Here is a 144,179-nt window from a genome sequence, read left to right as displayed (position 1 = left end):
TCCAACATCATGGGCATTTACAAGAAGGCGGTCCAGCGCTGCAACCACGAATGGCATGAATCCACCACCAAAAGGCTGAAGTGGGAAGGTAGGAATGAGAAACATCTCCCCCCCCCCACCAAAGAAGCAGAGACTCCCCCAGGGTCTGGGCTTCTTTGAAACCATCACCATGGCCTGGGAAAAACCCCTGGTGGAAGCAGAGTGCTCCTCCCGCAGCACCAGGGGCGTTATGGATGTGGTGGGCATGGAAGACATGTGCCTGAATTCTATGCCTCCCATGGACAAGGCCGTGGCTTCCTACCTGGCCAACCCTTCAGTCCCACGGGTGGTCCCCATGGACAGAGAGCCTACTTTCTCCACCACAGCAGATAAAGAGGCCTCCAAAATCAACAAATGGCTGCATGGCCACCTGTGCTTCGTGGCCAAAGCAGTTAATGCTGGAGCTCTCCTACAGGGATCTGCAGAGAAGCTCCTGCTTGAGATGGGGAACAAGTCCGAACCAGAGCAACTGGCTGAGCTCCGCCGTCTCAATCATGAGACTGCCCCCCTCCCCCTCATACAACACAAATGTTGTGTCAAAGCATGTGACTCCCATTGGAAATGCATTGGGGCAAGATGTATCACACCCTTTGTATACAACAAGCATACATCAATCTGTTGCGACCGTGTGAGTCGCCCCTTAGGCCTGACTCACACCTTTGCAACAGATTGATGTATGCTTGTTGTATGAGACGTAGAGGGTAAAAGTGGTCCAAGTACAGAGTTAACTCAGGTCTGTTTCACTAAGTATAGACTAGAGGGTTTCATTGGTTTGTATTCTGCTATGGAGAAAACCTGATGTAAATCTGAAAACACATTGGAGGCCATGAAGTAGAATTGATTTGATACTCACTCCGGACTAGTTCACGTTCACATTCATCAGTCATGAAAAGAGAAAACACATGGTTGGAATAGTTACAAAACTGATCATTCACAAACAGAACAGCTAATAATTAGCAAATTGTTAAGGAACCTGAAATATCAAATGCAATAATGGATGGTAAATTAATCGACTATCTTGATTATTATACAAAGTAATAGCTTGCTTCATATATCATCATGATTCAGCATTCTAATTACAGTTACTGTAATTAAAAAAGGAAGAATAAGTCTGCACACCGTTTTGAAAGCTCCCCAAAAACTTTATTTACCAAGGCGGGGTAAAAACACAACGTTTCGGCCTCTGTTGCCTTCGTCAGGTATATTAGATAGCAAAGCATATAGTACAGGTATATATAGAGGTATAAGTGGGCAGATACAAATCAGTGACAAGCCCTCACACCTGTGGACAGTCCTTATTTGGGCTTGAACTCGGCTATGACACTCAGGACAGAGAATGCAGCCATTATGGCTATCCCTGTGTGGCCACCAGGGGAAGGAATCATACACACATATACAAACATCATATCAATACCCGATCTAAGTGTAAACACAACTCACTGAGCTATACAGAGAGTAGCCTACATAATGCATTGTCATTTCCATGTAATAACGTATTAAAAACACACTTAAAAAAGACAAGACCAAAAACATACATATTTACATTTACAGGAATGGTTTGATATCAAACTCTTCATTTAGACCGTATGGGGCCATAGGGTTAAGATTATAAATGTGGAACATTTCTCTTTGAAGTAGGCGACGCTCCTGATTTCACCCTCTGGGGGGTTTGTCCACTTTTCCGATACCTATATAGCGAAATTGTCTAATGTTGTGGCCAGCTTGTTTGAAATGTGGGGTTACACTCGTCCCCGCATCTAATATTGGAGCGATGCTCGATCATGCGGGTACGGAGGGCTCGATTAGTTTTGCCAACGTATCCCAAGCCACAGGGACATTTAATCAGATAGATCACATTAGTGGAACTGCATGTGATCACCCCACGGATCTGTAGTGATTTACCACTGTGGGGATGCGTATATGTCTGACATTTGGTAGTGAACCCACACTGTGCACAGTTACCGCACCATAAAGTTCCCCTCTGGAATATGATCTACAAATGTACTTTTTTTCGGCTCAGGGGTGTAAGATCTGACCAGCTGGTCTCTTAAATTTGGAGGGTGCTTAAATACTACTGCTAGGGCTTGTGTGAACACAGTGTTCAGTCTAGGGTCTGACTGGATAATATGCCAATGTTTAGAGATTATTTTTATAAATTCAAAACCCATAGGAGAGTATCTGAGCACACAGAAGGGAGCATTAGCCTTTTTGGTTTTAATTTTGGGAGCGAGGCATTCCTCTTGTGTCTTATTTTTAAAACGGTCGGCAGCGACATCCAACCATTCCTGCTTATACCCTCTTTCTAAAAATCTGTTGGTGAGATCTGTAGCTTGTGCATGATAACCAGCATCTGTGCTGCAAACCCTTCTAGCTCGATGAAATTGGCTAATAGGTAAACTTTTAGTTTTAACCAGATGAGTAGGGTGAAAACTGTCCCCTCGTAAAATAGTGTTTCTGTCTGTGGGTTTGCGATACAGATCTGTCTGTATCGTGTTATCATGTTTGATGACCAACACATCCAGAAAGCTAATTTGTGTGTCACTGAACTCCAGTGTAAATTGGAGATGTTCGTTCACAGCATTTAAATAGGCATGAAATTGTGAGAGAGTTTCTGCCGTACCAGCCCATAAAATAAACAAATCGTCAATGTAGCGTCGATATAAACGAATGTTGGAATGATAAGGGTTAACAGTAGGATCTAGCACAAACTGTTGTTCAAAATAGCCCATGTATACATTTGCGTAATTTGGGGGCATTGTGCTACCCATGGCTGTATAGTTTGTAGTCAACACTAATTCAGTGAGTGCAGTGACACATTGCAGTACTGGGTTTGGTAAGAGAATCTCTTAATAGTAACCATAGCAACCCATCGAGCTGTCTAACCTGTCACCAACAACTTAGATCGGGTATTGATATGATGTTTGTATATGTGTGTATGATTCCTTCCCCTGGTGGCCACACAGGGATAGCCTAATGGCTGCATTCTCTGTCCTGAGTGTCATAGCCGAGTTCAAGCCCAAATAAGGACTGTCCACAGGTGTGAGTGCTTGTCACTGATTTGTATCTGCCCACTTATACCTCTATATATACCTGTACTATCGTTGCTATATCTAATATACCTGACGAAGGCAACAGAGGCCAAAACGTTGTGTTTTTGGTAAATACAGTTTTTGGGGAGCTTTCAAAACGGTGTGCACTTATTCTTCCTTTTTCAGTCTGTTCTTTTTTGTTCGAGCACCCGCTGAATTTACCCGGGATGTGCGTGCACCTCCTGACCACTTTAAGTTACTGTAATTACACATCAGGAGGACATGAAGTAGAATATGTTTGATACTCACCCACTAGTAGATCGTCACATTCATGATTGAAAAGAAAAACAAAACACATTTGTTTAGAAAACTGCGATTTTAAACAGAGATGATTTTACAAATTGTAAAATTACATGGAACATAACATTAAATAAATAAATCTGCTGTGTCAATAGTAATAATCTGAAAAACCCCTGGTGGAAGCAGAGTGCTCCTCCCGCAGCACCAGGGGCGTTATGGATGTGGTGGGCATGGAAGACATGTGCCTGAATTCTATGCCTCCCATGGACAAGGCCGTGGCTTCCTACCTGGCCAACCCTTCAGTCCCACGGGTGGTCCCCATGGACAGAGAGCCTACTTTCTCCACCACAGCAGATAAAGAGGCCTCCAAAATCAACAAATGGCTGCATGGCCACCTGTGCTTCGTGGCCAAAGCAGTTAATGCTGGAGCTCTCCTACAGGGATCTGCAGAGAAGCTCCTGCTTGAGATGGGGAACAAGTCCGAACCAGAGCAACTGGCTGAGCTCCGCCGTCTCAATCATGAGACTGCCCCCCTCCCCCTCATACAACACAAATGTTGTGTCAAACCATGTGACTCCCATTGGAAATGCATTGGGGCAAGATGTATCACACCCTTTGTATACAACAAGCATACATCAATCTGTTGCGACCGTGTGAGTCGCCCCTTAGGCCTGACTCACACCTTTGCAACAGATTGATGTATGCTTGTTGTATGAGACGTAGAGGGTAAAAGTGGTCCAAGTACAGAGTTAACTCAGGTCTGTTTCACTAAGTATAGACTAGAGGGTTTCATTGGTTTAGACTCCTTCAGTTTGTATTCTGCTATGGAGAAAACCTGATGTAAATCTGAAAACACATTGGAGGCCATGAAGTAGAATTGATTTGATACTCACTCCGGACTAGTTCACGTTCACATTCATCAGTCATGAAAAGAGAAAACACATGGTTGGAATAGTTACAAAACTGATCATTCACAAACAGAACAGCTAATAATTAGCAAATTGTTAAGGAACCTGAAATATCAAATGCAATAATGGATGGTAAATTAATCGACTATCTTGATTATTATACAAAGTAATAGCTTGCTTCATATATCATCATGATTCAGCATTCTAATTACAGTTACTGTAATTAAAAAATCACACCCGTGTGAACTGAGTGGTGTAAGGTTTTATATAGCATGATCAGCTGTGGTCTGACGTAATGTCTGACGTAATGAAATAAGGTAAGGTATTATGTAGCCTGATCAGCTCTGATCTGACGTAATGAAATCACACCCGGATGTGATTTCACAACTGGCTTTTTCTGCGCAGAGAAAATGACCACGGTTGCTACGGTCATCCAGTTCACCCGGGTGTGATTTAATTACGTCAGAAATTATTTTGAACATAGCAACCATGGTCATTTTTTTATGCACACAAAAGCCAGTTGTAGGAGTGGTTTACACCACTCAAAAAGGAAGAATAAGTCTGCACACCGTTTTGAAAGCTCCCCAAAAACTTTATTTACCAAGGCGGGGTAAAAACACAACGTTTCGGCCTCTGTTGCCTTCGTCAGGTATATTAGATAGCAAAGCATATAGTACAGGTATATATAGAGGTATAAGTGGGCAGATACAAATCAGTGACAAGCCCTCACACCTGTGGACAGTCCTTATTTGGGCTTGAACTCGGCTATGACACTCAGGACAGAGAATGCAGCCATTATGGCTATCCCTGTGTGGCCACCAGGGGAAGGAATCATACACACATATACAAACATCATATCAATACCCGATCTAAGTGTAAACACAACTCACTGAGCTATACAGAGAGTAGCCTACATAATGCATTGTCATTTCCATGTAATAACGTATTAAAAACACACTTAAAAAAGACAAGACCAAAAACATACATATTTACATTTACAGGAATGGTTTGATATCAAACTCTTCATTTAGACCGTATGGGGCCATAGTGTTAAGATTATAAATGTGGAACATTTCTCTTTGAAGTAGGCGACGCTCCTGATTTCACCCTCTGGGGGGTTTGTCCACTTTTCCGATACCTATATAGCGAAATTGGCTAATGTTGTGGCCAGCTTGCTTGAAATGTGGGGTTACACTCGTCCCCGCATCTAATATTGGAGCGATGCTCGATCATGCGGGTACGGAGGGCTCGATTAGTTTTGCCAACGTATCCCAAGCCACAGGGACATTTAATCAGATAGATCACATTAGTGGAACTGCATGTGATCACCCCACGGATCTGTAGTGATTTACCACTGTGGGGATGCGTATATGTCTGACATTTGGTAGTGAACCCACACTGTGCACAGTTACCGCACCATAAAGTTCCCCTCTGGAATATGATCTACAAATGTACTTTTTTTCGGCTCAGGGGTGTAAGATCTGACCAGCTGGTCTCTTAAATTTGGAGGGTGCTTAAATACTACTGCTGGGGCTTGTGTGAACACAGTGTTCAGTCTAGGGTCTGACTGGATAATATGCCAATGTTTAGAGATTATTTTTATAAATTCAAAACCCATAGGAGAGTATCTGAGCACACAGAAGGGAGCATTAGCCTTTTTGGTTTTAATTTTGGGAGCGAGGCATTCCTCTTGTGTCTTATTTTTAAAACGGTCGGCAGCGACATCCAACCATTCCTGCTTATACCCTCTTTCTAAAAATCTGTTGGTGAGATCTGTAGCTTGTGCATGATAACCAGCATCTGTGCTGCAAACCCTTCTAGCTCGATGAAATTGGCTAATAGGTAAACTTTTAGTTTTAACCAGATGAGTAGGGTGAAAACTGTCCCCTCGTAAAATAGTGTTTCTGTCTGTGGGTTTGCGATACAGATCTGTCTGTATCGTGTTATCATGTTTGATGACCAACACATCCAGAAAGCTAATTTGTGTGTCACTGAACTCCAGTGTAAATTGGAGATGTTCGTTCACAGCATTTAAATAGGCATGAAATTGTGAGAGAGTTTCTGCCGTACCAGCCCATAAAATAAACAAATCGTCAATGTAGCGTCGATATAAACGAATGTTGGAATGATAAGGGTTAACAGTAGGATCTAGCACAAACTGTTGTTCAAAATAGCCCATGTATACATTTGCGTAATTTGGGGGCATTGTGCTACCCATGGCTGTATAGTTTGTAGTCAACACTAATTCAGTGAGTGCAGTGACACATTGCAGTACTGGGTTTGGTAAGAGAATCGCTTAATAGTAACCATAGCAACCCATCGAGCTGTCTAACCTGTCACCAACAACTTAGATCGGGTATTGATATGATGTTTGTATATGTGTGTATGATTCCTTCCCCTGGTGGCCACACAGGGATAGCCTAATGGCTGCATTCTCTGTCCTGAGTGTCATAGCCGAGTTCAAGCCCAAATAAGGACTGTCCACAGGTGTGAGTGCTTGTCACTGATTTGTATCTGCCCACTTATACCTCTATATATACCTGTACTATCGTTGCTATATCTAATATACCTGACGAAGGCAACAGAGGCCAAAACGTTGTGTTTTTGGTAAATTTGGGGAGCTTTCAAAACGGTGTGCACTTATTCTTCCTTTTTCAGTCTGTTCTTTTTTGTTCAAGCACCCGCTGAATTTACCCGGGATGTGCGTGCACCTCCTGACCACTTTAAGTTACTGTAATTACACATCAGGAGGACATGAAGTAGAATATGTTTGATACTCACCCACTAGTAGATCGTCACATTCATGATTGAAAAGAAAAACAAAACACATTGTTTAGAAAACTGCGATTTTAAACAGAGATGATTTTACAAATTGTAAAATTACATGGAACATAACATTAAATAAATAAATCTGCTGTGTCAATAGTAATAATCTGTCAGTAATATAAATCATCTTGACTAATTCCCTGTTATTTTAAATGACACTATAATCTTGTACAGTCTATGGTATGCAGTAAGACCTGCTACTGTTTCTGCTAATCTTTAGATAGTGTTTATCTGTAATATTTACAAACAGCTAAACTCTAGTAACCATAGCAACCCATCGAGCTGTCTAACCTGTCACCAAAAACTTAGATCGGGTATTGATATGATGTTTGTATATGTGTGTATGATTCCTTCCCCTGGTGGCCACACAGGGATAGCCTAATGGCTGCATTCTCTGTCCTGAGTGTCATAGCCGAGTTCAAGCCCAAATAAGGACTGTCCACAGGTGTGAGTGCTTGTCACTGATTTGTATCTGCCCACTTATACCTCTATATATACCTGTACTATCGTTGCTATATCTAATATACCTGACGAAGGCAACAGAGGCCAAAACGTTGTGTTTTTGGTAAATACAGTTTTTGGGGAGCTTTCAAAACGGTGTGCACTTATTCTTCCTTTTTCAGTCTGTTCTTTTTTGTTCGAGCACCCGCTGAATTTACCCGGGATGTGCGTGCACCTCCTGACCACTTTAAGTTACTGTAATTACACATCAGGAGGACATGAAGTAGAATATGTTTGATACTCACCCCCTAGTAGATCGTCACATTCATGATTGAAAAGAAAAACAAAACACATTTGTTTAGAAAACTGCGATTTTAAACAGAGATGATTTTACAAATTGTAAAATGACATGGAACATAACATTAAATAAATAAATCTGCTGTGTCAATAGTAATAATCTGTCAGTAATATAAATCATCTTGACTAATTCCCTGTTATTTTAAATGACACTATAATCTTGTACAGTCTATGGTATGCAGTAAGACCTGCTACTGTTTCTGCTAATCTTTAGATAGTGTTTATCTGTAATATTTACAAACAGCTAAACTCTTCAACACATTAACACTTAGACACAACATGTAGATCAAATGTGTGAAGTGATTAAATGTCAGTTTAAACACATCATATCAATAATAAGGTCATTATTCTACAGTACTGTATCCCTTCAACTGTTATGATGATAGAATATTTTCTGATTGTGAGTCAGATCATAATAGTGTTAATGTTTTGATTTTGTCTAAGTCAGAATATGTTCTAATTTATTTATTCTAATATAAAATATAAAGCGTTGACAGAGCATAAAATGATTGTTTAATTTTACGCTCTCAAGAGATCTATAAGGGTCCATTTGGTTACCAACTCTCCATCATTTAGCTGGGGACCACCTGGAACCCCCTCAAGGACCCCCTCAAGTTTACCAGCAACATGACTGGCAGTGGTGGAAAAAGTAATCAATTGTTTTACTTGAAGTAAAAGTATCAATACTGCAATGTAGAACTACTTCGTAGTAAAAGTAAAAGTCCGGAATTCAAATTGTACTTGAGTAAAAGTACAAAAGTATTTGCGCCAAATGTACTTAAATTACCAAAAGTAGAAATAACTCACTATGCAGAATGCCCCATTTCAAGTTTTCAAATGTATAAAATATTTAGAAAATAGCAGATCTATACAAGCTCACAATGCATTGCATCGCGACGCATTGTGAGTGTGTACATCAGCTATTTTTAAATGGCCGAAATGTATATAGGGCTGAAGTGGTTACTGTATGATTTGTAATAATAATCAAAATCTACACAGTAACTAGTAACTAAAGCTTTCAAATAATTCTAGTGGAGCAAAAGTACAATATTTGCCTCTGAGATGTACAGTAGTGGAATAGAAGTAAAGGTATTGGAAATTGCAAATACTCAAGTAAAGTACAAATATCTCAAAATTGTACTTAAGTACAGTACTTAAGTAAATGTACTTAGTTACTTTCCACCACTGATGACTGGAGCTGCTCATTGATATGAGACTGACTGTCAGTCACTGTTATAGAGTAGTATCACTATGATAGAGTCCAATACTGTAATAGTTGTTGACCTCATTTACATTTTACATAAATAATAATGCATAATGTATAAATAATGTATACTTGGGAAGCTCATGAACGTAATAAATTGTGGGATGAGCTTGTATATTTGCTATTTTTAACATAATGCTTAAAACACCAAAAGGGGTTCCCGTCCAGAATGGGTTAAGAATTACCTGTGGGATTTGGGGTTATCTATGCAAAGTACACAAACAATGCATTTAAAGAAACGTTAGACTTTAAAATGAATAAAATCTCAAGCAATAGCGAGAATAAGATTTAACACTTGAACGCAGAAATCCACATTCAGTGGGAACATTAATAAAAATAACAGATCTACAAGCTCACAAAGCGCTGTGAGTTTGTAGACCTGCTATTTTTTAACGAAGAGATATGTTGTAGAGGGAAAACGTGGTCCAAGTACAGAGTTAACTCAGGTCTGTTTGACTAAGTATAGACTATAGAGGGTTTCATTGGTTTAGACTCATTCAGTTTGTATTCTGCTATGGAGAAAACCTGATGTAAATCTGAAAACACATTGGAGGCCATGAAGTTGAATTGATTTGATACTCACATATGTCTAGTTCACGTTCACATTCATCATTCATGAAAAGAGAAAACACATGGTTGGAATAGTTAGAAAACTGATCATTCACAAACAGAAAGATGATTAATAATTAGCAAATTGTTATAAGGAACCTGAAATATCGAATGCAATAATGGAATGGTTTAAATGAATCGACTATCTTGATTATTATACAAAATAATAGCTTGCTTCATATATCATCATGATTCAGCATTCTAATTACAGTTACTGTAATTAAAAAAGGAAGAATAAGTCTGCACACCGTTTTGAAAGCTCCCCAAAAACGTTATTTACCAAGGCGGGGTAAAAACACAAAGTTTCGGCCTCTGTTGCCTTCGTCAGGTATATTAGATAGTGATGTGTCTTTTCTTCAGGGTTCTGTGGAGATTTTACTAAGTTGCTTGTTGAAATGAATATGGAGTTCCAAGCAGGCACATAATCCTTATTTCCGTTTATTGGTCAGCAATCAGTTACAGACAGGTTACAGATATCATCGTTCCATCGTATTGAGGCCTTCCCAGGCAGGGCCCCCCTTGTCTCTCTCTCTCTCTGTATCTCACTCACTCTCTCCTTACTGATTCCCTGCATCATGTCTTATACATTCTTAACATGTGGGTGTCGCCTTGTTCCTGTGTGTGTGTGTGTGTGTGTGTGTGTGTGTGTGTGTGTGTGTTGTTGACCCTCAAGGCTTAGTCAACAAGCTACCACAGAGTCAGCAATCAGTCACCACAGCAGGGGTCCTTTTGTAAAAGGACTCCTGAGTGATAAAAGTCACTGTCCTTACTATAGGACAGGAAGAACTCACAGCTGTTTGTAAGCTGACCATCCCAAGTGTCCCTAGGCTTAACTCTTCACTCATTGAGACTCAATGTGACCTCCTAAGCCAAAGTGTTGTGTACAATTATGACATATGTTGAGATGCATAAGCTATCAAAATATACATCAGACCCCCCTTCTGGGGAATTAAATATTCCCCAGACATAATTCATATTTTATAAATGACCAAAATTAATTTTCCAAAAAAATGTTCACTTTTTTCTTTTTTCTCAAAAAATCCCAAAATGTTCAAATTCCCCAAACGGTCTCCCTTCGTAGGTAATTACCCTCTTCCCCCCTGGATAATGTGAAGGTAAAACACAGTCAGGTTGACACAAAACTCAAAACAAAATGAACAAAATCAATCTGTTAGACAATGACCCTATCAGTCCGAAGCTGTTTGTTGTCACACCCAGATAAAATAAATTCAAGTGAACTGTTCCTAGGCTAATTACTATACTATTTTTAATTTGTTCCCCAACATTAGATAGGCTGATTCCTGTACCTGTATAGACATCAATATTTGTTTGGAAGTGGATTCCAATATCGACTTAATAAGAAATAATATAATATTCCCTTCTCCCCCCCTTCTTAGTTAGTGAGCAACTTTCATGGAATAATGGATGAATGGCCCTGCAGAAACCATCCATCCGACACTCGGAAAGTTGCACACAAACTAAGAGCTAACATGTAATACTCATGGTGAGTTTCAACCTGTATCAATATTATATGTGACTATTAACATAGTAACATTATACTGACTCCATCAGTTCAACATTGTCTGCAATATATTACTCGATAACCTAAAGCCTACGGGTTACTTCATCCTGTTTTAGTACTTGGTAATGTTCAGTACTTTGGTCTGTTCCACCCATATAAACAAGCACACAGAGGCGACCCCTGTGAACCCTGCCACCCCAGGCAGACGAGTCAATTTAGTGCATGTGTATACAGGTTCCAATACCAACTCACTCACATCTTCTGACGTTAACTCATTATCCTAATGTAGGCCTATTTTAACTAACAATCAAACAACATTTGTATTACTAACTAGAATATAATACTCATTTTTGGATTGGATTTGAACTGTGATACTTAAGGAAGTCATCTAAAATGAACTCATATTATCACCATTAACTATCATAGACCCCCCTGGACACAGGAGCATTTCTTTTTTTAACTACCTATATTGTACCAAATTAGAACCGAACAAGCATGGGGCTTGTTCTGTTGTAACAGAAATTAAACTCCTTATATAACTGAAATCCTATTTAGACTAAATCAAATTCCTATATTGATTGAATCCTGTAAATGAAAAGTTAACACTCATAGCATGACAAAATGGTTAATCATAAAAACAAACATCCCTAAAACAGTACTATTTCAGTACCTTGTTATATCTACTTTGACCTGTCAGCACAGAATACAACAAAACACAAACATTAGAGCAACTCTTCCAACATCAATCACAATTCAGATGAACCGCGATTTTTTTTTTTTCTTTCCATGACGCAAATTGTTCAGACGTTCAACGCGCTAGGGAAATGGTTCCCACAATTCTTTTTTCGCCTACAGAATAAAAACGCTCGGGAAATCCTTCTTGATTCTCAGAGCTTGCACATAGCTCTCAGATCTGTAGGTTTGAAGCAGACTGTTGTCACCATACGCTTCAGCACACGTGAACTACAGCTTACTGCAGTCGACAGTAGAACTCCCTTCGAGCATTCACAAAGCTCGAGTGGACAGTAGATTCTCCTCGAGCAATCACAAGGCTCTAGTGTACAACTTCTTGCTGAGCCATGTCAATCATGACAGCAGAAGCATTGAAACGCTCCTTTCCTCCATTGTAACATGAACTTTGGAACGGTCTCCCTTGGACCTCTCCTCTTGGAACGCTCCTCCTCTTTCCAGAGCAGAAGGAGCACCAGTTGGCGTGGGCCCGTGGGCCGTAGCCGCAGAATAGCGTTCAATCCGACAACTCCTGTAGCGAACACAGGTCTGTGAAAGTCACCTGCTATTGATTTCCGACGGTAGAAGCTGAGTTAGGAGCTCCTCTGTCGCTGTTCTCGTAGTGTTGTCACACCCCCCTGGACTCTCTGCCCTCGGGATGACCTCCTGTAGGCGCTGTCCACACCTATTAATAGGAAACATGCAGGCTCCCTCTACAGAAGTCTCTCACAAATATCCCCAATCATTCGTTAGGATATTGTTGACACCACAAACTACTCAAGATGACCTCTCTGGCCTTGATCTCATTCTTTTGCTAATCTCCCTAGTTCTGGCATGGCAAAGGAATGTAATAACCATGGTGTTGAGAGATTACAATGAGACTATTAAATGAGAGTCATAAATAGTGTCGCTGAACTAACTAAATTCACTGATGTCACGTCACCAAACGTATTGATGGACAGGTGTTTTGAGCTGAGGGGCTGGCTTGCTTTAACCCTGAAAGGTTCAACCGTGGGTCTAGATCCCCCGGTTAAAACTTCCACTCCTGGAGATATGGGTCAAATCCCCCTCAGTATGCTACCAGCAAGTCTTGTGCTCAGAACACAGGGTGGCGAATTCCTGTGATCACCGTTATGTAGTAAGGCTGTCAGCCGTCGCCTCCATTACCCTACACACAAACAGACACTTTTGACTAAAACCAATACTTAAAATTCACACCATAATACACCCTTACAAATGTAGTCCTTAATTGCGATCTACTTGTTGACATCAGACTCCAAAAGCAGACTTTCTTCCCATCTTCTTCTCTAAATAGCACCCCCAATAAACAGCTCACAGCGGGTCAAACAGAGGTAGGAGGTAAAGACAGGACAGGACAGGAGGTCCACAGGAGGTCCCTAAAGCCCTCTCCCTGTTATCTGAAACTAAACAAGGTATTTATTTTAGGGTGAGAAGGAAATTTCTCTCTCCCCCCTCTTTCCCCTAAAGCACATTCCGTTAGAGCATGCTAAAATTGTCATTGCAATTCCCCACACGTAGCTCTGTATGTATTTACTCATTTAACTATCACTTTTAGAATGGCTCCTACTAGCAATATTTCACCGGACATAGCTAGAACCTTTTTGAAGTAAGTCTAGTATGAAGTACATTCAATCATTCATTCACTCACACATACATTATTCTCAATCAATTCTCGTGATTTCATTCACACCACAAACACTCCCAGGCTTGTGTGACCTTCTCATTGAAACCCCTGGCTGGTGTCTACCCCAAACTCAAGCTTCATATGGCCTGGCAAACATACTGTACGTTTCTTCTGACACCTGTGACAGGTGTACCAAGCCATAAATCCACCACCAAAATAAAAAAGATCAACCGTAGACAAGTCTACCATTGCTATGCCATTTTCAAATGAGAAGTTCCCTTGCCTGTACACACGCTCATACAGAGTTGATTCAAAATACTACCACAGTGTAGTAGTATTATTTTCCAACCCTTCAAACATAACTCACCTAACTCACTCACTTCACACAGTCGAACAGAGAGGGGAGAGGGACCCCCCTCGTCTCACTCACTCATGCACTCAATCAGGCGGTGTCCCCTTTCACACACACATTTCAATAGAGAGGGGCGTGTCAAGTCAACTGTCAAAAGAAGAGCATGGCACTTCTCCTTTAGCTGTCCTTCTCATCCATGAGGTCCGGTCAACTTGACTTCCCTCAAAGTTTCCCAATGTGGTTTCTGATCACATTGTCCAGAAAAATGACCATATATCCCACATTTATGGCAAACACCTCTCATCCTCCAGCTTTCCGGGCTGTGACGTGTCTGTGGCTGCACTGCCCCCTGATAGGGTCGCGGCCTCTCCCACTGCGGCCTCTGTTGTGGCCCCACGAAACCAGGAGTCTCTCGTACTCTCCATGGCAGAAGTGGTTGTGGAGGTTCCCACTGTTGTGGCAGCGGACAGTTCGGCAAAACAGCCGTGCAAAAACGCTGCAAGTGCGTCACATCGCCACACCTATAACAGCCTGTGTAATAACGTGATCCACTCGGCTTGGGATTATGTGGACGAAACTGTTCGGGCTGAGTCTTGTCAACCCTGGGTGCACTGGGTGGGTCAGGAGCCGCCTGGGGCTCAACCCCAGCTGTCACGACAGCCGCTTGTATGATCTGTTGTGCGCCCTCCAACTGGGTCTTGGTCAGCAGTCGAACCATTTCTGTGTGACTTTGTTCCTGCTCATCTGCCTCCTTGCGAGCAAGTCCAACGCAGTGTACAATGTGATCCGCGTACAGAGCAAGGGGCAATTTCGCCAGGCCAACCACTGTCTGCAGATTGGCCCTGACTTTCTCAGGAAGACCTTGTTCAATTTTTGAGTAGACCATAGACCGTTCAAGATCATTACGCTCAGGGTCCTTTCCTGTGGCATCCATCCATTCCTGGCACACGCGGGCGACATATTTACGTGGTGGTTCGGAGACCCCCAGCGGAGATATCGTAATCGTATCCGGATGTACGACAGTGGGGTACAAGACTCTCAGCGCACGCCATAGTGCTCCTCTGTGACTCAAGAAAAGGTCTGCGTCTCCAGCCGTCGTGCCTGCGTACAGTCGAAGTCCCGCACGGACAAGAATGTCATCTAGGCCGTCTATGTCAATCAGATTTGCCAGAAGTTGTTTTAAGTCACCCACAGTTAGCTCTGTCCCAGTCAAAAGGTCCTCAAACTTCGATATCCAGCGGTGCGCACCATCCCGCAAAAGGGGAAGTTGACGCACAATGTCAGTCATGTCGACGGACGCCCATGGCTTGTATTCCATATGTCTGCCCTTCCCCAGCACCGGGAGCATCCTGGGGCAGTTATCATCAATGTCAGGTGTGGGCCTCTTTGATCTGCATGGGCATTTGTTCAAGGCCCCCCTGGAGTCTTTCACACGTCTCCGGCTTGAACGTGTGCGAGTGCCGGAATGGCTCTCACAATCACTGCTGTCCTGTTCAAAATCCTCATCACTTTTGTTGACGTACTTCCTCTTACTCCCACTCTGCCTGTCGTGACTCGGTAACACACGTTTCTCCGTGCGTCCAGCAGCTCTGTCACGGCAGTGTTTGCTCTCCAGCTCTTTCAACGCATCAGAATGGTCATTGTACAATCGAACCAAGTCTTTTTCTTGAGCAGCCAATCCAGCCAAACGCTCCGCCAGGTACGTAATATCGGCTGAATCAATATTCTCCCGCTCAATATTCTCTGTCACAAAAATCTGCCCACGAAGAACGGTGAGACTATCACCAAGAGAGTTCAGCATCATGACAGCGTCCCCCCTCACTTCCTCCTGTGACAGGTTGCTGCCGCTCATGGCCGGATTGGGGCTTGCTGTCCTTCTGTAGATGTCATCACCTCCATGTAAACTGTGGCTGTGTGCAGCCTTGTCACTGAGATCACCGATCAACTGTTTCTCCCTCACTGAAAGTTCATTCAACTGCGTCTCAATCATACGCAGAAAATGTCTGTGTGCCCTCGTCGACACAGTCAATTCACTGATCAAGTCCCTTTTCAGGCGCCGGACCGATCCCAGCTCCTCTTTAATACAGTCTGCTTGTAGCCCAGGTTTTGACTGCTCAGATGTTCTTACGTCCCTGTTGTCCACCTCAGTCTGTGCTGAGTTGTTGCTGTGACCCTCAGTGTCAATGCACTGGTTGTCTGTGCTGTAATCAGCGGAAATCTTCTCATCGGGCAGTACTGACACAGGAGACAATGGTACGGACAATTTCCTGCTCATCTCCTCACTGTCAATATGACTCGTTCTCAGCTGTCGACCTATTTTTACTTGAATCTGATGCCATTTTTCTGAAATTCTGGGAATATTCTTAGATGAGAATTTGTTTTGCACAATGGGCACTGGAGTGGCAGCCATAACTACTAAATTGTAGATAATCTCACTCACTGTCATAAATTCTGGGTGATACACTCTGTACTCTGACTGCAGTCTCCTCTCACCTCACACAGACATGCATACTCATTTGCATACTAGCCCCAAAGAATGAGTAGATAGTCTACAAACTCATGTAAAAACATGTAATACTTTCTCTCTCACACCATCCACACAGGAAAATGTAACATAAAGAAATGAGAGACAAACTACACATAAAAATAAACATAGAAATGCCTCTATATATATTTTTGTTTAGACTAGCAGCTCACTGACTTAGGGAAGAGACCCCCCTTGATCATCTCACACCCACGTCACTCACTGTCCTCATTTACAGGTACATGTAAGCAACGGTTGCTGTAGTTTTGTCCCTAAGGTCAACTTACAGACTATATATATATTTTGACTAAAACTTTTAGGCTTAACAATCCAAATTAACCTATCTAATTTTACAAAGGATAAATGAAATATCCTAAATGTGATAATTTACAATGAGAAATGTATTCTCATACTAAACTCTAATTTAAGCTTGAACCCCAAATTAAAGCCAATTTAACCTGAATTAAATCCCCAATTTAATATCTATATTACTCCCCCCTCAGAAACATGTCCCACATGCTTCAGAAATACCTAAAAGAAAAAATAATACTATAGGCCAACCCAAATAATAACACCCAAGCCTAAAGCATAAAACCCTCCCCCGCTCTGTCGCAAAGACAAAGAAAGGCTTCCCCAGCATGCTCTAGCACACACATGCACAATCATACCATACAAGCTACACTACCATCTAACTCTCAAACTCTGTCAACTCCCTAACAGAAGCAGACTCCAAGAACCTAATTACTAACCTAACCAACAACCTGCCTAACACAGCGTTCAGATGTACACTATGGCCCTAACACGTACGCTTAACACAAGAATCACAAACCTATTCCATCATCCTAACTTCAGTCCTGGGTTCCATCCAAAGTCACGTTAAAAGCAACAAAAAATCCACAGATACGCAGGTCCGTCTCGCGTGGCGTAGAAAATCCCCAGACTTTTCCTCACCAACCACCCTCCAACGTCTGGCGCCATTTGTGATGTGTCTTTTCTTCAGGGTTCTGTGGAGATTTTACTAAGTTGCTTGTTGAAATGAATATGGAGTTCCAAGCAGGCACATAATCCTTATTTCCGTTTATTGGTCAGCAATCAGTTACAGACAGGTTACAGATATCATCGTTCCATCGTATTGAGGCCTTCCCAGGCAGGGCCCCCCTTGTCTCTCTCTCTCTCTGTATCTCACTCACTCTCTCCTTACTGATTCCCTGCATCATGTCTTATACATTCTTAACATGTGGGTGTCGCCTTGTTCCTGTGTGTGTGTGTGTGTGTGTGTGTGTGTGTGTTGTTGACCCTCAAGGCTTAGTCAACAAGCTACCACAGAGTCAGCAATCAGTCACCACAGCAGGGGTCCTTTTGTAAAAGGACTCCTGAGTGATAAAAGTCACTGTCCTTACTATAGGACAGGAAGAACTCACAGCTGTTTGTAAGCTGACCATCCCAAGTGTCCCTAGGCTTAACTCTTCACTCATTGAGACTCAATGTGACCTCCTAAGCCAAAGTGTTGTGTACAATTATGACATATGTTGAGATGCATAAGCTATCAAAATATACATCAATAGCAACGCATATAGACGCCTTAACAGACGACGTCACACTGATAAGAAACAGCATGCGCGTGCATACCGGCAGCAGAAGAACCCTTCCTCTCATAAGATGCAATGGAAAAGTTCTAACTGCACTCACGTGTAAAAAATGCCCCATCAAACTTTCAGATTCTGTTTTTCTCCCAGTGTGGAGGAAGAATGATTAGGATTTTTTATTGTATTCTCTCACTCTTGAAATATATAATCCATTGGTTTCTGTTGTGTGTGAACAATAATAGCAATTCAAAACCACATCTCCAGTCGCTGAGAACGGGAGGTGCGCTCATGATCACGGCAGCAGAGCCTGTTTGTCCATGGCTGCACGCGCACCTGCAGCCCATCAAGTATAAGGTATGCTTCGTCCCACGATGGTGTCGCGCACGCAGACCTCTACACTCACAATAGTCGCATCCGCGATGCGATGTGAGCTTGTATATCAGCTGTTCTCTGTGCACAACACCGTTGCGCTTTGAAGTATAAATGTCTCCTAGGGTGCATCTCACTAGCCAACACACAAGAGGAGGTTGAATGGACTGAAACCAGCGCTCCCCAAAACAACAGGTTTGGAGATCTGTTGGGAATTGATTACATGAAACAGTCACCCGTGCGCCCAGTCCCAATGTTTGTAAACAAATAATTGGTCTATAGTACAGGTATATATAGAGGTATAAGTGGGCAGATACAAATCAGTGACAAGCACTCACACCTGTGGACAGTCCTAGAATCCAAAAAGTGGTCCAAGTACAGAGTTAACTCAGGTCTGTTTCACTAAGTATAGACTATAGGGTTTCATTGGTTTAGACTCCTTCAGTTTGTATTCTGCTATGGAGAAAACCTGATGTAAATCTGAAAACACATTGGAGGCCATGAAGTAGAATTGATTTGATACTCACTCCGGTCTAGTTCACGTTCACATTCATCAGTCATGAAAAGAGAAAACACATGGTTGGAATAGTTACAAAACTGATCATTCACAAACAGAACAGCTAATAATTAGCAAATTGTTAAGGAACCTGAAATATCAAATGCAATAATGGATGGTAAATTAATCGACTATCTTGATTATTATACAAAATAATAGCTTGCTTCATATATCATCATGATTCAGCATTCTAATTACAGTTACTGTAATTAAAAAAGGAAGAATAAGTCTGCACACCGTTTTGAAAGCTCCCCAAAAACTTTATTTACCAAGACGGGGTAAAAACACAACGTTTCGGCCTCTGTTGCCTTCGTCAGGTATATTAGATAGCAAAGCATATAGTACACGTGTATATATATAGAGGTATAAGTGGGCAGATACAAATCAGTGACAAGCACTCACACCTGTGGACAGTCCTTATTTGGGCTTGAACTCGGCTATGACACTCAGGACAGAGAATGCAGCCATTATGGCTATCCCTGTGTGGCCACCAGGGGAAGGAATCATACACACATATACAAACATCATATCAATACCCGATCTAAGTGTAAACACAACTCACTGAGCTATACAGAGAGTAGCCTACATAATGCATTGTCATTTCCATGTAATAACGTATTAAAAACACACTTAAAAAAGACAAGACCAAAAACATACATATTTACATTTACAGGAATGGTTTGATATCAAACTCTTCATTTAGGCCATAGTGTTAAGATTATAAATGTGGAACATTTCTCTTTGGAGTAGGCGGCGCTCCTGATTTCCCCCTCTGGGGGGTTTGTCCACTTTTCCGATGCCTATATAGCGAAATTGGTTAATGGTGTGGCCAGCTTGTTTGAAATGTGGGTTGTCTTAAGTGCCTCTCTCGAAGAGAGCCATATGGGTCCGAGCCACTTGGTGGCGCTGGAGCACAGAACAAAACATAAACTCACGAACTAATTTATTGGTTCGTGGAGCTGTCACTCAGAGCGGTGTCCCCGGTCCCAACCCTCAGGTATAAAACCGGTGGGCGTGAACGCTCGAGTCATTCCTATCAACCAGCGAGTACACCAAAGTCTCACAACCGGCTGTTGAAATATATTTTTTTAGACGAGTCTAGAACTGACTTGCACCGCGGGGATTCGCAGCCGCAAGACGGTGTTCTTTCCACGAGCTAACTCTTCTCAAGATAAGTTTATTTAAGACTAATAACACAAGTGAGCCTGCCCGGCGACTTGTTGTTTTGTCTGCTCTCTACGTTACCGCTCCTCTCGTTGCTTCTTGTAGCTAGCGTTTGTTAGCTTGTAGCTAGCGTTTGTTAGCTTGTCATTGGCTCAGCTTCAGCGTTGCTGCCGCTTTTTTTCTCCTCCGCTAGCCTCTCGTTAGTCCCTGACTAAACTCCTTCTAGGCCCGCAGCCTCGCTTCTTGTAGCTACAACCCTCGGTAACAGCGGGCCGACGTCAACCGATCCCCCGTCGCCTCGTTATCTGCATCTACCGCAGGCTAGACTTCTCAACCCTTCCCCACAACGTGGACAACAAACAGGCCTCCCTCCTTTACACTACGGTAGGCCAACACGTGGTGCAGCCTTCAGCCATCGGCTGTAAGCTGACCACTGTGAGCTCCACACATCACCTTTACCCTCCGTAGTAGGGGAGCTAAGTGTTTATATTTTATATATATTTTATAAATATAGTTTATATTTTAAAAAAAAAAGGTTTGAGAACAGGGGAAGGAATAGGCCATCTCCACCATGACTACAAGAGATGACCACGATGACACTGGACCCCTTCCAAAGCTCTGTTTCAACAGGGTTTGTAACAACCTCCTGTCTCCAGATGATGGCCACTCCATGTGTATGCACTGTCTGGGTTTAACACATGCGAGGAATGCCTTTGAGATCGTGGGCCTCTGCCCATGCTGCCTTGAGCTATCAGACAGAGAGAAGGGACGCAGGCTGTCTAGAGTCAAGGCCCGTCTGGAGGGACGGGCCCCCCTCCCCCCACCCAGCCTGGGAGGCAGCTCCTAGGTCCCTGCGATGCGTCTACAGGCACCAGGCCTCCCGCACCAGCGGCAGTACAGCGGCACATGGACGACCCTGGATGCCCCTCCCCTGTCAGGAAGGCCCCCAGGGCCAACGCAAGCTACACCACAACCGCTTACGAAGCAGCAGCACTAGACGGTTCACGCCGCCAACCCGCTGCTTCCTTCTCCTTCTCCTCCTTTAGGACAGAGAGGAGCTTCGGCTCCCGCTTTCGCTCCAGAGACGACCTGGATCGCTACCATGACGACTTTGACGACACTTCCGAAGCCTACAGGCGACCCAGCCCAGACTACGAACCCCTCCCTCACCCCTACCAGCTGCCAGATGGTATGGCATGGGCGGACTTCATGGACCGGCAGGAACCCCTGGACGAACCGCGCTCCTTCCAGGAACCTCCTGGAGACTACAGGGTCGTAGACCAGGTGGGTTATGAGGACGACGGAGACCTGGATGCCGACGCACCATGGACCCCCTGAGGCCCCCGGGGGGGCCCCAGCTGCCCCACGCCCACCCGTCAAGGAATGTCTACAGGCACCAGGCCTCCCGCACCAGCGGCAGTACAGCGGCACATGGACGACCCTGGATGCCCCTCCCCTGTCAGGAAGGCCCCCAGGGCCAACGCAAGCTACACCACAACCGCTTACGAAGCAGCAGCACTAGACGGTTCACGCCGCCAACCCGCTGCTTCCTTCTCCTTCTCCTCCTTTAGGACAGAGAGGAGCTTCGGCTCCCGCTTTCGCTCCAGAGACGACCTGGCCCTGGGGGAACTCCTACACTGGGGGAACTCCTACACCAGGCCGCCATCAGGTGCAAACGGGATTGGCCGGAGGTGGCACCTCCCCCAAACCCAGAGGACACTTGGCCTGGAGCGGAAAGCAGGGCCCCCACGCGGAGAGCTATTCTTCCGTTGGCCCAAGGCTTCCAGTCCACCTTCACGGCGAACTGGAGAGAACCCAGCCTGACTCCCCCAACACTTCGCCACACCAAGGTGCCAATGGACACGATTGACATGCCGTCAGTAGGTCTTGGGGCGATGCCAACCATCGGCTCGACAGTAGGAGCCTACCTGCTGGACCCCACCGCCCCACGCATCACACCTTTGGCCAAGGAACCCGCCCTGCCCACCAAGAGGGACAAGGACGCCAGCCTTGCTAGCGGTAAGCTCTTCTCCCTCATCGCCGCAGCTGGCAAGCACCACAACACCCTTGCGCTGCTACAGGGCTCCCTCACGGTCATACTCGACGGTCTGGAGAATGTCCCCACCCCTGACGAGATTGCCGAAATCAAGAGGCTCCATCAGGAGATGATAAAGTTCGTCTGCAGCTCCACAGCACTGGTCGGCAGGATGGGAACTGTAGTAATCATGTCCGAACGGATCAGATGGCTCGACGTCAGCCCCAAGCTCGACACCGCGGCCAGGAAGGAGCTACAGGACGGTATATAGGGTATATAGGGCTGAAGTGGTTACTGTATGATTTGTAATAATAATCAAAATCTACAAAGTAACTAGTAACTAAAGCTTTCAAATAATTATAGTGAAGCAAAAGTACAAAATTTGCCTCTGATATGTACAGTAGTGGAGTAGAAGTAAAGGTATTGGAAATTGCAAATACTCAAGTAAAGTACAAATATCTCAAAATTGTACTTAAGTACATTACTTAAGTAAATGTACTTTCCACCACTGATGACTGGAGCTGCTCATTGATATGAGACTGACTGCCAATCACTGTTATAGAGTAGTATGCGTGCGTGCGTGCGTGCGTGCGTGCGTGCGTGCGTGCGTGCGTGCGTGCGTGCGTGCGTAAATACATTGTAACAATCGGCCTTTGACATTGAAAGGATAATTATTGCTAAAGGAAAAAACAACGGGATCGTCGGGTTAACTCTGTGGCATTTTATGTAGAAGCCACAAAAGGATATTGACGAAACAAAATGGCAAGCAACATACACAGTTCACTTTGGGAAACAACTCAAATCAACAATCAAAATCACAACTCAAACCCCCACCCAACCCAAATGAGTCCCAGTCCTCTGTAACCTCTTTAGGTCCCAATATCAAATATAAACAATAAACAGAGTTCATACGGCGCTAGCGGCACACTACCGCTCGCCCACAGTATTATGAATATCACCCGCGTCGTTCCTCTTCTCACGTGCACACGACTATAGAGTCTTTTAAAGTTCCTCATAATCCACACAGAATGAAAAGTCCGCTCCACGCGGAGCGGCGAACGTTCGGGTACTATAATCCAACTATATAATCTAGTATTGACGTGACGTCTCTGTCTGTCTCCACGCACACTGACAACTGTGATTCCAAGCGATCAATATCCAACGGCAGCAACAGCGCATTCTTAATGAAATAGGTCTTGTTTTGTATTAAAACTTCATTCTAAGAAATCAGTCAAAGAGATGACTTTTGTACATCATGACGACTGAGGCCGATTCTAAAAGAAATGTCTTCTTCTGAATCCTAAAAGTTTTCTGAAAAACCTATGTTTCTATGTACAGTAAGTGGTGCTCAACCTTTTTCATGTCAAGGACCCCCAGAATTATCTGTATTTGGCTGTGGATCCCCAACTGAAAATATTTGTTTCCAGGGACCCTCCAGAAGCAAAGATTTGACTTAAAAACGTTTGCTCTGAAAGAATATATATATTCAAAGATTTGAGCCACATTTTCACGATTTTTCAAAAATATCAGATCTACAAGCTTATAGCGCGGCACTCGATGCCACGCTATGAGCTTGTAGATCTGCTATTTTTCAATAGCTAAACTATAACATAATGCTTAAAACACCAAAAGGGGTTCCCGTCCTGAATGGGTTAAGAATTATCTGTGGGATTTAGGTTTATCTATATGCAAATTACACAAAACAATCAATTTAAAGAAACATTAGACTTTAAAACCTCAAGCAATAGCGAGAAGAAGATTTAAAGACTTGAACGCAGAAATCCACATTCATTGGGAACATTTACCCAAAATGCTCAAGCTCACAAAGTTCTGTGAATGTGTAGACCTGCTATTTTAACGAAGAGATTTGGTGTAGAGGGAAAAAAGTGGTCCAAGTACAGAGTTAACTCAGGTCTGTTTCAGTAAGTATCGACTAGAGGGTTTCATTGGTTTAGACTCATTCAGTTTGTATTCTGCTATGGAGAAAACCTGATGTAAATCTGAAAACACATTGGAGGCCATGAAGTAGAATTGATTTGATACTCACCAAAGTCTAGTTCACGTTCACATTCATCATTCATGAAAAGAGAAAACACATGGTTGGAATAGTTAGAAAACTGATCCTTCACAAACAATAATTAGCAAATTTCTAACCTTAGACCTTGCTTCATATATCATAATGATTCAGCAATCTATTTTCAACATTCTAATTTAATTTGTTTAGTGACTAAATATGTACTTAGAGACATAAATTATATTAAGGTTGAGTGTATTATAATGCACTTATAAGGCTACACTTAATGTATAATGTTTGTAATTGTGCACAACAGCTTATAACAATGTTTATGAAGTATTGTAACGTATCATAATATAATTTATAAGTGCTGGTCATAATGCATTATAAACTCAGTGGAACTGCACATTATAACTACCAGGTAACACTTTACTTAAAGGTCGGCTCTACAATAGAGTCCCAAATGTGTGAAGTGATTAAATGTCAGCTTACAACTTGAACCCCAGCATCCCTATTCTGAATGGAACGTTTGCCAAAAATAGTCGATCTACAAGTTCACAACATGTCGTGTTGCGACGCATTGTGAGCTTGTAGATCGGCTATCTTTGGTGTAGTGTAAAAAAGAGCGTACCAAGTACAGTTGCAACTCAGGTCAGTTTTACTATGGCCTCACTCACACCTTTCGATCTAGCATAAAACATTGATGCATGCTTGTTGTATGAATGTTGTGAGTGTCATGGCCGCCCCAATGCATTTCCAATGGAAGTCACATGGTTTGTAGTCCACATTTTGGACTACAAGCTGTTGTATGGCTTTCGGCTGTGTTTCGACTGCCCCCCTCCCCCTCATACAACACAAATGTTGTGTCAAACCATGTGACTCCCATTGGAAATGCATTGGGGCAAGATGTGTCACACCCTTTGTATACAACAAGCATACATCAATCTGTTGCGACCGTGTGAGTCGCCCCTTAGGCCTGACTCACACCTTTGCAACAGATTGATGTATGCTTGTTGTATGAGACTTATTGACTGATGCAAGCTCACAATGCATTTCCAATGGGAGTCACATGGTTTGACACAACATTTGTGTTGTATGAGGGGGTGGGGGGCAGTCGAAACACAGCCGAAAGCCGTACAACACAAATGTTGTGTCAAACCATGTGACTTCCATTGGAAATGCATTGCGAGCTTGCATCAGCTATACATCTCATACAACAAGCATGCATCAATGTTGTATGCTAGATGTAAAGGTGTGAGTCGGGCCTAAGAGGGTTTAAATGTCTTCTTAGTTTACCAGCAACATGACTGGCAGTGGTGGAAAAAGTAATCAATTGTTTTACTTAAGTAAAAGTATCAATACTGCAATGTAGAACTACTTCGTACTAAAAGTAAAAGTCCGGAATTCAAATTGTACTTGAGTAAAAGTACAAAAGTATTTGCGCCAAATGTACTTAAATTACCAAAGGTAGAAATAACTCACTATGCAGAATGCCCCATTTCAAGTTTTGAAAGTTTTTCAAGTTTTTTTTGAAAATAGCAGATCTATACAAGCTCACAATGCATTGCATCGCGGCGCATTGTGAGTGTGTACATCAGCTATTTTTAAATGGCCGAAATGTATATGGGGCTGAAGTGGTTACTGTATGATTTGTAATAATCTCAAAATCTACAGAGTAACTAGTAACTAAAGCTTTCAAATAATTCTAGTGAAGCAAAAGTACAATATTTGCCTCTGAGATGTACAGTAGTGGAGTAGAAGTAAAGGTATTGGAAATTGCAAATACTCAAGTAAAGTACAAATATCTCAAAATTGTACTTAAGTACAGTACTTAAGTACTTACTTAGTTACTTTCCACCACTGATGACTGGAGCTGCTCATTGATATGAGACTGACTATCAGTCACTGTTATAGAGTAGCATCACTATGATAGAGTCCAATACTGTAATAGTTGTTGACCTCATTTACATTTTACATAAATAATAATGCATAATGTATAAATAATGTATACTTGGGAAGCTCATGAACGTAATAAATTGTGGGATGAGCTTGTATATCTGCTATTTTTCAATAGTATAACATAATGCTTAAAACACCAAAAGGGGTTCCCGTCCAGAATGGGTTAAGAATTACCTGCGGGATTTGGGGTTATCTATGCAAAGTACACAAACAATCCATTTAAATAAACATTAGACTTTAAAATCTCAAGCAATAGCGAGAATAAGATTTAACACTTGAACGCAGAAATCCACATTCAGTGGGAACATTAATACAAATAACAGATCTACAAGCTCACAAAGCGCTGTGAGTTTGTAGACCTGCTATTTTTTAACGAAGAGATTTGGTGTAGAGGGAAAACGTGGTCCAAACGTGGTCAGGTCTGTTTCACTAAGTATAGACTAGAGGGTTTCATTGGTTTAGACTCATTCAGTTTGTATTCTGCTATGGAGAAAACCTGATGTAAATCTGAAAACACATTGGAGGCCATGAAGTAGAATTGATTTGATACTCACTCCGGACTAGTTCACGTTCACATTCATCAGTCATGAAAAGAGAAAACACATGGTTGGAATAGTTAGAAAATTCACCAACAGAAAGATGACTAATAATTAGCAAATTGTTAAGGAACCTGAAATATTGAATGCAATAATGGAATAGTTTAAATGAATCGACTATATTTTGTTTATTATACAAAATTAGGCCTTGCTTCATATATCATCATGATTCAGCATTCTAATTACAGTTACTGTAATTAAAAAAGGAAGAATAAGTCTGCACACCGTTTTGAAAGCTCCCCAAAAACTTTATTTACCAAGGCGGGGTAAAACACAACGTTTCGGCCTCTGTTGCCTTCGTCAGGTATATTAGATAGCAACGCATATAGTACAGGTATATATAGAGGTATAAGTGGGCAGATACAAATCAGTGACAAGCACTCACACCTGTGGACAGTCCTTATTTGGGCTTGAACTCGGCTATGACACTCAGGACAGAGAATGCAGCCATTAGGCTATCCCTGTGCGGCCACCAGGGGAAAGAATCATACACACATATACAAACATCATATCAATACCCGATCTAAGTGTAAACACAACTCACTGAGCTATACAGAGAGTAGCCTCCATAATGCATTGTCATTTCCATGTAATAACGTATTAAAAACACATTTAAAAAAGACAAGACCAAAAACATACATATTTACATTTAAACTCTTCATTTAGACCGTATGGGGCCATAGTGTTAAGATTTTAAATGTGGAACATTTCTCTTTGGAGTAGGCGGCGCTCCTGATTTCCCCCTCTGGGGGGTTTGTCCACTTTTCCGATGCCTATATAGCGAAATTGGTTAATGTTGTGGCCAGCTTGTTTGAAATGTGGGTTGTCTTAAGTGCCTCTCTCGAAGAGAGTCATATGGGTCCGAGCCACTTGGTGGCGCTGGAGCACAGAACAAAACATAAACTCACGAGCTAATTTATTGGTTCGTGGAGCTGTCACTCAGAGCGGTGTCCCCGGTCCCAACCCTCAGGTATAAAACCGGTGGGCGTGAACGCTCGAGTCATTCCTACATTTGTTTTCGCTTGGATGCACACAGCACAGCGAGTACAAAGTCTCACAACCGGCTGTTGAAATATATTTTTTTAGACGAGTCTAGAACTGACTTGCACCGCGGGGATTCGCAGCCGCAAGACGGTGTTCTTTCCACCTTCTCAAGATAAGTTTATTTAAGACTAATAACACAAGTGAGCCTGCCCGGCGACTTGTTGTTTTGTCTGCTCACTACGTTACCGCTCCTCTCGTTGCTTCTTGTAGCTAGCGTTTGTTAGCTTGTAGCTAGCGTTTGTTAGCTTGTCATTGGCTCAGCTTCAGCGTTGCTGCCGCTTTTTTTCTCCTCCGCTAGCCTCTCGTTAGTCACTGACTAAACTCCTTCTAGGCCCGCAGCCTCGCTTCTTGTAGCTACAACCCTCGGTAACAGCGGGCCGACGTCAACCGATCCCCCGTCGCCTCGTTATCTACATCTACCGCAGGCTAGACTTCTCAACCCTTCCCCACAACGTGGACAACAAACAGGCCTCCCTCCTTTACACTACGGTAGGCCAACACGTGGTGCAGCCTTCAGCCATTAGCTGTAAGCTGACCACTGTGAGCTCCACACATCGCCTTTACCCCCGTAGTAGGGGAGCTAAGTGTTTATATTTTATATATATTTTATAAATATAGTTTATATTTAAAAAAAAAAAAGTTTGAGAACAGGGGAAGGAATAGGCCATCTCCACCATGACTACAAGAGATGACCACGATGACACTGGACCCCTTCCAAAGCTCTGTTTCAACAGGGTTTGTAACAACCTCCTGTCTCCAGATGATGGCCACTCCATGTGTATGCACTGTCTGGGTTTAACACATGCGAGGAATGCCTTTGAGATCGTGGGCCTCTGCCCATGCTGCCTTGAGCTATCAGACAGAGAGAAGGGACGCAGGCTGTCTAGAGTCAAGGCCCGTCTGGAGGGACGGGCCCCACCCAGCCTGGGAGGCAGCTCCTAGGTCCCTGCGATGCGTCTACAGTCACCAGGCCTCCCGCACCAGCGGCAGTACAGCGGCACATGGACGACCCTGGATGCCCCTCCCCTGTCAGGAAGGCCCCCAGGGCCAACGCAAGCTACACCACAACCGCTTACGAAGCAGCAGCACTAGACGGTTCACACCGCCAACCCGCTGCTTCCTTCTCCTTCTCCTCCTTTAGGACAGAGAGGAGCTTCGGCTCCCGCTTTCGCTCCAGAGACGACCTGGATACGCTACCATGACGACTTTGACGACACTTCCGAAGCCTACAGGCGACCCAGCCCAGACTACGAACCCCTCCCTCACCCCTACCAGCTGCCAGCTGGTATGGCATGGGCGGACTTCATGGAACGGCAGGAACCCCTGGACGAACCGCGCTCCTTCCAGGAACCTCCTGGAGAGTACAGGGTCATAGACCAGGTGGGTTATGAGGACGACGGAGACATGGATGCCGACGCACAATGGACCCCCTGAGGCCCCCGAGGGGGCCCCAGCTGCCCCACGCCCACCCGTCAAGGAATGGGACCTCACCGAACTCCTACACCAGGCCGCCATCAGGTGCAAATGGGATTGGCCGGAGGTGGCACCTCCCCCAAACCCAGAGGACACTTGGCCTGGAGCGGAAAGCAGGGCCCCCACGCGGAGAGCTATCCTTCCGTTGGCCCAAGGCTTCCAGTCCACCTTCACGGCGAACTGGAGAGAACCCAGCCTGACTCCCCCAACACTTCGCCACACCAAGGTGCCAATGGACACGATTGACATGCCGTCAGTAGGTCTTGGGGCGATGCCAACCATCGGCTCGACAGTAGGAGCCTACCTGCTGGACCCCACCGCCCCACGCATCACACCTTTGGCCAAGGAACCCGCCCTGCCCACCAAGAGGGACAAGGACGCCAGCCTTGCTAGCGGTAAGCTCTTCTCCCTCATCGCCGCAGCTGGCAAGCACCCCAACACCCTTGCGCTGCTACAGGGCTCCCACACGGTCATACTCGACGGTCTGGGGAATGTCCCCACCCCTGACGAGATTGCCGAAATCAAGAGGCTCCATCAGGAGATGATAAAGTTCGTCTGCAGCTCCACAGCACTGGTCGGCAGGATGGGAACTGCAGTAATCATGTCCGAACGGATCCGATGGCTCGACGTCAGCCCCAAGCTCGACACCGCGGCCAGGAAGGAGCTACTGGACGGCCCCATCGAACCTGGTGGACTCTTCAAGGGGGCCCTAGAAAGAATGGAATGCAACAGAGGCCTGGCTGCGAGGCCCTCGCTGCTCTCGCCCCTCGCCCAGTCCTCCTGCAACAGCGTGGGCAGCCCCCACGCACGGACCACCGCCAACGACAGTGGCCCCAGCGACGAGTAGACTACCGCGATACGGGTCGCCAGGCCCCGCACCGTGCTCGCCAACCCAGAGCAGATCCACCGGCGCTTCCACTGGGTGATCAGCCAGCTGAAGGCAGGGGCAGACGACAGCAACGCAACCGTGACCAATGTCGCCGACCCCCCGCCGCCTCGACCGGGCCTAGGAGAGGAGTCCCCAGGGCCGGCGGATCCCAGCAGCGGAAGTGACCCCTCGACCTCGTCTCCAGGGGAAGCGAGCTCGGACGCTTCCCCACTCCCCCACCGCCTTGGGCCTCGGCCAGAGTGTAGCAGCCCTGGGCTGCACACCGGGACCGCCCCCAAAAAGGCTAAAGCTCGTGGCACAGATCCCCACCACGGGTGGGTCTGTCGCCGAGCCGCACAAGGTTTGCACAAATGCACAAAAAAAACAACAAAAATCACACTGTCGGGGGACCATGAACCCTCTGTTAGGGACAGCCAAAGTGCTGCCCGAAGCAGAGCGGTGGGATATGAGGCCTGTGGCGGGCTTAAACGCCACCAGGGAGACGGGTCATGGCGAAATTTTCTTTGGTCATCCAGTGGGTACCACCACCAAACGAGGACCACCTCGTCTGGAGGGGATAAGTCCCTTGACCGAGCGCGTAGCCCAGTGGGAACGCTACAATGCGTCCCCCTGGGTCCTACGCACCTTAGCAAAGGGATACAGACTCCAATTTGCAATGAGACCCCCCGCGTTCAGTGGAGTCCTCTTCACCGACTCGCGGGGTCAAGCGGGTCAAGTTCTCCAACAAGAGATAGCTTCTCTGCTGGAGAAAAGAGCCGTCAGAGAGGTGCCCCAGAGCCAATGTCGCAGCGGGTTCTACTCCCGCTACTTCTTGGTCATTCTGGACCTCCGGGCACTCAACGGACACCTCAAGAAGTTTGCGTTCAAAATGCTGACGGCCAAGTCTCTAGTACGTACCATACGCCCAGGCGACTGGTTTACGTCCATAGACTTAAAAGACGCATACTTCCACATCCCCATCTAAATGGTAAATGGTAAATGGTGCATTTATATAGCGCCTTTATCCAAGGCGCTTTACATAGATTGTGCATTACATTCACCCATTCACACACACATTCATACACCGATGGCGGCGGAAACCATGCAAGGTACCAACCAGCACATCAGGAGCAATTAGTGGTTCAGTGTCTTGCTCAAGGACACTTCGACACTAACTCTGGGGGAGCCCGGGGTTTGAACTGGCGACCTTGCGGTTACCATCCGGAAACTCTACCCCTGAGCCACCGCCGCCCATCTACCCACCTCACAGGAAGTTCCTGCGGTTCAGGTACCAGGGGAGAGTGTACGAGTACACGGTCCTTCCCTTCGGGATGTCCCTAAGCCCCAGGGTGTTTTTGCGCTGCACAGAAACCGCCCTCGCTCCCATGCGTCAACAGGGCATTCGGGTGGCGAGCTATATCGACGACTGGCTCCTGATGGCCAGCTCGAGGGAAGAGGTAACGAGGGCCACAACCAGAGTGTTGACCCACGTGGCCTCCCTAGGGTTCGTTGTGAACCACGCCAAGAGCATGCTGGTGCCTACGCAGTCAACAGACTTCATAGGCATCAGGCTGGATTCAGTTGCGTATACGGCGAGACTGTCGGCAGAAAGACTCAACGACCTACTGAAGTGTGTGTCACTGTTCACACCGGGACGCACTCTTCAATTACGCACATGCCTACGGATGGCAGGCATTATGGCGTCGGCGATCTCATTGGTACGTCTGGGGAGACTGCACATGAGACCCTTCCAGCGATGGCTTGGTTCCCTGCACATTCCCACCAAGTACGTACGCCGCCGTGTGATAGTGTCTCCGGCTTGCACACTAGCACTGAGGTGGTGGTCGGACAGACACAGACTGATGGAAGGGGTGCCCTTGGGCCTTCTCCTATCCAGGAAGGTCGTCACCACGGACGCCAGCCTCTCGGGATGGGGTGCCACACACGAGGGCAGGTCGGCCAGGGGTTTGTGGGACACATACCTGAGAAGGACCTCCCACATCAATTACTTGGAATTAATGGCGGTCTTCCTCGCTCTGAGGGAGTTCGAACCATTTATTCAGGGACACCACGTCCTGGTCCGCACGGACAACACGACAACGATGTCCTACATCAACAGACAGGGAGGTCTCACCTCCAGACGTCTGTGCACACTGGCACACAGGCTGCTGGTGTGGTGCGACAGTCGTCTCCTTTCCCTCACAGCATGTCACGTACCGTGCCTGCTGAACTCAGCGGCGGACCTCCTCTCGAGGGGGCCACTCCGCTACGGCGACTGGTCTCTCCACCCTCAGGTGGCGAACCAGATATGGCACAACTTCGGGTTTCCGGAGGCGGATCTGTTCGCCACAAGAGAGGACGCGAAACGCCCTCTCTTCTTCTCACTGAAGGGCGAACCACCGCTGGGCCTGGACGCACTGGCGCACCAGTGGCCACAGGGTCTGCTCTATACGTTTCCGCCACTGGAACTAATCTCGCATGTGTTGGCCAGAGTGAGATTGCAGGACGTCCAACTCCTGCTGGTAGCTCCGGCCTGGGGATCATGGAGGCAGGACGTTGTCCCCCTCCTTTACCACGAACTGTGGCAACTTCCCCTGAGGCGGGACTTACTGACGCAGCCCATGTATACATTTGCGTAATTTGGGGCCATTGTGCTACCCATGGCTGTCCCTTTGGTTTGCAAATAAAAATCATTCTTGTACAGAAAATAGTTCGTAGTCAACACTAATTCAGTGAGTGCAGTGACACATGCAGTACTGGGTTTGGTAAGAGAATCTCTTAATAGTAACCATAGCAACCCATCGAGCTGTCTAACCTGTCACCAAAAACTTAGATCGGGTATTGATATGATGTTTGTATATGTGTGTATGATTCCTTCCCCTGGTGGCCACACAGGGATAGCCTAATGGCTGCATTCTCTGTCCTGAGTGTCATAGCCGAGTTCAAGCCCAAATAAGGACTGTCCACAGGTGTGAGTGCTTGTCACTGATTTGTATCTGCCCACTTATACCTCTATATATACCTGTACTATCGTTGCTATATCTAATATACCTGACGAAGGCAACAGAGGCCAAAACTTTGTGTTTTTGGTAAATACAGTTTTTGGGGAGCTTTCAAAACGGTGTGCACTTATTCTTCCTTTTTCAGTCTGTTCTTTTTTGTTCGAGCACCCGCTGAATTTACCCGGGATGTGCGTGCACCTCCTGACCACTTTAAGTTACTGTAATTACACATCAGGAGGACATGAAGTAGAATATGTTTGATACTCACCCACTAGTAGATCGTCACATTCATGATTGAAAAGAAAAACAAAACACATTTGTTTAGAAAACTGCGATTTTAAACAGAGATGATTTTACAAATTGTAAAATTACATGGAACATAACATTAAATAAATAAATCTGCTGTGTCAATAGTAATAATCTGTCAGTAATATAAATCATCTTGACTAATTCCCTGTTATTTTAAATAACACTATTATCTTGTACAGTATATGGTATGCAGTAAGACCTGCTACTGTTTCTGCTAATCTTTAGATAGTGTTTATCTGTAATATTTACAAACAGCTAAACTCTTCAACACATTAACAATTAGACACAACATGTAGATCAAATGTGTGAAGTGATTAAATGTCAGTTTAAACACATCATATCAATAATAAGGTCATTATTCTACAGTACTGTATCCCTTCAACTGTTATGATGATAGAATATTTTCTGATTGTGAGTCAGATCATAATAGTGTTAATGTTTTGATTTTGTCTCAGTCAGAATATGTTCTAATTTATTTATTCTAATATAAAATATAAAGTGTTGACAGAGCATAAAATGATTGTTTAATTTTACGCTCTCAAGAGATCTATAAGGGTCCATTTGGTTACCAACTCTCCATCATTTAGCTGGGGACCACCTGGAACCCCCTCAAGGACCCCCTCAAGTTTACCAGCAACATGACTGGCAGTGGTGGAAAAAGTAATCAATTGTTTTACTTGAAGTAAAAGTATCAATACTGCAATGTAGAACTACTTCGTAGTAAAAGTAAAAGTCCGGAATTCAAATTGTACTTGAGTAAAAGTACAAAAGTATTTGCGCCAAATGTACTTAAATTACCAAAAGTAGAAATAACTCACTATGCAGAATGCCTCATTTCAAAAAAGTACAATATTTGCCTCTGAGATGTACAGTAGTGGAGTAGAAGTAAAGGTATTGGAAATTGCAAATACTCAAGTAAAGTACAAATATCTCAAAATTGTACTTAAGTACAGTACTTAAAGGGGCATTCCACTCATTTTCAACATTTTACTATGTCATTAATGTTCCTTAGAGCTGTTGTGTGGAAATAATAAAAAGTCCCCCCATTTTGTGTTTCCTAGAACTGTAATTATAAAAAAAATCATTAACATGGTATAACACATCTTGATGATGTCATCAAGATGTGTTTCACCATGTTAATGATTTTTTTTATAATTACAGTTCTAGGAAACACAAAATGGGGGGACTTTTTATTATTTCCACACAACAGCTCTAAAGTATATTAATAATATTGACATAGTGAAATGTTGAAAATGGGTGGTTTTCCCCTTTAAGTACTTACTTAATGCACTGATGACTGGAGCTGCTCATTGATATGAGACTGACTGTCAGTCACTGTTATAGACTAGTATCACTATGATAGAGTCCAATACTGTAATAGTTGTTGACCTCATTTACATTTTACATAAATAATAATGCATAATGTATAAATAATGTATACTTGGGAAGCTCATGAACGTAATAAATTGTGGGATGAGCTTGTATATCTGCTATTTTTCAATAGCTAAAGTATAACATAATGCTTAAAACACCAAAAGGGGTTCCCGTCCAGAATGGGTTAAGAATTACCTGTGGGATTTGGGGTTATCTATGCAAAGTACACAAACCATCCATTTAAAGAAACATTAGACTTTAAAATCTCAAGCAATAGCGAGAATAGGATTTAACACTTGAACGCAGAAATCCACATTCAGTGGGAACATTCATAAAAAATAACAGATCTACAAGCTCACAAAGTGCTGTGAGTTTGTAGACCTGCTATTTTTTAACGAAGAGATTTGGTGTAGAGGGGAAAAGTGGTCCAAGTACAGAGTTAACTCAGGTCTGTTTCACTAAGTATAGACTATAGAGGGTTTCATTGGTTTAGACTCCTTCGGTTTGTATTCTGCTATGGAGAAAACCTGATGTAAATCTGAAAACACATTGGAGGCCATGAAGTAGAATTGATTTGATACTCACGGACTAGTTCATGTTCACATTCATCATTCATGAAAAGAGAAAACACATGGTTGGAATAGTTAGAAAACTGATCATTCACAAACAGAAAGATGACTAATAATTAGCAAATTGTTAAGGAACCTGATATATGGAATGCAATAATTGAATGGTTTAAATGAACTGACTATCTTGATTATTATACAAAATAAGACCTTGCTTCATATATCATAATGATTTTCAAATGTATAAAATATTTAGATAATAGCAGATCTATCCAAGCTCACAATGCATTGCATCGCGACGCATTGTGAGTGTGTACATCAGCTATTTGTAAATGGCCTAAATGTATATAGGTCTGAAGTGGTTACTGTATGATTTGTAATAATAATCAAAATCTACAAAGTAACTAGTAACTAAAGCTTTCAAATAATTATAGTGGAGCAAAAGTACAACATTTGCCTCTGAATGTACAGTAGTGGAGTAGAAGTAAAGGTATTGGAAATTGCAAATACTCAAGTAAAGTACAAATATCTCAAAATTGTACTTAAGTACAGTACTTTAGTAAATGTACTTAGTTACTTTCCACCACTGATCAGGCATGCAAACAGACCGAAGCTGGAAAAGGTGACAGTGTGCGGGGGACGTGCTGCGTCGCGGGCAAAGCCCGCGGCGCGAAAAATGTTGAGGGTTTTATGGGTACCAAACAGGGCTGGACTGGCCACAGGTCATACCGGGCATTTTCCCAGTGGTCCGCGACCATAGGGTCGCGGCCCGCCAGGCCGCCAGTTGATATTAACCTGCGGGCAGCATTAGGTGAAGGTGGGGGCCACCCTCAGGCCGCCAGTTGATATTAACCTGCGGGCCGCATTAGGTGAAGGTGGGGGCCACATGTGGGGGCCCAGTGGGGAGGGATGGTATGACAGACTGACTGGTATAAACAGAGCCCCCAGTGGGGAGGGATGGTATGACAGACAGACTGGTATAACAGCGCCCCCAGTGGGGAGGGATGGTATGACAGACGGACTGGTATAAACAGCGCCCCCGGTGTAGAGGGATGGTATGACAGACTGGTATAAACAGCGCCCCCAGTGGGGAGGGATGGTATGACAGACTGACTGGTATAAACAGTGCCCCCAGTGGGGAGGGATGCTATTACAGAGAGAGTAGTATAAACAGCGTCCCCAGTGGGGAGGGATGGTATAAACAGCACCCCCAGTGTAGAGGGATGGTATAAACAGCACCCCCAGTGGGGAGGGATGGTATGACAGACTGACTGGTATAAACAGCGCCCCCAGTGGGGAGGGATGGTATGACAGAGAGACTGGTATAAACAGCGCCCCCAGTGGGGAGGGATGGTATGACAGACGGACTGGTATAAACAGCGCCCCCGGTGTAGAGGGATGGTATGACAGACTGGTATAAACAGCGCCCCCAGTGGGGAGGGATGGTATGACAGACTGACTGGTATAAACAGTGCCCCCAGTGGGGAGGGATGCTATTACAGAGAGAGTAGTATAAACAGCGTCCCCAGTGGGGAGGGATGGTATAAACAGCACCCCCAGTGTAGAGGGATGGTATAAACAGCACCCCCAGTGGGGAGGGATGGTATGACAGAGAGACTGGTATAAACAGCGCCCCAGTGGGGAGGGATGGTATGACAGACTGACTGGTATAAACAGTGCTCCCAGTGGGGAGGGATGGTATGACAGAGAGACTGGTATAAACAGCGTCCCCAGTGGGGAGGGATGGTATAAACAGCACCCCCAGTGTAGAGGGATGGTATAAACAGCGCCCCCAGTGGGGAGGGATGGTATGACAGACTGACTGGTATAAACAGCGCCCCCAGTGGGGAGGGATGGTATGACAGAGAGACTGGTAGAAACAGCACCCCCAGTGGGGAGGGATGGTATGACAGACTGACTGGTATAAACAGTGCTCCCAGTGGGGAGGGATGGTATGACAGAGAGACTGGTATAAACAGCGTCCCCAGTGGGGAGGGATGGTATGACAGACTGACTGGTATAAACAGAGCCCCCAGTGGGGAGGGATGGTATGACAGAGAGACTGGTATAAACAGCGTCCCCAGTGGGGAGGGATGGTATGACAGAGAGACTGGTATAAACAGCGTCCCCAGTGGGGAGGGATGGTATGACAGACTGACTGGTATAAACAGTGTCCAGTATATACTACACTTAAGAGTCATCAGTACAAATCTATTACTCTCAGTATGTAGAAAGATGTTCAAATTAATTACTTCCTGTACTGTACTAGCCCTCCTCCCCGGCCTGTGTGTGTCTGTGTGTTAGGCTGTGCAACAGTGACACTTGGTGGTGAACAAACGCTATAACGCTATGTTCGTGCTCGGACACAGCCAGGGACACAGGGACACAGCCAGGGACACAGCCAGGGACACAGCTAGGGACCCAGGGACACAGCCAGGGACCCAGGGACACAGCCAGGGACCCAGGGACACAGGAAAACAGCCAGGGACCCAGGGACACAGCCAGGGACACAGCTAGGGACACAGCCAGGGACCCAGGGGCACAGCCAGGGACACACCCAGGGACACAGCCAGGGACACAGGGACACAGCCAGGGACCCAGGGACCCAGCCAGGGACACAGCCAGGGACCCAGCCAGGGACACAGCTAGGGACACAGGGACACAGCCAGGGACAGACCCAGTGACACAGGGACACAGCCAGGGACAGACCCAGGGACACAGGGACACAGCCAGGGACACAGCCAGGGACAGACCCAGGGACACAGCCAGGGACACAGCCAGGGACACAGCCAGGGACAGACCCAATGACACAGGGACACAGCCAGGGACACAGCCAGGGACAGACCCAATGACACAGCCAGGGACACAGGGACAGACCCAGTGACACAGGGACACAGCCAGGGACACAGCCAGGGACAGACCCAGGGACACAGCCACACACACATACTGTAGCTGTCTATAGTGTGGTTGAGTGGTTGCACCACTCAAAAATGACAGATGATTATTTACTAAATCAGTACAAATCTATAGTCAGTATTGAGCAAGATGTTAACATTAATTTCCTGATAGTCATAGAAGAACAATTCATTTACTCCAACAGTTTGAGGAGTGCTAGCCCCTCCTATATTCAGCTATAGTGTAGATTTGTCCTAAATGCCATTGACAATGAATGGAGAATAATTGTCATATATCGGCTATTTTTGTCCTACACATTCATTGTCACAAAAATGACAATGAATGGATGATGTATGATGATACTGTAAGAGTGCCGCTCACTTCACACAGGTGTGATTTTTAAAAACAGGTCCAACACTCCCATCTCAAAATCCCTTATAGTTACACTCTTCACATCATGTCAAATAGAAATTATATTCACTGGCAAAATAATAAATTATAATAAAAATAGTTTTGGAACAGGGTCAGTTTACTTCATTATTTTAGCCTTAGTCAATTTAAGACATGTAGATAAGAGTAACATCCTCTCCTTATTCAACAGTTGAGCTGCATGTTTTCTTTTTTGAGTGGTGTAAACCACTCCTACAACTGGCTTTTGTGTGCATAAAAAAATGACCATGGTTGCTATGTTCAAAATAATTTCTGACGTAATTAAATCACACCCGGGTGAACTGGATGACCGTAGCAACCGTGGTCATTTTCTCTGCGCAAAAACAGCCAGTTGTGAAATCACATCCGGGTGTGATACATACATTTATCAAAAATTATAGCTTTTCTTACTTAACATATTTTGTGTGATTTCATTACGTCAGACATTACGTCAGACCACAGCTGATCATGCTATATAAAACCTTACACCACTCAGTTCACACGGGTGTGATTTTATTAATATATCTTTAGTATTATGTAAGCCCTGGGGGGGGGGGGGTAGGACTACAAGTTGTATGTATCAAGCGTTTTATTTATTTACTCACACGCACGCACGCACGCACACACACGTGCGCGTGCTTTATTTATTTACTCGCATGCATGTATGCACACACGCGAGCACACACACACACAGCGAGATAAACTGACGCCGGCGTGTCCACACCATAGAGTATATATATAATAGAGACTGAACTAGCGCGAAGCTCCGCCCCCCCAGCTATTCATGTCAGTGGAAGTTGCTCAGTGGCGTTTTGAAGCACCCGGAAGACTGCCGGAAGTCCCTCCCAGGACCTCAACTTTGAGGTCCTGAGTGACGTAGGGCAACCGAGCGCTCAACGTTAAAGCCCAGCTGCACGGGGTTTCCCGGTCATGAATCCACGGGTCCGCCTGTAGTCCCTCCTCCTACCACTAGGACCCAGAGCTTCAACGTTGGAAAGCCTGCCTGCCCCCTTGGTCCACACCACAGACAGTATAACGCAAGGTGCTAACGTTGCTAATGCTAACTAGTAGCAGCTGCACTTGCAGCTAAACTATGGGATTGACTGGCGAGTCCCGCCCGTCCCGCCGAGTCCCGCGTCCACACAAACAGGTTTTCTTCCGCGGAGCGGCCAGCGGTGGCGCACATCATGATCATGATGCCGCAGATACAAGCAGAATATCTTCCAGAATCATTACAGTTCGTTTCTCGTGAGTCCGTCAGAGAATGCTCCGGGCAGCGGGCTCGGGCTCCACCCCCACCCACAGACCCCCTCACCCCCCCCAAACATTTTTTTAACGGATTTGCATGAATCACATGGGTGCCTTATTTGGAATAAAAACGGCGATTTTCGCCGAAAAGCTACACGTTTGCATGTCTGACTGATGACTGGAGCTGCTCATTGATATGAGACTGACTGCCAGGCACTGTTATAGAGTAGCATCACTATGATAGAGTCCAATACTGTAATAGTTGTTGACCTCATTTACATTTTACATAAATAATAATGCATAATGTATAAATAATGTATACTTGGGAAGCTCATGAACGTAATAAATTGTGGGATGAACTTGTATATCTGCTATTTTTCAATAGCTAAAGTATAACATAATGCTTAAAACACCAAAAGGGGTTCCCGTCCAGAATGGGTTAAGAATTACCTGTGGGATTTGGGGTTATCTATGCAACGTACACAAACAATCCATTTAAATAAACATTAGACTTTAAAATCCCAAGCAATAGCGAGAATAAGATTTAACACTTGAACGCAGAAATCCACATTCAGTGGGAACATTAATACAAATAACAGATCTACAAGCTCACAAAGCGCTGTGAGTTTGTAGACCTGCTATTTTTTAACGAAGAGATTTGGTGTAGAGGGAAAACGTGTTAACAGACCTTTGTTAACAGCGTTAACAAAGGTCTGTTTCACTAAGTATAGACTAGAGGGTTTCATTGGTTTAGACTCATTCAGTTTGTATTCTGCTATGGAGAAAACCTGATGTAAATCTGAAAACACATTGGAGGCCATGAAGTAGAATTGATTTGATACTCACGGGCTAGTTCACGTTCACATTCATCATTCATGAAAAGAGAAAACACATGGTTGGAATAGTTAGAAAACTGATCATTCACAAACAGAAAGATGACTAATAATTAGCAAATTGTTAAGGAATCTGAAATATGGAATGCAATAATGGAATAGTTTAAATGAATCGACTATATTTTGTTTATTATACAAAATACGGCCTTGCTTCATATATCATAATGATTCAGCATTCTAATTACAGTTACTGTAATTAAAAAAGGAAGAATAAGTCTGCACACCATTTTGAAAGCTCCCCAAAAACCTTATTTACCAAGGCGGGGTAAAAACACAACGTTTCGGCCTCTGTTGCCTTCGTCAGGTATATTAGATAGCAACGCATATAGTACAGGTATATATAGAGGTATAAGTGGGCAGATACAAATCAGTGACAAGCACTCACACCTGTGGACAGTCCTTATTTGGGCTTGAACTCGGCTATGACACTCAGGACAGATAATGCAGCCATTAGGCTATCCCTGTGTGGCCACCAGGGGAAGGAATCATACACACATATACAAACATCATATCAATACCCGATCTAAGTGTAAACACAACTCACTGAGCTATACAGAGAGTAGCCTACATAATGCATTGTCATTTCCATGTAATAACGTATTCAAAACACACTTCAAAAAGACAAGACCAAAAACATACATATTTACATTTACAATGTAATGGTTTGATATCAAACTCTTCAATTAGACCGTATGGGGCCATAGTGTTAAGATTTTAAATGTGGAACATTTCTCTTTGGAGTAGGCGGCGCTCCTGATTTCCCCCTCTGGGGGGTTTGTCCACTTTTCCGATGCCTATATAGCGAAATTGGTTAATGTTGTGGCCAGCTTGTTTGAAATGTGGGTTGTCTTAAGTGCCTCTCTCGAAGAGAGTCATATGGGTCCGAGCCACTTGGTGGCGCTGGAGCACAGAACAAAACATAAACTCACGAGCTAATGTATTGGTTCGTGGAGCTGTCACTCAGAGCGGTGTCCCCGGTCCCAACCCTCAGGTATAAAACCGGTGGGCGTGAACGCTCGAGTCATTCCTAAAAAAAAATGCGCTTGGATGCACACAGCACAGCGAGTACACCAAAGTCTCAAAAATATATTTTTTTAGACGAGTCTAGAACTGACTTGCACCGTGGGGATTCGCAGCCGCAAGACGGTGTTCTTTCCACGAGCTAACTCTTCTCAAGATAAGTTTATTTAAGACTAATAACACAAGTGAGCCCGCCCGGCGACTTGTTGTTTTGTCTGCTCTCTACGTTACCGCTCCTCTCGTTGCTTCTTGTAGCTAGCGTTTGTTAGCTTGTAGCTAGCGTTTGTTAGCTTGTAGCTAGCGTTTGTTAGCTTGTCATTGGCTCAGCTTCAGCGTTGCTGCCGCTTTTTTTCTCCTCCGCTAGCCTCTCGTTAGTCGCTGACTAAACTCCTTCTAGGCCCGCAGCCTCGCTTCTTGTAGCTACAACCCTCGGTAACAGCGGGCCGACGTCAACCGATCCCCCGTCGCCTCGTTATCTACATCTACCGCAGGCTAGACTTCTCAACCCTTCCCCACAACGTGGACAACAAACAGGCCTCCCTCCTTTACACTACGGTAGGCCAACACGTGGTGCAGCCTTCAGCCATCGGCTGTAAGCTGACCACTGTGAGCTCCACACATCGCCTTTACCCCCGTAGTAGGGGAGCTAAGTGTTTATATTTTATATATATTTTATAAATATAGTTTATATTTAAAAAAAAAAAAAAGGTTTGTGAACAGGGGAAGGAATAGGCCATCTCCACCATGACTACAAGAGATGACCACGATGACACTGGACCCCTTCCAAAGCTCTGTTTCAACAGGGTTTGTAACAACCTCCTGTCTCCAGATGATCCCTGACGCATCGCAGGTCCCTGCGATGCGTCTACAGGCACCAGGCCTCCCGCACCAGCGGCAGTACAGCGGCACATGGACGACCCTGGATGCCCCTCCCCTGTCAGGAAGGCCCCCAGGGCCAACGCAAGCTACACCACAACCGCTTACAAAGCAGCAGCACTAGACGGTTCACGCCGCCAACCCGCTGCTTCCTTCTCCTTCTCCTCCTTTAGGACAGAGAGGAGCTTCGGCTCCCGCTTTCGCTCCAGAGACGACCTGGATCGCTACCATGACGACTTTGACGACACTTCCGAAGCCTACAGGCGACCCAGCCCAGACTACGAACCCCTCCCTCACCCCTACCAGCTGCCAGCTGGTATAGCATGGGCGGACATCATGGAACGGCAGGAACCCCTGGACGAACCGCGCTCCTTCCAGGAACCTCCTGGAGAGTACAGGGTCGTAGACCAGGTGGGTTATGAGGACGACGGAGACCTGGATGCCGACGCACAATGGACCCCCTGAGGCCCCCGAGGGGGCCCCAGCTGCCCCACGCCCACCCGTCAAGGAATGGGACCTCACCGAACTCCTACACCAGGCCGCCATCAGGTGCAAACGGGATTGGCCGGAGGTGGCACCTCCCCCAAACCCAGAGGACACTTGGCCTGGAGCGGAAAGCAGGGCCCCCACGCGGAGAGCTATCCTTCCGTTGGCCCAAGGCTTCCAGTCCACCTTCACGGCGAACTGGAGAGAACCCAGCCTGACTCCCCCAACACTTCGCCACACCAAGGTGCCAATGGACACGATTGACATGCCGTCAGTAGGTCTTGGGGCGATGCCAACCATCGGCTCGACAGTAGGAGCCTACCTGCTGGACCCCACCGCCCCACGCATCACACCTTTGGCCAAGGAACCCGCCCTGCCCACCAAGAGGGACAAGGACGCCAGCCTTGCTAGCGGTAAGCTCTTCTCCCTCATCGCCGCAGCTGGCAAGCACCACAACACCCTTGCGCTGCTACAGGGCTCCCTCACGGTCATACTCGACGGTCTGGGGAATGTCCCCACCCCTGACGAGATTGCCGAAATCAAGAGGCTCCATCAGGAGATGATAAAGTTCGTCTGCAGCTCCACAGCACTGGTCGGCAGGATGGGAACGGCAGTAATCATGTCCGAACGGATCAGATGGCTCGACGTCAGCCCCAAGCTCGACACCGCGGCCAGGAAGGAGCTACTGGACGGCCCCATCGAACCTGGTGGCCTCTTCAAGGGGGCCCTAGAAAGAATGGAATGCAACAGAGGCCTGGCTGCGAGGCCCTCGCTGCTCTCGCCCCTCGCCCAGTCCTCCTGCAACAGCGTGGGCAGCCCCCACGCACGGACCACCGCCAACGACAGTGGCCCCAGCGACGAGTAGACTACCGCGATACGGGTCGCCAGGCCCCGCACCGTGCTCGCCAACCCAGAGCAGATCCACCGGCGCTTCCACTGGGTGATCAGCCAGCTGAAGGCAGGGGCAGACGACAGCAACGCAACCGTGACCAATGTCGCCGACCCCCCGCCGCCTCGACCGGGCCTAGGAGAGGAGTCCCCAGGGCCGGCGGATCCCAGCAGCGGAAGTGACCCCTCGACCTCGTCTCCAGGGGAAGCGAGCTCGGATGCTTCCCCACTCCCCCACCGCCTTGGGCCTCGGCCAGAGTGTAGCAGCCCTGGGCTGCACACCGGGACCGCCCCCAAAAAGGCTAAAGCTCGTGGCACAGATCCCCACCACGGGTGGGTCTGTCGCCGAGCCGCACAAGGTTTGCACAAATGCACAAAAAAAACAACAAAAATCACACTGTCGGGGGACCATGAACCCTCTGTTAGGGACAGCCAAAGTGCTGCCCGAAGCAGAGCGGTGGGATATGAGGCCTGTGGCAGGCTTAAACGCCACCAGGGAGACGGGTCATGGCGAAATTTTCTTTGGTCATCCAGTGGGTACCACCACCAAACGAGGACCACCTCGTCTGGAGGGGATGACCAAGTCCCTTGACCGAGTGCGTAGCCCAGTGGGAACGCTACAATGCGTCCCCCTGGGTCCTACGCACCTTAGCAAAGGGATACAGACTCCAATTTGCAATGAGACCCCCCGCGTTCAGTGGAGTCCTCTTCACCGACTCGCGGGGTCAAGCGGGTCAAGTTCTCCAACAAGAGATAGCTTCTCTGCTGGAGAAAAGAGCCGTCAGAGAGGTGCCCCAGAGCCAATGTCGCAACGGGTTCTACTCCCGCTACTTCTTGGTCATTCTGGACCTCCGGGCACTCAACGGACACCTCAAGAAGTTTGCGTTCAAAATGCTGACGGCCAAGTCTCTAGTACGTACCATACGCCCAGGCGACTGGTTTACGTCCATAGACTTAAAAGACGCATACTTCCACATCCCCATCTAAATGGTAAATGATAAATGGTGCATTTATATAGCGCCTTTATCCAAGGCGCTTTACATAGATTGTGCATTACATTCACCCATTCACACACACATTCATACACCGATGGCGGCGGAAACCATGCAAGGTACCAACCAGCACATCAGGAGCAATTAGTGGTTCAGTGTCTTGCTCAAGGACACTTCGACACTAACTCTGGGGGATCCCGGGGTTTGAACTGGCGACCTTGCGGTTACCATCCGGAAACTCTACCCCTGAGCCACCGCCGCCCATCTACCCACCTCACAGGAAGTTCCTGCGGTTCAGGTACCAGGGGAGATTGTACGAGTACACGGTCCTTCCCTTCGGGATGTCCCTAAGCCCCAGGGTGTTTTTGCGCTGCACAGAAACCGCCCTCGCTCCCATGCGTCAACAGGGCATTCGGGTGGCGAGCTATATCGACGACTGGCTCCTGATGGCCAGCTCGAGGGAAGAGGTAACGAGGGCCACAACCAGAGTGTTGACCCACGTGGCCTCCTTAGGGTTCGTTGTGAACCACGCCAAGAGCATGCTGGTGCCTACGCAGTTAACAGACTTCATAGGCATCAGGCTGGATTCAGTTGTGTATACGGCGAGACTGTCGGCAGACAGACTCAACGACCTACTGAAGTGTGTGTCACTGTTCACACCGGGACGCACTCTTCAATTACGCACATGCCTACGGATGGCAGGCATTATGGCGTCGGCGATCTCATTGGTACGTCTGGGGAGACTGCACATGAGACCCTTCCAGCGATGGCTTGGTTCCCTGCACATTCCCACCAAGTACGTACGCCGCCGTGTGATAGTGTCTCCGGCTTGCACACTAGCACTGAGGTGCTGGTCGGACAGACACAGACTGATGGAAGGGGTGCCCTTGGGCCTTCTCCTATCCAGGAAGGTCGTCACCACGGACGCCAGCCTCTCGGGATGGGGTGCCACACACGAGGGCAGGTCGGCCAGGGGTTTGTGGGACACATACCTGAGAAGGACCTCCCACATCAATTACTTGGAATTAATGGCGGTCTTCCTCGCTCTGAGGGTGTTCGAACCATTTCTTCAGGGACACCACGTCCTGGTCCGCACGGACAACACGACGATGATGTCCTACATCAACAGACAGGGAGGTCTCACCTCCAGACGTCTGTGCACACTGGCACACAGGCTGCTGGTGTGGTGCGACAGTCGTCTCCTTTCCCTCACAGCATGTCACGTACCGTGCCTGCTGAACTCAGCGGCGGACCTCCTCTCGAGGGGGCCACTCCGCTACGGCGACTGGTCTCTCCACCCTCAGGTGGCGAACCAGATATGGCACAACTTCGGGTTTCCGGAGGCGGATCTGTTCGCCACAAGAGAGGACGCGAAACGCCCTCTCTTCTTCTCACTGAAGGGCGAACCACCGCTGGGCCTGGACGCACTGGCGCACCAGTGGCCACAGGGTCTGCTCTATGCGTTTCCGCCACTGGAACTAATCCCGCATGTGTTGGCCAGAGTGAGATTGCAGGACGTCCAACTCCTGCTGGTAGCTCCGGCCTGGGGATCATGGAGGCAGGACGTTGTCCCCCTCCTTTACCACGAACTGTGGCAACTTCCCCTGAGGCGGGACTTACTGACGCAGGCCGGCGGAGAAATATTCCACCCGCGCCCCCAGGACCTGGACCTATGGGTCTGGCCCATGAGGGGGCCCCTCTTGGAATAGCCGGCTTGCCACAGAACGTCATGGAGACCATTCTGAGCCGCGTATACCAGACGGCGTTACAACACAGCATGGCAGCTGTTTGTGCGCTGGTGTTCGAATAGGCCAGGAGGGATCCTCCCGTTCCAAGCTCCGGTGGCTCTCATCTTGTCCTATCTACAGGAGTTCCTGGACAGAGGTCTAGGTTTATCCTCGGTGAAGGTCAACCTGGCGGCTATTTCCGCCTACCACTTGGGCATAAACAACGGTCCGGTGAGCGAGCTCCCACTGGTTTATGCTTAATGGTAGACTACAAGAAACATGTTTCATTGGATTTTATGCAGTGCTGTTGTAGTGTTGTTAGACAATCAATGTGTACTAATAAAACATCACAGAACAGCAGTCTTCTCTTAAAGCACAACTAGAATAGTTTTAAAATGTACGATTTACTATTTAAAACTGTCTCACCTTTCTTCAGAATGTTTCAATAGAAACGAATGATTACCTGTTCGATCGTGAATCCACCAGGAATCCACACGTTACGGTTAATGTTTAGCCAATGTTTACATGCTCACAGCCTCACACCAGGATCACACGCTACACGACGAGAACATATGGCACTTTTGCCGTAGTTTAGGGTTGTAAGGCAGACTGCTCTCCTTTACGTTTTAAGTTTTAACATAAATTGTATCATTGGTTTATCGTGATTAATAGTTTGTTATAGTTTTCAAAATGTGGTAATACTTTTGACACCAGAGTAGGCCTACACGAAATTTATCTGGTTGTTGCTATCCTGACGTAAATCATGATAACAAATAAAAAAAACAACAAACAAAATAAAATAAAAGGGTAAAAACTACCCTAGGAAATAAGCCTATCTCACAGAATTTCCCCGCCCCCCTAAATACGCCCCCTTTCGGGGTTAGTGGTGATAGCGTGACGTCACTCCATAGACGCTACATGTTAAAAGAGGTTATTTAAGAAGTCTACAACTTTTGTTTTCTCAAGGTAAGGTTTGTTCTATCTGCTCGACCTGATTTACCATCTTGTTTGCTTCATAATAATATTGGTCTGTCACATTTTTACATTAGAAAATGTACTTAGATTCTCCAGAGAAAAAAACGTGTAAATGCCCATGTTAAAGTCACCACTATTTACCGGAAGTGGGCGTGAAAAACGGGCTGTGAGATAGGCCTATGACAGCGCATGCTGGTGAACTGTCAACTTATGTATAGTGTCAGCAAAATGTGGCACTGCCCTCTAATGTTTGTACCCGGTACTGCAGATGAGGTGACGGGGCCAATTGTCTGTCGGTTGAAATTCATTTTAAAAGGCAGACATATGAATTAAATAATTTGTTATTGGTCTTTAAGAATGTAATTAAGAACATCAATGTAAACTGTTTGGGGTTCTAAAATGTGAGCGACACAGTCGTCAACAACAACCACAACAACACAGGAGGGCGCTGTTCTCCCCCACGCAGCTGATCAAGACGTTTGTTTCTTTCTCCAAGAGATTTTAAAGATGGCGGAGTGCATGGCTGCACGCCTGGCCGCACAGGAGCACCAAATTCAGCTCCTCACTAAGGAGATAACGAGTCTTCGTGACGGCCTGGTGAACGGAGGTCTGAATATCGCCTGTGTCCCCGTCCCCGTCGTCTCCCCGGAGCTGGAGAGCCTCCGCAGCGAGAATGAGAAGCTCACATACCGGCTGGTGCACCTCCGCCGAGGTCTGCAGGCAGAGCTGCAGCTGGAGGCCCAGCAGCGGCAGTCACCAGCAGCCACTGTCACTGTCAAAGCTCCACATAGGAACACTAGCAAGAACCCACCAGATAACAAGGTAGAGGAACGCGGCAACGCCTCCTGGCTAGATCTGTTTACTTCTGTTATTGTACCACGTCATTATAATAATATAATTATCTAATATAAGGAAAAGTAGTAATAAGAATGCAGCTGCTGACTACTCTCTCTTTGCCACGCCCCCTGGCTACTCTACTCCCCCTTTCTAGAAATAGCAGTGACACCCTGTGTTACCCATAGACATATATACATAGACGCCCCTTCCGGCTCTGAGGCGTGTGTCAAAATTGAAGGCACTATTTTCCCGACATTCCTTGCGAAGAATAGCGGAAGCAAAGCGGAAACTTGTCAAGCTTCCGCGTGCGTAACATAAGTCCCGGAAAAGACGCGCTGTGATTGGCCAGTAGTCACTTGAGTGACAGCGAGAGACATGGAGGATTCACATGAGTGACGTCACTCGGGCAGCGACGCAGTCGCCTTCAGCAAATGCCTTCAGCACTTCTAAATAAGAAAGCTGCGGAGAACTGTTGCTTTGTGTTCACTCTTTTAATGTTTTCTGTTAGTAATCTAATCCCCCCTGGCTCTGATGTTGTATTGTTAATAACTTTGTTGTTTGTGTTTGTTTTTTGTCTTGTTTTGTAATGTATATTGTCATGACTGTTATAAAGATTTGTTAAAAAAAAAAAAAGCCTTCAGCACTGCACTTCCGCCTTCATTGGGATACACGTCGCTCCAATGAACTGCAGCGGCAAATGAGGCGTCTATGTATATATGTCTATGGTGTTACCCAGTGCCACAACCATGCAGACCAAGGGTGTTTGCTTTGAATTCTCTATTTGAGCGACCACATATCAAACAAAATGTGGATGCTGGCAAATACTGTGGCATGGTCATGCTGGACCTCAAAGGCGTTTGACACCTAGCTCCTTTCGGAACCCTACGTTAAAGTTTCTGACATTTTGATGACTTTACGTAGGGTTCCTTATCATCGACTTCAAGCGACATGGGATGCAATCTGATTTACCCTGACTTACCCCTGTGCTGCGGTGTGGGTGTCACGCTGACATATTCCAAAAGAAGCATATGAACGCTATAGGAGACAACGAACCTTCTGACCCCCCCCCCCGCGAACGGCTCAGAAGCCGTTAAGTATTTTTAATGTTTGTACGACCGTTTTGGCAGCTCTGAAATTCTCTCTTGTTGACATCCCATTGTACCGCCTCCAGCATCTCGGTTGGCTAGCTGCGCCTCCCTACGCGCCTCGTAGGCGCAGCTAGCCAACCGAGATGTCAACAAGGAGGGACCGAAGAGAGAATTTCAGAGCTGCCAAAGGTTCGTTGTCTCCTATAGCGTTCATATGCTTCTTTTGGAATATGTCAGTGTGACACCCACACCGCAGCACAGGGGTAAATCAGGGTAAATCAGATTGCATCCCATGTCGCTTGAAGCCGGTGATACCGGACCCTACGGGTTAGGGGTCCAAAGGAGCTCAACCCGGGGGGTCCGGAGACGGGCTATTTGACACCGTGAACCACTCCATACTGGTTAACAAGCTAAAAGCAATTGGTTTTGAACTTTTGATAGCATTTTGGGCCTATGGCTCCCTGGCTATTTTTGGTGTCGTCCACAGTTTAACAGTTTTGTATTGAGTTGTGCTTGAAATGTACTGTAATTCTCCAATCTGTTAATAAACACTTCAATCAATCAATCAATTGCATCATGTTCTCTTGGGCTTGGCACCTTTTAATAATAATAGTAGATTAGTTGCGACCGAAGGTCACAGTTAACTATGGAATCGTGCATTTCCTGTCACGTGACAGCAGGGATGGAACATGTGACATCATCAGGGATGGAGATCCCTGATCATGTCATCAATATTAAGCCCATATGTGGAGATCCCTGATGTCATCAATATTGTTCAACAACTCTACATCTGACCTCAAACCCTTAGATCTCCATATATATAGAGCTGACCTGTTCTGACATTCCATATGTTGATCCTATGGAATGGCCCGGTAGCCAGCGAAAACTGGGAGTTCTCAACAGGCCCGAAAATTAAGATCTTACTCCCCATGCCAAAGCACCAGCGCTTGTCCAGTAGTCTGCTGTCACCCAGGCGGATATGTTGATCTGACCCCCATTCTAAAGTGCCAGCGCTCACCAAGCAGTCTGCTGTCACCCAGGCGGATGTGTGCACGTGACCTCTTCCTTTAGGGCGAGGTCGCTTCTCGCCCTCAGGCGTCTTACTGGTAGTATGCATTGTTCATTTGTCCCCTCTGGGATATTCATCTTCACAGTCTGTTACTCTGTTCCAACAGAAAACACATAACCATAATGCACAAAACAACATAGCACATAACCCATAATGCCAAGACAATACATGAAGTCCCCAGAATACACAGAACCATCATATCAGCTAGCCACAAGTAACTCTAAGATCCTATTTTTAATATCTGGAAACTAGATTTGCAATACCAATTACCAACCTTTGACAGCACAGAAGTCCTATCTGATTGTATTGGGCGGCTGTGGCTCAGGAGGTAGAGCAGGTCGTCCAATGATCCATGGGTCGGCGGTTCGAATCCCGACAGACACTGAACCCTACATTGCCTCCAATGAGTCGGTCGGTGTGAGCTTGCCACCATTGGTGTGGGAAGTGAGGACGCTGGCGTCGACTGTTCGCCGCTTCACCTCCCAATGTATGAATGAATGAATCATTGTAAGCGCTTTGAGTAGGCACGTAGTGCATAGAAAAGCGCTATAAAAATGCAATTCATTATTAGATAGGACTACGTTAAACTCACCAACATTAATTTGCAACTGTACGGAAAGCTTGAATTATCCTTTATCTGCAAGTGTTTGTTTCAAAGAAATCCACCATAGACATATGAACTACTTTCTATCAATAAATTCGGTGCAGGTGATTGCAGTGTTGCAAGTGTTAAAGTTTGGAAGCGCTCGTTGGAAATCACTCAACGTTCTTAATCTTGCATACCACCTGTTTCAAAATTGCACATAATGCAGAAGGCAGCAGGAGACAGGACATTGCGTTATTGAAAACAAGTGCTTCCAAACAGGCAGAAAGTAGCTCATAATAATTATGTCTACAGTGGATATTTATGAAACAAACACTTTGCAGATAGAGGATAATTCAAGCTTTCCGTACAGCTGCAATGTTCGTGAGTTTAACGTTGTTTATATTGTTTAAATACAATCAGAGCAGTGCTAAATGTGTGATAACTTTATTGTTTAATGTTTTGTACTTTTGTACTAATGAAATGTGATGTGGTGTTGATTATGTTTATCATACAAATTAAATTGATATACGTTATGCACGTGCTCTTAACAGGTGGTGATCCCTAATGCCAGGCCAGGTGACAAGCCAGCTGACAAGGGCAAGAAGGAAAAGAAGGACAATAAGGACAATAAAGGACAGGAAGCCGGAGGTGGAAAAAAAGTGTGTTCAACTACTACACCATCACATAGAATCCTTCTCTACATCCACCAACTGCTTGCTTGTGTTCATATTAACCAAATAATCCCCATATAATTCCTTGTATGATAAATATTGAAAATAGCAGATCTACAATCGTGCGCGCGTGTGTGACTCATTCTCGTGTGTTGTGTCCCCAGGTGAAGCCATTGCCTGGCTACATAGCAGAGCGACTGAGTATGTACGAGGAGCTGAAGAAGGAGAGCGATGCCCTGCAGGCGAGAAGAGCTGCGGACGGAAAGCCAATCACTATTGAGCTTCCGGACGGTCGCAAAGTGGAGGGACTGGCCTGGGTCAGCACCCCCTACCAGCTAGCCTGTGGTATCAGGTATTGTAGGACACCTGCTGGATATGTTTTTTTTTGTCTAATAGATGTTTTGACCACAATGGAAACAAGTCCCCTTTTAGCCTTAATCTTAATGTCTGACTGTACCACATGCTGTTTATTTTTTACTCAATTATTACATCAATCAATCAAGAATGTCTTGATTGTTAGTAACAATTAGATGTTCATTCTATCTAGTCATTATTGTATCTATAGTGGGCATTACAATTTACAATTGTGGAATTTAGCAGACTGTAGCGCCTCCACTTTACGATAAATGTATGAAATTTGGCACACAGTTAGAGCATGCCATAAGGAACATTTTTGGCTATAGGGCCATCGCAGATTTGTCCTGTGGTGACCATGACAGCCATTTTCCAAAATGGCCATCACCTGCTGTTATTTTACAAATTCAGGTTCTAGACCACCTAGGATCTTGATTCTGGTGACTAATTTACATTTTCAAGGATGAGGAATACACTGGTACTATTTAGATTTGTCCTGTGACCATTGCAGCCAGTTATAGACCACTTAGGATCTTCCTTATGGCATGCTTTAATAGAGACAGTGTAATCAGTGTAATCTAGGATCATAGGTGAACCTAGCATCAGTCTAAGTATAATTATCAAAACATAAATGATAAATGATATGTATATTGACACTATTGGATGCCAGGTCAAATTAATGAACCTGGCATCTGTCTACATTCTAACTAATCCCCCCCCCCCCATCTTGTGTTAATGATATAGCCACTGCTCCTAATGGGTAAATGCAGAGAACAAAATTCTACGTACAATACATGTGCAAAATGTACTGTAGCAAATACTCCCACAACAAAAAGCTCTTTCAGACACTAATGTGTTTTGTCGATTAGTCAGGGCCTTGCCGACAACGCAGTGATTTCTCGGGTGAGTGGGGAGCTGTGGGACCTGGACAGACCTTTGGAGAAAAACTGCTCTCTGGAGATTCTCCGCTTTGACAACGAGGATGCCCAGGCGGTGAGTAGGACTGACGCAGTGCTTTGGTGAGAAGTGGGCAGTGAAAATGTGTTGTGTAGCTTAATAACAATGTTAAGTGTGTGTGCGTGCGTGCGTGCGTGCGTGCGTGCGTGCGTGCGTGCGTGCATGCGTGCGTGCGTGCGTGCGTGCGTGCGTGCGTTTTTAGGAGGAAATCACTCTGTGGCCCTCCAATTAAAATCAACCGTAAATGGCACTCCTCTGTAGTTCACCGAATAAGAGCTCGTACCACATAAAAAGGGCTCTATTATACTAATAGTCCTTGTCTCTATTCACTCTCTGACTAAAATAAAGCATAATGAATCACGATCACAACCTGTGCTATGTTCAATGTCAGTGTTTTAAAATGTTTTTGTCAAAAGATATGGATGTTTTGGATGAATGTTAGAGAACATATTCCAGTGTGCTCCAGCTGAACAATCTGAGTGACCTTTCAATTTATTTATTACAGTTTTCAGTGAAATAATTGAATTTATTTCAGCAGTGACGTTTCTGTGTTAAATAACACAATTCCAACTAACTAGGTAATTGCATCCATTTTAACATGAGGAGCATCATCTAATTTGACAGTGTCATTTTTTTTCGTCTTTCAGGTATACTGGCACTCCAGTGCTCACATCCTGGGGGAAGCAATGGAGTGTTACTATGGAGGCTGCTTATGTTATGGACCCCCCATTGAGAATGGCTTCTACTATGACATGTACATGGATGAGCACACGTAAGCAAAGTACAATCACCATAAAGCCTGAGTTATACTCACAACCCGACGCTCTGTGACATGTTGTGAGCTTGTAGATCGCCTATTTCTGGTGATGCGCAATGCCGGCGCACAACTAAGGATAAATCAGGCATAAGCATTTTCTTGACTGCTAAGTGAGATACTAAACACAGGATGGTGAGTGTGTGTCTCATGCAGAGCACACTGTGTGCCCAATGATGTTTTAGCAGGGCTGCAGACCAGGAGTGGATTATTAGAAGAACCTGGTCAGTGCAGAATTCTGGTCCGACTGCAAAACCTGCAGGTCTCATTTATTGAGTTATTTACTGTAATTAACGCGTATTTATCCCAGTTGATGCTGTTGTTTCCACTTTCCTTTTCCACAGAATTAATTTATATAATTTAGCAAACATATAGTTTGCAGAATCAGAGTATATTGTCTCTGTCGGGTAGAAACCTCATATGTCCAAAAACTGTTACCTTTCAGAATTCAAATTCAAAAGTACAAGCTTCACTTGGCACCACATTTCAAGCCTACTACACACATTCAAGTGCTACTTTTTTGTTTTTTTGGCTTTCGCCTTTATTTTATATTTTTTTATAGAGGGACAGACAGTAGGCTGACAGGAAATGGGGAGAGATGGGGGGGTGACATGCAGTAAAGGCCGTCGGGATCGGGAGTCGAACCCGCGGCACACTGCTAGACATGGACTACCGGCCAAGGTGCCTGGACTGCTGAGCCACGGCCCAGCCTACTTTTGATGTTTTTGTGTGACGCTATAGTCTGATCAAAAAGGGTGTTCATTTACGGGCAAAAACAGTTAAAATATGGAGATAAGATATTTCTTCGCGACAGCGACAATATGTTATATGTTGTTCTAGGAGTGTGTCCAGCAATGAATTTGGGGACCTGGAGACACTGTGTAAGGCCGTGGTGAAGGACAAACAGGCTTTCGAGAGGCTGGAGGTCAGCAAGGAGACACTTCTGAAGATGTTTAAGGTGAGAAACCCATTCTTGCACAACCTGTCCGGTTCCTGCAATGCTCTGGAAATCTTTGGAATAAAATATGACATTACTTCCATCTCTTATAATAATGGATAATAATAATGAACATTATATAGCACTTTAAAAAAAACAAATTTACAAAGTGCTTCACGGACATGGAAACGGAATGAAACAATGGTGCAAATAAAAATATATGCAATGCAATCAAGAAATGGGAACAGAAGAGAATGTATAAAGTCTGTATATTTATCAAAGCATAAAAATAAAAGATGATGATGATGTAGTCACAAACAATTTTTTGCCTATGATGCCATTCAAAATGTGTAAGGAATCCAGAACAATATGATATTGAAATGAAAAACAATATATTTTTTATATAATTCTTTGCCTATGATGGCATTCCTCTACTCGGAATGTCTCTTAATGTGAGCCATTTGTCTTTTAGTACAACACATTCAAGTGTCGCATTCTGAACGAGAAAGTCACCACACCCACTACCACTGTCTACAGGTTAGTGAGTCAGTGATATTACTGAGATGGCTTGATTTAATCCAGAGAACACATGATTTAATTGTTTCCGCACAGTGGAACTGCCATTTCTAATAGAATTTTTCACAATCTACAGGTGCGGACCTTTGATTGACCTGTGCAGGGGACCCCATGTCAGACACACTGGAAAGATTAAAGCCATGAAGATCTACAAGGTAAGTGAATGAGACTGGGTTGTCTTTTGAACCACTTGTCTACGTTGACAAATTAAACTGCCCAGCGATTATGCTCCAACGTTGACTTGTTTTAACTCATTCTATATAACTGAAGCGTTGATGATAGCGTTTGTTATGGATGAATTAAAATAACATTGCGGTAGACATTTTAATTACATAGCCACTTTTACTTCCGGTTTCTGGCCCGTGAGATTTTCGCCTTCAAAATAAGACATAAGAAATATTGTGGCATTGGGTGAATTAAACGATAATTTATTCTGGCATTGAATGTGTCGGGAACGCACTCCAAACGAACAAGACCTTTGTTTAGATTCAGAAAGTTTTTGTATTGAGTTGTGCTTGAAATGTACTGTAATTCTGCAAACTGTTAATCAATACTTCAATCAATCAATCAATCAATCAGAAGGGCTTGCTGAATCGAAGAAAGAAAGAAAAGAAAGGTGTTTGAAGCCTAACACACACCGTCTGTGAACGCCGCCCGTCAAAACAGCCGCCTCCGTTATTTTCAATGAACCTATCCCACCCCGGCGGCGTCAGACGCGCGCTGGCGCGCGTTCACGCCTCGCCTGACGCTCCGATACGCCGCTGTTCTATTTTCCAGGCGTTGCCACGCGGCCTCCATCCGGGAATCCGTGGGCGTGGCTGCGCACCCGCTTCACAGACGGTGTGTGTTGGGCTTTATACTGCCCCAGAACTCGGTTCCAAGTCACACCAGTTGGTCAGAAATCTGTGTGACCAGTATCTACTGTTCCTAAGCAACAACAACAAAAAGGATATTTAACAGATGATGTCCAGCATGGAATTAACATGCTGGCATCTAGCACGCTGTACTACACGATAATTCCCCCCATCTATGCCAATTATTACATGTTTACAAGCAAGTACAACATGTACGTTCAATACAACATATAATCTAGGATTCAGTATACTGTAGACTATGTGGGCAATATTCAGTGCTATAGTCATTAGCTCTTTTACATTAAGTAGTACAGACATGGAATTGGAGAGCACTGTTGTTCTGCTGCACTCGAGCCTCGGCATCCCTATTCTGCGGGGGAACATTTGCCGAAAATAGCAGATGTATTTTCAACAAAGATATTTGGTGTAGAGGGAAAACAAAGCTTGCCAAGTACAGTTGAAACCCAGGTCCATTTTACTAAGAGTAGCAGGTTTAAGTGGTTAAACAGCACACGTAGTCGCAGAGTCAAATTGACATCCATGTAAAAGGCACAGTTGACTTGGGAAGATGGGTGTGATATGGTCTGCTCTCCTCACCCTCCCTGCCCGGCTTCCCTCCCCCGAACACGGGCCAAATGATGCCTAACAAAGCCGGATGCACCACGGTGGATTCGAACCCTCAACCTCTGCGGTGGTGGGCAGGCACTTTACCACCCAAGGAATGTCTCCTTCAGAGTATTTCTGATCACACAAACACATTCATGTGTCACTATGATTACAGTCACTGTGATTAGTTACTGTGTTTACAGGCTATTTGTACAGGCTTACACAGTTGTCCTGGAGTGTCTGTGAATGTGCTCTGCTGTAGTTAGAAGGACTGTGTTTAGAAACAAATATCACTAGATGTGGATGCTCTAGTCTAGTGGTACACTTCTGATTCTGGAATGGCAGCATGCTATGTAAAATCTGACATGGGGCTTTTTTGTCGTTCTGTGTAAAAATGTGTTAATGCTGTGTGTGTGTGTGTGTGTAGGTCAGGTATCATAACATACAGTATCTATGAGATATGACTTCAAATATGGGCACGGTTTCCCCCCAATCAGAGGCACAAGAAATGTAGCGCTGATTGGTCCAGCGGTTTGTGAGACTAGCTCCAGACACTGACACACATACACAGACAGATGGACCGACCCCCCTATAGATGCCTTGCCTCTGAGGAACCATGCCAAAGGTTTGGACCTTCTCTCTCTCCGTCCGTCCGTCCATCCGTCCGTCCGTCTGTCTGTCCAGTGAGCCAACATGCACAATATCAGCTGCTGTGCATATTCCCTCAAGTTATAGAGTGAACAGAAGAATATAAAGGCCCTGATACATTGAAAGCGTCAGACATGCATGTCATCAGACTGTGGTCTTTCAGAGCTCTGCTCTATTTTGGAGCATCAACGATTAGGACAGCCAGAGACCAAGTGAAATAGAAGTACAGTGCGTACTCCTGGTGTCTGTGCGTGTGTGCTTTGTGATGTAGGTGTTTTGGTACCTTTTAGTCAGTGCAACGCACTTTAAAAGCCTGTGAAATATTTCTATGCCTTGAATGACACATGGATGAGAGGAGTGCTACAAGTGGACGGTTTATTTTCTGACTTCTGCCAGTGCCACAGGGAGCAGTGAGGGACATTGCAGATGGTACATGTACAGAGGACTAAATGCAAAAGGCCAAATGATTATACATGAGATGATTATGAAACCAAAAGGCTGACAAACGAGCCTATACAGTAAATAACACAGCCCACACCCCGACTTTGTATTATATATATCCCCGGTCCGGACTAAAAACTAAAATGACACTGATGGTTTTGCGGTTTTACCATGTGTCATCACCAGAACTCCTCTACCTACTGGGAGGGGCGTTCTGACATGGAGACCCTGCAGAGGATCTATGGGATCTCCTTCCCCGACTCCAAGATGCTCAAGGAGTGGGAACGCTTCCAGGAAGAGGCCAAGAACAGAGACCACCGCAAGATCGGAAAAGTGAGTATTATTATTAGTGCACTGGCTTTCAAACGTTTATAACGTTTATATAAAAATAGCCGAAAGGCACACCTGTATTTCAATGTGCTGTGAGCTGTGAGCTTGTAGATCAGGGGTATTCAACTAGATTAGGTCCGGGGCCACAACTGTAGAATGATTGTGTGTGGAGGGCCACACAGCGTGCGAGCGAAGCGCACATTTTTTTGGATTCTACAAATGCATTTTGTGTTCAAACACAAAGATTTATGTAGACTAATACATTTGTGCACAGTATGAGCACAGGGTGATATGTCTATACAAGTATATGCTATACCTTAGAATAGACCTATTTGACAGAACGAGCGTCAACGAGCATACACACTGACACACACACACACACACGCTGCAGGAGTGTCTAATTTCTCTCCAAACGCCCTTGAATATAATAGAATATAATTTAGGATTACTGTCATTATGATAATCTAGCACTTTATATATCGCACACATCATACCTGTAACTTTCTCTCTTAAAAAAAAAAGGGTTTTCCAAGGGCCACTAGGGGGCGCTCCACGGGCCGCATTTGGCCCGTGGAGCGCCAGTTGAAGAGCCCTGTGGGTATCGTTTGGGGATAAAGTTTGCGCGCGTCTACCTGTTACTTCTCTGACACAGCGCAGTTCAAAGTCAGCCAGTCAATAGTGGGACACCTGCTGCAGTTGATTTTTTAAACTTTCGACTTCTCCTAATCAGAATCGACTGATTTTTTTAACTTTCGACTTCTCCTAATCTGAATCGACTTGTGTTAATGACATTGATAAATCGATGCATCGATTTCTTTTGTGAATGCCCTACTGTATACCACTTTTATCTTACTGCACAGATATAGCGCCTGCAATATGGCGTCTACGTACATTATGTCTCTGGTTTGACACCGGTTGAGGGTGCGAGGCCTCCACTTATCACTCCACTGATGACATGTGATTAATTAATTGACTCAGCTGGTTGCCCAGGCTGAATCTGTTGTCACCATGGGAGAAACAGACGGCAGCTCTGATTCAAATGCTTTCCATCACCCCCCAAACCAAGGCCTCCTTTGGTGAAAGCCCGTAAGGAGGGCCATGTTCTTTTAACCCATTTTGGACTGAGGCATCTTCTAAAAAGCCTTCTAAATCCTGACCTAAGTTTTCTGAAAAACTTCAAATATTTATATAGCAGCATCAAATATTTTACATTTTTGAATACTGTACAGAACCCCAAGAGGGGTTCCCGTCCAGGAGGGTTATAACACCAAAAGGGGTTCCCGCCCCACATGGAACCATGCCATATTAGGCGAAAATAGCAGCTCTACAAGCTCAAGTGTCTTGATACGTTGTGAGCTTGCCTTGTAGAGCAGCTATTTTCAACTCAGAGATTTGATGTAGAGTAAGGAGCCTACTAGTATAGATCCTGGGGGACCCCAGTCAACAAAGTATTGTTTATAGGGTTTAAGTGGTTAAAGATGGTTCTCTGGTACAGCCCCAAACCAACAATAGTAATTTCTGTTAGATTTCAATTAGTGATTTAAATACATGTGTACCTTTTTATTATAACCACAGCAGTGGTTCTCAAAGTGGAGTCCAGGGACCACCAGGGTTCTTTAGGGGGTTTCTAAATGGACCACCTAGTGAGGGAAGAAGGCTCAAAGTCATGAGTCACATTTGGACACAACGCTGTTGCGAGGACATGGATTGCATACCAGACGTGTGTGCGTGCGTGTGTGTGTGCGTGCGAAGTACTGCGAACCTTCTGGCCTGTCAGTTCAGCTGGTATTTGTACAGTGAGTACGCGTGTTGATTAGGTGGCTCCCCCGCTGTGTGGAGAGGAGTTTGTGGACACTTTGTATCTGTGAAGTCATTAACACGTCCTTCTGTCTCTGTCCACAGGATCAAGAACTGTTCTTCTTCCATGATCTCAGCCCCGGAAGCTGCTTCTTCCTGCCACGGGGAGCCTACATCTACAACACCCTCACAGAGTTCATCAGGGTAGGACTGCTTGACTACACAACCCTTAACGCACGAGTAGGACTGCTTGATTACACAACCCTTAACGCACTAGTAGGACTGCTTGACTACACAACCCTTAATGCATAAGTAGGACTGCTTGATTACACAACCCTGCCTTAACACATGAGTTCACAGGGGCATAGGAAGCAGGAGGGGGGGAACATGTTCCCTCCAATAATAAACAGGGGTACCCCTGCTGGCCCGGGCCACCGGCGTGGTGGTTCAGGCACCCTAGACTGCAATGCCAGCCTGACAGCGTGTCGCAGGTTTGAATCCCAATCCTGATGACCTTTGCTGCGTGTCACTTCCCATCTCTCTCCCCATTTCCAGTCAGTCTACTGTCCTATCAATAAAGCCATAAAAGCCCCAAAAAAGTCAACTAGTCATTTATGTGTGCTAATTTGATTGGAAGGTAATGTAATGTAATTGCCGGAAATGTATCCTCCAAACTATTTATTTTCAGGATTCCAATTTAAGATTTATTTTTTGGCCTTCACCTTTTGTCTTTTTTATTGATAGAGGGATAGATGAAAGTAGTCTTGACAGGAAACGGGGAGAGTGGTTAGGGGGGGGGGGGGGGGGGGGGGGGGAGGGTGACACGCAGTTAAGGCCGTCGGGATCGTGAGTCGAACCCGCGGCACACTGCCAGACTTGACCACCAGCCAAGGTGCCCAGACAGCTACGCCAGCCGCCCGGGACCAGGATTCCAATTTAAAAGCAGCAAAAGTAGCAGATTTACAAGCTCAAAATGTGCCACGCCACGTTTCGAGCTTGCGGATCTGCTACTTTTGACGCTCTTGTGTGATGCTGTAGTAAAATCAAGTAGGGCATTAATTTACGATTTTTACGACAGCAACGATATTATACATTTTCATGTAATATCGTACTTTTTTTAAGTGGTGCAACCACTTCCTTAAGTGACTGTGTGTGGGTTGGTGGGTGGCTGGCTGGGTGCCTGGGTGTCTGGGTGTGAGCACGAAAACAGCATGGTTGTGGTTAAACTCTAAAAGGACACAGATGCCTTCACAGTTGCAATGGGTTAACAACGATTTCAGCCATATGTTTTTAAAATTGACAATGTAATCAAGAAAGCGAGGATTGCACTTTTTTTTTGTTAAACTTGACATTTAAGACAAGAGCATGCAAGTCATTTAGTAAACCCGGATACACAACTTGTGCAGTCTGAATGGCTGGATAAGTGATTATTTTACCACCTACTCTGTACTCAGGACTCATGGAGGGTCCAGACAGTGCCACACTTTAAACCACATTTGTCACAGCCACAGTCACATTTGATGATGAATCAAGTCCTCAAGGACCCTAACCCTGTGTTTAACATGGACCAGTACATCTTGATAGACTTTGTGGTTTGTCGTGGAGCAATATTATATATGATAAAACTTTGTTTGTAGAATGACCCAAGGAAATACAAAATCTGTTAAGAGGATAAAACCAGAAAAAAGCACTAAGACTTATAAGGGTCCTCCAAGACATACAGATATACATTTCTATGCAAAATAAAATAAATCATATTCACTGTTGTATACATTGAAAAAGTGTACATTATAGAAAACCTGTGTGAAGTGAGGGGCACTCTTATCATCGTACATCATCATGACGTAACATGTCGATTTGCTCGTCCACATATGACGTAAATTCTCCATTCATTGTCAATGGGAATTTAATGTTTGTGTAAGACGAAAATCTACACTAATGGATAAGATATTTTTTTTGGCCTTTTTATCTTTATTGATAGGGTACAGTAATTAGACAGGCTTTATACATTTTACAAAGAATATTGCGTTTAGATTTTGATTACTCTCAATAATTCAACATAAAAAAAACATATCAATTTAAATGTATTTAATTGTGGAACCACCTACATACATTCTTAAAAATAGTCTGTACAGGGGGGAATTAAAAAACAAAAAAAAAGTATCTTTATTCAAAGGTAAAAGTCTGTTTCGGTAGTGACAAATGTTGGGAGAGGAAAGAGATTCCAATAAATTATTAAAATACAATATGATAATTGAGTGTGCCTTTTACTAAATATGTGTCCCTTAGATCTGGTGCAACATGAATATGGTAAAAGTTTTTCCAAAATAGCTTACAAATTTCACACAATTTCCAACTATGAATTTGAACCAATTCAGTAGAATGGCCCATATATATATATATATACACACACACACACACACACACACACACACACACACACACACACACACACACACACACACACACACACACACACACACACACACACACACACACACTGTATAGTGTGTGTGTGTGTGTGTGTGTGTGTGTGTGTATATATATATATATATATATATAAGGAGGTGAAAAAAAGGAAACCAAAATAAGCATCACCCACCAAAACCCTGCTTAAGTCATCCAACGAACAGTACAGTACAGACAACAGAAATGTGCATGACAATCTAGTGTCAACCACTAGGAAGGCAAGGAAGTGCTGTGGTTGACCCCACTTGGCAGCCATTTCGCTTATAGTTTTCCTTCAGTGGGCCAACAAGTCAAACAAACTACACACCAGAAAACACTCACTCCTGTCAGCTGCGCACAGCCCCGCAATACAACATGGGGAAATTGACTTTCCCCATGTTAATTGCTGCTGGCTACAACACATATGAAACGAATGTGTGTGACTGTGCCCTTAGGTCAGCCTTATGCGGCCTGCAGTGTTTTTTTTGTTTTTTTCCCTGCCTTTGTTTTTAACCTGAACCGGCAAACTAAGACTGACAGAGTGACATACTCTTTTAAATGTTTTTTTTTTTTGTGGCTTTCGCCTTTATTTTATATTTTTTATGGAGGGACAGACAGTAGGCTGACAGGAAATGGGGAGAGAGATGGGGGAGTGACATGCAGTAAAGGTCGTCGGGATCGGGAATCGAACCCGTGGCACACTGCCAGACTGGATCACCAGCCAAGGTGCCTGGACCACTGAGCCACGGCCCAGGCCAGAGTGACAGACTCACGGGAGCGAATACATAGTCCACACACCCCGTGGAGGCGTGGACAAGATAATCAATTGTTGGTGTTGCAGCCCTGAACTGTTGATAGACTTGTCTGACCTGTCTACATTATTGCTGATTGCTGTGAGTGCAGAGTCGGACCATGTTGAAAGAACATCCTGGGCCTTCTATTTATTTGATCAGCCCAAAACATTGTGTTTATTGTCATGATTTGTCACAACAAGAGTTGGCTTTGTCCGCGGCGTAAACATCTTTAAATAAATACTTCTCTGGTATTCTTTGGGAGCCATTTGAACAAGAACCCCTTTAGAATCTATTAAAGGGCCTCTTGTTCAAATGGCTCAGATATAACCTTGCTGCAGTGACTCACATGTTTTTCCCAGACATTTTCTTTTGTTCCTCACAGTAATGTACCTACTCATAGCCAGAGACATAAAAGGGCCGCAATAAGAATCTTTAATTGCTTTTCTCAGAAGAGGAATTTCAACCATAAGAAAACAAGTGCATCACGTGGTACCACGCTTGGTGGTACGCCCTTTTGTTAAACTGAGGTTTGAGACTAATGTCCCTTGGGAGCCACCAAGTTTAAAGACAACAGACTGTCCTCGTACAGTGTAATTGATGCACTGAGGAAGCCACATGCCAAAACACATTTTTTTCTGGTGTGGCCAAAAATAAAGTTTTTTTCTATACTCACTTCTATTTACTTACAGTAGTTGGAATTTGCAATTATAATTATTTTTAATTGAAGTACAAAATGTACTACGTTTAAAAGTCATTCCGTGTTCGCATGGGGAATTTCCATAGAAACGTTACATGGAAATTTCCATATTTTCCTTTGAGTTGCTTACAAGTCGGTATGTAGCTCTTGGCAGATCCTACCATACTGAATGACTGCCATCATAGGACCTAAGCCTCATACAGCGACAGGGTCTTGACTTGTACCACCCCGACTGATTTTCATGGGAGAAAATGGTGCATTTATTATAGCGCCTTTATCCAAGGCACTTTACATTGTGCATTACCCATTCACACACACATTCATACACCAATGGCGGAGGAAACCATAGAAGACAATTTACAATTTAGGCATTTAGCAGACGCTAAATGCCTAAATCGCTCTTAATCCAGAGCGATTTACATTAAGCAATAACAAAAGCATGGCATACATCACATATATAAAAAAGTAGTTATCATGAATCATGTGTAAACTAAGAACGTAACAGTGGAGTATCTATGTAAACTATACATGATACTATACTATATAATATATTATACATGTGTACTATGACTACATAAAATGCAATTCTAGAGCTGTCTACGTAACAAGCTATAAGTCTGTTTAAAATACTATCTAAGTCTACATAATGTGCTATCTAAGGGGCTAGGCTAGGGCAAGTGCTACGGGCCATGGTGGAGTCTGAAGAGGTGGGTTTTCAGACTACGGCGGAAGTCTGAAAACCCACCTTTTCAGACTCCACCATGGCCCGTAGCACTTGCCCTAGCCTAGGCACCAACCTGCTCATCGGTAGCAATTAGGGGTTCAGAGTCTTGCTCAAGGACACTTCGACACACATTCAGGGGGAGCCTGGGATCGAACTGGGAACCTTCCGGTTCCCATCAGGCGCTTTTGTCTGAAAGGTCTGTCTCTCTCCTCAGGAGGAGTACTGTAGACGAGGTTTCCAGGAAGTGGCCACCCCCAACATCTATAACAGTACGCTGTGGGAGACGTCGGGCCACTGGCAGCACTACAGCGAGAACATCTTCTCCTTCCCTGTGGAGGATGACATCTTTGCACTGAAGCCAATGAACTGCCCCGGACACTGGTACATTAACCCATTTTGACCGATTGTTAACACAATTTGTGCCCAAGACGTCTCCAGATGTCCTAGGAATTATAATAAATGGCTTCTAAACAGTTTTCTGAAAAACCTCATGTTTCTATGTCAGTGATCAACTTTTTTCATGTCAATGATCCCCAGGATTATCTGTATTTGGCTGCGGACCCCCATCTGAAAATATGTAGTTCCAGGGACCCCCCCAGAAGCAAAGATTTGAGTTTAAAACGTTCGCTCTGAAATAATATTCAAAGAGTTGCGCCACATTTTCGAAAATGGCAGATCTACAAGCTCATAGTGTGGCACTCTGTGCATATTTCAATGTATAATACATTGTATTGTGCCAGTTTAACCACTTCCAATCCCTCATCTCTATTTTGTGAATGTCATTATTGTCTATATTGTTTAAATGAATAACCTTTCCTGTCGACTGTGAACTGAGAATTATAATAACCCCCCTCTTTATCTTTAACACCCCCCCCCCCCCCCTTCTTTATCTACTCTTTCTCTGTGTCAGTCTGATGTTCAGCCACAGACCTCGGTCGTGGAGGGAGCTTCCTCTGAGGCTGGCAGACTTTGGAGTCCTCCACAGAAATGAACTGTCTGGAACCTTAACTGGCCTGACCAGAGTGCGGCGCTTCCAGCAAGATGATGCCCACATCTTCTGCACAATGGATCAGGTGACTCAGACTGTACCGCTGTAAATCTACATAACTCCTACTGCACCATGGATCAGGTGACTGTACCACTGTAAAGCTAATGTTCATAACTCCTACTCCTCTTGTGACCTGAAGTACTACTGGGTTTCACACTGCAGTTTTCAGGCAATATTTACTCTGAACTGAGATACCTAGGTTTCTGACCCCTCTCTCTCTCTCTCTCTCTCTCTCTCTCTCTCTCTCCTCCCCCCGTCCCCCCGTACCTCCCCTCTTGTGTCCTACAGATTGAGTCTGAGATGAAAGGCTGTCTCGACTTCCTGCGCTGCGTCTACCATGTGTTTGGCTTCTCCTTCCAGCTTCACCTGTCCACTCGCCCAGAAAAGTACCTCGGTGACATTGCTGTGTGGGATCAGGCTGAGAAGGTACTGTAGTACACAGTTTAATCAGGGTCCAACACCAGCCAAAAATCATTATTTTTAAAAATTATGTTAACCCATTAAAACGGGGAAGCATCTGTCATTTTAGATTTTAGCTATATACAGTATATATATATATATGGGGTCTGTGGACAAACGCATATCATTTTGGGGTCCTTGGCACAAAAGAAGTTTGAGAGCTTAGTTTAGAAAACATTTGTAGAATCAGCCTCAGGTCTTAATGGGTTAACAGTAACACTCAAACTTACTGTACTGTTCATGAGAGCACACACACAGAACTCTTTAGCGGCCACCAGTACATTTCTGTTCTGCAGTGGTCTACACATCAATGATGCGTCCCCGTTTTTACTACCCCGTTTCGCACCAGTAAGAGGAGGGAGGGGCGGGATGCAAGGCGACGGCCCTAGTTACAGTTAGTTATCATGAAAACTCCTACATTTGATCATCCATTTATTCCATGAGATTAGACCGACCATAAGAGTATTTTATGGTTTTATCCAGAATGAAAACATTCTCTGAGGTAAATTTCCCATAATAGCCTATAGCCACTATATTGTTTTACTTAATATGCTACTGGCTGTATTCTTCTTGGAAAAATATAAAAAGATACTCCTATGGAAAGACTATATTATTTTACTTATATTGACTGTTGTGAATTAGCAAACTGGACATTGTGACTGAATGTTTTGTGTTGGGCTTATGTTTTCGCCGAAGTTTTTATTTGTGTTGTTTCAGTCATAAGCGCAGCTCCGTTTAGTTGTGCTTCACGTTCCACAGCCGTCTGCCTTGACTTCTGTGTGTGCTGACTGCGGCGGGCCCGGTGTGGGATAGCCCCTCCCTCCCCTCACTGGTGCGAAACGGGGTAGTAAAAACGGGGAAGCATTAATGACTTGTGCTTGATTTGTTTGTTTCCCAACTTGCATTTGATCCTCAGGAAATTGCTTGCAAACAAACAAATTCAAGCACCTGTGTGTGACTGAAGTAGCTACTTCATAGTCCCACACAGGTACTTGAATCAGATTTAAATTATTTATTTCTCCTCTGTGGCAGCAACTGGAGAACAGCTTGAATGAGTTTGGGGAGCCATGGAAACTCAACCCAGGAGATGGTGCTTTTTATGGACCCAAGGTCTGTGTGATTTCTCTGTATTTCCTCTCCCTTAAATTAAAATATATTCAAATCAGTGAGCGGGCTCAGCCAGCTAAACATAATACATGCTGTTTTTCAGATTGACATTAAGATCAAAGATGCGATTGGATGCTACCATCAGTGTGCAACTATTCAGCTGGACTTCCAGCTTCCAATCCGCTTCAATCTGACATTTGTGGGGTGAGTCAGCCCTAATCAAACCAATGAAACCATTGACACGTTATTATGGGAAAATGTTAATATTCCAGACCGGGTGAAGTGTACAATTTATTGAAGAACATTCAAGCATAAAAACAGAATAACAGCAGAATAATCTCAGAACTCCTGGCCTTCTGACCTGGGCTGGCATCTTGCATCTACACTGAGATTCTCTCCCTAAATGGTGATAAATATGAACTGGATGTACTACTACATGATATTACATTATATCATAATGCTTACTGGTTAACTTAAGAACGTCCATGTATGTATACCAGTGTATTTACTAAAACAGATATTGCTAACGAAGAGTTTAGGTTTAGCAGTCCATGGGCGATGTCAGATGGGACAGTTGCAGTCAAGTCAAACTAGCACTTTGGGTTTTGGTGTGAGAGAATTCATTTAGAATATGTTGTTCTACAAGGTTGAGCATAAGTAGTATAAATACACATTTGACAGTCTATACTGTAAATGAATTGAGAGGTTCTAGACAAGCTATTTTCCTTTCATATATTTCATACAAATCGCACAATAGGAATCAGGACTTGCACATTCTTTCAGTCGTGAGATTTTATATTGCCTTAATCCATGTGTTTTATGAGTGGTATGTGTTGCTGTCAGTTGTGTAAGCAGTTTGTGGAGGCTGGCTTCATGGCAGATGCTGACTTGGACTCCAGCTGCCTGCTCAACAAGAAAATCCGCAATGCTCAGTTGGCACAGTGCAACTTTATTCTGGGTAAGGAAGATTGTCGCCATTATGCCATTACATGAGCACTGACTGACAGCAATTGGGTCGACTGTAACTACCCACTACAGTCAGGGTCATTCTTTTTTTCAATTTATTTCCAGAACATTCATGATTTATTGTCTCCACCAGGCCGAAGGCATGGGGAGAGAGTATGTTTTGCACTCCGTCCGTTCAAGGTTCAAGTTTATTTAGTGTCCCCGAAGGGCAAATTGGGTTGCAGCATAGACGGTACATTAAACAATGAAACAGTACAAATAAACAAACGGTTCACTTGGCAGATACCAAAGTACAAAGGTGCACATAACCATTAAAGTGCAGGTGTTAAAGTGCTATGCGATAGGTCATAGAAAGTGCGTGTGCATAGACATTAGGCACGAGACCAATACAGTAAAAAGTAAAAGTGCTTATCATAAGATTATCTCCTAGATCTACCCACAGCAGCATTTAGTGTGCAAATAGAGACAGGGACAAAGGAATGTTTGTGCCTGTTTTTTGTGGCACAGGGGGCTCGCAAGCGAAGGCCGGATGGGAGAAGGATGTATTCTCCGTGTAGTGGTTGAGCAGCATCAGATCGGATACACAGGGCTTTGTTAAGCACCTGTTTCTTAAAGATCTGGTCTAGGCTGTTCATTTGTGAGCCAATTATTTTACAATTTTCCCTAGGGAATTCTTGTCTCTGATGCAGAGATTACCATACCAACAGATAATCGAGAAAGAAATGACGGACTCGATGTAGGCACTGTAAAACAGTTTCATCAGAGTCTTGTCGACATTGAACTTAGCCAATTTCCTTAGACAGTACAGGCGTTGTTGACCTTTTTTATACATCACTCACATCAGTATTTAGGTCGAATTTCAGCTTGTCATCAATAATTGTGCCTAGATATTTGTAGCTGGGTACAATATCTACAGTCTGTCCATTGACACTCTTCTGGGGGGATTGTGGGGAACGTCTCTTCTGGGGGGATTGTGGGGAACGTCTAAAATCTATGTATGTAGCTGTATGGTATTAAATGCTGAGGAAAAATCAATAAAGAGCAGCCTGGCATGGGTTTTACTACCTTCAAGGTGTTTGTGCAGGAGATTAAGTAAGGTGGCAAGTGCATCTTGAACACCCCTTCCAGCCCTATACGCAGACTGGAGGGGGTCCAGTAGGCACTCAGTTTTTGCCACGAGCTCGGAGCTCCGTGTCTGTGTCCGTCCATCTGTTACCAGCTAATCTCCGGCACCGTTAACCCGGTTGATGCCAAATTTTGCACACACACTCCCTGGATGCCAACGATGAACCTCTGCACAAATATTCCAGAACGGCCGGTTATAGCGCCACTAGGAGGCCGACTTTTGATATTGCTCCTCCATATTTTGTCCAAAAATCCCGCAAATCATTACACACTATCTCTATAGTCATGTGTTCAAGCCGGATCTGTCCGATATTTCATATTCCATCCTAATTGGCTAACATTGGCTTTCGAAGTTGGCAGGATTGGCCCGTTTTGAACAAAAAACCTCAAATCATGAACGCAGCGTGCAATTTACGTGAAATCTTTCACAGACTTTCCTACTAGGCTGAGGAATATATCCCACCCTTTTCACATTTGCCTGTTATAGCGCCACCAACAGGTGGATTTTTGCAAAACACATTTTTGGAACAAAATGCCTCAAATCATGAATGAAGCGTGCAATTTATGTGAAATCTTTCACAGACTTTCCTACTAGGCTGAGGAATATATCTCACCCTTTTCACATTGGCCTGTTATAGCGCCACCAACAGGTGGATTTTTGCAAAACACATTTTTGGAACAAAATGCCATCCAAGGCGTAAGAAGAAATGGCACCCTTTTCACATTGGCCTATTATAGCGCCACCTGGAGGCCACAACCTGACTTGCCCTGGTGGAGACCTGTGCCCCGAGGGGCACTTTTTCTAGTTTCAATGTAGATTGCATTTGTAAACAAAGTACTGTAGTATGTAGTTTGATTTGAAGGCAAATGTGATTCCTAACCTTGCAACCCAGCCACCCACAGTGTAGGTGGCTATTTGATGGAAATCATGAACCATGATGAGTGAGGATCAAGCTACTTCAATGTTGATTACATTTGTATTCTAAAATTATTTTAATTTGAATATAAATTGTTTCCTAACCCTCTGTCTGTCTGTAAGTCAACATTGAAATGCTCTGTGTGTTCTGACAGTGGTTGGCGAGAAGGAGAGGCTGACTAACGCTGTCAACGTGCGTACGAGGGACAACAAGGTCCATGGAGAGCTGTCTGTCACCGAGGTGCTGTCCCGCCTCACCCTGCTCAAGCAGGCCCGCTGTCAGAACGCTGAGGAGGAGTTCTGAGACACATGATGGCAGAATGGAACACACACACTTCTGATCTGTTTAGGACACTTGTACTAACGGTACCTGACTGTCATATGTGAAATTTGTGAATGGAGCACTGAAGGGAGATGTGATGGAACACGCAATTGTAGTATTGGGGTAAAGGGAAACAAAAAAAGAAGGAAGACGAGTTTGGGGGATGTGTAAAAGTTGAACAGCCAAGGATAAGGAATGAGCTGAGGAGAGGCCTGTGTCTATAGATTCTGTATCCATAGTGATTTTGCCAAGATCACACAATGGTTTAAAGCAGGGGTCTTCAACATGGGGTCCACTTGTTGTTTTGTTTTGGCCAGCTGCTTGAACATGGTCACTAGTGACTGTAGTAACGACCTAGTGGAAACTTTTTCATCATTGGCTGCCTCTAGGCTGCCTCTAAGCCAATGGGAGACTTATCCATAAAACCCATAGTCTGAACGGCATAAAACCCATACTTTGAAGTCCGAACGCCGCAACGTGATTGGCTGCATACTCTGAACACTGCATCGTAAAGCCGTGAGCTGAGCAGAGGCTGCGGCACACAAACTGATTATGGATGTTCATAATCGAGAATTTGCTGCAGGTGGCAATTATGACTGAGACATTCTTGTTTTACATTGACCACTTCAACCCTGGCATCCCTATTTTGAGGTGGAAATTAGCTGAAAATGCCTCGTGCTGTGAGGTGGCTATTTTTGGCAAAAAAACCCCCATAAAAACAAAAATCAAAAGTACAGAGCCATGGCTCAAGTCAAGAGTAAAGGTTCAAGTGCATCAGGAAAAACTTTTAAATATATGAAAAAGTGGAGCTCTCTCTCAGCTAAGGGGTCCTTGGTCTGAATACCCCTGGTTTAAAGTATTTGCTCTCATCTTGTTTGGCACTATATTTCTACTGAATCTTGCAATTTAGCATTAAGAAAGGACCAGATGTGTTGAACAATTCTGTTACAGTTAGAATCCTTAGAAGGATGGTGAGTTCATACGGTATATCAGGATAATGTACTATGGAAATGTTTGTTAGGTTGTAATTGAAGCTATGTGAATGTAAGATTGACTTTTTTTGAAGGTATGTGAATGTAAGAATGACTTTTTTTCCATCAAGTCCGTCCCGGCCCTTGGTGGTTGGCACAATCTTCAAATAAAAACAATGCCTCATTCAATCAGACTCATATGAACTCTGAGCTCTTGCACTTTAAACACTAAACCATAATACAGTATATATTTATCTCCTTTATATCTCTTGTCTTTGGTATAACAGCTCTAATTTAATTAATTTAATTAATTTAATTTGTTTAACAAACCTGTTTTTAACTTGTCTCTGTACAGCACTTTGGAACTTTGTTATGAAGTGATATGCAAATCATGACAGATCATACTAATGGTATCTGTGCAATCATTGTAGTTGCTATTACATAATGTCAGTCAGGTCTTTAATTTGCTGTAAAATAGTAATTTGTGTTAAAGTGGAAATGTTGGGCGTAGCTAAAGGATCCGTGTTTGTGTTGTGATTGGTCATTTGATTTCAGGGCCAAGGCAAGTAAGTGGTTCAGGGACTCCCAGGGGGGTCCTAAAATAAAAATAAAAGTTACTTCTATATGTTACTGCACGCACGGTCCCCCACTCTGGTGAGGCATCATGTGAGAAATGCCTGGTCACGCGAGGTTACCATGGCAACAATGAACGTGTCCTTGAGTTTTACGCGGAAGTTGTAACAGTCAGTATGCAGTGCCCGTTGGTGCCACTGGGTGGTGTACTGCACACTGACTGTTACAACCTGTCTCCTTCTATACTAGCGTGTGTTTTCAGACGGACACGTTTAGTGGTTGCACACAACAACACTCACTTTGAAGACGAAGCGCGAGGAGCAGAAAGTTAGTTTTAATAGTTCTAAATAAATAACACACATTTCAGTGTTAAAGAAGACTTCTGGGTTCCAGGACTACTGCACTCATTCATTCATATCTGGTTGAAAGACACAGAGGTATGGTTGAGGTTGTTTTAATGTGATAGCCATGGTTTACTTCTCTTTTCACTTTCTCCATTAACAATTTACAACCCGTCCCTTCCATTGGTGGTGGTCCGTGGGTTCCAGCCTGATTTCTCACCATGGTCCGTGTGAAAGCCGGCCAGCCTGCCCGGAGACCCCCGCAGCCCTCCGCCCCGGCGGGACGCTCCTCTGGATCAACCCGGCGTGTGTCTGGCGGCGGCGGCGTGTGTATGTATATTCACAAAGACACTGAATATGTTACTCGTACTGACTTACAGCATGATGAAATTGAAACTGTGTGGGTTGAATTAATTTTCAAAAAGGCTAAATCAGTATTAGTGGGCACCGTCTACAGACCGCCTGACCAACATGGGTTCTATGATATACTTGAGGGGTGCTTAGCTGAGGAGGAATGTGTAGAGAAAATCCTGATTGGCGACTACAATACAGACATGCAACGTAAGGAAGCACCTGTGTTTAAGTCATTCAGTAAGTTCTGTGATCTACATAGCAGTGATGTAAATAGGGTGCGTTTTGCGTCCCAAAACGCACTTTATAGTTTTGGGCCGCACTTCAAAAACATACGTGCGTCCACGGGATGCACTACTGTACTCAAGTGTACAGTAATAGGAGGAATGTGTAGAGAAAAACAGCATATGTTACTCGTACTGACTCCATCTACATAAACGTTTATATATCAAATATAAAGTGCTCATCCCAGAGCCACGGATGTTACATAAGTCCTCGGGTGGGTATAATTATCCGTATCTATTGTTCAATAAAAAAAGCATTTTAATCAGAACGGCAAAAATGTTCTGAAAATGGTTTCAGAACATTTTTCAGCCATGCAATACACCCCCCAACCGATAGGGGTGAGTAGTTGAACGCGTATGACGAAACATTGATACAATGGCCGCCGAGCTGATTAAAGAGCTTTTTAATGAACAATAAGGAAGACACGGATACTTTTACCCACCCGAGCAGAAATGTAACATCCATGGCTCTGGGGTGAGCACTTTATATTTGAAATCTGAACGTTTATGTAGATGTAAGGGAGTAAAATGGAGCAAGTGCAAAAAAAACAAAACGGTTGAGTTCCGTTGTTGAACGTGAACGCTTATTTATTGTATACCTAATTATTACTTATAATTATCCATAATTAGTAATTTTGCATAATTTAGATTTGTGCTTCCGTGGACCCCCCCGGGGACCCCAATACGGAGATGCACCACTCACCGCTCACCTACGGACGGCTGCAATTCGAAACTGGCCCCGTAAAATCTGAATCGCCCCCCACCGCCCCCCCCCCTTTTCCCCTCACTATATGTTTCTTTTCCCTTTTTACCTCCTTTATGATGAATTCATGATCTGTTCTGTTCTTTGACTATATAGAAGTGTCTATTTGTACGTCTCTAAATGTTTTGATGAATTGAACATGGTGGACCCTCTTGTAAACAAGTGTAATGCTTAATTGGGTCGTCCACTCACAGTTAACAGCCTTTGTATTGAGTTTGTGCTTGAAATGTACTGTAATTCTGCAAACTGTTACATATTTCAATCAATCAATCAATCAAACTTCACATGGGTGTGATTTTTTTTTCAAAGTGCGTATGCTACTGTATGTTAAGTATGGAAAAGTATGCAATTTCATTTCATACTTTTCCAGGTCTTAAAGTATGGGGAATGAAAAATATTGTATGGATATTTTTTGTTTCCAAAACTATTACTGCTGTTCTGTTTTCCTGGGCAGGAGGCTCAGGGGGAGGCTCCTGGTCCCTGCCCGGTCGGCAGTCAGTGATACCTTCTTATGCTGTCCCCTTAAGGCTTATTCATGCTCCAGTTTTAGGTGATAAGGTGACAACCGGAAACTACAACATGACGTCATGCAGCTCCTCACGCATGCAGCTCCTGTAAGTCCCTCTAGACACAGAACCGATCACTTTTTCGCTCTGACACCTCGTTTTGTCGTCCGCAGCTTGCCCGATGATCGACCCAATGGGTCCAAAATGTGTCTGGAAAAAAGTATGGAAATTTGAAATTCCAATTTGGTTTTTGTGGCATTCCACAGCCATTAATTTGATTACCGGCGGAGACAGATTTATTTTTCTTTTAATTTGTCAGGTTAATATATAACCCCAATGGAAACCGGTGATCTGGGCACTCAATATTTAAATGAGGAGAAGAATCTTTATTAAACCATCATGTTTCCATCAGGGCTAACAAGACACTAAACAACAAACTCATTATATATAGAGCGTCGCAGTCCCGCCCCCTTTCATGACGACGCCAGGCCCAGGAAATGATTCCCAATGCATTTTTCCCATAGACATTTCAAAACGTATTTATTTAAAGACCTTATAAGCGTCGTACAAAGCCAACTCTTGTCGTGACAAATCATGACAACAAACACAATATTTTGGACCAAACAAATAATTACTAAGAAGAAAAACAACAAAAAAAGTGTTGTAACCTGCCGTTTTCTTCTTCTTTCTAATTATTTGTTCAGCCCGAAAAATTGTGTTTGTTGTCATGATTTGTCACGGCAAGAGTTGGCTTTGTCCGCGGCGTGAACGTCTTTAAATAAATACTTTCTGAAAAGTCTGAGGAAAATGAACAGGGATTTAATTTCCGGGTCTCTCGAGGGGGTGGGACTGCGACGCTCTATAGGGCTGGAGTCTGGACCCAGGTGGGACCAGATCGGCAATTAACCAATATGGTTTTAATTAGTGATGGGAGATTAATCGGCAAACACGTCGGTATCGGCCGATTCTAGTTATTTGATTAATCGGCATCGGTTCGATTAATCAATCGATTGTCTTTACAGATAAACAAGCCCAAAGTAACAGCTTGAACAGATCTACAAGCTCACAATATTAAATATACGGTATTAAAGTTACATCTGACTTGCCTAAGCCTGCATTGCAGATAACCTGTTACATGGACAAAATTAGTATATATTTTTAATACAGAATGAGATCATATCGACATTGGTAATACCGGTTATCATCGGCCATAACAGCAATTAATTATATCGGATATCGATAACGGCCAAAATGTCTCATCGGCATTATCAGACCTTGTATTGAAGTGACTTTCCTGTGCTTTTTTTCCTTTTGCAAACTGTTAACTCTATATCTCCCGCAAGCTGTTAGCATAAACCCCAGTTCCCAGTGCCAGCATACGCGTTCACTTGTCTGAGTTTGCACGCCCCCCCCCCCCACCCACCACACACTCGCTACACACACTCTAGTATCATTGGAACACGCACACAGTCTTTAGCTTTCGTCAGAAGCTTTTACATGGCGGCAGCGCCGCGGACCGTGGTACAAATTAAATCCAAAATGTGGATGGCAGAAAATCCACCAAGGACAGCGATCCTAGAATCCGATTCATGGAGGCTTGAAAATCCTCCTTTCAACTGCTTTGCACTGTGAATATATTTTCAATCCCATAGTTGGAACGGTGGGGCGTTGCTATAGGAACCGGACCAATGTTAAAAGCTTCCGTAGGACCATTATATAGATGGAGTATACGTTGGGGTATGTATATACCTGGGACCTGGGATATGACGCCACCTAGCGTCGACGTACGTACGGACTTGGGGAAAAGAGTTAATAAAGTATTCAATAAATCAAAGGTTATCATGAATCTTAATTTGAAATGTAAAGTAGATTTACATTTTGGCAATACATTAAGTTTCAGCAAGATAGTAAATACATTTAAACTAGTGGTTCTCAAATATTTTCATATCAAGGACCCCCACGGACCCCCATCTGAAAATAGGTTTTTGCCAGGGACAATATTACATAAGCAATATTCCATAAGCATTCAAATTTGTTTTCAGAAAAACAATCTTATCTAGAAGCTCACAACAACGCATTGTGAGCTTGTTCTTCGATTCTATATCAAATGGTCAATGTACACTACAGGGTTAAACTGATTTTGATGCTATATTTACACATTTTGCTGGTGACCCCCCTGGAACCATGTTCTTTATTTCCCCACTTCCATTGCGATTATCTAAAAGAATAATGAATCAAATCAATCAATCAATCAATCAATAAATAAATCAATTACTTTTTTTAACAGTTTGCAGAGAAAAGCACAGGAAAGTACAGTTCAATACCAGGTCCACTAAGATTATCTAAAACCCAAGAAAGCCTATTGTTTCCATAGTCATATTCAATTCATAGGAATAACACACAAACACTGTGTAATCATTTATTCCATCTGCTCGTACACGTACAGGCAGTCTGAGGAGGAGCGAGAGAGACAGTGGGAGAGAGAGAGAGTCAAGGAGAGCTGTGTGCTTGTGGAGGAGACCAAGAAGCATCCCGACACGGTCCTAAAAGGCCTGAACCGTCTTCGGCTCAATAGAGAGTTGTGTGATGTGGTTCTGTGCTGTGGGGGACAGGAGTTCCCCTGTCATAGAGCTGTGCTCGCATCATTTAGCTCCTACTTTCAGGTAAACCTCAACGTTCCATGTGAACATTTAATGACCTGGTGCTGTTAATGGAATGACTTTGGCTTTCATGTGAACTGAAGACCGTGCTATAACAACTCATCAATTAATTTATTATTGACACAATGTACATTTAGAGACCTACTGTAAGACAACCCGGCGTTCACCTTTTCGTCCTCCACAGGCCATGTTTACATGTGGCATGTTGGAGTCCAGACAGGACAGGGTTAACGTCCATGGAGTAGAAGCTCACATCCTGGACCTGTTGCTGACCTATGCATACACATCAGAGGTGGCCATCCCCAAAGAACATGTGCAGGTGAAGTAATGAACACACACACACACACACACACACACACACACATGCTCCCGATGTGCTGGTTGGTACCTTGCATGGCTTCCGCCGCTATCAGTGTATGAATGTGTGTGTGAATGGGTGAATGTAAAGCACCTTGGATAAAGGCACTATATAAATGCACCATTTACCATTTTATCTATCTATCTATCTATCTATCTATCTATCTATCTATCTATCTATCTATCTATCTATCTATCTATCTATCTATCTATCTATCTATCTATCTATCTATCTATCTATCTATCTATCTATCTCTCTCTCTCTCTCTCTCTCTCTCTCTCTATCTAATGAAGTTGTTTCTTTTATCTAGGACGTGCTAGCAGCAGCACACATGCTGGATGTGAAGGCTGTCCAAGAGCGGTGCTGTTATTACATGCGACGTCACATAGACAACAACAACTGTTTAGGCATTAACAGCTTTGCTGAGGCCCATTCCTTAAAGGACTTGGAGACATCCAGCATGCATTACATCATCCACCACTTCGGAGATGTCTACATGCAGGTCAGAGAAGTTGTTTGTTGCAGTGTTGATATGATTTGTTTTTTCTTCCGTCGACTACCTTTTATCACTGACAAAATAAATGGAAACTAAATGAAAACTAATCTATGATGACTTCAAACGAAGACTATACATATTGACAATTTCGTCAAGAGATCCAGTATAAGTAAAAGACACAAGCCATTTTACACTTGGTTGCATGCTGGAAATAGCAGATCTACAAGCTCACAATGCGCCCCACTGCAGCGCGTTGTGAGCTTGTAGATCAGCTATTTTCAGTGTAAAATCTTCCATTACGACGGCATCAAGGCCCGTCAAAATACATTTCAGTCTACGAAAGCAACTGTAGATTTAGTCGACTAAAATCTCATAGGCCTATTTGACTTACTTGACTTAAGCCCTTTGCTCCTCTAGGGTGCATAGGCCGTTGACATTTCACTCGGTTTTTAGCCGTTCTTTCGAGATTTCCCCAGTTGAGCCCACATAGGCCTATTTAGTCGACTAAAACTATACACTGCAACATTCCCTTTTTTCCCCCCATGAAAATATTACTACATTCCAAATGTAGCAAACTACTGTGGCTTTAGACAGACAACATCAAAGAGTACTTGACTTATACCTCTCTTAAAGTCTCTCTCTTGTAGCAAAAACATAAAGAGCAACTGCAATGAATTGGACAGCCAACTAGTGCTGCATGATTCTAGCCGGGCTAATAAGCCAGACCGAATCAGCCGTTGGCAAAAACAAATTGCCTGCCGGCGGATTACGGTCTGGAGAGGCTCAATTGTACGCCCATTTCCTACACCAGAGAACTGGTGTGGCCAATGGGGACACGGTATGCAATATGGGCGGGCTTTGGTACAGTCAGTGACGTTCAATGCTTGAGACCTTTGACTGACAGTAGCTCTGACCAATTGCGTCAAAGAGAAAATGTTTGAACCCGCCCCCCCGGGAAACAAGATCCATACACAGCATCTCCAGACTCAAATACCACACGACAGTGTGATTTGAGTCTGGCTTATTAGCCAGGCTAGCATGATTCTTGCTCAAATTCAGAAATGAGATTGCGTAGGTACTGAATCAAGATCTCGATCTTTTCCTCAATGAATTCTGCAGCGATAGTCTCTACTCTGCCACAACGTTACTTTAGCCAGCATGCGATTGATTGCACATGAACTCTCAGTGCAGATAAAATGAACTACTCAACCAATGCTGTGGATTTTCCATGTTTAACTCATTTTTTTGCTACTAGCTGTTAGCATAAACACCAGCTCCATACGCCAGAGCATACATTCACTTTAAATAGACGGTGTTTGCCCGCCCCTCCCCCCCCCCCCCCACACACACACTCACTACAGACAGCACCGCAGCATTGGAACACACGCAAGCTCCTTACCTCTCGTCAGAAGCTTTGACATGGCGCCAGCATCGCGGTAAAAAAGGCATAAATTAAATCCGAAATGTGGATGGCAGAAAATCCACCATGGACAGCGATTTTAGAAGAAGAGTTATGAATGTTTGAAAATCTTCCCTTCCACTGCTCTCCACTGAGAATATATATGCAATCCCATAGTTGGAACGGTGGGGTGTTGTTATGGGAACCGGACCAATGTTAAAGGCCTCTGTAGGCATCAACCATTATATAGACAGAGTCCACGTTGGGGTACGTATATATACGGACTTGGGATATGACGCCACCTAGCGTCGACGTACGTATATATACAGACTTGGGAAAGAAAGAATTAACACATTTTCAAAGTGTACATTTTATAAGTCACAGATGTATCGTTTTCATATCGTAAATAACTGAATATATTAACTTTGGCAAAAAGTGTTTAATCCACATCCGCAGCTTTGTTACAAGTGAAACTGACTTCCTCTTCAAAATAAGAGCCACTTGTAAAGATGAGTCAACACTAGTTTTCTCAAGAGATTGTGAGAGTAGGAACGAAGATTGCTCAGTAGACCGAGAGCTTTTCCTTCTGGCACAGCTCTGTTTTCATCGCAACAGTGCACTGTAAACTAATCTAGTGTGTGTTTCTGTTTCTAGGAGGAGTTCCCCTCTCTCCCGGTGGATAAGGTGACAAAGATTCTCTCCGATGAAGATCTCAACGTTCCTAAAGAGGAGGCCGTATTTGAGGCGGCCATGTTGTGGATCAATAAGTGTCCTACACGCAGTCAGCACTTTGAGAAGGTCAGTCACTTCTCAATGTTTCACCTGATTTACTGCAAAGACTAAGTGACTTATTTTCTATCAATTACACACCCCACGGCGTGAAGCCTTGAATTTGTGGAGATGTGTTTAGTTGTTGACGCATTCCTAAGCCTAAATAATTTGACCAGCGGAGTCTCCAGTAGGCCATTGAGTCTGTCATCAAGTTATTGGCTTTGGAATGTGATCAAAACAACATTCTCCGATGCAGTTAAAATATATCGTTATACCCATATGCATGTGTAAAGTAAATAAATTAAATTATAAATAATTAATAAATAACCTGCCAGATGTCATGGAATTCCCTCAAGGCATACCTGAGATATCACGTTCACGATGTTGCCGTACGTACGTTCCTCCAAAAATAGGTGTACGTTTATGTACGTACAGACGTAAAGACTCTGTCTTGAGGCAGATGTAGAGATTTGAAATGTTGTCTTCGCCCAATGTCCAGTTTTTACACTAGTATAAAAATGAGTTTTTGTTCTTGAAGTTCCTAGAGCTGATCCGTCTTCCTCTGATCAGTCCCTCGTACCTCCACGATGCGATGGAGTCTCTGGAGGTGGTGAAAGAATCCCCGTGCTGCCAGAGGCTCATCTCTGAGGCCATGGAGCAGCATCACCTGCCCTACAGTGAAGCAGTACACCCACGTAGGACCAAAGGTACAGTTGGGTGCCACCGATATTGTCCCTTATCATTTGACCCATTTAGGCCTGACCTCAACATTTTTTAAAATCCTTCTAAATCCTCCAGTTTTCTGAAATAAATATTTTCACGATTTTTCAAAAATAGCAGACCTACAAGCTCGTAGCGCGCCACCGAGTGGCGCGCTATGAGCTTGTAGATCTGCTATTTTCCAATAGCTAAATTATAACAATGTTTAAAACACCAAAAGGGGTTCCCGCCCAAAATGGGTTAACTGTCCTTTTGCGCAGATCACGCAAACCTCAGCAAAAAGAAAAGGACAATATCGATGGCCTCCAACTGTACACTGCTGCCCTACAGTAACATGTCATGTGTACATACAAAAAGTTTTTATTCTCTCTCCCCCCCCTCTTCTCTGAATTAAAAGATGTGTCTACTGTATGTTCTCTCTCTCTCTCTGTATTAAAACATGTTGTGTCTATGTTCACTCTCTCTGTATTACAACATGTTGTGTCTATGTTCACTCTCTCTGTATTTCAAGAGGTGATTGTGATGGTGGGAGGTCAGAGTGACGGCAAGCTGCTTGACCGCGTTGAGTGTTTGGATCCCGGGCATTGCGACACCAATGCACCAATCTACAAGAGTCTGACCTGTCTGCCATTCAAATTGAGCATGCATGGTCTGGCTGTGTTAGGTGAGGAGGATCATCAGGGTCAGATACAGCAATACAACGGTAAGAAATGACAATAAGAAGCACCCTCGATATAGCCCGACACTGCATTTTCATTTCATTTCACTTCATTTTGAATGGGCGTGGCTAGCGATTCAGGGCTGAGGCCAAGGCTACCCTCGATACGGAACAGTTTACAAAGGTTTACACCTACACAAATATCCTCCTGCACGATGCAGACAAAACATGTTTGTCCTCACAAAACAGAAAAGTGCCATTGTCAAACAGAGTAACCAGTACTATCAGTGCAATGCAAAGAATTGTGACATTGTTCACGGTGCAATCGGTAAGATACGCTGTCAGATGGGGGGGGGGGGGGGGGGCACGAACGCATTCAAAGTTTTTCAAGTGAGCCCTGGTCTGCATATTATCTTTAATGGCAATCTATCTTGAGGTCTGAAAATGTGCATTTCTTTAACAATCAAGGCATAAGCCGTGTTAATTTTGCTCTTCTCCCACCATAGGCACTGCTTTGTATGTGGCCGGGGGACAACTACTTCCTTCAGTCAATCTTGATTGGCGACGTCAACACCAATATTTTGGTAAAAGACACAGCAATCTACAAGTCCTTCCGAAATTACTGTAGCCTGCATAACCTGGTTCAGTTGATTTCTCAATATACAAGGGTATGCCCTGACTCTCAAACCATCTTAGACCTCATCTTGACAAATGACCTGACCAAGATCTCCAGAAGCGGTGTCATACAGTGCAGTATAAGTGATCATGATATCATTTATTGTACTCGCAAACTTCACAAATCTGCAGTCAATTGTCATAACACAATCAGATTCAGATCATTAAAAAACTACACCTGTGAAGCATTAAATACAGCTCTGGAGAATAAGCCCCAAAAACTTTGGAAGTCCCTTAAGGAACTGGGCTGTAACAACAGGCTCAAAACAAAGATCACAAATCTCAACATTAAAATAAATGGCTCGCTCATCTCTGATAAGCTGAACGTGGCTAACTGCCTAAATGGTTTCTTCACAACCATAGCTTCCACACTGGTGGACAAGTTGCCCTCCCATTCAGGCCTTTATGGAGAGCAGCATATAAGATCTTTTTACAAAAGTCTTGGTGCTGTTGAGGACAGCTTCAAAATCTCGTCCGTATCAACAGAGGACGTGTTACTAAAACTCAGCGCCTTACAGCCAACTAAGGCTACTGGCCATGATGGTATCCCCACTAGGTTCCTCAGAGATGCAGCGGTTTCTATTGCCCCCGTTGTGGCTTACATTACAAACCTGTCCATCAGACAGGGCCATGTCCCACAGGAATTCAAACTTGCAAGAGTAGTTCCTCTCTATAAAAAGGGTAGCAAGTTGGACCCTGGGAACTACCGCCCTGTGTCCATCCTTTGTTCCATCTCAAAGGTCATAGAGAGACTAGTATATGAACAGATAAATTCATATCTGCTTAATAACAAGCTTCTTTTTGAATTCCAGTCAGGCTTCAGAAAATCTCACTCCACTGATACATGTCTGTTATACTTGACTGATAGCATCAGACGTGAGGTTGACTCAGGCAAGTACTGCGGCATGGTCATGCTGGACCTTCAAAAGGCTTTTGACACTGTGAACCACTCCATACTGCTAAACAAGCTGAAGGCAATCGGTTTTGATGGCCCATCGTTAAACTGGGTGAGATCTTACCTTGAGGGAAGGAAACAGGTGGTCGATGTGAATGGTACCCTGTCTACTTCCCTCCCAGTAGAGTGTGGGGTCCCCCAAGGGAGCATCCTAGGGCCTCTACTGTTTCTAATTTATGTAAACGACATGAACTCGGCATGTAAATGCAATCTGTTCTTGTTCGCAGACGACTCAGCTCTCCTGGTCTCGGACAAAGATAAGTCGCAGGTCGAGAGAGTACTCAGCACAGAGCTCGGTAGCATCTGTCTTTGGCTCTCCGACAACAAATTGTCACTGCACCTTGGGAAAACTGAGTCTATTCTGTTTGGTTCAAGTCATAACCTCAACAAGTCCCCGGGCTTCACAGTTAGAGTGGGTGACAGTGTGGTCACAAATAGGGAAGAGGTCACTTACTTGGGTTGTATACTAGATAACAAACTCACGGGTGAAAAAATGGCAATGAAAGTGATCTCAAAGGTCAACCAGAGAACTCGTTTCTTGGGCAGGATATCCCCTTATGTCAACAGCAGTGCTATGAGGATCTTGGCCGGTGCCCTCATCCAGTGCCACTTTGACTATGCTTGTACTTCATGGTACAGAGGTATCTCCAAGCTATTGAAAACAAAGCTGCAGACCTCCCAAAACAAGCTTGTGAGGTTACTACTAAAATTGAACCCCAGGTCTCATCTTACCTCTGCCCACTTTAGTAGCCTGGGATGGCTAAGAGTGGAGGAGAGAGTATCTCAGCTCTCATTGTGTCTGGTCTTCAAGATCCTAGATGCCTCTGTTCCTAAGTACCTGCTGGGCTACCTGCCCAGAGTGAGGGATGCTCACAGGTACTCAACCAGAGGAAGTCCATATGATCTAGTTCCCCCCAGTTTCAGGACACTCAAGGGAAAAAATGCTTTTTACTACGCAGCCACTACTCTGTGGAATGCACTCCCTCCAGCCCTGAAATCCCTAAATTCTATTGCAAGATTTAGGAAAGACCTGAAATCATGGCTCCATCTACACACTAACTGGTCATAGTTAGCTTCCGACCCTGGATAGCCCATCTCCCATGCTCTGGACTATTCTCTCAGGGTACCTCTTGTCCTATGTATATAGCTCCCAGCCTTATATATAAGGATTATTTATTATATGTTCCATGGTTGTTTTTGTTTGTACAGTATGTTTGTGTATAGTTTCATGTTTCAAAGTGGACCACAATGGAAACAAGCGAAGGCTTTTTTGTGTCTAAGTCCATTTGGCGTTTTTTAAAATGATGTCATTTTCTGTAATTTTCTTAAACTGCCAATAAAGTATTCTATCTATCTATCTATCTAGTCAGTAAGAAGTTGTGGCGCTACGACCCTTCACATGATGACTCATGGACCATGATGGCTTCCATGAATGAGGCACGCTGTGACTTCGGTAAGACTGATTGTCCATTAGGGCTCGTAAATGAATATTTGATTATTGAATATTCCTTGAATATACGGGATAACTTATCTTCGATAAAGTACGAAAACCAATGTATCAAGTTGTAAAAACAAACAAACAAAACATTTTATTGGATTCAAGCAGCCTCTTCCACAATACAATACGTACAATGAGTCATTTTCTGTGGGGATTCATCATCATCATCAGATATATTCGATATCGGGGCCAATTTTATAGACAATATTCAAGATTAATTTCTGAGTAATGTTAACCTAGCCCTATGGTCCATAGGCCTGGTGGTGCTGGATGGCTATCTGTGGGCAGTGGGTGGCCAGGGCTGCAGTGGGTGCTTTGCGGAGCGCTACGACCCCCGCACCAACACCTGGCAGCTCAATCAGGACATGCCACGCTGTTCCAACCCTGTTGTGGTCGCACTGGATGGACTGATCTACGTTTTTGGTATGGGACACATTTATGCACCTTGCAGGTTCACCTGTTTTTAATTGGGACTCGAACGGTGTGTCATAGGTTAACAAGGAGTGCCATCTAAAAATGGAAAACAGAAAAAAACACGTACATCTGTGATTGGCACAGAATATGTTAAAAAACTCAGACATTCACTGCCATGGACGGCAAGTTTGAGCTATTTCAGGTTTTTACATTAGATGGCCCTCTTGGCTAACCTGTGATCCACCGTTCAACTCCCAGTGAAGCCAAGAGCAAGAAAACTACATGGTCGCAATAATCGCCTCCCATCCACTTTGAGAATATTTCTCTTTCCACTTTTGCTACGACCACCATTCAATTGTCAATGGGCTCTACAGAACAGCTGAAGCCAGGCAGAAATGGCACGGACATTATAAATAAATAAATGAAATGTGAGCTGTAATTATATTCCATCATATTCACGTGCTTTTGGAGAGAAATGACTCTATGCAGTCACTTTCAGTAGTAGAGGCCTGCAGAGGGGAGCTGTATGTGTCTGTGACACAGGTGATGGTCGTTAATACATCAAGGAAGGCAATTATGTTTCTGCACTGTCAAATAGGTCTACATCTATCCTAAGATGCCATCAAAGAAAATAAGAAATGTTAACTCGAGCTAGGTTTAAACATGAAAGCATGTTTACAGTTGTTGCACAGAAATTAAGTAATTTTACATGAAAAGTAATGCTACTTTTGCAATGTAGTTAAATAAAAAAGCTTGGGGGGAAGATAAATCATTAAAAAAAAAAGATTTGTCGGTCATTTGACATTCACAATTCAATTGTTAATTGCAATTATTTGTGTGACAATAATTAATCATCCACTTAAATTTGTAATTGTGACATCCCTGTTGACAATGATTATTGTTATTATTACATATTCATAGTTCTCCTGTTGACAATGCATAATGATTTGGCCTGTGTCCTCCTGGTTCCTAGGTGCTGGTTCCCCTGACACAGACACGGCCAAATTGCAATGCTACAAGCAGAGACGTATTGGTGACAACCAAGGTGGGGTGACCTTTTTTTGTGGGTTCCTTCTACACCACGTTTTTTTTTCTTTCGTTTTTAGCTTTTTCCAAAAACTGGACCTACCTACAACAATAATATAATACTTTCTCTAAAAAACAAAGCATTTCTGATGGTGCCTTGCCTAGGCTCTTCAAATGCATTATTGATATTATTCCATAAAGTTTAAAGACGGAGAGTTAAAATTGGGTGCCATGACAACGGTATTGCATATTGGGGCGGGGTATGCATTCCTGATTTCCATTGTTCTCAACTTGCATCGTTCCCAAGTAGGCCGGTGGCAGATGGGCACAGGTCTAGTAGATGATGATGATGATGAAAACACACAGGGATAAATGGCCTAAAAATACAAATATTGGAAAATGATTACACCCATTTCAGTGATGGTGCATTGGGTCATTTGGGAGATATTTTGTATTGGGAGTTGGTACCTAGCATGAAATGCTTTTATTAAAAAATAAAATGAAATCTTAGAAAGGATAAAGGTGTAGGCCAGTTTATGGTGCAAGAGCTACATGTGGGTCAGGACAGGAGAACCCATTTCCTCTGCCTATCTTACCAATCCATGGAGATATATAGCAATGCAAGTGTATATGCGTTCAAAATACTGGCGTCGGTCAGAGGAGTCAGTGTAGAGGATGTGTATAGAGATAGATTGTAGATACACATTATGACTGAGTACAGAGCACAACAAAGGGTTTTCAAAGCTGCTGGCAGAGATGTACAACTTGGAAACATCAGCAGGGCAGATCTTTTGTGGCACCTACACTGGGCTTTAGCAGTGCCATGAATAAGGTAATATGAAGGTGGAGCAAGTGCTAAAGAGTTTCATGGTGGATCTGGATGTAGACAGCAAGAATGCCAGTGTGGCTGGACAGGCACTGGACCTGTGCCTCAAGTTGGTGGCTCCTGAGTATGCCCACAAACCCTGGAACCGCTTCTTTGAGCAAAGGCAGGTATAGTGTGTGTTTGCCTACAAAGACAGCAGGTTTGGGTGGCTCTCCAGGGCAGCAGCAGTCCTAACCTACCACTTTGGCCATCTGACAGAGGTCCTGTTCCAGAACCTTTACATAAACACTCATAAACAACCGCCTGGCCTGCCTCGTCAGAGAAGTGATGGAGCTCTCTACCTCAAGGTGGTCCTTGTGGTGTTTGCCTGCCAGCCCTTCTATGGCAGAACCATAGAGAAATATGCTACCCATACTCAGCTCAGGGAGTTCTACTAGCTTGTCAGTATTGTAAAGAAGACATACACAGAGGAGGTCCTGAACTCGGTGTCAGACATGGCTGCTGAACACTTGGAGGAAGTGAAGAAGCTGACCAATCTCATGCAGCCCCACCTGCAGACTGTCCTGGCCAGGCAGAGGAGGGACTATGGCATTGATGAGGAGACCTTCCCAATGGACTATCCTGTCAGCGAACAGGCATGCAAGATAGATGAAACCCCTGTGCACAACATTGGAATGGAGAGACAATGTGGCAAGGTGGACTACAGACTGAAGAAGCTATGCACATTAAATGCAGTCAGCAGGTCATTCATTTTGCAGAAGAGCCAGGGGTTTAGGGCTGGACAGATTCCGTCCTTCAGAGGTTTCAAGGCAGCAGCCCAAGCAAAAAGGGAGGTCGAACTAAACTGGAGTAAACTCATGAAGACTACATTTGAGAAACAAGAGATGGCTCAAAGAAAGGATAGGAAGAGACTAGACAAGCTGGACACACTGAAGTCCAGAGGTGGCCCCTTCACTGACAGTGGGGAGGTTGAGTAGTTCTTTGTGGATGATCAACAATGCAAAGTGGCAGAGGATGAAGTTGGAGGTTCAGTTTGCCTATCTTCCGAATCCAGATGGCACTGCCCAGTGGGAAGAGGAGGATGAATACAGCACAGGAGTTTGGAGATGCCCTCATGTCATACCTGGGCAAGAGGAGTGACTGAACCACACTGGAATATGAAAAGGTCTTGAAAGGCTGCATGGCATATGGGACAGGAGCGACAGAATAACTGTGAGCTGCTACTTAAAGGGGCATTCCACTCATTTTCAACATTTTACTATGTCATTAATATACCTTAGAGCTGTTGTGTGGAAATAATAAAGCCCCCCCCCATTCTGTGTTTCCTAGAACTAGAGGTCTGAAAAAAATCATTAACATGGTGAAACACATCTTGTATTTTTTTTTTTTTTTTAGGTCGTATGTGGACGTATGTGGCACAGGTCCCCTGTGCCACATACGTCCCTGCCTACAAGTACAACCCCAAAACAGCAGAATGGACAGAAGTGGCTGCTATGCAGGTTCCACGTTCTGCTTCAGCTGCCTGCACCCTCAATGGAAAGATCTACGTTATAGGTATCATACCTGTTCTTAACCACTTGTCTTAAACTCTCTGTTTAGGCCACAGCAGTGGCCATAGCCGTCATCACAAATGTGATGAGGTCATCACAAGTGGCTGTACATGATCTACTCACTGGTCAGCAAAAATAATTTGAAGACTCTAACAGGAGTTTTTCTTACAAGTTTTCTTTTTGACTCATGGTACCACAGCACCTCAAAGGGCTCCATACATCCCAAAACAAACTGGCTAGGCTACTACTTGGCCTCTCAAAACCGCTGTTTTTGTATTGACCTGTACTTTCGTTGATATGTTGATCTACAGACTGTTAATACAATTTTCAATCAATCATCAATCATGGCCGTTTGTGGACGTTTTGCGTATTATATTCCCTGACTATATCTGGTTAATACCCTGAGCGGGAAGGACAGAGTTCTCCGTTCAATCGATTAGTAACGCCCAGCACTCAGGACGGAGATTGATCAAAAGGACGGAGATTATTGATATCAAAACCGATCGCATCGCTCCACAGGCTGGGAGCGTCTGTTGCGCAACATTCAATGTTATTTTCCGGTGGGACGTCATCGAAAATGTTCCCCCTCATTTTAGCCGACGAGATCGAAAATCTTAAAACGTGAATAACTCTTGATCTAAATCATTCCGTCCAATTCTAAGAAAAACGTATGTGTTAGACGGCCCATCGCGGTCCCATCGCTAGTCACGTTAGAATTGATCATACCTCCAGTTGTTGTCGATCGGATCGAGAGGGTTTTGGTTACATCAAGCTACTTCAGCCACATCCGTGATAGCATCCGGTCCGTCGCTAAATGTGCTCCGCTGCTATAAATGGCTGGGCTGCGGGCGCTATGATTTAATGGATTAAATAACCCTGGGCGTTCGGGGTGTTAATTCCTCTTTATCTAACAGGTGGTAAGCTGTTAGATACATCAGTTGGTGTTCAGATCACGAACAAGGTGGAGTGCTATGACCCAACGACAAACCAGTGGACCATGTGTGCGTCGATGCTGCGTCGATGCTGCTATTCTGGTGTGGTTGCGATGGCTGGAAAGATCTACGTACTAGGCGGGTACTATGGCGAGTAAGAGACAATTTACTATAACCTGGAAATAAAGTGTCTGTTCACCACCAAACATTTCTCTCATTGCTATTGGTTCTGTCTTTGTTTAGCAAGGAGATCCTTGCCGTCCAAGAGTACTGTGACCAGACGGACACATGGGAGCTCCCCGACTATCGCACCCAACGGTCCAGTTACCCATATAAAAGAAGAGGGCCGGAACCTAAAGGTCGCAGCTTTTTCAGCTGTGTCTCTCTCTGGCGGAGTACAGATGTAAATGACGTACCTTACCCTAATCCACATGAGTCTGACGAAGACGATTCCGGTTCCTACTACTCCGATTAATGACCAGTAAATGCGTTCATGGGTGCAAAAGATGCCATATACTGTGTATATGAGGTGAGCACTGTAGCAAATCAAACCCTGGAAGTGTCTTGCACAATAGCTTCACATGCCTAATGTGATGTCTTTGTAGGTTATGCACTGTATAGATAATACATGCTTTCCTGTTTGTTTCTTTTGTCTAGCTGTGAACTTATATTTATGTTTTGAGACATCGAGGGACACACGTTATGTGTGTAAAAATGTGTATTACGGTAATTAGCTACCGAGGGTGTTTTATTTTTGTCTATTATTATACACACGCACAGGAGTATAAGTACAATGTGTTAAGTATTGTGTATACTTGATATACCATGTTGCTCATGGTAGTTATGGGGTACAGGATTTATAAAATAAAAAAGGTGTCTTTTGATAACATTTTTGTAATGATATATAGCACACAATGTGCATGTACCAGTGCAACCTTCATAGAGTTTATTGGTTAAAATGTTGTTACGTTTTAAAGAAATACAAAAATAAAACAAAAACTCATCTCAATGAATCAATTTCAGTGATGGTATATCATCTGTCTCTCTGGCAACTACAGAACATGTGCTATGATATTGTGACGGTAAAACAACACTCACCACAATGGTGAACAAAAAAGATCTAGCAGCTTGTCGGCACATTATTGAAACATTATGACATAGCCTATCTATGTATATCAATGATTACAATCTGGGCAGACACTGATGAACTGTAGACGATGGCAGGTGAAGAGCAATTATACTTTTCACACAGTTCATACATAGTCCATTATGGTGAGAGCCTCCATTCATCATACATCATCACATTGCGGCCAATCACTTTTGGCGTCCTCACTGTTCTGTCCTCAATTTTTATTTTTTATCCTCACTTTTTAATCAGAAGTTTTCGCCAGCTCCAGCATTAAAGGGTGGTGGTAATAATATTAATAATACAAATAAAATATTAATAATGTAATGTAATAATGCATGTATAATAGTAGGCTATACAAGATATTAGCTAGTATGGTGTGGTGTGGTGTGGTGCAGAATCATATTTGGAACAGCAGATGGCAGCATCATCCAAGGTATTTGTGTCTGGGGTTTTAAACTCATTAGTTTCCCATTCAAGTCTCACATAAACACAACAAGACGCATGGGCATTCTAACCCAGTTACTTTTTAGCTCAAGAGTCAAGACCCAAAAGAGCCAAGAGACCCAAGTGCACAACGAGTAACTTCTAGCAGCATTGTGAGCATTATAGATCTGCTACTTTCGCTACTGTTCATAAATTCATAAAATGTAAGCTCACAATGCGTGCTTTGCAGTTCGCACTGCAGCTTGTAGATGGCTATTTAGGCTACTTTCACTACTTCTATTTCTACTACCATTTGTTTTCAAAAGTATCGAATTTCTTAGATTTTTCTTTTTTTATTCATGAAATTACTTGAAATCATTGCATTTGTTTTTAATTCATGATTTATTTATTTGTCCGCGACCCACAAATGGGGTCCCGGCCCACTGTTTGAGACCCAGTGATTTAGAGCGTCAGCCCCGCCCATTTAGCTGATGCAGGCCAAGTCATGCGGTAGTACATGGGTAGTACGCCCCCCATAGCCCCTCCTCCTCCTCCTCCTCCTCCTCCACTGTTTTGAATGTGACAGAAGAGATATCATCATGTCGGCGTAACAGTGTGAGCTGTGGAGTGAGTCTCATGGAGCTCATTGTTTTTTGGGACCCGAGTCCATCGTCCTGACGCTAATACAATTGGATCATATCTTCGTCAGGGGGGAAGCTGATAGCTGGAGATCGTTGTTCGGTTCCCCCCCGAGCTGAAGGAAGGAAGGAAGGATTAGGAGTAGGACCTTTAGGACACATCCATTGATTGATTGATTGAAGAATTTATTAACAGTTTGCAGAATTACAGTACATTTCAAGCACAAACTCAATACAAAGGCTGTTAACTGTGAGTGGACGACCCAATTAAGCATTACACTTGTTTCCAACAGGGTCCACCATGTTCAAATCATCAAAACATTTAGAGACGTACAAATAGACACTTCTATAGACAGAACAGGAATTCATCAAAAAAGAATTCATCAAAAAGGAGGTAAAAAGGGAAAAGAAATATATACAGTGAGGGGAAAAAAGGGGGGGGCGGGGGGGGGATTCAGATTTTACGGGGGCCAGTTTCGAATTGCAGCCATCCGTAGGTGCCCTTTGAGAGCGGTTTTGAAGGAGTCAAGGGATTCGCATGTCTTAATGACAGTTGGTAGGGCGTTCCACATTTTGGTGGCATAGGAGCGAAAAGAATTTAGTCCCTTGTTTGTGCCGAATCTGGGTTGTACATGGTTCGTTGCACTCCCTCTGGTGTTGTGGGTGTGGACTTCGTTAACATTAAGGAAGTATCTAGACAGGTACATGGGTATCTTGGTGGTGTATCGAATCTTGTGGACCAGACCCATTGCAAGATGCTGTACTCTGTCGTCGACCCTAAGCCATTCCAGCCTGTCGAAGTGGGCAGGGGTGAGGTGGGTTCGGGGGGCTAGATCAAGTAGGAGCCTGACCATGGAGATCACAGCCGAGGGAGAAGCCGAGGAACGCAGGTGAGAGTGACTGACTGGGGTAGTACTATCATGGGCCTTCCTGGCAAGCGGTGGCACGCTGACATCTGTGACCTATCGGTTGTTGTGACTCGTAATTCAGGCAGCATTTTCCTCCGAGGTGGAAAGCCTGGTGACGCGAGGTTAAGGCAAAATCGCTGTCGGAAAAGGGTAGATCTTCTTTACTGATTGCATCACATTATTACATAGTAAATTTAGCCTTGCCTTTGGCTAAATACATATATGATAGTCTGGCTCCAAGGCTAAATTGGCAATTATTACACGTCTATAAGGGAAACGTATTTACATCCCTTTCCAAAAAGGAAAACACTTGTTATTATACTTATTATGTTATAAGCTACGACTCGAGAGTCTTAATCTAAGGCTATCCGTAACGTACGTCTCTAAATGTTATGGTGGATTGAAAATGGTGGACCCTATTGTAAACAAGTCTAGTGCTTTATGGTGTCGTCCACAGTTAAGAGTTTTGTATTGAGTTGTGCTTGAAATGTACTGTAATTCTCCAAACTGATTAACCACGTCAGCCCATATATACTATTTGAAAATAGATGATCTACAAGCTCATGACGCGTTGCAAGTCGCAACAGATCTGCTAATTTTGTGTTTTATTTTAACCCTTAGACAGATTACTACTGGAAAACACGTGGAGTTTTGCATTAGTTCTGTCTGACTTGTACGTGATTTTCCGTAGTTCTCTTTTTTTATTAATACCAATAAATTAATTCGGTCCGCACCTCTGTATAGAGTATCGAGCATAAATATCAACTACATTTCCCAGAATTCCCGTGTCACGTGACACACGTGTATGCTTTCCTATTGGAAACTGACGCCCAGCCAACAGTGAACAGGGGCGTTGGTTGACTCCTCCGAGGTGGGAACTGGAGGAAGAGTTTTTCAGCCAGGTTTGCAGTCGCCGCAAAAAAAACAATCTGAAAAATGATCCATCCGTGTCCAGTGGCATTCTCCAGTCCCAGACCGTTGGCCGGGCTGCAACATCCACCCTCGCGGATTACACGTGTGCAATGTTTTTTCTTCTCCCCACCGGAGTTACCACCAAGGCTGATGCCTTCGCTAAAAGGTAATTTTATTGTATTCGAAAATGCCCTAATATGACATGTCTAGTAAGACGATCCCTATATTTGGCCCGAGCCGACCTAGTGCTGATATCAGATAGATGTGGTAGAACCATATATGGATAGATCTAACTGGTTTAGTCATCGTGACAGGCATAGTCGGAGAATATATAACAAGGGTCGGTACTATAGGTGATCGACGTAGCTAACAAAAACATCTGATCAAATGAATGTATTGTACTGTGTCTTTGTGGGCCGAATCGTGGCATCGTGGCATACAAATAGATCTTTGTATAATTAGTATCACGATAAAATAATATGGCGACGTTAGAATGACAATGAGTGATCGTGCGTAATGTAGCTGCCCAGCGTATATCCAGCACCATCGCGTCACCACATTCCACTGGCTGTTGGCTAGTAGTAGTTGCTAACAAACGCTGCACAAATGGTACTGGCTATTGGCCGGGCCACAAGCCCGGGCAATAGCCAGTACCAATGTTGCTGGATGATTGCGACGCAATGGTGCTGGATATACCCTGGGCAGCTAGCTACATTACCAGCGATCACTCATTGGTGTTTCATTCTAACGTCGCCATATTATTTTATCGTGATACTACTTATACAAGCATCTATTTGTATTTTTCATGCCACGACTCGGCCCACAAAGACACTGCACAATAAAATCATTTGATCGCCAGCAGCCGGGTAAAACGCCATGTAATAGTAGCGTGCACTGACTACAGCTAAAATGTTTATTTCTTTTTATATATTTAGAACTGGCATCAGATGAGGAGGAGGAGGAGGAGGATGAAGAGTCAAGACTGCGATGGCGTTCTCCGACACTGAACCGGATTCATTCATTCATTCATTTCAGGGGGGGGCAGTTTTTGGGTGTTTTTTTTATTTAGCCTACTCACACATAACCTGACTCCGCCAGATGGGGCAGCAGAGAGTACACTGGGTTCCCCCCTCCTGCTCCCATCTGGGAACTCTCAGGCAGACTTGATAGAGACACACGGGGACTACAAATTTCACGCCCCCAAATGAGACAGCGGCCCCACTTCTGGTCCGTTAGACCAGTGTACTGCATGCCAGCCCATAGAAGTCAATTGAAATTCCACTGTAGTTAGCCTACTTTTAAAATAATACAACATGAACTGAAGACTATATTGATTTGAATAAAAATATGTTTCCAAATGTATGAAGTGTCTTTGTCAACATATTTTTTTGTTTTCTCAATAGATGACTTGTTTGACATTTAATTTACCACTTGAATGAGTTACCCATAATGTTAACGGAGCAGAGCTGAGTTGACAGACTGATTACCTGTCGCTTATAAGTGACGTTCCAAGCGCCGCCGAGTTTGAAGATACATTATCCGTATTTGTGGTGCATGGTGTGAACATGCAGGCGTATATGAATTCTTTACCTGCCGCGGAGCTCCGACGGTACAAAGAAAAAATAAAACTTGTTGGATTATCAATTTGTCCATATGATTTGCCTAAAAGTAGTTGGGAAAATGACCCAACTAAATGGCCAGGAGTGGTGCTTGAAATGTACTGTAATTCTGCAAACTGTTAATAAAATTTTCAATCAATCAATCAAACATATCCAGATATTGTCAACTATCTAGTGGATTCTCCAGGTTTATAGATAATAAAATATCAATTAGAATCTATCTTATTTATTACAGTTTTAATACATATTACAATATATGGGCCTATTTATTTATATAGCCAATATATTGCAATTTCACGGGAATTGGGAGCTTCATGCATGAAGAATAATATAATAAATTACTTTTAGGCAGTCAATTTCAGTCTGTGTAATCCTATATAGCAGCATATGCTCCTCAGATGATTTTGCCTGACTTCTTGATATTGTCAATCTATATCATATTCAGTAGGATTAATTGTTCACATGACGCTCGTCCTTCACGTGCGTCGTGGCGTGACTTGCTTTGTTTTGAGCGCCTGGCTAAGTTATGTGCATTTGTAAACGTTCAGATTTCAAATAGCCTATAAAGTGCTCACCCCCGGGGACACGGATGTTAGAATTTTGAACAGGCTGCTATTAACACCCGTGCATCCCGTATTGTTCAAGAAAATGCATTTTAATCCGATCGGTGACCATTTTCTATAAAGGTTATAATAATGCATGAGTGCAATACACCTCCCAACCGATAAGGGCACGTATTGAAAGCATATAGCGAAAAAATTAGAAATTGGCCAGCCGTCGGATAAAAATGCTTTTTATTGAACAATATAAGGACTACACGGGTGCTAATAAACGTGCAAATGTATAACATCCGTAGCTCCGGGGGTGAGCACTTTATATTTGAAATCTGAACGCTTATGTACACTTAAACGTTGTAAATGTAGCAAGGCACTAAATACAGGGTGAAGTTGCGTCATGACTGACTATCATAAGTTTCAAGGCTATTTTCACTGTGACATATACATTCATAAGCTTCACTTGAATACTTAATTTCCACCACTTGTGGAGTTCACAAACTTCTTCTGGATGGTTTCACAGATTTTTTACTAGTGGATGGGTGCAGCCATTTCTGTCTCTTTTCATGATCAGCTGGAAGTTGATGAAACATCAAGTCTGGGTTTTTTTCTTTGTTGTTTTTACAAAGAGGAACGCAGCACACTTTAGGCATGATGAAGACCGGCCGTTTAACCGTTTACAACGCTGGACTGTGTCACGCTCGTCGTGGTCGCTCGATCCGTCGCTGGGGAATGCCGCATCTAGCGGTATTTATAAGGATTAATGCGTGACGTACAAATCATACGTCAGGGAAACTTCAATATATCCGATGCTAGCAGTCTTTACAATCTTATGGAGTATATTATAGTACATTGTGGGTTGTATATTGAGATGGCAGGTATATGACATTAAAAAGGACAAATAAAACATATGGGACACATTATTCGAACACAAAATAAATCGCTACAGCCTCAGTAATGAACCAGTGAAATAAGGGTATTTTATGATGCCTCTCATAGGGATTGCATTGGCAGCTGCAGTACACAGTTGAAACGGACCAGAAGTGGGGACGCTGTCTCATTTGGGGGCGTGGAATTTGTAGTCCCCGTGTGTCTCTATGCCCGGCCACAAAACGGCCTGGCCAATCAGCAGCAGCTAGAAGCTAGAAGCTGCTGCTAGAAGTTACTAGAAGCTGCTGCTGATTGGCCAGGCCGTTTTGTGGCCGGGCATCAAGTCTGCCTCAGAGTTCCCAGATGGGAGCAGGAGGGGGGAACACAGTGTACTCTCTGCTGCCCCATCTGGCGGAGTCAGGTTAACTCACACACACACACACACACCGTCAAGGACTGGGTTTGGGGACATTTGGGAGGAGTAGCTCTGATCCATAGCTCTAAATGCGCATTTAGAGCTATGGATCAGAGCTAGGGGAGGAGTAACTGTTTTGTATGTAGGCCTATTTATTTTCTGTAATATTTATCATTTTATTATGTTAGTAGTCGTAAAAAATAAAAGACGCTTTTACAATGAGTTAGACCTGTCATGACTATTTTGTTCACTATTGTGAGGTTTATTGTATATGACTAAGCAAGTTTCAACTGTGATTTACTCTGTAACGGTAGATGGTAATAACTCAATTTCTTTTTTTATAATACAGTATACATTCAAGTCTATATTTTGATACATATCATGGGCACCAAGTCATATCAAAACAATGTCCTTGGATGTGTTTTTTATCAAAACTGTGTTTCTTCATAACAGGTTTTTGAGATACATGCATGAATAGACAAGGTACTGGTAAGACTATGTAAACATGGTATATATCAAAATGTGCGTTAGAATGTCTAATTTTACCCCAAAAAAGAATTGAGTTTATATGATGTTCCAATTTCAGAGCTATGGGGACTTTTAGCTGGATAGGTCAGATTGATCATGACTGACCATGCTATTTATAGATGGCAAAATATCTACAGTGGTACATGTGAGAAACATTTTATTTTAATTGAACTAGACAACTCACCCTTTAAAATGAGATATTGCATGGCTATGTACGCCCAGCAGAAAAAAAGTTATTTAGAAAATAAAACTTCAACCGGGCATAACTTTTTTTGGTTGTCCTAGAAACGGAAAACAGTGTAAATGCAGGCTCTTTTAAATGGCTTCCAACACAAGAACTAAATATTTTATCAACTCAGTTCATTTTTTTCCTGGAAGCAGACAAGTCAAGCTTTCTCTGAAGGTCTTTCGTTGTCACACATTCACAACAGAGAATTTTCAATAAATCATTCAAAAACGCCATTCTGCCATAGAGAAGTCTACAAACTATATAGAAATCCTTGAAACTCTCAAAGAGTTAAACATTTTATACATTTGAAAACTTGAAATGGGACATTCTGCATAATGAGAACTTTCACGTTTGGTACTTCCAAGTTTTGATGCCAGTACCTTTGTACTTTTTACTCAAGTAAATTCAGAACGCAGCACTTTTACTTGGAACAGAGTATTTCTATAGAAATGTGAGTAGTTCTTCCACCACTGCTCCCGGGGGCTTGGAGGACAAGGACATAAATTACATGGACGTTCTTGGTACAGTGGGCACTCAGGCAGAAGGCCTCCCCACCCACCCTCACCCGCCCACTCACCTCGCCATGGAGCAGCTCTCTCCTGCGGCCCTGCGGCTCGGCTGGCGCACAGACACACAGACAGAACAAGGGTATGGAGAATAATGAGGGGACGCAGACAGAGAGAGATTGGAGGGGAGGGGGAGGAGAGGGGAGGGGAGAGAACAGAGAGAGAGAGAAACAGAGATGGATCATTGGGCTACCCAATCATTGTGTTTGCACAAGGAGAGGTAATTTACAGAGCTGGGTTTGGGGTTTTGCTAGCGTGTCGAGTCGACCAGGGGGCTCCGTGAGGGAGAGGAAATCGCTCTAAACTGGGCCAGTCTTTTATCAATTAGGCTGCCATCCTGGAGCAGAGAGAGAGAGAGAGAGAGCGAGAGAGCGAGCGAGAGAGCGAGAGAGAGAGAGAGAGAGAGAGAGAGAGGTGGGGGTTTTCTTGTAGCAAAGCAAAGCATGTTGGGAAGCCACGCAACAAAAGACCCACCGGTGGCCAAACAAAGCCCCCAACTCCCCCACACACACACACTCCGGTGTTGTGTGCTGTCCCGAACAGAGATAGACTCGGCCCCCTGATCGTGGGGGGGGGGGGGGGGGGGGGGGGTCGCACAGGGAATGCAGAATGATTGGAGCACTTCTCTACAGAGATAATAGTTTTTATTTGTTTCCAGTGTGTAATAACAGAGAAATGAACTGTGCTCCGTGAATGGGAACCAGATGGCAGGGCTCTTGATACCACACACAGGCTGCTGGCACAAGGACTCATCCACAGGCTCTGAGCCACATCTGGATGGATGGCTCCAGCGAACGTCTTCCATTAGGACCATCTCTCCCGCATGAGGTCATGACGGAGCCGGAGCTAATAGGCGCCAGGCTGCAGTGCAGTCAAGAGAATGCTCTCTCGCTCTCTCTCTCTCACATGACTTTGAGTCTGCCTGTCACTGTATGTATCTTTCAGTCTTCTCTCCCTCATTCTTTCACGCTCTGTCATTATTGAAGAGACTCACTCTCATACCATCCCACTCTCGGTCTCTCTTTTTCTAACCCCCCCTCCAAAAAAACAACAACCAGACAGACAGACTGACTGACTGAGAGGAGAGAGGGAACCATCATTTAAACATCATCACCATCTCTAATAACAATGACAGCCATTGGCCAGGCTCTCTCTAATACAAGCACACATACATTCAACTCCCATCTCATAGTCAGTGTAAAATCACACACACACACACACACACACACACACACACACACACACACACACACACACACACACACACACACACACACAGTAATGGCAGATTCCAAATGCAGGAAAGTTGAACCAGAAGGTGTTTTTGATCTATTGAATACTTAATTAGTTCGAAATTAAAACCGCACGTGGTACAGTAAGGCATTAAAGTTAAATGGACAAAAAGGTTCTGGGAACTTGTTTCCATTGTGGTCCTATGTGTAACTCCCAATTTATATTAATTTATTGCGGACTGCAGTCTGCAATATTTTGTATGGGGTTAGTCTACTTTAAGTTGCTTGATACATTTTATCACGGTCCCCTACTATACATGATAGTGTAACCATGGTACCTTGGTTCTGGTGTCTCATACTGCCATCTGCCATGTTTGTTTTTATGACTTATTTCATTATTTGAATGTTTTTACTGTATTTTAATGTTTAAGAATTTCCCAACAAATTATAAAAAAATCACACCGTGTGAAGTGAGTGGTGCAACTCTGTGTGGGGGTCCCGGAAGTTCCAGGCCCACAGGACCACAGCCAGGGTTCCGGCCCGGTTCCGGCGAGCCGCCCCACGTCCGAACCGGTAGAGAAATGAGAGAGTTACCATGTGGGGGTCTCTGGGGGTCCGCGGGGGGGTCCCCAAAACACCCAGACCCCCCCTCTACTGTACACTGTACTGTACTGGCACACCCAAAATCATCATACTGTATATACAGTTAATATGTGCGTGTGTGTTTGTGTGTGTGTTAGGTTGCGCACAGGCGGTGAAAAACAACCATGCTATTTTCGTGCTCATACCCAGGCACCCACCCAGCCAGCCACCCAGCCACACACATAGCTCCGTAAGGGAGTGGTTGCACCACTCAAAAATAACTGAAAAAAGTAATTGCATTAGAAGCACAATATCAGTCAGAACCAAGGAAGGATGAGTATTTTTGACGAATCTATCATGGTTACATTTGTGTGAAGTTACAATGGGTTTGTATAGGAAGGATAAGGAAGTGTCTGATAAAATGAATATCAAATATCTAAATACTGAATAAAGCAACTTACAAACTGTCTGGGGTTCTCACAAAAGACACTGAGTACGGTAGACATTAAAATAACCCCAAAAGTGTTCGGGTGACGCAGTGGTAAATGTCCCTGCCCAGGCCACCACCACTGAGGTTGTGGGTTCGACTTCGAATCCACCACGATGCATCTGGCTTTGTCGGGCGTCTATGCGAACACAATCGGACCGTGTTCGGGGGAGGGAAGCCAGGAGGGCAGGGCGATATTGGTCTTTGCATGTATTCTACGGACGCCATCGTGTGATGGGATAAATCATGCTAGACGCAGCTTCCTCCGTCAGCGACTAGTTCCGATGTGACCTTTAATCAGGCACTTAACAACTTTCAACATGATGTGCCTATTTTGGGGATGTCATTATAGGCATAAATTGTAGTAATTGTAGTAAAAGTAATTGTGAAAATGACAGATCTACAAGCTCACAGGGGGTCATATCGGCTATTTATATATAATTGTTGTGCAATAAGGTAATTAGGAATTAAGTTGTGATTCATTGGAGTTGTTCAGTGGTTAATATGAATGTGAAACTCATCACACACTGTTTTGGCAGCCATGCAGTCAACCAGTTGAAGAAATTGCAGATTGAGGCTCTGCTTTTATGAAATATCCATCTATTAGGGTTTTTTCTTACGACTTACACTGTAAGCTTGTAGATAGCCTATTTTCGGTGTGTGACATACTTCCATAGATAGAAGACCCATGCTGACTTCTATGGAATCCAAATGACTGAAATCAGTCAAATAATTAACTTAAACATAATAATAATTTTAGTCTTTGTACCTGCGAGGGCTAGCAATAGTTCTCCTAGACACTGCTGGTAGAGGTCCAGTGCATCATTCTCATCCAGTCCACTTTGCTCCTGGAATGAAACACAGGAACGTTAGGGAAAAACATGCTGAAATTCAACCACACGCAACAGAGTGTTTCTCAACTGATTATTAGCCACCAGGATCCTGATTTTGCACTAAACAATATTTAATCATTACACATATATAATTGAAACTGATAAAAATCTAAATGCATTTGTATTGGCTGACGTTTTTATTTTTCTGACACTAATGCAAATATTATTTCTATCTGTGCAATAAAGTGTGTTGACAGCGGATGCAGTGAGTTATGTGAAAGAGAACATGGCCAACATAATAACAGAGCAACCAAACAACACACAAACTATATGTTTACATTTGGTTCACCAGCCATCTAAAAATATGCAGTTCAGATGGGAAACTACAAGCAGGGGATGCGTTTTTGTGTCCTGGTATGTGTCTTCTTGTGCTGTTTTTCTTTTTAATCTTAGCCCTGCCTCTGACGTGTGTGCGTATGTGTGCTTGCGCATGTGTGTTACTGTACTTGTGGGGAGCAAATGTCCCCACAAGTATAGTAGAATATGGGAAACACGTTGTTGTGAGAACTATTTTCCTGGTCCTCACAAGAAACTCACGTTTTATGGTTGAACATTTATGCCTGATTTATACTTCTAAGTTGTGCGCTTAACTCCACCGGAAAATAGCTGATCTACAAGCTGCTCACAACGTAGATCTGCTATTTTCCGGCTTTAGGGCATGGTTAAAAATGGCAAAAGAATATATCATGTAAAAGTATTGTTGATAAAACTGTGTCCTAAAATGTTGATGTCCTCACAATCATAGTAATACAAACCTGTGTGTGTGTGTGTGTGTGTGTGTGTGTGTGTGTGTGTGTGTGTGTGTGTGTGTGTGTGTGTGTGTGTGTGTGTGTGTGTGTGTGTGTGTGTGTGTGTGTGTGTGTGTGTGTGTGTGTGTGTGTGCACGCACGCGCGTGCGTGCGTATCCCAGTGGCACCCAGCGATAATCATATAATCTAACCTTAGCTATGGCGGTGGAGGCCAGTTGGAGGGCAACCCGAAGACGTGGATGATCAGCAGACATTTCTGGAAACAGCAAGACAGAATAATGCCTAATTTATCATTTGTCAAGCAGGCAAATTTCCTGTAAATGAATGCCCTACTTGGTCATACAACTACAGTGTCACACAAAAGTTGTCCATCTGATACTATATAGTATCAATAGTATAGTATAGTACAATATAGTTGTGCCATCTTTTTTTAGTTAAATCCTGAAAGGTTTCCATCCAACAGAGACGATATACGCCGCTATACGACGATGTCCCATGCCGAAGGTAGCAGGATTTACAAGCTCACAATGCGATGCCATGTCAGCTTATATGACTAAGTATAAATCAGGCTTAACCACTTAAACCCTATATACTTAGTTGGCCATCGTATATACTAGATCTCAGGGGTCTCTATATACTCGGCCCCCTCCTGTTTTTCGTCCATACAAAATATTTTGGCGGAAAATAACCGATTCGCAAGCTTACAGCGGTCCCCCCGTTGGTACCTGTTGTGAGCTTGTAGATCAGCTATTTTCGCTGAACATTCTACCCTAGAATAGGGAAGCTAGAGTTCACACCGTTTTCATCACAAAGAATTCACATAGTATTAGTGATTTACGGTAAAGTATGGTATTCAGATTCTGATGATGTTGTCATGTCTCAAGATAAGATCAAATAAGACCCCAAATGGATGAACCAAAATATTATATTGAATATAACCACTTAAACAGAACTTATGTATATATAAAACATAACCAAATAAGATTGAAAACACCCTGATCATCATGATTCAGCATTCTAATTACAGTTACTGTAATTAAAAAACGAAGAATAAGTCTGCACACCGTTTTTAAATCTCCCCAAAAACTTTATTTACCAAGGCGGGGTAAAAACACAACATTTCGGCCTCTGTTGCCTTCGTCAGGTATATTAGATATAGCAACGCATATATAGAGGTATAAGTGGGCTGATACAAATCAGTGACAAGCACTCACACCTGTGGTTCTTTTAAGTTGTGTTCGCGAAATATTTCGCTCTAGGTTTTCCTTGCAAAACCGAGGTGCAGAACTTCATTTTAATGAGCCCTGTGGGTTTAGGAGATGTGTGACGTCAGACGCCAATACCCTGAGGGCTTAAAAGGGGCGTCTACGTCACCGGCTCTCATTCGCTTTCCTTCTGCCAAGAGGTACCGCAAGAACTTTTAGCCAAGTTTGTTTGGAGTGATTAACGCCTCGAAAATCGGGCAAGAGAAGGCCTCGAGCTCCGTGAGACTCTCCGACATCCCTGGATACTGAACTTAAGTACAGAATAACAGAAAGAAAAACTTTTACACGCTTTTTTCCCTAGCAAGTTATTAGTTTGATGTGCTTCGGAAACTAGTTTTCTCCACAGGTAACTTGCCGCTCGAGCGGGAAGCTAACCAGCTTTTAGCTAACAGTTTAGCTCGGGCCGTCACCGCCATCCTGTCCCGGCCCCACGGACCCGCGCTCCAGCCACCGCCACCTCCTCCCAGGCGTTGGAAGTCAGGGCTGCCAACGCCCCCGACTACGAGGCTCTGGGAGCGAGGCCTAAAGTGACAACCAGGACTCGCCAGCCAGCCAGCGGGAATAACCTTCCTCCAACAGGGCAGCCAAAGCCCGCGGAGGATTTTCCTCCCGCTCCAGTGGCCAGACCTCGCCAGCTGCTCGTCAGAGCCACGGTGGAACCCCCGCCTAAACGCGCAGCACCCGCTGTCACGGCTCGCCTGGATCCTTCCCCACCACACTGGGCCGAGGAGCAGAAAGAAGAAGGTGAATATGTCCCTTCCTACCAGGCGCCCTATGACGAGGACTTCCTTATCGTCGACGAGGCTAGTTACCATGACTATGAGTACTACAACGACGATGAGGAACATGATGGCCATGACGACGACATGCCCTGTCTCCCCTTCGACGAGGATGATGACGGCACCATGCAGGTCGAGCAGCAGCAGCAGCCAGAGGCACAGGACCCCACTGACATGCTCATGGATGACTCCAACATCATGGGCATTTACAAGAAGGCGGTCCAGCGCTGCAACCACGAATGGCATGAATCCACCACCAAAAGGCTGAAGTGGGAAGGTAGGAATGAGAAACATCTCCCCCCCCCACCAAAGAAGCAGAGACTCCCCCAGGGTCTGGGCTTCTTTGAAACCATCACCATGGCCTGGGAAAAACCCCTGGTGGAAGCAGAGTGCTCCTCCCGCAGCACCAGGGGCGTTATGGATGTGGTGGGCATGGAAGACATGTGCCTGAATTCTATGCCTCCCATGGACAAGGCCGTGGCTTCCTACCTGGCCAACCCTTCAGTCCCACGGGTGGTCCCCATGGACAGAGAGCCTACTTTCTCCACCACAGCAGATAAAGAGGCCTCCAAAATCAACAAATGGCTGCATGGCCACCTGTGCTTCGTGGCCAAAGCAGTTAATGCTGGAGCTCTCCTACAGGGATCTGCAGAGAAGCTCCTGCTTGAGATGGGGAACAAGTCCGAACCAGAGCAACTGGCTGAGCTCCGCCGTCTCAATCATGAGACTGCCCCCCTCCCCCTCATACAACACAAATGTTGTGTCAAACCATGTGACTCCCATTGGAAATGCATTGGGACAAGATGTATCACACCCTTTGTATACAACAAGCATACATCAATCTGTTGCGACCGTGTGAGTCGCCCCTTAGGCCTGACTCACACCTTTGCAACAGATTGATGTATGCTTGTTGTATGAGACGTAGAGGGTAAAAGTGGTCCAAGTACAGAGTTAACTCAGGTCTGTTTCACTAAGTATAGACTAGAGGGTTTCATTGGTTTAGACTCCTTCAGTTTGTATTCTGCTATGGAGAAAACCTGATGTAAATCTGAAAACACATTGGAGGCCATGAAGTAGAATTGATTTGATACTCACTCCGGACTAGTTCACGTTCACATTCATCAGTCATGAAAAGAGAAAACACATGGTTGGAATAGTTACAAAACTGATCATTCACAAACAGAACAGCTAATAATTAGCAAATTGTTAAGGAACCTGAAATATCAAATGCAATAATGGATGGTAAATTAATCGACTATCTTGATTATTATACAAAGTAATAGCTTGCTTCATATATCATCATGATTCAGCATTCTAATTACAGTTACTGTAATTAAAAAAGGAAGAATAAGTCTGCACACCGTTTTGAAAGCTCCCCAAAAACTTTATTTACCAAGGCGGGGTAAAAACACAACGTTTCGGCCTCTGTTGCCTTCGTCAGGTATATTAGATAGCAAAGCATATAGTACAGGTATATATAGAGGTATAAGTGGGCAGATACAAATCAGTGACAAGCCCTCACACCTGTGGACAGTCCTTATTTGGGCTTGAACTCGGCTATGACACTCAGGACAGAGAATGCAGCCATTATGGCTATCCCTGTGTGGCCACCAGGGGAAGGAATCATACACACATATACAAACATCATATCAATACCCGATCTAAGTGTAAACACAACTCACTGAGCTATACAGAGAGTAGCCTACATAATGCATTGTCATTTCCATGTAATAACGTATTAAAAACACACTTAAAAAAGACAAGACCAAAAACATACATATTTACATTTACAGGAATGGTTTGATATCAAACTCTTCATTTAGACCGTATGGGGCCATAGGGTTAAGATTATAAATGTGGAACATTTCTCTTTGAAGTAGGCGACGCTCCTGATTTCACCCTCTGGGGGGTTTGTCCACTTTTCCGATACCTATATAGCGAAATTGTCTAATGTTGTGGCCAGCTTGTTTGAAATGTGGGGTTACACTCGTCCCCGCATCTAATATTGGAGCGATGCTCGATCATGCGGGTACGGAGGGCTCGATTAGTTTTGCCAACGTATCCCAAGCCACAGGGACATTTAATCAGATAGATCACATTAGTGGAACTGCATGTGATCACCCCACGGATCTGTAGTGATTTACCACTGTGGGGATGCGTATATGTCTGACATTTGGTAGTGAACCCACACTGTGCACAGTTACCGCACCATAAAGTTCCCCTCTGGAATATGATCTACAAATGTACTTTTTTTCGGCTCAGGGGTGTAAGATCTGACCAGCTGGTCTCTTAAATTTGGAGGGTGCTTAAATACTACTGCTAGGGCTTGTGTGAACACAGTGTTCAGTCTAGGGTCTGACTGGATAATATGCCAATGTTTAGAGATTATTTTTATAAATTCAAAACCCATAGGAGAGTATCTGAGCACACAGAAGGGAGCATTAGCCTTTTTGGTTTTAATTTTGGGAGCGAGGCATTCCTCTTGTGTCTTATTTTTAAAACGGTCGGCAGCGACATCCAACCATTCCTGCTTATACCCTCTTTCTAAAAATCTGTTGGTGAGATCTGTAGCTTGTGCATGATAACCAGCATCTGTGCTGCAAACCCTTCTAGCTCGATGAAATTGGCTAATAGGTAAACTTTTAGTTTTAACCAGATGAGTAGGGTGAAAACTGTCCCCTCGTAAAATAGTGTTTCTGTCTGTGGGTTTGCGATACAGATCTGTCTGTATCGTGTTATCATGTTTGATGACCAACACATCCAGAAAGCTAATTTGTGTGTCACTGAACTCCAGTGTAAATTGGAGATGTTCGTTCACAGCATTTAAATAGGCATGAAATTGTGAGAGAGTTTCTGCCGTACCAGCCCATAAAATAAACAAATCGTCAATGTAGCGTCGATATAAACGAATGTTGGAATGATAAGGGTTAACAGTAGGATCTAGCACAAACTGTTGTTCAAAATAGCCCATGTATACATTTGCGTAATTTGGGGGCATTGTGCTACCCATGGCTGTATAGTTTGTAGTCAACACTAATTCAGTGAGTGCAGTGACACATTGCAGTACTGGGTTTGGTAAGAGAATCGCTTAATAGTAACCATAGCAACCCATCGAGCTGTCTAACCTGTCACCAACAACTTAGATCGGGTATTGATATGATGTTTGTATATGTGTGTATGATTCCTTCCCCTGGTGGCCACACAGGGATAGCCTAATGGCTGCATTCTCTGTCCTGAGTGTCATAGCCGAGTTCAAGCCCAAATAAGGACTGTCCACAGGTGTGAGTGCTTGTCACTGATTTGTATCTGCCCACTTATACCTCTATATATACCTGTACTATCGTTGCTATATCTAATATACCTGACGAAGGCAACAGAGGCCAAAACGTTGTGTTTTTGGTAAATACAGTTTTTGGGGAGCTTTCAAAACGGTGTGCACTTATTCTTCCTTTTTCAGTCTGTTCTTTTTTGTTCAAGCACCCGCTGAATTTACCCGGGATGTGCGTGCACCTCCTGACCACTTTAAGTTACTGTAATTACACATCAGGAGGACATGAAGTAGAATATGTTTGATACTCACCCACTAGTAGATCGTCACATTCATGATTGAAAAGAAAAACAAAACACATTGTTTAGAAAACTGCGATTTTAAACAGAGATGATTTTACAAATTGTAAAATTACATGGAACATAACATTAAATAAATAAATCTGCTGTGTCAATAGTAATAATCTGTCAGTAATATAAATCATCTTGACTAATTCCCTGTTATTTTAAATGACACTATAATCTTGTACAGTCTATGGTATGCAGTAAGACCTGCTACTGTTTCTGCTAATCTTTAGATAGTGTTTATCTGTAATATTTACAAACAGCTAAACTCTAGTAACCATAGCAACCCATCGAGCTGTCTAACCTGTCACCAAAAACTTAGATCGGGTATTGATATGATGTTTGTATATGTGTGTATGATTCCTTCCCCTGGTGGCCACACAGGGATAGCCTAATGGCTGCATTCTCTGTCCTGAGTGTCATAGCCGAGTTCAAGCCCAAATAAGGACTGTCCACAGGTGTGAGTGCTTGTCACTGATTTGTATCTGCCCACTTATACCTCTATATATACCTGTACTATCGTTGCTATATCTAATATACCTGACGAAGGCAACAGAGGCCAAAACGTTGTGTTTTTGGTAAATACAGTTTTTGGGGAGCTTTCAAAACGGTGTGCACTTATTCTTCCTTTTTCAGTCTGTTCTTTTTTGTTCGAGCACCCGCTGAATTTACCCGGGATGTGCGTGCACCTCCTGACCACTTTAAGTTACTGTAATTACACATCAGGAGGACATGAAGTAGAATATGTTTGATACTCACCCCCTAGTAGATCGTCACATTCATGATTGAAAAGAAAAACAAAACACATTTGTTTAGAAAACTGCGATTTTAAACAGAGATGATTTTACAAATTGTAAAATGACATGGAACATAACATTAAATAAATAAATCTGCTGTGTCAATAGTAATAATCTGTCAGTAATATAAATCATCTTGACTAATTCCCTGTTATTTTAAATGACACTATAATCTTGTACAGTCTATGGTATGCAGTAAGACCTGCTACTGTTTCTGCTAATCTTTAGATAGTGTTTATCTGTAATATTTACAAACAGCTAAACTCTTCAACACATTAACACTTAGACACAACATGTAGATCAAATGTGTGAAGTGATTAAATGTCAGTTTAAACACATCATATCAATAATAAGGTCATTATTCTACAGTACTGTATCCCTTCAACTGTTATGATGATAGAATATTTTCTGATTGTGAGTCAGATCATAATAGTGTTAATGTTTTGATTTTGTCTAAGTCAGAATATGTTCTAATTTATTTATTCTAATATAAAATATAAAGCGTTGACAGAGCATAAAATGATTGTTTAATTTTACGCTCTCAAGAGATCTATAAGGGTCCATTTGGTTACCAACTCTCCATCATTTAGCTGGGGACCACCTGGAACCCCCTCAAGGACCCCCTCAAGTTTACCAGCAACATGACTGGCAGTGGTGGAAAAAGTAATCAATTGTTTTACTTGAAGTAAAAGTATCAATACTGCAATGTAGAACTACTTCGTAGTAAAAGTAAAAGTCCGGAATTCAAATTGTACTTGAGTAAAAGTACAAAAGTATTTGCGCCAAATGTACTTAAATTACCAAAAGTAGAAATAACTCACTATGCAGAATGCCCCATTTCAAGTTTTCAAATGTATAAAATATTTAGAAAATAGCAGATCTATACAAGCTCACAATGCATTGCATCGCGACGCATTGTGAGTGTGTACATCAGCTATTTTTAAATGGCCGAAATGTATATAGGGCTGAAGTGGTTACTGTATGATTTGTAATAATAATCAAAATCTACACAGTAACTAGTAACTAAAGCTTTCAAATAATTCTAGTGGAGCAAAAGTACAATATTTGCCTCTGAGATGTACAGTAGTGGAATAGAAGTAAAGGTATTGGAAATTGCAAATACTCAAGTAAAGTACAAATATCTCAAAATTGTACTTAAGTACAGTACTTAAGTAAATGTACTTAGTTACTTTCCACCACTGATGACTGGAGCTGCTCATTGATATGAGACTGACTGTCAGTCACTGTTATAGAGTAGTATCACTATGATAGAGTCCAATACTGTAATAGTTGTTGACCTCATTTACATTTTACATAAATAATAATGCATAATGTATAAATAATGTATACTTGGGAAGCTCATGAACGTAATAAATTGTGGGATGAGCTTGTATATTTGCTATTTTTAACATAATGCTTAAAACACCAAAAGGGGTTCCCGTCCAGAATGGGTTAAGAATTACCTGTGGGATTTGGGGTTATCTATGCAAAGTACACAAACAATGCATTTAAAGAAACGTTAGACTTTAAAATGAATAAAATCTCAAGCAATAGCGAGAATAAGATTTAACACTTGAACGCAGAAATCCACATTCAGTGGGAACATTAATAAAAATAACAGATCTACAAGCTCACAAAGCGCTGTGAGTTTGTAGACCTGCTATTTTTTAACGAAGAGATATGTTGTAGAGGGAAAACGTGGTCCAAGTACAGAGTTAACTCAGGTCTGTTTGACTAAGTATAGACTATAGGGTTTCATTGGTTTAGACTCATTCAGTTTGTATTCTGCTATGGAGAAAACCTGATGTAAATCTGAAAACACATTGGAGGCCATGAAGTTGAATTGATTTGATACTCACATATGTCTAGTTCACGTTCACATTCATCATTCATGAAAAGAGAAAACACATGGTTGGAATAGTTAGAAAACTGATCATTCACAAACAGAAAGATGATTAATAATTAGCAAATTGTTATAAGGAACCTGAAATATCGAATGCAATAATGGAATGGTTTAAATGAATCGACTATCTTGATTATTATACAAAATAATAGCTTGCTTCATATATCATCATGATTCAGCATTCTAATTACAGTTACTGTAATTAAAAAAGGAAGAATAAGTCTGCACACCGTTTTGAAAGCTCCCCAAAAACGTTATTTACCAAGGCGGGGTAAAAACACAAAGTTTCGGCCTCTGTTGCCTTCGTCAGGTATATTAGATAGCAACGCATATAGACGCCTTAACAGACGACGTCACACTGATAAGAAACAGCATGCGCGTGCATACCGGCAGCAGAAGAACCCTTCCTCTCATAAGATGCAATGGAAAAGTTCTAACTGCACTCACGTGTAAAAAATGCCCCATCAAACTTTCAGATTCTGTTTTTCTCCCAGTGTGGAGGAAGAATGATTAGGATTTTTTATTGTATTCTCTCACTCTTGAAATATATAATCCATTGGTTTCTGTTGTGTGTGAACAATAATAGCAATTCAAAACCACATCTCCAGTCGCTGAGAACGGGAGGTGCGCTCATGATCACGGCAGCAGAGCCTGTTTGTCCATGGCTGCACGCGCACCTGCAGCCCATCAAGTATAAGGTATGCTTCGTCCCACGATGGTGTCGCGCACGCAGACCTCTACACTCACAATAGTCGCATCCGCGATGCGATGTGAGCTTGTATATCAGCTGTTCTCTGTGCACAACACCGTTGCGCTTTGAAGTATAAATGTCTCCTAGGGTGCATCTCACTAGCCAACACACAAGAGGAGGTTGAATGGACTGAAACCAGCGCTCCCCAAAACAACAGGTTTGGAGATCTGTTGGGAATTGATTACATGAAACAGTCACCCGTGCGCCCAGTCCCAATGTTTGTAAACAAATAATTGGTCTATAGTACAGGTATATATAGAGGTATAAGTGGGCAGATACAAATCAGTGACAAGCACTCACACCTGTGGACAGTCCTAGAATCCAAAAAGTGGTCCAAGTACAGAGTTAACTCAGGTCTGTTTCACTAAGTATAGACTATAGGGTTTCATTGGTTTAGACTCCTTCAGTTTGTATTCTGCTATGGAGAAAACCTGATGTAAATCTGAAAACACATTGGAGGCCATGAAGTAGAATTGATTTGATACTCACTCCGGTCTAGTTCACGTTCACATTCATCAGTCATGAAAAGAGAAAACACATGGTTGGAATAGTTACAAAACTGATCATTCACAAACAGAACAGCTAATAATTAGCAAATTGTTAAGGAACCTGAAATATCAAATGCAATAATGGATGGTAAATTAATCGACTATCTTGATTATTATACAAAATAATAGCTTGCTTCATATATCATCATGATTCAGCATTCTAATTACAGTTACTGTAATTAAAAAAGGAAGAATAAGTCTGCACACCGTTTTGAAAGCTCCCCAAAAACTTTATTTACCAAGACGGGGTAAAAACACAACGTTTCGGCCTCTGTTGCCTTCGTCAGGTATATTAGATAGCAAAGCATATAGTACACGTGTATATATATAGAGGTATAAGTGGGCAGATACAAATCAGTGACAAGCACTCACACCTGTGGACAGTCCTTATTTGGGCTTGAACTCGGCTATGACACTCAGGACAGAGAATGCAGCCATTATGGCTATCCCTGTGTGGCCACCAGGGGAAGGAATCATACACACATATACAAACATCATATCAATACCCGATCTAAGTGTAAACACAACTCACTGAGCTATACAGAGAGTAGCCTACATAATGCATTGTCATTTCCATGTAATAACGTATTAAAAACACACTTAAAAAAGACAAGACCAAAAACATACATATTTACATTTACAGGAATGGTTTGATATCAAACTCTTCATTTAGGCCATAGTGTTAAGATTATAAATGTGGAACATTTCTCTTTGGAGTAGGCGGCGCTCCTGATTTCCCCCTCTGGGGGGTTTGTCCACTTTTCCGATGCCTATATAGCGAAATTGGTTAATGGTGTGGCCAGCTTGTTTGAAATGTGGGTTGTCTTAAGTGCCTCTCTCGAAGAGAGCCATATGGGTCCGAGCCACTTGGTGGCGCTGGAGCACAGAACAAAACATAAACTCACGAACTAATTTATTGGTTCGTGGAGCTGTCACTCAGAGCGGTGTCCCCGGTCCCAACCCTCAGGTATAAAACCGGTGGGCGTGAACGCTCGAGTCATTCCTATCAACCAGCGAGTACACCAAAGTCTCACAACCGGCTGTTGAAATATATTTTTTTAGACGAGTCTAGAACTGACTTGCACCGCGGGGATTCGCAGCCGCAAGACGGTGTTCTTTCCACGAGCTAACTCTTCTCAAGATAAGTTTATTTAAGACTAATAACACAAGTGAGCCTGCCCGGCGACTTGTTGTTTTGTCTGCTCTCTACGTTACCGCTCCTCTCGTTGCTTCTTGTAGCTAGCGTTTGTTAGCTTGTAGCTAGCGTTTGTTAGCTTGTCATTGGCTCAGCTTCAGCGTTGCTGCCGCTTTTTTTCTCCTCCGCTAGCCTCTCGTTAGTCCCTGACTAAACTCCTTCTAGGCCCGCAGCCTCGCTTCTTGTAGCTACAACCCTCGGTAACAGCGGGCCGACGTCAACCGATCCCCCGTCGCCTCGTTATCTGCATCTACCGCAGGCTAGACTTCTCAACCCTTCCCCACAACGTGGACAACAAACAGGCCTCCCTCCTTTACACTACGGTAGGCCAACACGTGGTGCAGCCTTCAGCCATCGGCTGTAAGCTGACCACTGTGAGCTCCACACATCACCTTTACCCTCCGTAGTAGGGGAGCTAAGTGTTTATATTTTATATATATTTTATAAATATAGTTTATATTTAAAAAAAAAAAGTTTGAGAACAGGGGAAGGAATAGGCCATCTCCACCATGACTACAAGAGATGACCACGATGACACTGGACCCCTTCCAAAGCTCTGTTTCAACAGGGTTTGTAACAACCTCCTGTCTCCAGATGATGGCCACTCCATGTGTATGCACTGTCTGGGTTTAACACATGCGAGGAATGCCTTTGAGATCGTGGGCCTCTGCCCATGCTGCCTTGAGCTATCAGACAGAGAGAAGGGACGCAGGCTGTCTAGAGTCAAGGCCCGTCTGGAGGGACGGGCCCCCCTCCCCCCACCCAGCCTGGGAGGCAGCTCCTAGGTCCCTGCGATGCGTCTACAGGCACCAGGCCTCCCGCACCAGCGGCAGTACAGCGGCACATGGACGACCCTGGATGCCCCTCCCCTGTCAGGAAGGCCCCCAGGGCCAACGCAAGCTACACCACAACCGCTTACGAAGCAGCAGCACTAGACGGTTCACGCCGCCAACCCGCTGCTTCCTTCTCCTTCTCCTCCTTTAGGACAGAGAGGAGCTTCGGCTCCCGCTTTCGCTCCAGAGACGACCTGGATCGCTACCATGACGACTTTGACGACACTTCCGAAGCCTACAGGCGACCCAGCCCAGACTACGAACCCCTCCCTCACCCCTACCAGCTGCCAGATGGTATGGCATGGGCGGACTTCATGGACCGGCAGGAACCCCTGGACGAACCGCGCTCCTTCCAGGAACCTCCTGGAGACTACAGGGTCGTAGACCAGGTGGGTTATGAGGACGACGGAGACCTGGATGCCGACGCACCATGGACCCCCTGAGGCCCCCGGGGGGGCCCCAGCTGCCCCACGCCCACCCGTCAAGGAATGTCTACAGGCACCAGGCCTCCCGCACCAGCGGCAGTACAGCGGCACATGGACGACCCTGGATGCCCCTCCCCTGTCAGGAAGGCCCCCAGGGCCAACGCAAGCTACACCACAACCGCTTACGAAGCAGCAGCACTAGACGGTTCACGCCGCCAACCCGCTGCTTCCTTCTCCTTCTCCTCCTTTAGGACAGAGAGGAGCTTCGGCTCCCGCTTTCGCTCCAGAGACGACCTGGCCCTGGGGGAACTCCTACACTGGGGGAACTCCTACACCAGGCCGCCATCAGGTGCAAACGGGATTGGCCGGAGGTGGCACCTCCCCCAAACCCAGAGGACACTTGGCCTGGAGCGGAAAGCAGGGCCCCCACGCGGAGAGCTATTCATCCGTTGGCCCAAGGCTTCCAGTCCACCTTCACGGCGAACTGGAGAGAACCCAGCCTGACTCCCCCAACACTTCGCCACACCAAGGTGCCAATGGACACGATTGACATGCCGTCAGTAGGTCTTGGGGCGATGCCAACCATCGGCTCGACAGTAGGAGCCTACCTGCTGGACCCCACCGCCCCACGCATCACACCTTTGGCCAAGGAACCCGCCCTGCCCACCAAGAGGGACAAGGACGCCAGCCTTGCTAGCGGTAAGCTCTTCTCCCTCATCGCCGCAGCTGGCAAGCACCACAACACCCTTGCGCTGCTACAGGGCTCCCTCACGGTCATACTCGACGGTCTGGAGAATGTCCCCACCCCTGACGAGATTGCCGAAATCAAGAGGCTCCATCAGGAGATGATAAAGTTCGTCTGCAGCTCCACAGCACTGGTCGGCAGGATGGGAACTGCAGTAATCATGTCCGAACGGATCAGATGGCTCGACGTCAGCCCCAAGCTCGACACCGCGGCCAGGAAGGAGCTACAGGACGGTATATAGGGTATATAGGGCTGAAGTGGTTACTGTATGATTTGTAATAATAATCTAAATCTACAAAGTAACTAGTAACTAAAGCTTTCAAATAATTATAGTGAAGCAAAAGTACAAAATTTGCCTCTGATATGTACAGTAGTGGAGTAGAAGTAAAGGTATTGGAAATTGCAAATACTCAAGTAAAGTACAAATATCTCAAAATTGTACTTAAGTACATTACTTAAGTAAATGTACTTTCCACCACTGATGACTGGAGCTGCTCATTGATATGAGACTGACTGCCAATCACTGTTATAGAGTAGTATGCGTGCGTGCGTGCGTGCGTGCGTGCGTGCGTGCGTGCGTGCGTGCGTGCGTGCGTGCGTGCGTGCGTGCGTAAATACATTGTAACAATCGGCCTTTGACATTGAAAGGATAATTATTGCTAAAGGAAAAAACAACGGGATCGTCGGGTTAACTCTGTGGCATTTTATGTAGAAGCCACAAAAGGATATTGACGAAACAAAATGGCAAGCAACATACACAGTTCACTTTGGGAAACAACTCAAATCAACAATCAAAATCACAACTCAAACCCCCACCCAACCCAAATGAGTCCCAGTCCTCTGTAACCTCTTTAGGTCCCAATATCAAATATAAACAATAAACAGAGTTCATACGGCGCTAGCGGCACACTACCGCTCGCCCACAGTATTATGAATATCACCCGCGTCGTTCCTCTTCTCACGTGCACACGACTATAGAGTCTTTTAAAGTTCCTCATAATCCACACAGAATGAAAAGTCCGCTCCACGCGGAGCGGCGAACGTTCGGGTACTATAATCCAACTATATAATCTAGTATTGACGTGACGTCTCTGTCTGTCTCCACGCACACTGACAACTGTGATTCCAAGCGATCAATATCCAACGGCAGCAACAGCGCATTCTTAATGAAATAGGTCTTGTTTTGTATTAAAACTTCATTCTAAGAAATCAGTCAAAGAGATGACTTTTGTACATCATGACGACTGAGGCCGATTCTAAAAGAAATGTCTTCTTCTGAATCCTAAAAGTTTTCTGAAAAACCTATGTTTCTATGTACAGTAAGTGGTGCTCAACCTTTTTCATGTCAAGGACCCCCAGAATTATCTGTATTTGGCTGTGGATCCCCAACTGAAAATATTTGTTTCCAGGGACCCTCCAGAAGCAAAGATTTGACTTAAAAACGTTTGCTCTGAAAGAATATATATATTCAAAGATTTGAGCCACATTTTCACGATTTTTCAAAAATATCAGATCTACAAGCTTATAGCGCGGCACTCGATGCCACGCTATGAGCTTGTAGATCTGCTATTTTTCAATAGCTAAACTATAACATAATGCTTAAAACACCAAAAGGGGTTCCCGTCCTGAATGGGTTAAGAATTATCTGTGGGATTTAGGTTTATCTATATGCAAATTACACAAAACAATCAATTTAAAGAAACATTAGACTTTAAAACCTCAAGCAATAGCGAGAAGAAGATTTAAAGACTTGAACGCAGAAATCCACATTCATTGGGAACATTTACCCAAAATGCTCAAGCTCACAAAGTTCTGTGAATGTGTAGACCTGCTATTTTAACGAAGAGATTTGGTGTAGAGGGAAAAAAGTGGTCCAAGTACAGAGTTAACTCAGGTCTGTTTCAGTAAGTATCGACTAGAGGGTTTCATTGGTTTAGACTCATTCAGTTTGTATTCTGCTATGGAGAAAACCTGATGTAAATCTGAAAACACATTGGAGGCCATGAAGTAGAATTGATTTGATACTCACCAAAGTCTAGTTCACGTTCACATTCATCATTCATGAAAAGAGAAAACACATGGTTGGAATAGTTAGAAAACTGATCCTTCACAAACAATAATTAGCAAATTTCTAACCTTAGACCTTGCTTCATATATCATAATGATTCAGCAATCTATTTTCAACATTCTAATTTAATTTGTGAAGTGACTAAATATGTACTTAGAGACATAAATTATATTAAGGTTGAGTGTATTATAATGCACTTATAAGGCTACACTTAATGTATAATGTTTGTAATTGTGCACAACAGCTTATAACAATGTTTATGAAGTATTGTAACGTATCATAATATAATTTATAAGTGCTGGTCATAATGCATTATAAACTCAGTGGAACTGCACATTATAACTACCAGGTAACACTTTACTTAAAGGTCGGCTCTACAATAGAGTCCCAAATGTGTGAAGTGATTAAATGTCAGCTTACAACTTGAACCCCAGCATCCCTATTCTGAATGGAACGTTTGCCAAAAATAGTCGATCTACAAGTTCACAACATGTCGTGTTGCGACGCATTGTGAGCTTGTAGATCGGCTATCTTTGGTGTAGTGTAAAAAAGAGCGTACCAAGTACAGTTGCAACTCAGGTCAGTTTTACTATGGCCTCACTCACACCTTTCGATCTAGCATAAAACATTGATGCATGCTTGTTGTATGAATGTTGTGAGTGTCATGGCCGCCCCAATGCATTTCCAATGGAAGTCACATGGTTTGTAGTCCACATTTTGGACTACAAGCTGTTGTATGGCTTTCGGCTGTGTTTCGACTGCCCCCCTCCCCCTCATACAACACAAATGTTGTGTCAAACCATGTGACTCCCATTGGAAATGCATTGGGGCAAGATGTGTCACACCCTTTGTATACAACAAGCATACATCAATCTGTTGCGACCGTGTGAGTCGCCCCTTAGGGTGCACTCACACGGTTAATGCAATTCTCTGTGCTCGTTGGGTGTTGTGTCATGGCCGCCCAGCGGCCCAATGCATTTCCAATGGAGGTCACATGGTTTGACCCAACATTGTGTTGTGTGAGGGGGAGGGGCGCAGTCGTCCGCCCCTCCCCCTCACACAACACAATGTTGGGTCAAACCATGTGACCTCCATTGGCAATACATTGGGCGGCCATGACACAACACAACATGCATCCAACGAGCATCCAACAAGCACAGAATTGCATGAAAGGTGTGAGCTCAGCCTAAGGCTGAGCTCACACCTTTCATGCAATTCTCTGCTCGTTGGATGCTCGTTGGATGCTCGTTGGGTAGTGTCATGGCCGCCCAATGTATTACCAATGGGAGTCACGTGCTTTGACCCAACATTGTGTTGTATGAGGGGGAGGGGGGGCAGTCAACACACAGCCAACCATATATCTATGCATACAACAGCTTGTAGGCGCAACATCCACCCAACGTCCACCCAACACAGAGGGTGGGGTTAACCACCAACCAATAGGAGAGAAGGGCTGTTTTGTATCCCAATGGGCGGAGTTTAGTTGTAGTCTCCTGAGCCCCGCAGAAAAGTCCGACTGGAGAGTGACAGAGCTTTTGAGAAATGATGATGTCACCGCTTATTAGCGCATATCATTTTTACTATAATTAGGTGAGAAATGCAGCTTGTGCCTGCATGGAAACTACACAGATATCTATCGAAGTGTTCATGTTTATATATCACTGTTAACAACTTTAAAACGTACATCGCAAAGGCTCTGCTCTGCTGCATCCAATAATAAATATATCAGCCTACTAGTCCAGTGCGGACTATTTCATTTGCATTGGTGCCGAGTGCTAAGCACAACCGATTGTTTTAATTCAAAGTGGTATATATTCTGTGAAATGTTTATCGTCATTCCGTGTATCTACAAGCTCCAAGTGTTGCGTCCACATGCAGCGCGTTCCAAGCAGAGGTCCTCAAGTATAGGTATATGTAAAACACTGCCCTCAGCGCAATGGCCCGTTGCGCAAAACAGTTGAGATTTTACTTGTGTGATATTCAGATAATCTTCAACCGATTGTTATAATTCGAAGTGGTATATATTCTGTGAAGTTTATATTTTCATTGGGTGTACAAGTCATGTTTTTAATATGCCTTTATCAAATGATATAGAGAGATGGGTAGTGCCCAAGTCCTGTTAGCCATGCAGCCTATATGATCTGTGGTGCAGGCCTATACACTCTCTCAATTAGGGATTTTCCCAGAGGTTAATTTCACTGATGTGTACAACCTTTATTCAAATAGTTTAATTTGTATTGGAGTGCGAAGCTTGAACAATAGGTTAATTGCGGACCGCTACGGATAAACTGTGGATATTAACCTACCAATAAGCACCCAGGCCAAATGCCATTGCGCAGTAGCCTACACCAACAAGTCTATGCGTGGTGTGTGCATAGCCGCATGTGAAACTATATCGTGCTGTATTTTGCTCTCCATTTCATGGTCATGGTCATGCGAGGAGAGAGAGAGAGAGAGAGAGGGTGCAGAGAGAGAGAGAGGTGTGAATGGAATCGCATCGTGCGTATATGGCACATCTCTCTCATGTTTAGGTAATGAAGGGCGCACCATTGAATGCATGTCACTGTGCCTACATGCTGACAATGTGCGCGCGTGAACTTGTATTAGCCAGCCTACACATTATAACGTGACATTTATTATACAGCTCGAAAATATAGCCACTCTACAAGCTCACAACTTGTTACTTCTATAGGTCTGACTCTGCTATTAATTTATGTGCAGGACTTGCCAAGTCGCCAGAGCAATGGTAAAGTGTCTATCATTTTTAAATTGAGAAAAGTCGAGAGTCGGGATTTTGCACATAGTGTGACATGCTGACAGACAATGAAAGAAACATGTTCCACTTCCACTCACAATTTAGGTGGCTTTTAAAATGCGGTACTTATTCCTTCATTAAAAAATATGATTGGCACCTCATAAGTGTAAATATAAAAGCAAGTATAATATAGCCTACAATTGAAACCTGCTACTGCAGTGATTTTATCCTGTGTTCAATGCGTTTCTGCGTTTGGGTGTGGACATGATGATGATGATGAAATGACGCACGGCTGTCTCCAGTCATTTCAACAATCAGTACCAGATTTAAAGGCACTGATTCTGTGTGTTGGCTTGTTCAGAAGAGGATGACGTCTTTCGAAGAAAGTTTGATTCATTTAGCAAGCCAGTGCCCCATTCTGTATGTAAAAAGCCATCCGTTTTATTATGACAGTGTACAACTCCACATATCGCCGTATTGGTCACCAAAAACTACACGCAGATAAACGTGGGTCTGTTGTTTTCCGCATTCCGCTCTAGCGCACCGCCCACTTCCCGCAAAACCTTGTGGGAAATGGATGCATCTAGGGAGGGACGGCCATGACACTACCCAACGAGCATCCAACGAGCATCCAACGAGCAGAGAATTGCATGAAAGGTGTGAGCTCAGCCTTAGGCCTGACTCACACCTTTGCAACAGATTGATGTATGCTTGTTGTATGAGACTTATTGACTGATGCAAGCTCACAATGCATTTCCAATGGGAGTCACATGGTTTGACACAACATTTGTGTTGTATGAGGGGGTGGGGGGCAGTCGAAACACAGCCGAAAGCCGTACAACACAAATGTTGTGTCAAACCATGTGACTTCCATTGGAAATGCATTGCGAGCTTGCATCAGCTATACATCTCATACAACAAGCATGCATCAATGTTGTATGCTAGATGTAAAGGTGTGAGTCGGGCCTAAGAGGGTTTAAATGTCTTCTTAGTTTACCAGCAACATGACTGGCAGTGGTGGAAAAAGTAATCAATTGTTTTACTTAAGTAAAAGTATCAATACTGCAATGTAGAACTACTTCGTACTAAAAGTAAAAGTCCGGAATTCAAATTGTACTTGAGTAAAAGTACAAAAGTATTTGCGCCAAATGTACTTAAATTACCAAAGGTAGAAATAACTCACTATGCAGAATGCCCCATTTCAAGTTTTGAAAGTTTTTCAAGTTTTTTTTGAAAATAGCAGATCTATACAAGCTCACAATGCATTGCATCGCGACGCATTGTGAGTGTGTACATCAGCTATTTTTAAATGGCCGAAATGTATATGGGGCTGAAGTGGTTACTGTATGATTTGTAATAATCTCAAAATCTACAAAGTAACTAGTAACTAAAGCTTTCAAATAATTCTAGTGAAGCAAAAGTACAATATTTGCCTCTGAGATGTACAGTAGTGGAGTAGAAGTAAAGGTATTGGAAATTGCAAATACTCAAGTAAAGTACAAATATCTCAAAATTGTACTTAAGTACAGTACTTAAGTAAATGTACTTAGTTACTTTCCACCACTGATGACTGGAGCTGCTCATTGATATGAGACTGACTGCCAGTCACTGTTATAGAGTAGCATCACTATGATAGAGTCCAATACTGTAATAGTTGTTGACCTCATTTACATTTTACATAAATAATAATGCATAATGTATAAATAATGTATACTTGGGAAGCTCATGAACGTAATACATTGTGGGATGAGCTTGTATATCTGCTATTTTTCAATAGCTAAAGTATAACATAATGCTTAAAACACCAAAAGGGGTTCCCGTCCAGAATGGGTTAAGAATTAACTGTGGGATTTGGGGTTATCTATGCAAAGTACACAAACCATCCATTTAAAGAAACATTAGATTTTAAAATCTCAAGCAATAGCGAGAATAAGATTTAACACTTGAACGCAGAAATCCACATTCAGTGGGAACATTCATAAAAAATAACAGATCTACAAGCTCACAAAGTGATGTGAGTTTGTAGACCTGCTATTTTTTAACGAAGAGATTTGGTGTAGAGGGGAAAAGTGGTCCAAGTACAGAGTTAACTCAGGTCTGTTTCACTAAGTATAGACTATAGAGGGTTTCATTGGTTTAGACTCCTTCGGTTTGTATTCTGCTATGGAGAAAACCTGATGTAAATCTGAAAACACATTGGAGGCCATGAAGTAGAATTGATTTGATACTCACCAATGCCTAGTTCACGTTCACATTCATCATTCATGAAAAGAGAAAACACATGGTTGGAATAGTTAGAAAACTGATCATTCACAAACAGAAAGATGACTAATAATTAGCAAATTGTTAAGGAACCTGATATATGGAATGCAATAATTGAATGGTTTAAATGAACTGACTATCTTGATTATTATACAAAATAAGACCTTGCTTCATATATCATAATGATTTTCAAATGTATAAAATATTTAGAAAATAGCAGATCTATACAAGCTCACAATGCATTGCATCGCGACGCATTGTGAGTGTGTACATCAGCTATTTGTAAATTGCCGAAATGTATATAGGGCTGAAGTGGTTACTGTATGATTTGTAATAATAATCAAAATCTACAAAGTAACTAGTAACTAAAGCTTTCAAATAATTATAGTGGAGCAAAAGTACAACATTTGCCTCTGAATGTACAGTAGTGGAGTAGAAGTAAAGGTATTGGAAATTGCAAATACTCAAGTAAAGTACAAATATCTCAAAATTGCAATAATGGAATAGTTTAAATGAATCGACTATATTTTGTTTATTATACAAAATAAGGCCTTGCTTCATATATCATAATGATTCAGCATTCTAATTACAGTTACTGTAATTAAAAAAGGAAGAATAAGTCTGCACACTGTTTTGAAAGCTCCCCAAAAACTTTATTTACCAAGGCGGGGTAAAAACACAACGTTTCGGCCTCTGTTGCCTTCGTCAGGTATATTAGATAGCAACGCATATAGTACAGGTATATATAGAGGTATAAGTAGGCAGATACAAATCAGTGACAAGCACTCACACGTGTGGACAGTCCTTATTTGGGCTTGAACTCGGCTATGACACTCAGGACAGAGAATGCAGCCATTAGGCTATCCCTGTGTGGCCACCAGGGGAAGGAATCATACACACATATACAAACATCATATCAATACCCGATCTAAGTGTAAACACAACTCACTGAGCTATACAGAGAGTAGCCTACATAATGCATTGTCATTTCCATGTAATAACGTATTAAAAACACACTTAAAAAAGACAACACCAAAAACATACATATTTACATTTACAGGAATGGTTTGATATCAAACTCTTCATTTAGACCGTATGGGGCCATAGTGTTAAGATTATAAATGTGGAACATTTCTCTTTGGAGTAGGCGGCGCTCCTGATTTCCCCCTCTGGGGGGTTTGTCCACTTTTCCGATGCCTATATAGCGAAATTGGTTAATGGTGTGGCCAGCTTGTTTGAAATGTGGGTTGTCTTAAGTGCCTCTCTCGAAGAGAGCCATATGGGTCCGAGCCACTTGGTGGCGCTGGAGCACAGAACAAAACATAAACTCACGAGCTAATTTATTGGTTCGTGGAGCTGTCACTCAGAGCGGTGTCCCCGGTCCCAACCCTCAGGTATAAAACCGGTGGGCGTGAACGCTCGAGTCATTCCTAAATTTGTTTGCGCTTGGATGCACACAGCACAGCGAGTACACCAAAGTCTCACAACCGGCTGTTGAAATATATTTTTTTAGACGAGTCTAGAACTGACTTGCACCGCGGGGATTCGCAGCCGCAAGACGGTGTTCTTTCCACCTTCTCAAGATAAGTTTATTTAAGACTAATAACACAAGTGAGCCCCCCCGGCGACTTGTTGTTTTGTCTGCTCTCTACGTTACCGCTCCTCTCGTTGCTTCTTATAGCTAGCGTTTGTTAGCTTGTAGCTAGCGTTTGTTAGCTTGTCATTGGCTCAGCTTCAGCGTTGCTGCCGCTTTTTTTCTCCTCCGCTAGCCTCTCGTTAGTCCCTGACTAAACTCCTTCTAGGCCCGCAGCCTCGCTTCTTGTAGCTACAACCCTCGGTAACAGCGGGCCGACGTCAACCGATCCCCCGTCGCCTCGTTATCTACATCTACCGCAGGCTAGACTTATCAACCCTTCCCCACAACGTGGACAACAAACAGGCCTCCCTCCTTTACACTACGGTAGGCCAACACGTGGTGCAGCCTTCAGCCATCGGCTGTAAGCTGACCACTGTGAGCTCCACACATCGCCTTTACCCTCCGTAGTAGGGGAGCTAAGTGTTTATATTTTATATATATTTTATAAATATAGTTTATATTTAAAAAAAAAACACGATGACACTGGACGCCTTCCAAAGTTCTGTTTCAACAGGGTTTGTAACAACCTCCTGTCTCCAGATGATGGCCACTCCATGTGTATGCACTGTCTGGGTTTAACACATGCGAGGAATGCCTTTGAGATCGTGGGCCTCTGCCCATGCTGCCTTGAGCCATCAGACAGAGAGAAGGGACGCAGGCTGTCTAGAGTCAAGGCCCGTCTGGAGGGACGGGCCCCCCTCCCCCCACCCAGCCTGGGAGGCAGCTCCTAGGTCCCTGCGATGCATCTACAGGCACCAGGACTCCCGCACCAGCGGCAGTACAGCGGCACATGGACGACCCTGGATGCCCCTCCCCTGTCAGGAAGGCCCCCAGGGCCAACGCAAGCTACACCACAAACGCTTACAAAGCAGCAGCACTAGACGGTTCACGCCGCCAACCCGCTGCTTCCTTCTCCTTCTCCTCCTTTAGGACAGAGAGGAGCTTCGGCTTTCGCTCCAGAGACGACCTGGATCGCTACCATGACGACTTTGACGACACTTCCGAAGCCTACAGGCGACCCAGCCAGACTACGAACCCCTCCCTCACCCCTACCAGCTGCCAGATGGTATGGCATGGGCGGACTTCATGGAACGGCAGGAACCCCTGGACGAACCGCGCTCCTTCCAGGAACCTCCTGGAGACTACAGGGTCGTAGACCAGGTGGGTTATGAGGACGACGGAGACCTGGATGCCGACGCACCATGGACCCCCTGAGGCCCCCGAGGGGGCCCCAGCTGCCCCACGCCCACCCGTCAAGGAATGGGACCTCACCGAACTCCTACACCAGGCCGCCATCAGGTGCAAACGGGATTGGCCGGAGGTGGCACCTCCCCCAAACCCAGAGGACACTTGGCCTGGAGCGGAAAGCAGGGCCCCCACGCGGAGAGCTATCCTTCCGTTGGCCCAAGGCTTCCAGTCCACCTTCACGGCGAACTGGAGAGAACCCAGCCTGACTCCCCCAACACTTCGCCACACCAAGGTGCCAATGGACACGATTGACATGCCGTCAGTAGGTCTTGGGGCGATGCCAACCATCGGCTCGACAGTAGGAGCCTACCTGCTGGACCCCACCGCCCCACGCATCACACCTTTGGCCAAGGAACCCGCCCTGCCCACCAAGAGGGACAAGGACGCCAGCCTTGCTAGCGGTAAGCTCTTCTCCCTCATCGCCGCAGCTGGCAAGCACCACAACACCCTTGCGCTGCTACAGGGCTCCCTCACGGTCATACTCGACGGTCTGGGGAATGTCCCCACCCCTGACGAGATTGCCGAAATCAAGAGGCTCCATCAGGAGATGATAAAGTTCGTCTGCAGCTCCACAGCACTGGTCGGCAGGATGGGAACTGCAGTAATCATGTCCGAACGGATCAGATGGCTCGACGTCAGCCCCAAGCTCGACACCGCGGCCAGGAAGGAGCTACTGGACGGCCCCATCGAACCTGGTGGCCTCTTCAAGGGGGCCCTAGAAAGAATGGCGCTCGCAGTGAAGCAACAGAGGCCTGGCTGCGAGGCCCTCGCCCCTCGCCCAGTCCTCCTGCAACAGCGTGGGCAGCCCCCACGCACGGACCACCGCCAACGACAGTGGCCCCAGCGACGAGTAGACTACCGCGATACGGGTCGCCAGGCCCCGCACCGTGCTCGCCAACCCAGAGCAGATCCACCGGCGCTTCCACTGGGTGATCAGCCAGCTGAAGGCAGGGGCAGACGACAGCAACGCAACCGTGACCAACGTCGCCGACCCCCCGCCGCCTCGACCGGGCCTAGGAGAGGAGTCCCCAGGGCCGGCGGATCCCAGCAGCGGAAGTGACCCCTCGACCTCGTCTCCAGGGGAAGCGAGCTCGGACACTTCCCCACTCCCCCACCGCCTTGGGCCTCGGCCAGAGTGTAGCAGCCCTGGGCTGCACACCGGGACCGCCCCCAAAAAGGCTAAAGCTCGTGGGACAGATCCCCACCACGGGTGGGTCTGTCGCCGAGCTGCACAAGGTTTGCACAAATGCACAAAAAAACAACAAAAATCACACTGTCGGGGGACCATGAACCCTCTGTTAGGGACAGCCAAAGTGCTGCCCGAAGCAGAGCGGTGGGATATGAGGCCTGTGGCGGGCTTAAACGCCACCAGGGAGACAGGTCATGGCGAAATTTTCTTTGGTCATCCAGTGGGAACCACCACCAAACGAGGACCACCTCGTCTGGAGGGGATAAGTCCCTTGACCGAGCGCGTAGCCCAGTGGGAACGCTACAATGCGTCCCCCTGGGTCCTACGCACCTTAGCAAAGGGATACAGACTCCAATTTGCAATGAGACCCCCCGCGTTCAGTGGAGTCCTCTTCACCGACTTGCGGGGTCAAGCGGGTCAAGTTCTCCAACAAGAGATAGCTTCTCTGCTGGAGAAAAGAGCCGTCAGAGAGGTGCCCCAGAGCCAATGTCGCAGCGGGTTCTATTCCCGCTACTTCTTGGTCATTCTGGACCTCCGGGCACTCAACGGACACCTCAAGAAGTTTGCGTTAAAAATGCTGACGGCCAAGTCTCTAGTACGTACCATACGCCCAGGCGACTGGTTTACGTCCATAGACTTAAAAGACGCATACTTCCACATCCCCATCTAAATGGTAAATGGTAAATGGTGCATTTATATAGCGCCTTTATCCAAGGCGCTTTACATAGATTGTGCATTACATTCACCCATTCACACACACATTCATACACCGATGGTGGCGGAAACCATGCAAGGTACCAACCAGCACATCAGGAGCAATTAGGGGTTCAGTTTCTTGCTCAAGGACACTTCGACACTAACTCTGGGGGAGCCCGGGGTTTGAACTGGCGACCTTGCGGTTACCATCCGGAAACTCTACCCCTGAGCCACCGCCGCCCATCTACCCACCTCACAGGAAGTTCCTGCGGTTCAGGTTCCAGGGGAGAGTGTACGAGTACACGGTCCTTCCCTTCGGGATGTCCCTAAGCCCCAGGGTGTTTTTGCGCTGCACAGAAACCGCCCTCGCTCCCATGCGTCAACAGGGCATTCGGGTGGCGAGCTATATCGACGACTGGCTCCTGATGGCCAGCTCGAGGGAAGAGGTAACGAGGGCCACAACCAGAGTGTTGACCCACGTGGCCTCCCTAGGGTTCGTTGTGAACCACGCCAAGAGCATGCTGGTGCCTACGCAGTCAACAGACTTCATAGGCATCAGGCTGGATTCAGTTGCGTATACGGCGGGACTGTCGGCAGACAGACTCAACGACCTACTGAAGTGTGTGTCACTGTTCAATTACGCACATGCCTACGGATGGCAGGCATTATGGCGTCGGCGATCTCATTGGTACGTCTGGGGAGACTGCACATGAGACCCTTCCAGCGATGGCTTGGTTCCCTGCACATTCCCAGTACGCCGCCGTGTGATAGTGTCTCCGGCTTGCACACTACCACTGAGGTGCTGGTCGGACAGACACAGACTGATGGAAGGGGTGCCCTTGGGCCTTCTCCTATCCAGGAAGGTCGTCACCACAGACGCCAGCCTCTCGGGATGGGGTGCCACACACGAGGGCAGGTCGGCCAGGGGTTTGTGGGACACATACCTGAGAAGGACCTCCCACATCAATTACTTGGAATTAATGGCGGTCTTCCTCGCTCTGAGGGAGTTCGAACCATTTATTCAGGGACACCACGTCCTGGTCCGCACGGACAACACGACAACGATGTCCTACATCAACAGACAGGGAGGTCTCACCTCCAGACGTCTGTGCACACTGGCACACAGGCTGCTGGTGTGGTGCGACAGTCGTCTCCTTTCCCTCACAGCATGTCACGTACCGTGCCTGCTGAACTCAGCGGCGGACCTCCTCTCGAGGGGGCCACTCCGCTACGGCGACTGGTCTCTCCACCCTCAGGTGGCGAACCAGATATGGCACAACTTCGGGTTTCCGGAGGCGGATCTGTTCGCCACAAGAGAGGACGCGAAACGCCCTCTCTTCTTCTCACTGAAGGGCGAACCACCGCTGGGCCTGGACGCACTGGCGCACCAGTGGCCACAGGGTCTGCTCTATACGTTTCCGCCACTGGAACTAATCTCGCATGTGTTGGCCAGAGTGAGATTGCAGGACGTCCAACTCCTGCTGGTAGCTCCGGCCTGGGGATCATGGAGGCAGGACGTTGTCCCCCTCCTTTACCACGAACTGTGGCAACTTCCCCTGAGGCGGGACTTACTGACGCAGGCCGGCGGAGAAATATTCCACCCGCGCCCCCAGGACCTGGACCTATGGGTCTGGCCCATGAGGGGGCCCCTCTTGGAATAGCCGGCTTGCCACAGAACGTCATGGAGACCATTCTGAGCCGCGTATACCAGACGGCGTTACAACACAGCATGGCAGCTGTTTGTGCGCTGGTGTTCGAATAGGCCAGGAGGGATCCTCCCGTTCCAAGCTCCGGTGGCTCTCATCTTGTCCTATCTACAGGAGTTCCTGGACAGAGGTCTAGGTTTATCCTCGGTGAAGGTCAACCTGGCGGCTATTTCCGCCTACCACTTGGGCATAAACAACAGTCCGGTGAGCGAGCTCCCACTGGTCCGACAGTTCATGAAGGGTGTCATGCATCTCAGGCCAGTTACTAGATCCCTGGTTCCAGCTTGGGATCTGACGGTTGTACTAGACGCGCTCACAAAGGAACCTTTTGAGCCGTTGGACACAGTGGCCCTGAAGTTCCTCAGTGGCGATGACACTAGGGTTACGGTCAGGCCGAACCTGTCGTTCCTCCCGAAGAATTTTCCTTCTGGCTGTGAGCCAGTGGAATTGGTGGCTTTCCATCCACCGCCCTTTGCCTCGGAGGAGGACAGGCGGTTGAATAGCCTATGTCCAGTCAGGGCGCTGAAGCTGTACAAGGCCAGGACAGCCCCCTTCAGACAGGGGGATCAGCTTTTCGTTGATTGGGCCCCTCAAGCACAGCGGAAGGGGAAACCCGTCACGAAAGTACGGATCTCACAATGGATTGTGGAGGCCATACTTTACACTGCCAGTGGTGTGGATCTCCCCGAGGGACTGCGTGCTCACTCCACAAGGGGCATGTCAGCATCCTGGGCCTTATAGCGAAGGGCGTTCCCATACTGGATGTGTGTGCGGCGGTGAGTTGGTCGACTTCGTCAACTTTTGCCACATATTACAATCTCGATGTAGCTCCCGTGAACCTGGCCCATGCAGTCCTGGGAGCTGCCGCACGTTAGTCACGTAAGACATGAACCCTGCAGACTAGGGGGAGCACATAAGGCAGCATAGCTGTCGGCTCCTCTGAGGGATCCCTTGACCACCAGGCGGAGCCTGGTGGAGGTTCCTGGGATCCCGCCCTCTTGGAGGGGTTGCGTCTGAGCAGGGGACAGTGGCACTGTTGGCTCCCCGGGGTTTCCCCTCACCTCTCTATCAGTGTTTTAGTTTTACCTGTTAGAGGAACTTTGGGCCACCGGGTAGTTGGCCCGGCGGCCGAGGAGGGACCTTCTCTTGGTGCCAGGTCAGTAACCTGGCTAACCCTCTCAGTCTCCCTTGCGAAAGGGACACACATTCACGTGATGGTGACGTCTCGTGTGTCTGTGTCTCTGGGAAAAGGGGGACCGTGGAGCGGTCCTGTCAGCCGGGGTGATCATACAGGAGTTTTATGATGACCCATATGACTCTCTTCGAGAGAGGCACTTAAGACAACTTCGGGTTACTTCAGTAACATCAGTTGTATAAGTGACTCGAAGAAGAGAGTCATCGAACTGCCCGTCTGCTTTGGCAGGCGGCGGAAAAATGGTTGATAGGAATGACTTGAGCGTTCACGCCCACCGGTTTTATACCTGAGGGTTGGGACCGGGGACACCGCTCTGAGTGACAGCTCCACGAACCAATAAATTAGCTCGTGAGTTTATGTTTTGTTCTGTGCTCCAGCGCCACCAAGTGGCTCGGACCCATATGACTCTCTTCTTCAAGTCACTTATACAACTGAGGTTACTGAAGTAACCCGAAGGTTACGCTCGTCCCCGCATCTAATATTGGAGCGATGCTCGCTCATGTGGGTACGGAGGGCTTGATTAGTTTTGCCAACGTATCCCAAGCCACAGGGACATTTAATCAGATAGATCACATTAGTGGAACTGCATGTGATCACCCCACAGATCTTTAGTGATTTACCACTGTGGGGATGCGTATATGTCTGACATTTGGTAGTGAACCCACACTGTGCACAGTTACCGCACCTAAAGTTCCCCTCGGGAATGATCTAAAAATTTACTTTTTTTCCCGGCTCAGGAGTATAAGATCTGACCAGCTGGTCTCTTAAATTTGGAGGGTGCTTAAATACTAGGAGAGTATCTGAGCACACAGAAGGGAGCATTAGCTTTTTGGTTTTAATTTTGGGAGCAAGGCATTCCTCTTGTGTCTTATTTTTAAAACGGTCGGCAGCGACATCCAACCATTCCTGCTTATACCCTCTTTCTAAAAATCTGTTGGTGAGATCTGTAGCTTGTGCATGATAACCAGCATCTGTGCTGCAAACCCTTCTAGCTCGATGAAATTGGCTAATAGGTAAACTTTTAGTTTTAACCAGATGAGTAGGGTGAAAACTGTCCCCTCGTAAAATAGTGTTTCTGTCTGTGGGTTTGCGATACAGATCTGTCTGTATCGTGTTATCATGTTTGATGACCAACACATCCAGAAAGCTAATTTGTGTGTCACTGAACTCCAGCGTAAATTGGAGATGTCCGTTCACCGCATAGCAAAGCAAAGCAAAGTTACTATATTTACCCAGGGTATCTGGGCTAAGCTCAAGAACTTGTTTCCAGCCAGGCCCTGCTCATAGAACATTTCATGGTAGTGGTTCAATGCCTTGCTCAAGGGCACTTCAGCGGTGGTAATTTTAACGTGTCGAACCGCTGATTCGAACTGGCGACCTTCCGGTATCAGGACCGCTCCGCAATCCGTTCGACCATCGCTGCCAATAGGCATGAAATTGTAAGAGAGTTTCTGCCGTACCAGCCCATGAAATAAACAAATCGTCAATGTAGCGTCGATATAAACGAATGTTGGAATGATAAGGGTTAACAGTAGGATCTAGCACAAACTGTTGTTCAAAATAGCCCATGTATACATTTGCGTAATTTGGGGCCATTGTGCTACCCATGGCTGTCCCTTTGGTTTGCAAATAAAAATCATTCTTGTACAGAAAATAGTTCGTAGTCAACACTAATTCAGTGAGTGCAGTGACACATGCAGTACTGGGTTTGGTAAGAGAATCTCTTAATAGTAACCATAGCAACCCATCGAGCTGTCTAACCTGTCACCAAAAACTTAGATCGGGTATTGATATGATGTTTGTATATGTGTGTATGATTCCTTCCCCTGGTGGCCACACAGGGATAGCCTAATGGCTGCATTCTCTGTCCTGAGTGTCATAGCCGAGTTCAAGCCCAAATAAGGACTGTCCACAGGTGTGAGTGCTTGTCACTGATTTGTATCTGCCCACTTATACCTCTATATATACCTGTACTATCGTTGCTATATCTAATATACCTGACGAAGGCAACAGAGGCCAAAAGTTGTGTTTTTGGTAAATACAGTTTTTGGGGAGCTTTCAAAACGGTGTGCACTTATTCTTCCTTTTTCAGTCTGTTCTTTTTTGTTCGAGCACCCGCTGAATTTACCCGGGATGTGCGTGCACCTCCTGACCACTTTAAGTTACTGTAATTACACATCAGGAGGACATGAAGTAGAATATGTTTGATACTCACCCACTAGTAGATCGTCACATTCATGATTGAAAAGAAAAACAAAACACATTTGTTTAGAAAACTGCGATTTTAAACAGAGATGATTTTACAAATTGTAAAATTACATGGAACATAACATTAAATAAATAAATCTGCTGTGTCAATAGTAATAATCTGTCAGTAATATAAATCATCTTGACTAATTCCCTGTTATTTTAAATGACACTATAATCTTGTACAGTCTATGGTATGCAGTAAGACCTGCTACTGTTTCTGCTAATCTTTAGATAGTGTTTATCTGTAATATTTACAAACAGCTAAACTCTTCAACACATTAACACTTAGACACAACATGTAGATCAAATGTGTGAAGTGATTAAATGTCAGTTTAAACACATCATATCAATAATAAGGTCATTATTCTACAGTACTGTATCCCTTCAACTGTTATGATGATAGAATATTTTCTGATTGTGAGTCAGATCATAATAGTGTTAATGTTTTGATTTTGTCTCAGTCAGAATATGTTCTAATTTATTTATTCTAATATAAAATATAAAGCGTTGACAGAGCATAAAATGATTGTTTAATTTTACGCTCTCAAGAGATCTATAAGGGTCCATTTGGTTACCAACTCTCCATCATTTAGCTGGGGACCACCTGGAACCCCCTCAAGGACCCCCTCAAGTTTACCAGCAACATGACTGGCAGTGGTGGAAAAAGTAATCAATTGTTTTACTTGAAGTAAAAGTATCAATACTGCAATGTAGAACTACTTCGTAGTAAAAGTAAAAGTCCGGAATTCAAATTGTACTTGAGTAAAAGTACAAAAGTATTTGCGCCAAATGTACTTAAATTACCAAAAGTAGAAATAACTCACTATGCAGAATGCCCCATTTCAAGTTTTCAAATGTATAAAATATTTAGAAAATAGCAGATCTATACAAGCTCACAATGCATTGCATCGCAACGCATTGTGAGTGTGTACATCAGCTATTTTTAAATGGCCGAAATGTATATGGGGCTGAAGTGGTTACTGTATGATTTGTAATAATAATCAAAATCTACACAGTAACTAGTAACTAAAGCTTTCAAATAATTCTAGTGGAGCAAAAGTACAATATTTGCCTCTGAGATGTACAGTAGTGGAGTAGAAGTAAAGGTATTGGAAATTGCAAATACTCAAGTAAAGTACAAATATCTCAAAATTGTACTTAAGTATAGTACTTAAGTACTTACTTAATGCACTGATGACTGGAGCTGCTCATTGATATGAGACTGACTGTCAGTCACTGTTATAGAGTAGCATCACTATGATAGAGTCCAATACTGTAATAGTTGTTGACCTCATTTACATTTTACATAAATAATAATGCATAATGTATAAATAATGTATACTTGGGAAGCTCATGAACGTAATAAATTGTGGGATGAGCTTGTATATTTGCTATTTTTAACATAATGCTTAAAACACCAAAAGGGGTTCCTGTCCAGAATGGGTTAAGAATTACCTGTGGGATTTGGGGTTATCTATGCAAAGTACACAAACAATGCATTTAAAGAAACGTTAGACTTTAAAATGAATAAAATCTCAAGCAATAGCGAGAATAAGATTTAACACTTGAACGCAGAAATCCACATTCAGTGGGAACATTAATAAAAATAACAGATCTACAAGCTCACAAAGCGCTGTGAGTTTGTAGACCTGCTATTTTTTAACGAAGAGATATGTTGTAGAGGGAAAACGTGGTCCAAGTACAGAGTTAACTCAGGTCTGTTTCACTAAGTATAGACTATAGGGTTTCATTGGTTTAGACTCATTGTCTCCACCAGGCCGAAGGCATGGGGAGAGAGTATGTTTTGCACTCCGTCCGTGTGTCCGTCCTTCCGTCCTTCCTTCCTTCCGTCCTTCCGTCCGTCTGTGAACAGCTAATCTCCGGCACCGTTAACCCGGGCGATGCCAAACTTTGCACACACACTCCCTGGATGCCAACGATGAACCTCTGCCCCACATTTTCCAGAACGGCCTGTTATAGTGCCACCATGAGGCAGCTTTTCACATTTTGTACCTAAAACTGCACCGATCTGCGTGAAATGTTGCATGCACACTCCCTAGAGGCCAAGGACAAACCTTTTACCTGCATTTTCCGCATCTGCCTTTTATAGCGCCACCAGGAGGCCGACTTTTGTAAAACACATTTTTTGATATTACTCCTCCAGATTCTGTCCAAAAATCTCACAAATCGTTACACAGTATCTCTATGGTCATGTGCTCAAGTCGGATCTGTCTGATATTTCATATTCCATCCTAATTGGCTATAATTGGCTTTCACAGTTTGCAAGATTGCCCCGTTTTGAACAATAGCCTCAAATCATGAACGCAGCATGCAATTTACGTGAAATCTTTCACACATTTTCTTACTAGGCTGAGGAATATATCCCACCCTTTTCACATTGGCCTGTTATAGCGCCACCAACAGGTTGATTTTTGCAAAACACATTTTTGGAACAAAATGCCTCAAATCGGTACACATGATCTCTGTAGTCATGTGATCAAGACGAGTCTGTTGGATTTCTCAGATTGTACACTGATTGGCTAAGATTGCCTTCCAAAGTTTTCAGGAGTGGCCCGTTTTGTACAAAATGCTGCACATGTCCTGCTCATCCAGAATTCTATCCTCAGAGATGCTATGAGTGATCTGGCTCTGCATTTCCTCAACAAAATGAAGGAAAAAAAATCCTCCTAAACATTTTGCCAAACATCACACACACTCCTATCCTCCTGGTGGAGACCTGTGCCCGGAAGGGCACTTTTTCTAGTTCAGTTTGTATTCTGCTATGGAGAAAACCTGATGTAAATCTGAAAACACATTGGAGGCCATGAAGTTGAATTGATTTGATACTCACTTATGTCTAGTTCACGTTCACATTCATCATTCATGAAAAGAGAAAACACATGGTTGGAATAGTTAGAAAACTGATCATTCACAAACAGAAAGATGATTAATAATTAGCAAATTGTTATAAGGAACCTGAAATATCGAATGCAATAATGGAATGGTTTAAATGAATCGACTATCTTGATTATTATACAAAATAATAGCTTGCTTCATATATCATCATGATTCAGCATTCTAATTACAGTTACTGTAATTAAAAAAGGAAGAATAAGTCTGCACACCGTTTTGAAAGCTCCCCAAAAACTTTATTTACCAAGGCGGGGTAAAAACACAAAGTTTCGGCCTCTGTTGCCTTCGTCAGGTATATTAGATAGCAACGCATATAGACGCCTTAACAGACGACGTCACACTGATAAGAAACAGCATGCGCGTGCATACCGGCAGCAGAAGAACCCTTCCTCTCATAAGATGCAATGGAAAAGTTCTAACTGCACTCACGTGTAAAAAATGCCCCATCAAACTTTCAGATGCTGTTTTTCTCCCAGTGTGGAGGAAGAATGATTAGGATTTTTTATTGTATTCTCTCACTCTTGAAATATATAATCCATTGGTTTCTGTTGTGTGTGAACAATAATAGCAATTCAAAACCACATCTCCAGTCGCTGAGAACGGGAGGTGCGCTCATGATCACGGAAGCAGAGCCTGTTTGTCCATGGCTGCACGCGCACCTGCAGCCCATCAAGTATAAGGTATGCTTCGTCCCACGATGGTGTCGCGCACGCAGACCTCTACACTCACAATAGTCGCATCCGCGATGCAATGTGAGCTTGTACATCAGCTGTTCTCTGTGCACAACACCGTTGCGCTTTGAAGTATAAATGTCTCCTAGGGTGCATTTCACTAGCCAACACACAAGAGGAGGTTGAATGGACTGAAACCAGCGCTCCCCAAAACAACAGGTTTGGAGATCTGTTGGGAATTGATTACATGAAACAGTCACCCGTGCGCCCAGTCCCAATGTTTGTAAACAAATAATTGGTCTATAGTACAGGTATATATAGAGGTATAAGTGGGCAGATACAAATCAGTGACAAGCACTCACACCTGTGGACAGTCCTAGAATCCAAAAAGTGGTCCAAGTACAGAGTTAACTCAGGTCTGTTTCACTAAGTATAGACTATAGGGTTTCATTGGTTTAGACTCCTTCAGTTTGTATTCTGCTATGGAGAAAACCTGATGTAAATCTGAAAACACATTGGAGGCCATGAAGTAGAATTGATTTGATACTCACTCCAGTCTAGTTCACGTTCACATTCATCAGTCATGAAAAGAGAAAACACATGGTTGGAATAGTTACAAAACTGATCATTCACAAACAGAACAGCTAATAATTAGCAAATTGTTAAGGAACCTGAAATATCAAATGCAATAATGGATGGTAAATTAATCGACTATCTTGATTATTATACAAAATAATAGCTTGCTTCATATATCATCATGATTCAGCATTCTAATTACAGTTACTGTAATTAAAAAAGGAAGAATAAGTCTGCACACCGTTTTGAAAGCTCCCCAAAAACTTTATTTACCAAGACGGGGTAAAAACACAACGTTTCGGCCTCTGTTGCCTTCGTCAGGTATATTAGATCGCAAAGCATATAGTACACGTGTATATATATAGAGGTATAAGTGGGCAGATACAAATCAGTGACAAGCACTCACACCTGTGGACAGTCCTTATTTGGGCTTGAACTCGGCTATGACACTCAGGACAGAGAATGCAGCCATTATGGCTATCCCTGTGTGGCCACCAGGGGAAGGAATCATACACACATATACAAACATCATATCAATACCCGATCTAAGTGTAAACACAACTCACTGAGCTATACAGAGAGTAGCCTACATAATGCATTGTCATTTCCATGTAATAACGTATTAAAAACACACTTAAAAAAGACAAGACCAAAAACATACATATTTACATTTACAGGAATGGTTTGATATCAAACTCTTCATTTAGACCGTATGGGGCCATAGTGTTAAGATTATAAATGTGGAACATTTCTCTTTGGAGTAGGCGACGCTCCTGATTTCACCCTCTGGGGGGTTTGTCCACTTTTCCGATACCTATATAGCGAAATTGGCTAATGTTGTGGCCAGCTTGCTTGAAATGTGGGATTACACTCGTCCCCGCATCTAATATTGGAGCGATGCTCGATCATGCGGGTACGGAGGGCTCGATTAGTTTTGCCAACGTATCCCAAGCCACAGGGACATTTAATCAGATAGATTACATTAGTGGAACTGCATGTGATCACCCCACGGATCTGTAGTGATTTACCACTGTGGGGATGCGTATATGTCTGACATTTGGTAGTGAACCCACACTGTGCACAGTTACCGCACCATAAAGTTCCCCTCTGGAATATGATCTACAAATGTACTTTTTTTCGGCTCAGGGGTGTAAGATCTGACCAGCTGGTCTCTTAAATTTGGAGGGTGCTTAAATACTACTGCTGGGGCTTGTGTGAACACAGTGTTCAGTCTAGGGTCTGACTGGATAATATGCCAATGTTTAGAGATTATTTTTATAAATTCAAAACCCATAGGAGAGTATCTGAGCACACAGAAGGGAGCATTAGCCTTTTTGGTTTTAATTTTGGGAGCGAGGCATTCCTCGTGTCTTATTTTTAAAACAGTCGGCAGCGACATCCAACCATTCCTGCTTATACCCTCTTTCTAAAAATCTGTTGGTGAGATCTGTAGCTTGTGCATGATAACCAGCATCTGTGCTGCAAACCCTTCTAGCTCGATGAAATTGGCTAATAGGTAAACTTTTAGTTTTAACCAGATGAGTAGGGTGAAAAACTGTCTCCTCGTAAAATAGTGTTTCTGTCTGTGGGTTTGCGATACAGATCTGTCTGTATCGTGTTATTATGTTTGATGACCAACACATCCAGAAAGCTAATTTGTGTGTCACTGAACTCCAGTGTAAATTGGAGATGTTCGTTCACAGCATTTAAATAGGCATGAAATTGTGAGAGAGTTTCTGCCGTACCAGCCCATAAAATAAACAAATCGTCAATGTAGCGTCGATATAAACAAATGTTGGAATGATAAGGGTTAACAGTAGGATCTAGCACAAACTGTTGTTCAAAATAGCCCATGTATACATTTGCGTAATTTGGGGCCATTGTGCTACCCATGGCTGTCCCTTTGGTTTGCAAATAAAAATCATTCTTGTACAGAAAATAGTTTGTAGTCAACACTAATTCAGTGAGTGCAGTGACACATGCAGTACTGGGTTTGGTAAGAGAATCTCTTAATAGTAACCATAGCAACCCATCGAGCTGTCTAACCTGTCACCAACAACTTAGATCGGGTATTGATATGATGTTTGTATATGTGTGTATGATTCCCCTGGTGGCCACACAGGGATAGCCTAATGGTTGCATTCTCTGTCCTGAGTGTCATAGCCGAGTTCAAGCCCAAATAAGGACTGTCCACAGGTGTGAGTGCTTGTCACTGATTTCTATCTGCCCACTTATACCTCTATATATACCTGTACTATATGCGTTGCTATCTAATATACCTGACGAAGGCAACAGAGGTTGTGTTTTTACCCCGCCTTGGTAAATGAAGTTTTTGGGGAGCTTTCAAAACTGCGATTTTAAACAGAGATGATTTTACAAAGTGTAAAATAACATGGAACATAACATTAAATAAATAAATCTGCTATGTCAATAGTAATAATCTGTCAGTAATATAAATCATCTTGACTAATTCCCTTAAATGACACTATAATCATGTACAGTATATGGTATGCAGTAAGACCTGCTACTGTTTCTGCTAATCTTTAGATAGTGTTTATCTGTAATATTTACAAACAGCTAAACTCTTCAACACATTAACACTTAGACACAACATGCAGATAAAATGTGTGAAGTGATTAAATGTCAGTTTAAACACATAATATCAAGAATAAGGTCATTATTACAGTACTGTATGTAGTAAATCCCTTCAACTGTTATGATGATAGAATATTTTCTGATTGTGAGTCAGATCATAATATAGTTAATGTTTTGATTTTGTCTCAGTCAGAATATGTTTAATATTCTAATATGAAATATAAAGCATTGACAGATCTATAAGGGTTCATTTGGTTACCAACTCTCCATCATTTAGCTGCAGGACCACCTGGAACCCCCTCAAGGACCACTGGTGGTCCCCGGACCGGTCCGGTCCATATTTAAACTTTTTATATTTGTTAATTCATAAATGAATGCCTTACTTCATCATACTACAATGTCACACAACAATTGCAAAAATAGCCGATCTAGCCTACAAGCTCACAATGCAGTTTGTAGATTGGCTATGTTTGCTAGTTCCACGCACGCACCAACGCACGCACAACGCACACACGCACGCACCAATGCACGCACACACCAACGCATGCACGCACGGGCGCACGCGCGTACGCATGCGCGCGCACACACACACACACACACACACACACACACACACACACACACACACACACACACACACACACACACACACACAAGCACACCAGTATATGACATCTCCTGAAAAGTAAAAGTTTTGGACATACAGGGTTTCCACCCGACGGAGACAACATCAGGGTTAATGATAATGTACAGTGACAGTACCGTATAGGTCACTTACATATTCCTAATCCCACAGCAATCTCCTCCACCTGTTCTCCATGTTGGACCTGACAGATGTAAACTCCATCATCTCTCTCTCTGCAGCCTGTCAGTGTCAGAGACACGTTGCCTTTCTGCAGCTCCTGGATGTTCAGGGTCAGTCTGCCCTCGTAGCCCCTCCCCTCGATCACCTGCCCATTCTTATACAGGTAAATGCACTCTGACTCCTTAAACCAGCTGACTGTCATGGAAGTCATGTCATGGCTGGTCACAGGAGAGAGGTGACAGGAGAGGGAGACATCTTTATTTAACAGACCCCTATGATAGCCTTCAGTGTTGAGTTTAAAAACACCTGGAGAAAAGAAAAGATACAGTTAGTGAAATATGAAAGATTTTCTGTTCATTTAAATGTAACCATAATTTAGATTAGAAGACATGCAGTGATGTAACCAACACTTTATAATGACACCCCCTAAAACGCGCACACACACGCACGCACACACACACACACACACACACACACACACACACACACACACACACACACACACACACACACACACACAGACACACACACACACACACACACACACACACACACACACACACAACTTGGAAAACTCTACAACAAGTGCTTCAGGATACAGATCACGGGTACAGGAAACATTGCCTTATCCATATATGGGGACTGCCAATTATCGCAGACACTGAACATAATTTTGCCGATGACTTAGCTCTCGGCTTGGGCATGCCTGCAATCTGCAGGCCCGTCACGACTGATTTATGGACATTACCGAGGCTTCCAAATATGAACACAAGTAGTTTACATTTGTAGCCAAGCTGTATAATAGCATCCTTAAGACGCTGGTACTTAAGCACCTTGGTAAGGAATGCCTCTTCCAGACTGTGGTCAAATGTACATGCCACTTCCAAAATGGTCACTTCTCTACTGTATTCATCAACAACAACAATATCTGGTGTATTAGTATTAGTTTGTCTGAAAAGGCATCATTTTCATTATTGTGCATTAACATGGCATTTGAAACACGTGAGTGCTTATACATTTTGGTAGATGATGAAACATATGATATTAGCTAATACGTCAACAATTCTGTTGTGCCTAGCAATGTACATTCCCTTATATACATAGCAGCCATTAAGAATATGTGACAGTGTTTCTGTAACTGGAGTGTGGTCATGGTGCAGAGTCAGACAATGAGGAGGAAATGTGTTAGGGTACCACAGAGAGAGATTGAGTCTGGTTGGAAGGACCTGTAATCTGGCTTTGACTGTAAAGGTGACTATATCCTCATCAACTGCATAATTCTTGAATATTGTATGAGATATGGTGTGGTCTGCATCGGGAAGGCAAGCTAGCTTCCCCTGTAGTTTTAAACCAGTCCAGTGTTGTTGTTTTTGCTGTTACAAGGTACCTCCATGCATTGACTGGTGATATATGGTGTTCAAACAGTTGGTAATAATGTCCTCAGAAACTGCTACAGATTCAGAGTCAGGTCCAACCCAGCACAGGGATACTCCAGTTCTCACACAGAGGTCAGTGAGGTCAGGCCAATCTGACGACACCCCAAACCCAGTAGCATGTGAGTCCATTTTAAGGTTGGGCTTTCTTCTGAACCCCAAGAAACTTGGTGTTCAGAAGACACACACACACACACGCACACGCACACGCACACACACTCGCATGCAACACATGCACTCACACACATTTTAACCATTTATGTCCACACAAAGGATATGCATACAAGGACACAAATGTTATAGGCAAAATCATGGCATGTGTTTTCATGATACAACAGGCATGTCTCTCAGTACTCTATGGGTATAAGTAACAGTGTCTCCGCCATATATGACAGCTGCCAATTATAGCAGAGACACCACAATACTTTGCCAGCCTTTTTGCCTCCTTTTTGGGCATCCCAAGTTGTTGGAACCCTCTAACAACCAGTCTGTGGGTATAATGTCCTAGTTGTTGGAACCCTTAGCGGCAGCGGTGGCCGAACGGATAGCGGCGCGGTCTTGATACCGGAAGGTTCCTAGTTCGAATCAGCCGTCCGACACGTTAAAATTACCACCGCTGAAGTGCCCTTGAACAAGGCATTGAACCACTACGATGAAATGTGTTCTATGAGCAGGGCCTGGCTGGAAACAAGTTATTGAGCTTAGCCCAGATACCCTGGGTAAATATAGATTTCATTTAATTTCATTTCTAACAACCAGTCTGTGGGTATAATGTCCTAGTTGTTGAAACCCTCTAACAACCAGTCTGTGGGTATAATGTCCTAGTTGTTGAAACCCTCTAACAACCAGTCTGTGGGTATAATGTCTAGTTGTTGGAACCCTCTAACAACCAGTCTGTGGGTATAATGCCCTAGGCTGCCAAATATAAAGACAAATAGTCTGCACCTATAGCCCAGCTCTGAGATGGTATATGTGCTTTTCCAGACACTATAAGAAGACTTTCTCTCTCTCTGTGACCTTGCTTGAGCACAGGTGCACACTCTTATAAGTAACTGCTTAAAAGGTCTACTTTATCCCATCAGTAGAAGTGGTTGGTATTTTATGACTTTGGTCATAAAGGCTTCCTCTATGCTGGGGTCAAAGGTACAGGCTATCTCTCTTCATCAACCACAACAATATCTGTTGTGAATGAGCTGTTAATTAGGAGTATTAGCTGTCAGAGATGTAAAGGAGTTATCACAGAGTTGGAACATGGATGGAATGACCCTGGAATGTTTGTGCATTCTCACTAAAGATGCATGATATTTTGATATGTCCTTTGCTATGAGTTCCACTATTCTATCATGGCGTGCTACAGTATGTACATTCCTTTGTATGCATAACATCCATTCAAGATGTGTGACAGTGTTTCAGTGATCACGCACGCACGCACGCACACACACACACACACTCACATGCAACGCGCGCACACACACACACACACACACACACACACACACACACACACACACAGACACACAGACACACAGTCACACAGTCACACAGACACACACACACACACACACACACACACACACACACACACACACACACACACACACACACACACACACACAATTCACCACCTCATACCGTTGCTGTCTGACAGAAACCTTGTATGTCCAAAACTGATAAAAAAAATTAGGAAAAAAAAGAACATGTAGTGTTCTCATGCATGTATAATGTAGTTATTATTCAGTCACAAGCTCTTGTTAATACTTTATACACACGTAACTACTTTCATTTTCACTCTTAAATGGTTAGTTCAGAGTTTTGGACGGAGGTTATTGATATCAAAACCGATCGCATCGCTCCACAGCCTGGGATCGAGCGCCTGTTGCGCAACACTCGATGTTGCGCAACAGTGGGACGTCATGGAAAATGTTTCCCCCCTGTTTAGCCGTACGACACCGAAAATCTTAAAACGTTAATAACTCTTGATCTAAATCATAACTTCTAATTCTAAGCAAAGATCATGCGTTAGACGGCCCACCGCGGTCCCGTCGCTAGTCATGATGGTTCGTATATCAGGAAATATATTTAAAAAAACATTGTTGTGACCTACCGTGACCTCTGGCCCCTGCCATGTCTCCTGTATAGAGGAAAAATAGACGAATTACCACATAACATTCATAACATTTATCTGTAAATAGTTTGTGATTCGTGAGCTGCAATATATTCTTCATGGGAATGGAGATCACGTTCTTTGCACTTGGTCACAAAGTAACCAACAGTTCGTTCCGACCGCTGTTTCCTGCTCACAAACCCTGAAAACCCTACAGTGGTTCTGCAGACAGATTTATACATTATGAAAGGTTGAATAAAATATTAAGATAATCTCTTACCTTTCACCGCTTGGCGTACCACGCTTTAGACTCCAAACGCAAATTCATGCAAATCCTCACACATTACAGACTCCTATACAACTAACCAGAACTCACAAGTGAAAGTATTAATGTTAGATTCTTATCCGTATAGTTAATCATTAACTTTCATGTAGTCAAGTGACTGATGGTTTTAAGTCCACGGCTCCACTCGGCCTTATCGTAGAGCATGCAATAAAAGGTGATAATGATTTTATGTGGCCTGTGGTAGTCGTAGACATGCACGTGCACAACAGATCTGTTGCACATTCTGCGAGGTGGAAAGCCTGGTGACGCGAGGTTACTTCCTGAGTACCCAGGAGTCATGTTTAGACTACCCTAATAATGCCCTTTTCACTTGCCTCAGCCAAGCAACTCTGTTTTGGGGTGGCAAACGTGGCATGA

At 44.2% G+C, this 144,179-nt stretch overlaps 2 protein-coding genes and 1 pseudogene across 7 annotated transcripts; 2 read left to right on the top strand and 1 right to left on the bottom strand.

The window, feature by feature from the left end:
- Positions 1-48,339: 48,339 nt before the first annotated feature.
- LOC306920075 (threonine--tRNA ligase 1, cytoplasmic-like) lies at positions 48,340-71,680 on the top strand (annotated as a pseudogene). Its single transcript, XR_013792506.1, has 17 exons — positions 48,340-48,711; positions 52,021-52,128; positions 52,305-52,492; positions 53,364-53,487; positions 54,099-54,223; positions 55,106-55,223; positions 55,675-55,739; positions 55,855-55,933; positions 58,514-58,660; positions 60,560-60,658; positions 65,332-65,498; positions 66,028-66,190; positions 66,454-66,591; positions 67,657-67,734; positions 67,835-67,935; positions 68,575-68,689; positions 70,894-71,680. The product of XR_013792506.1 is annotated as a threonine--tRNA ligase 1, cytoplasmic-like (transcript).
- Positions 71,681-72,874: 1,194 nt separating this feature from the next.
- Positions 72,875-90,781, top strand: LOC306920910 (ectoderm-neural cortex protein 1-like). Of its 5 annotated transcripts, none has more exons than XM_079497894.1 (16): positions 72,875-73,041; positions 73,153-73,251; positions 74,888-74,957; positions 77,296-77,512; positions 77,694-77,828; positions 78,178-78,369; positions 80,417-80,560; positions 81,072-81,240; positions 81,765-81,956; positions 82,418-82,495; positions 84,908-84,994; positions 85,295-85,462; positions 86,427-86,498; positions 88,701-88,859; positions 89,770-89,941; positions 90,031-90,781. In XM_079497894.1, the coding sequence occupies exons 2-16, from the start codon at positions 73,167-73,169 to the stop codon at positions 90,260-90,262; spliced, it is 2,172 nt and encodes a 723-aa protein (XP_079354020.1). In that variant the 5' UTR covers positions 72,875-73,041; positions 73,153-73,166; the 3' UTR covers positions 90,263-90,781. The 5 variants fall into 5 exon arrangements, with proteins under 5 accessions (XP_079354020.1, XP_079354021.1, XP_079354019.1 ...); XM_079497895.1 differs by having other exon boundaries at positions 73,153-73,275; positions 81,765-81,917; XM_079497893.1 differs by having other exon boundaries at positions 73,153-73,275.
- A 2,055-nt stretch (positions 90,782-92,836) lies between these two features.
- LOC306920611 (serine/threonine-protein kinase ULK3-like) lies at positions 92,837-102,775 on the bottom strand (the record flags this gene model as incomplete). Its single annotated transcript, XM_079497421.1, has 4 exons — positions 92,837-93,022; positions 98,590-98,630; positions 101,649-101,727; positions 102,713-102,775. The coding sequence occupies 4 exons, from the start codon at positions 102,773-102,775 to the stop codon at positions 92,837-92,839; spliced, it is 369 nt and encodes a 122-aa protein (XP_079353547.1).
- Between the last annotated feature and the right edge of the window lie 41,404 nt (positions 102,776-144,179).

This window comes from Electrona antarctica (genome assembly GCF_951216825.1).
Source record: "Electrona antarctica genome assembly, chromosome: 3".
In the NCBI taxonomy this organism is placed as follows: Eukaryota; Metazoa; Chordata; class Actinopteri; order Myctophiformes; family Myctophidae; genus Electrona; species Electrona antarctica.
The sequence above is the reverse complement of the archived record's forward strand: the minus strand, read 5'-3'. Positions and strand labels throughout refer to the sequence as shown.

What these genes read in the sequence shown, in the direction of transcription:
- LOC306920910 (XM_079497893.1), top strand. Translation starts at nt 73,167, where the DNA reads ATGGTCCGTGTGAAAGCCGGCCAGCCTGCCCGGAGACCCCCGCAGCCC. An exon ending in TCGGAGATGTCTACATGCAG is followed by an intron (nt 78,370 to 80,416) that starts GTCAGAGAAGTT and finishes TTCTGTTTCTAG; the next exon opens with GAGGAGTTCCCCTCTCTCCC. An exon ending in TGGACTGATCTACGTTTTTG is followed by an intron (nt 85,463 to 86,426) that starts GTATGGGACACA and finishes CCTGGTTCCTAG; the next exon opens with GTGCTGGTTCCCCTGACACA.